The following is a 144179-nucleotide window of genomic DNA, read 5'->3' as shown; positions in this document are numbered from 1 at the left end:
GACAGTTAGGTACAGTTTCTCATCTGGGAGTCTTTGCATTGAATAAAGCCCTCAAAAATCTTGGGCTTTTTTTCCACCGTCCCATAACAAATATGAACAATATTCAGAATATAATTCATTATTCACCAGCTACTTTTGTTAAGTTATTGTTGTACCTCCACTAAATAAGCTGTTAATGTACCCAAGCACTCTGGAGGCTAAGTCATGACTGTTCAAAACAGATAATTCTGCAACTTCAAATTCTTGGACATTGCAAGACCCATATTCATTTCTTTCTGATTCAAGCCTGATACACACACAAAAGAATCACTAGTGCTGGCTTTGAACCTGCCCAAAAATATACTTTGAAAGTTGTGGTGTAAGGGAAAATAGATCACACTTATGTTTTAAAAACAATTAACACAAGCAGAATGCAGATTTCTAATGTATTTGACTTACGGACAAGGTAATATCTTGGCACAAACTAGAAGGCTGAGACTTAGGGACCTAGTTTAATGCAACATATGTAGACAAGCAGTAATTATTCAGTATTATTATGACTTTGTATGTAAGATGAGTATCAACCTAGTACTGAAAAAACTTGCTACATTGCAATAAATCATTGAGATCCCTGCATTTGCTTTGCTAATACTATATAAAGGCCGTTTTTCCAGCTATTAAGACAGGAAATAACAGATTTCTCATGTATTCTTCAAGAAAGGGGAATGAAACCTCATTTTAATAATGGACTTAACAGAACAATAACAGACAACAATTAGGCTACCAAGGTCCTGAAAGTGGCAACTGCCTACTGTGCTAACTGATATAGTATTGTTTCCTTGGAAACTAAAAGTCAGGCAATACATCTCTCTTGCTCCTGGCTTTCTAACTAGTCAGGAAGTTCCCTAGGACAGGGGCCATCCTTTCAGTGTGAGTATATACAGCAGTTTGGGCACAGATCTACAAATGTAATAGCAAACATAAATAACAGCAGTGCTGCTGCCAATCAGGTGCATAGTGCATTTTTTCTCTTTAGCAAAGGCAGAAAATATTTAGTTCTATAGACATTCTTAGGTCATATGAGGCTATCTAATCTTTTCTTTTTATAATCTCCTCTACAGGATCACCTACTCAGTACTCCTAGGTTTCTAAGTGTGGATTATTCTAAAATTCCAGTCCAAACAGATAAGGATCACGTCAGGGCAGATTGTGCTTACCACTGATCCAGAATCATGCTGCGATTTTTTCTTCCTTTTAAATAGGACTACCTGGAATCTCCATAATATAATCTGAATATCAGGTGCTGAACTCACCTTGATGCTTGGAAGAGAACTCGCTTCTGGTGGTAAGTGAGCAGTCGCCTATTACAGAGGTTCAAAAGGGGAAATCTGAAGATGTAATGCTGTACTTGAAATGTGAGTGACAAAACGTCTAAAATACTCATTTACTTGTCTGTCCCTGTTGCTGATTAGTGACATGGCTTTGTTTAGCACTGAGTCTTAAGACAAGTACCAGATTTCAATGGATACCCACTCAGGTGCTCTGCATTTAGAGAGGTAAGATAATCTTTTTGTAAATAATGATGCTTTCAAGATGAAAATCAACTCTCACATAGGTTGTGTTGTGTGGGAGCAGTCAAGGTTATACAAAACCTCAAATTTCTATTGATCACCACCAAATAATATTTATTAGATAACTTTGTGCCCTAAGCTGAAAACGGCAGTGGCAATACTTTTTGTGTGCGCCTTGCAGTGTGAGGAGAATATCTGTAATTAAGAAGAGCTTAACAAGCATTTGTGAACTACTTAGTCTGACCACTCTTACAAAAGTAGATGTATTGGCTTGATTTGTTCCTGTTTATTTATTTAGTGACTCATTGCCCAATTTTAAAGGTTATGGAGTACCTTTCCCTCCCTTTAACTTGTACAGAGTTTGAGAAATTGCACACGTTGTTTACACAAAGCAGCAGCAAAAGGTGGTAAATAAAAAAACCTGTCTGTCTTCGCTTCTTCGCATGGTTGTGGGAGATGATTGAATTCATGGACAATGGCTCAGTTCCCTTCTGTCCTGAAACCAGCGGAAGTTTCAGCACTAGCTGGTAGTTGCTCCCAGCTGGGATCCCAGGTCATTCTTAATGCAGAGCATTGCTTCACTGTATGGAAGGTTTGGTAGGTGTTTGCTATGAAGATTCCTGGCACTGACACACCTTAGCACATCTATTTTTAGATAAACACCATTAAAAGCTTATAAAGGGGCAAAAGGAGCATGTTCCTTACAAGGAGTGAGGCAAGGTGTATTTGTGACATTTAACTACGGCATGTCCAGAAAGCAATTCCCTAGTCCTTATCTGTCCTTGTTAAAAATATATAAGGAAATCTGGCTCCTCATTTCAGATGCTCTGAGTCTCACCTAAGCCTGTTATAGACCATATGTTCATATGCTGTGTGACGTAGGACACCCACCAGCAGTTTGATCCCGTCATGGAACTGGAGGTACCCTTGAAAAACATTGAGTCTATGGGCAAGGCAACTTAGCCTAGGAGAGGGGAAAAAAACATCTGTCATTTCATCGTGCTTCGCCTCATACCTTTTCTGAAAGAGATAGTCAGTTCCTTAGCTCCTTGCTGCTATGTCCAACAACTGTGTGTGCTAAAGCATGATATCTGTGAATACCGGCCAGTCTCAATTTCTAAAGAGAAATGAGTCATTTGGGAGAAAGTACAGTGCTTGTGGAGGTACAACAGATGGAGGCTAAGAAGCAAAGAAGAGAAAGATCAGATCTGTGGAGGTACTTCAATGATAAATATCTTCATAAATCTCACCCTACATTACTTTCCCAAGGTAATACAGGAAGTTTATAGCAGAGGAAAAACTGAATTTTGATTTACCAAGTCCTGAATTATCACCCAGCCACTGAATTTTAATGATTTTTAATGATCCTTAGACAGACTAGATTCAAACTACTGACCCAAAAGTGAAAATTTCTTCATCCCATTACCATAGGGTTATGTCATTACTGGTCTTCTGAGCTATCCAGTATCTACAAAACTATTTAGGAAAAGCAAATTATCTGTGGATACTGCTGTACAATAAAAGCCTTTTCATCTGCACCTACAAAATTGCATAGTAAAATCAATGTACTGTAACCCAGTAGGGAGGAGTTTCTCTCGACAAATATATTTCCTGTTGCAGATGATACACGTAAACTTTCGCGTCAGAATGTTTCTTGCTCTGTTGCTGCAACATTTATCTATGGAAATGAGAGAATCTGTAAACACATTCTGGTTTTGGAGAGTCCAAATAAAGGCAGAAGCTTCCCTGAAACTGAAAAAAAAAATAAGTTAAAAGGAAGAGCAGAATATGAAAGAATAAACAAAACCCAAGAAAGTTCTTATTTGAGCATTTGCAGTTCAAAGTAAATTACCCTGGCTTATTCATAGCACAGCCAGATTGTCATATTATAAAACACCTGACTGTAATCAAAGGCCACCAGGATTAGCAGTTGTTTGTAATAATTTTATTTTACACTATAATAGTTATGACAATTCTAGGATGTTTTTTATTCCAAGCATAAAATGAGATCTTATTACATTCTGCTACATACTGCAAACACAGAAGAAGAACACATTATGAATCTTGAAAAGTACTAATAAAAATGTCCTTTATATTACACAGTCTGGTAAAAAAAAAAAAAAAAGAGTCAAATCGTGTATAATTAACGTGTACAAAACCTTTGTTAAAATTTATTGTAGTTTGGCCTGAATAACGATTCATAGAATCACAGAATCACAGAATACCAGGTTGGAAGGGATCTGGTCCAACCTTTCTTGGCAAAAGCAGGGTCTAGACAAGATGTCCCAGCACCCTGTCCAGCTGAATCTTAAAAGAGTCCAATGTTGGGGAATCCACCACTTCCCTGGGAAGATCATTCCAATGGCTGATTGTTCTCATTGTGAAAAATTTTCCTCTTGCATCCAACCAGAATCTCCCCAGGAGTAACTTGTACCCATTACCTTCTGTATTTTCCATGTGACTCCTTGTAAAAAGGGAGTCTCCGTCTTCCTAGCTACCCTTCAAATACTGGAACGTGGTGATAAGGTTTCCCATAAACCTTCTTTTCTCAAAACTGAACAAACCCAGTTCTCTCAGCCTTTCCTCATCCAGCATGCTTTCCAGTCCTTTGATCATCTTTGTGGCCCTTCTCTGGACCCTCTCCAGCCTGTCCACATCTTTTTTGTAGGGCACCTGAACTGAACACAGTATTCCAGGTGTGGCCTGACAAGCACTGAGTAGAGTGGGATAATGATTTCTTTATCTCTGCTGGTGATGTCCTTGTTGATGTAACCCAGCATCCTGTTGCCTTTTTTTGCCACAGCAGCACACTGTTCACTCATATTGAGCTTGTTGCCCACCAGGACCCCCAGGTCCCTTTCCACAGAGCTGCTGCCCAGCCGGGTAGATCCCAGCCTGTGCTGCACACCTGGATTATGTTTTCTCAGGTACAAGACATTACGTTTGTCTTTGTTGAACTTCAAAAGGTTCTTGTTAGCCCACTCTTCCAGCCTATCTAGGTCTTCCTGCAGGGTGGCTCTCCCTTCCGAGGTGTCCACTTCCCCACTAAGTTTGGTATCATTGGCAAACTTCATCACGGTACACTTGATCCCATCATCCAGATCACTTATGAAGATATTAATAGTTGATAAGAAGCTCAACATGAGCCGGCAATGTGCGCTTGCAGCCCAGAAAGCCAACCGTATCCTGGGCTGCATCAAAAGAAGCGTGGCCAGCAGGTCAAGGGAGGTGATTCTGCCCCTCTGCTCCACTCTCGTGAGACACCACCTGCAGTACTGTGTTCAGCTCTGGGGCTCCCAACATAAGAAGGACATGGAGCTGTTGGAGTGAGTCCAGAGGAGGGCCACAAAAATGATCAGAGTGGTGGAGCACTTCTCCTGTGAAGACAGTCTGAGAGAGTTGGGCCTCTTCAGCCTGGAGAAGAGAAGGCTCCAGGGAGACCTTCTAGCAGCCTTCCAGTACCTGAACGGGGCCCACAGAAAAGTGGGAGAGGGGCTTTTTACAAGGGCAAGTAGTGATAGGATGAGGGGGAACGGTTTTAAACTGAAAGAGGGTGGATTTAGATTAGATATTAGGACGAAATTCTTTCCTGTGAGGGTGGTGAGACACCAGAACAGGTTACCCAGAGAAGTTGTGGATGCCCCCTCCCTGGCAGTGTTTAAGGCCAGGCTGGATGGGGCTTTGAGCAATGTGGTCTAGTGGAAAGGTGTCCCTGCCCATGGCAGGGGGATTGGAACTAGATGATCTTTAAGGTCTCTTCCAACCCAAACCATTCTATGATTAAACAGCATTGGGCCCAATATCAATCCCTGGGACACCCCACTTGTGACATGTTGCCAGTCTGAGAAGGAGCTATTTACCACTCCCTTTGGGCACAGCCTGTCAGCCAGTTCCCCACCCACACTGCATAGACTACTTGTCTGGACTGTAATGCATCAGTTTCTCCAGGAGGAGGCTGTGAGAAACAGTATCGAAAGCCTTGGAGAAATCCAGTTAGACAATGTCCACCATTCATCCTACATCAACCAAGCAAGACTGAAGGAGCAAGAGTCACAGTTTGGACATTTCAAGCAGCTGGCAAGATCTGTGGTTACAGAAAATATTCACCTTTCATCTAGAGGAGACTAAGAGGTAGTTTATTCTGATGTGATGACCAAATATCTGCTTAATGCCTTATGTGCATCTTTTCTGTCAACAGCTAAACTGAGAAAATCAGACTTGGAATTTTCAAGCACCTTCATGAGTGCTTACTTGTTACTACATTTTTAGGAAACATTTAATCTCTCCCTGGGTTCAAATTACAGCTTCAAACAGTTCAAGGAACTGTTCAAGAAAGCTCATAAGCAGTCATAACCAATGACCTTGGAAAAATGGCAGAAAGCAGATATTTTGCACCATCCTTGCACAGATTCAGGCACAAACACCTCTGTGTCTGTCTTGGAGATCCATACCTTCAGTGAGGTTCTGGAATAAGCAATTTGTGTTCTTAATAGCTCAACTTACAAGACTCAGTACAAATCACATAAATAATGGTGCCAGCTTATACTGGACTCATTTGCTCAGAGTGATTACTGAGCAGCATGTGCTAGCAGGCATAAGGCAAATTTAAAAGAGTAGAACCAAAAAAGCTAAAAGTCCTCCAGTGATGAAATTCCTGGGGAATTAAGAGGACAAAATGGATAAGATAAGCAGGACTTTCAAGTCAATGAACAAGCACCATTTGGGCAAACTGGAAAGTAACACAATGCAAGAGAACTGAAGTGTCTGAAGCTCTTGATGCTCTTGCTAGTTGTGAGTTAATTTGGGTGGAAGACACTGCCTCTGAAACTTTTGTAATGCAGAAGAGGGTGGAGTACTGCATTCCACCTAAGAACACAGCAAGCACAGGGATGTATTTGAAGACAGCGCACACAACATGGTGGCAAGTAATCTACAGCAGAAAAGCCAGTCTCACTGTGCAGTGGAGCTGAATGTATGAGAGTAGGCTGCACTTAAATTGTGCTTTGCAACAAAAAACACTCAGACATACAGGCTGCAGGAAGGTACAGAATAGCAGCTAACGAAAAGACCCAAAATTGCAAAGTAAAGAGAGACTGCTGGTCCAGAAAGAAACTTACAAGTAAGTTTAACTAAGCAGAGCCTAAGTGTATTGTGAATCAGAGTCACAGACCTGTGTACTTTTGTAGAAGAGCAGAATAATAAAATCTGGATGAAGTAATTTCTTGTCAGTAGTGTAAACATTGTAAACACAGAAAAAGTGTGCTGTGCCTCGTGTTACCCTCATGTTTAACACACTTAGCCATCACAGTCATTTGTGGATGAAAAAAGCTGCAAAATCTTCATGAATTTTTTCTTGCAGGAACACGTTCATATATAATTTCTCACCCTAAAGAATATACAATGTTTATGGAAAATAGGAAAAAAGTGCAGTGCATTTGTGGATTATGTTTTGATGTCCATAAATACCTTTTTTTTTCTCCTTCCAGCATTCTTTAGTTCAACTTCTTTAACTTTATAGGGTTATGGAGATACAAAAAAGACTGACTATGTTGCAGGAAAATATAGAGAATGGGTGCATTACCAAAATTAATTCCAACAGCACATAAGTAGTACTTTTACAATTTTTCTGTTGCTGTTGTAGTTAAAGTAGTGTGATGGCAAACACAGTTTTCATTTAGCAGGCACAATCCATAAAAGGACACATTAATTGGTCTAAAGGTTGCAATAGTGGACCAAAACTGTAAGGAATATAGCCCATCTGATGGATGAAAGTTTTGACCGTACCACAGGTCATCTGGGAGGGAGAACTGGTTAGACAACAAGGCACTTTTTCCACTAAAACAAATAGTTGTGTTTAGCTACCAACAGCTAAAATTACAATATGCAGCAAATATATTGTAGTTCACTGTGTCACTAACATTTTTCAGTGTTCAGATAAGGGATAAAGGTTAAAATTCTTATATTTTGAGTTGCAGTTTTGTTGCCAAATGTAAAATATTTAACCATTAAGGCAGTCATTATTCACCTGCTGTTCTGGTCTGATTAATTCTTATAATATTAAACAGCAATTCATTTTATCCCTCCACACCACAAGTCCAGCTGAAGGAGATAAGTGGCTGATAAAAGATCTCTGAGAACAGTTATAAATTATTCATTTTAAAAGGATAATAAAGCAGCTATGCAGAGCTGAGTAAATCCTCCAGCTATTGCACATAACTTACTTAGAAACCTTCAGCAAATTACAGTCAATAATCTTCACTGTCAACCTGCTGTTCCCCAAACTTTTGCATGGAAACTTACCTCTGAAATGCAAATGTTTAATTAGCTTTTAATGATGAGGTTTATTTTTACTGAAGCTGGTCATCTGTCTCAATTATTTTCTCTATTTCTTATAGTTAACATGTAATTGTCATTTCAGAAGCCTTCTTTCTCCTTCCTTCTGTTTGTATTTCCCTCTTTGAAAAAGAGAACTTCAGTAAAAATTGTCAGACACATCACCTGAACAGGGACCCACTGCAGGGACCCACCCTCGGTCATTTCCTCTTGCAACAGCTATTCCAAGTTGGAGGGCTTAAGTATGAGGGAGGAAGCTGGTACAAAGCTGGGTCTGTGGGGCATTGTTTAAATATAAGCATGAGAGAAAAGCAATGTATCTTGCTTTATTTTGATGTAAATAACTGATGGCAGGGAATGGGAACCATTGGCATAGTATGAATTTAGACATTTTATGCTCTTAGATCTGAACTGTGATGCACATGCTGTCCTGGGAAAAAAAAAATAAACAACTTTTTGATAACTTTGAACAGCAATGGTCTCTGCATTTGGTTCTTATGCTGTACTGAAAATATCATTAAAATTTAATAATAATACTACAGATGGTTTTTCATACTACGCATATTTGCCAGCCTAAGAACTGTGATACCTGTGAAAAGTTCACAAAAAATTATTAAATTATTTGTTTCCTTTCCTCTAGGCCAGCAACTAACTGAAATATTTTGAAGCAATATAATTTCTTCCTCCCATTAAATTTGGTCTAAATAGTAAAAATATGGCAGCATTGCTTACTGAATTGTTCTCTAACATACACTAGTTCATCATCAAGCAGATAGACTGTCATGGCCTATGTCTGAGTAATCATACTTATGAAATTTAGTTTTTAATGATTCAAACATTCTAAACCTAGAGTCTCAGATCAGAGAGCTACAAAGTTTTCTCTAATCTCTACATCACTTTCTTGTAACATGACTGAGTGAATTTGTTTTTAACCCACAGGTAACAGTAGCCTGGGCAGGCTAATAGGAGAGCTCTCGACCATGAGGACCACTCAGACGCTCCTGGGGCCAGCAAGCTCAGCAGGTAATTTGGAGGGCTGTGATTCATTTGAAAGCCTCTGGTTCTTTTGGACATGTACAGTCCTTTTCACCTGTTGCTGCCAACTAGAAGGACCTTGCAGTCTTTATGACACAGAAAGCCTCCTTGTCAATTGCTGAGTTACTGTGGCACCCAGGACGGACAGGTAGACTCTAGGAATAGAGTATTGTTAGAGGGGAAACATGGGAGGTGAGCAAGCTACATCACACCAAGGCTCTTGGCCCTACTGTACTTGTCCTATATCCTTTCTGTGTACTGTATGAACCCTCCTTCTGAAATAAAAAGTTCTCATTATGAAACTTATGTGGGTGAGCATATAGGCATTAGCTGGCAAACCAAATGACAAAGGGTTGCAAGGTTATGCCAGCTAAATTGAGTTGTTTAGTTTATGAATTCTAAAATACCAGATTTTCTTGCAACCCTAACAAAGCAATGCCAAAAGAATTAGATACCCCTTTTCACAACACTTCTGAATTATTTCAATATACAGCCAGTAAGAGTCTGTGGTCGCAGGAGCCAACTCACTCATGATGGCAGAGAGTTTGAAGAAAGCAAATGGAAGACCAAGCACTTGACTCTTTATAATTAAGTGGTCTCATTCTTTAAGACGACGTTATTACAGTGTCACACTCAATGCGAGATTTGGCTTAGTCCCTCAGTACACAGTTAACATTTGCTGAAAATATGAGAAAATTCTGTAATGGAGCAATTATCTGACACAGTTTAGCGGATTCTATGTCTATTTTGTGCATTAGGATGAAAGAATTACTGTGACATTTGTCATAAATGAGCACCAAATAGAAGATCACGTCCCTTTCACATCAAGCTTGGTTAAGAGAGAACCAAAATTTAGCTACCAGTAAATATATGTGACAATAGTCCGTTGCCATGGGGATGGGTTGTATAGAAAAGAAATTGCTTGTAAAAATGAGTTGGTGGCCAGTGTCTTTAGAAAGATGTCCTGTATTTGGCATTTGCTGTCAATCTCACCGGACAAGCTGACAATGCTTGTGTCCTTAATAGTAGCAGTATGCTTGTGCTGGTCAGGTGGGCTTTATTATGCTTGATTTCAAGAAGTCAGAAGCCTAACATCTGTTAAAGTCAGCAAAGTCTAACAGGCAAATCCCAAGCAGGGGCTGAGGAGGGTGTTACGACCTGGTCGCAGATAGTTCATAAATCCCTTGGAGTAAATTAAGGTGAAACGACACCAAAGAACTGGTATGAAATTAAGAACAATTTATTAATACAGGGAAAGTGGCATGTCTGTAAGTGTCTTGGGTTTCTAAAGACGCTGCCAAAAGAGAGAGGAAGAAAAGGGAAAAGAGAAAGAGTACAGAGATTATGAGAGAGAGAGAAAGAGATATCACCACCCTGGGATCCAGCAATGTAAGTTGTCTGTAGAGTTGGTAAATTCCTTGCAGAGTTGCTCCTCTGGTAAATCGCTTGCAGGATCCGTCCTCAGGTGGCGGGTGGGAGCACAGCAACATCCAAAGTGAGAAGGTCTAAATACTTTAGGTTATTTGCATGCAAGATAGGAGAGGGTGGTGACACACCTCTTGTCTCCCCCGCTCCGCTTGCTTCTTGTGCTAATTGGGACGTCTGCGCTTTGTAGTCTTAGATTGTTCTCGAAATGAGTCGGTGGTCCCCTAAGGGCTGTCTGGTGGTCGTGATCCCCGCTAGTTGTGGTGTCCGCTGTATGACCCCACTTCTGCACAAGCGTGGTTGATGCCTTGCAAAGTTCTTGCACAGGTAGGCTGGTCCCAAGGAAAAGATACCATCCGGCCCTGTATCTCTTCCTCCAGCCAGAGTTGTAAATCACAACAATTAAGGCACAGCAGGGGTATTGTTCTGTTCCCAAGGCCCTTATCTCTTGCCAGACTTGCAGGCCTCTGTAGTACACATACCCTCCTCCAGCCAGAGTTGTCAAACAAGTTGTTTAAGGCATACAAACTCTGTTTGTCACAGAGGGGATAGTCTCCATCCTGCCCCTCTTGGTGGCAGCACACAGACCACATCATCCCCAGGAGTGTCTTGCTTGAGACTTACACAAGAAGAATTGAAAGATAAACTTCCAGATTTGTTGTTCTTAAAGAAAACAAGTTAAAACACCACCTTGCTGATGATCATTTCTGGAGTCCTATACGTTATTGACTGGCTAGCACTCCAACGCTATGGCCAATTAATTATCAGCCTTGAGGATTATGCACTCAGAGGAATTTTCAATGGATAATCTTTTTTGCAAAGAATGAATATGTGATGAAGCTGGACTTGCTGCTTTAAACAGTGATTGTTGAAGTGGAAAATTTAAAGTTCAGTATAACTGTGAGGAAACTGACTTAAAATATCTTTTTGAAAATAAGTTCTGTAATTTCTGGATTTCCAAACTGGTGACACTTTTAAGGGGAATTACTGTCAGAGGGTTGTTTCCCACCTCCAACCCTTCCATCTTTCTCAAACTGAGCACTCCAGAAACAAAGATAGGGAGTAAACTCAATCCAATCATCATAGTGAAGGAAATTGGGCTTTTAAACACTGATCTTACAAAAGGATGTCTGAGAAGACATTCATTGTCCTTGTGTTCTGTATAGTCTTGTGTGGATTGCAGGATACAATTTTGCTCCTTGCCCTTTCCATCACTTCTCTTTTAATGCATCAATCATAATAAACACGGAGAACATTTTATGAGGGTTCCTGATATATAACATTTAATATCCCACAAACATGTTATAACAAAGCAGTTTATGGAGCAATGCATTATTGTCACGGTTTAAAGCTGGGCCGGCTATTAAACCTGTGGCAGGTACTCTCTGTTGTCCCCCCCCTCCCTCCAGAGGGAAAGGGAAAGGGAAAAGGGAGAGAGACTTCCGGGTTGGAAAGTTAAAACAGTTTTAATAAACTATAATAATGAAAAAGAGTATAATAATAATAATAGAAATAATCAAATATATACAAACATATATACAAAACCAAGATTGAGCTCCCCTGAAGTCAGCCACGTCACCACCGGCACTGCAGGGCAGGCTCCGGGAAGGCCCAGGCTGGGCCTAGCGACGGTCGAGAGCTGGATTCAGGGATGCACGGATCGGGATCGGGGGCAGCAGGAAAACAGACGGAGTCCTCCTTGGACACCGGCCATAGCAGAAAGAGCACGAGACCCTCGTGATCCCCCCGCTTTATACCAAGAATGACGTGTATGGGATGGAATACCTCGTTGGTCAATTTTGGGTCACCTGTCCTGTCCGCTCCCCCCTGCAGCTGCGACGCCCCTTTGGCTCTTCACTCGTAAGCAGTGAGGAATTCAGCAGTGACCTTGGTTTCTCTAAGAACAAGTACAGCAAGAGCCTTTCTGCACAACATCCCTACTGGTGCCTCAGTGATAACTACAAACTTTGAGCGTTATCAGTCCTGGAAGCAGACACTCTCTGCAAAACATGCAGTTAGTTTCAGAAAGTGCAGTTACTTAGAGGAGACTTAGCTGAAAGTAAAAGTCACTGAAAAGAAAATTGGCCTGGTTTAGGCCAAACCAGGACAATTATGTTCTTGAAGTGCACTGACTTGCCAGTATACATGCCAGCCCTATTGCAAAAAGAGCAAGGCTATCATGAATTCTTGTACTACTGGCATTTAAACTGCAATGATTTACTGAGTGAAGGTGAATTAGTCAGGGCACTGAGCCCACTCTCCTTTCCTTTGTTGAGTTGTCTCATGAGGCCTTTCAAATCCTTTACATGAACATATCAATAAGAAAGAAGCAAGGAGATTAAATCTGTCTTTACGCTTCTTCCTCTCAGGTATTGTTGTTTCCAGAGAAGACGAGAATAAAAGTCCCATACAGTAGATATCTTGCAAAGGGACAGTAAGATAAAGGAATTCAAATGTCACAAGAGGAAAATACCCATTCATTTTCTTTAACTGCTAAATATCCCCAGATGCTATTGATTAATTGGGTAACAACAATCCTCAGTGCCACGCAGAAATGTATTCTTCATAAGTTTCACAGTGAAGCAAAACAATGTAGAACCGAGATTAAAATTTTACCAATGCAAATGATGAATCAGACAAAGTATGACCGTTTACGGAATATTACATCTCAATTTCTGCCATGATGTATGGTGATGTGAAGAATTCAACTTTGGTTGTTATTTTGGAGCTAATCTTTATCTTTGTATACATGCACAGACATAAAAGAAAATAAGGTTCTTAACAATCTGCCAGAGATAAGGAAGATTAAGGGACACTAATGATATGAGTTTTGCACTACTGAACAGGCATTCAAAATAGCTCTACCCACCTTCCTCCATTTCCTGCAAATACTCTCCACCAGACTAATACTCCTTCCCTAAAATTAGCAGCAGAGGAAAACTTGTGTGATGTCAGCTGCATGTAGAGAGACGTAAAAGAGAGGAAGAGTATAGCTGGATAGGAGTCATGTAAAGAATTACAGAGAAGCAGGCAAGATATCCTAGATTAGAGCTGAGGTCTCAGTGATTAGACTTGAGTTCGTAAGCTCCCTTTATAGACCTAATATTAAAATTATTAGCTAAACTCACTGAAGTTCAACAGTGAGAGGCTAAGCAAATAGTAGAGGAAAATTAACTTTGCTTTGATGTTTAAACATGAACCTAACAACACAGCTGCAACTAGATCCCTGAGTTGTAAGGAACAAATTCCAATACCAGATGGAAAGAAGCTTCAGTGACCCAGGGGAGTTTGTATGTTCCCTCTTTATGGCCATATTTTGTGACCTGTGCCTGTCTCTTCATGACTGGCCAACACGGTGAAGATGTGGAATGGAGATACGCTGAATTTGCCCTTTTATGATAATGACTTCTGCTGATAAGCACCCTGCTTCTCTTCTCTGTTTATGTCCAAAGGCAATGAACAGGTTCAAAGCCTTACATTATTGAACTTTAATTAGGAGACTAGTTTGCATACATTTTAAATGTTAATCACTGTTCAGTGAGCTGGTGAACTTTGATGGGTCACAACCTGCTCATCAGTGGAATAGTTCGTAGCTCTCACTGCCTGTTGGCATTGATGTCAGAAGCCAAACAGAGTAGGACATGTTTGGACAGCATAGCATCCTCTTCAGAAATGAAGGTTCAATACAGAGGTGAAGGTATTAAGCAAAGAATTTGAGCTGATTCAAAAATTACTTATTTCTGAACTGTGCCTTGGTGTCTACGTTTCTTCAGGCACTATCTACTGGCTATAATTTCAGATACTAAATTTAAAAAGCTAAGTTGCAGCAGATAAACTGCACAGAAATTATATTTATCACACTATGCTTACAACAAGTAGCAATGTGCTAAACAGATATTGCAACTCAAATTACGGAGTAAAAACTGAAGAAAATCAGTATCAGAATAATAACAATTCTTTTGAAGCTTCAGTTGTTCTCACTTCTTTTTATATTATATTTCAAAGACCATGTTTCTACATTTCGATAAAGCCAGGCTGATGAGGAAGGAGAAACGCTTGAAAAGTGCAGTTACACAAGGTGCTTGAAGATAGAAATCATTTCCTTAAAGTGTTTAATCACTCTTTCCAAAATCACTTCCTCTGGTGACCTAATCACATCAATCATAGTAGAAGGTTAAACACAAAGTTCAATTGCACCAAATTATGTGTGATAGTTTCTCTGAAATGGATTACTTTCCATTAAAGAGTGAACTATTTCCATCAAGTAACCATATTCCTTGCATGGCCTCTGGACTGATAGCTGATACTCTGGCACACACTTGTATGGATGGACTTTTTGCCTCCTTAAGACTCTGCTACATGGGAAAATAACAACCAGCCATATGGCCACTTTGTTCTAGGAAGTAATCACTTAACTACTGCCTTACTCCATGCAATGAAAATGTTGCGTGCGACTTATGATTTCTGCAGAAATTCTTTGAAACTCTGCTTGTTTTACAGCAGGGGCAACAAAAGCATAGTAGTACAATGGGAGAGCATGGAGATGGGAGATGTCCTGCTCCTAGATCTGTTCACTGAACTATCTTCTTCCTCCCATCCCCTGATAGAGATGTTTCTATTGCAGCCTTCTTACTTTCAGGTATTTATTTTGGGTGACATCAATGTGTTTGCTGGGTTAAAGTTTGGAGAGCTAAGGTCACCACGCTTCCAAGGAACCAGTGAAAGACAGCCACCACTTTGTGCTGGCTGTAGAGGATACTAAACAAGTATCAGTCCAACTGCCCTCTCTGAAAGCCAAAAAATTGCCCTGACTTGGGAGTAATCAAAGAAGAGAAAGATGCCATTCGTTTAAAAGTTGATAATGCAGTAAGAAGTGAGGGGAAAGAATAAGCCAGAGCTGGCAAAAGTGTTACACTGCCCCTACATTTATCAGTAGCAACAATACAAGCCTGAAGAAGCTCTCATTGCATACTTCTCAGAAGATACTGGCTACTAGCCAAAGGTTTTGGCAGCTGCAGAGTAGATGGCAGGCACACAAAAGGTGGCAGAAATCATGTGATGTTATGGCAGAAATGTATCAGCTAGATGGATCTTCCATAAGACCATCCCCAAGAATGACCTAACAATCTTAATATTCAAAATATAATCTTTAGATTTAAGGATCAGCATTCAGTCCAGGAAAACTGGACAGGGTTCATACCTCTGATAAATGCTCTAATTTCAGGTTCTCATCTCATGAGGTAAACAGCATTTTATCAGTTCAGATAATGGTGTACACTTTAAAAAAGATATCCTTTAAATGTATGCCTTAGGGAAGTCCATGTACCTTAATGTATACTTTAAACAAACAAGGCCAGTTTAATACATTAGTGGGGCATATGAAGTAATATTTTTTATAACAAACTTCCATAAATTTCCACATCATAAATTTCTACGTAAAAAGATCCTAGGCCAATCTTTCTGACAAATCAGTACCAGATAGCTGCAATATATAGGAAAAAAAAAAGACTCACACAATCACATGTTTTTTCAGGCCCAATTGCAGCTGAAATTTTTGCCATCTAAATAACACAGAGGGAATCCAGTAGATGTGAAAATCAAGCCAACACACTAGCAGGGAACCAGTTCTCTGCTGATAGTCTGCTAATTACAAAGTAGTTTCAGTAGAACACTGCAATTCTTAACAGTTAATTAGGACTTTATAATGTAGCTTTGATAGCACTACTTGAACTTAATTATGGAAGACGTAACAGGTCTGTCCCCACAGTAAACAGAGTAAGTACATCATTACAGAGAAAATCTTATTAAGAAATAAAATTAATTTAATTTAATTGTTAATGCAGGTAGTAAAATTAATACCAAAGTTAACAAAGGTCGTATTAAATTAATAGTATTTTTAAAAAGGCATCACATCTAGTAAGATATTTGAACTGTCCACAGCTGGAAATATGTTAGTCTTAGAAAAAAACCTGAGCAGAACAAATGAGGATTGTGTACCACCCATCAGAATTTCAGGTTTTGTCTGAATTTGTACATCTGTGTGGATACGGGTAGGCAGAGGCACAGTAGGGCCTATCAACATCCTGAGCCAGTGCTGAAGCCTCTTGAACTTGCATGAGCAAGGTGGTCACAAAATGCGCAACTCTTCCATCTCTGCAACTCTGACCATGGTCTTGCTGATTCCTCAAGGGAAACTGAATCCAGCTACGGGGGTTGTGTTGAATTGTTCAAGATGACCAAGACTACACATTTCCTGGAAGCACTTTGTGGGGACATAGTTATTTGGACCAGGTTTTCCTCAGAGGGGAAAAAATCTGGCAGTATGAAAGATGGAGGGAAGGAGGGGGAAGGGGGAAGGGAAAGGGGAGGGAGAAGGGGAAGGAGAAGGGAAGGGGAATGGGGAGAGGGAGGGGGAGGGGAAGGGAAGGAAAAAAGTCTCAGCCCCAAAGTAGGCAGCAGAAATTTGAACCAGGTCTCCAAGGCAGTGCCTTAGCCTTGAACTGGCAGGTTTGAGGGCTGAAACACAGACATTTTGGTAAAATTCCATATATTTGAAAGATTTTTAAAGTCTTAGGTTTTGACTAGTACAGGGGAAAAAAAAGGATAAAAATGTCTGGAATATTGTCAATGAACTCTGAGCATTTTTTAAAGTCAACTCTCTCTCATTCTGTTGTCAGAGCTAATGGATTTACCAGTCCTTTTACGCTAGTAAAAGTCAGGATTTAATTCACCTTTAATGCACACCAACCATGCCAAAGAAATGCCAACATAAGCATGCCTCTGGGTAATATGGCAAATATGTACTTCCATTCTCTGTTCAACGTCTTCCAGCGTAACTACAACAAGCAGAGTTAATGAATTACAACTCTCATTTTTCTTTGATACAGATCTCCTCTTTGAGCTCTTTCTGCTTCATTCTTGGCATTTTCAATGTCATTCTTATATAGTGTTTATTAAATATATGCACATCTTTTAAAAGGTAGAGCAGTCAACATCCACTGAAAGCAGTTCTGCTGTTGGGCCTGCCTGGGGAGATACCTTTGCACATACTGTTGGTTGCCTATAGACAGACCCACCTTCTAACATACACTTTAATACCTTCAGTGACCCATGTCATTTTCCAAGAGGGTTTCCAATTATAGCAAGCACTTTTGGCATAACTTCTGTATGGGCCCCTTTTGGCTCTAGAGGTGTTACTTAAGTGTCGAGACATGTACTTGAGTATAAGAAAGCATGTTGGAACTGGCAGTAGCATCACTACAAAGGTTATTTCTGGAGATGAGTTTCCTGCAGCATTATACAAACTGTATACATAAACCATGTTTCCTTGGTGGTTATGCTTTATGGCATGAACTTGACCTACTTGAAAGGGGGCAACATGCCATTCAAACAGATGCCTGCAAGTGTGGCGAGCCAAGAGATCATGAGCAACTAGATGCATTACAAGAAGTCCAAAGTAAAATTTGCATCCATTAATATCTCAGCAGCTGAACATCCTGATCTTTATGGTCCCTAATTAAAGGATAGCCTCCCCACAAATATTTAAGCTGTGATGCATAGCCTTAAAAAACAAAGAACCTTTTCCATGCTTATTTGAGGAAAAATTTATCCAACTTCAGTCAGGAAGAACAAGTTGAATGCAGGCTCTTATTCCAACATTTCTATACATACTAATCAAATCAAACCATTGTACCTTCTCTTCAGTTTAGCTGAGCAAGCTCCAGAACACCTAACTGGGGTTTTGGCTCAGTACATGGAGAAAAAGTGGGCAAGATTTGTTTAGAGAGAACTCTTGGCTGATTGTTGGCATTAAAATTGAGCATAGTGTCAACATTAATTAAGATATGACACAGAACATTTCCAGTCCTCCTACCCAAGAGTCTCGGACCCAAACTAGCCAGCTGCAAGCCTCTGTGACAGAGTAAGTACACCACGGCCAGAGGCGCTGAATCCTGGCCCTACTAAAACAATACAACACTGTGATCATTTCAGTGAGTACTGAATTTCTCAGCTGAGTTCAGGTATTTTAAGATTATGTTTGAATCTGGAATTTCCCATGTTCACAGCCACTCAGGTGCAGCTGAGCAGAGTAGAGATCACTTTTCAGAGAGAGACCTTTTCCTCCCTGGTTGATGAGACAGGTTTTCTCAGTGGCAGTATGACAGTGAAGAGCCTTGGTCAGAAGGTCACTCTGATCAGGTTGACAACTGGTACTGTAAAACAAGTAATAATACAGAAAGTTGTAAATATTGCATTTGATCCAACTATAGCTGCCTTCGCATAAGGGTTACAACCCTGTTTTTGCCCTCCATTTCAAGCAGAAAAATTGAAAATATCAGTGCATAATGAGCAGCCAGGTTTCCCCACTGACTGATGTATTTGCACAGCCTTTGCAGAAAAACCTGCACTCACACTTTTTCTTGCAGATAAATATGCACTCATTATGCACCAGTATTGTTAGGCCCTGAAAACGCTGTGTTTAAGGTAATGCAGAAAACCCTGCCAAGAACACCACGTCAGGCTAATGAAGTGACATGGCTTTCAGACTGGTGTTTGTTCCTATTAGTTGGCTTTGAATGTAATCACAGAAAGAGAAAGAGAGACTGCAACTTCCAGGGAGAGGGATTGCCAGCAGCTCACAGCAAGTATGACTAATAGGCACACCTTCATTTTTGAAACAGACCTTAAACAAGCCAACGGGGCAGGCACCGGCCTTCCACACTGTGTATGCTCCTGTGATTACCAGTGAGAACCTCTTCATTGCATTCAGAGCCTCCCTTCACAACTAAAAGCTTTTGAGCTTCCAGAACATTAAAGGAGATAACCTGAAAATCTGGCTAAACATCCTCTCTTCTGAACAGCCTAAGGTTCCTCTACCCCTAATTCAAAGTGAAACAAGCAGATAGTGACAAGCACAATAGGTACTCTGCACACTTCTCTTAAGGCAATTATAACATCAAGAAGGGACAATACAAATGAATGAATATCACAAAAGAGGATTCAGAAAGAGAGTAATGGTAGGTAGTTAGCTACCTACACTCTGTGCTATATTATGCTGCCCGGACTTTTTTTCATGCTTTCAGTGTAGTTTTTCTGCAGGTGTGGCTCAGGCAGTAGCTTAAAGATAAGGGAAGTTAAAATTTCTGGCCCTGATGTTGGAACCCTTTTCATTGCAACTCCCTCTACTCCATTTACATGTGAGTACAGTTACAAATTTCTCTGAATATTTGAGTACTTCTTCATGGCCTCACAAGATCCGTAGGAAGGGCTCAAGGATTCAAAAATTTACATGGATTCATGGTTAAGAGATAAACATGTACACTCACATATCCCAGTCATGCAAGAGGAGAATGTGATTCCTCCACCTGTGCAGCTCTATTCCTATATCATCGGGTCCTTCATTCTAATCTTCCAGTGAAAATACAACTTTCAGCCATACCAGTGGTATCATATCCATGTGGAGCAGTAGAGCTGGCTCTAAATGGGTCGTGTTCCCTTCAAAAAGAAAGGAACGAAAGGTTTGTCCTTTGCTCACCTCTATGTCAAGTCCTTGTTTATCAGTTTTGCCTGAAGGAGTAATTCTCCAGACCCACCAATCTCAACAGCATTGGCAGCAGGACATAATTTTTGACTGTTGGTTCATTGCTATGTTGCCACTTTGGGGTGGGGCAAGGACCCTACCAGGCTTCTGTATGTCAGGCAGAGTGCCCAGAAATGACCAATGCACACGTAAGAGCTCTTCTGCACATGTGATATTCTGCTCTAGCTTACTGCTGCTCTCTGTGTATTATGATGTACCCACAAAATGTCCAGGGTGTTCTGGGTTCTTCAGACCAAACCGAACTCTTAAAGGGATTCACACATGTGCACCGATACTAGTCTATCAGTCACAGAATCACAGAACAACAGAAAGGTTAGGGTTGGAAGGGGCTTCTGGAGATCATCTAGTCCAACCCCCTGCCAAAGCAGGTTCCCCTAAAGCACATTGCACAGGGTCACATCCAGGCAAGTTTTGAATATCTGTCACCCTCAAAGTAAAGAAGTTTTTCCTCATATTCAGATGGAACTTCCCGTGTTTCAGTTTGTGCCCATTGCCCCTTGTCCTGTCACTGGGTACCACAGAGAAGAGTCTGGCCCAATTCTCTTGTATTTGTAAGCATTGATAAGATCCCACCTCAGTCTTCTCTTCTCCAGGCTAAACAGACCCAGCTGCCTCAGCCTTTCCTCATAAGAGAGATGATTCAGTCCTCTGATCATCTTTGTAGCCCTCATACAAGTGCACATTCAGTAGGACCAGTGATGGGAATATATGGAGCCTACTGCTTTCAAATCAGGTAGCTGGGACTGGTCTTTACACTTTGTGTACAAAACTGTGATGCTCTAAAAATCTAAAACCACAAAAGCTACAGAAGTGGTATGCAAAATCTGGCAGAACAGGAAAAAGGAGTTCTTGGGAGAACTGTTTGTGGGAGTAACTTCTTGAGGAAGCATGTATAACACTTCCAAGTTCTGCCAACCCTAGTTTTACAATCCAGTGAGCATTTTCCTGCTACATCTTTTCTGCTGCTGTCTCATCTTATGCTTGGCTTGCAAACCCTTCACCACAGAATTTTTTAGTTTTGTTCCAAGTCTTCACAACACCTAACACAATGAGCACAGATGTTTGCTAAGCTGGCAAGACACTATTTGTTGTAAGACTAAGTGACAATTTGTTGTTAGGTCTAATACACACTGAGCCTCAAAACAAAGTGCATCCTTGTGTGTTACTCCAGTTCTCCGCTGATTTATAGCAGCATAAAGCTAGAGTCAGCTTGAAAACACTGGACCTGATTGTATCACCTCAGGAAATGAGATTTAAGACAATGCTTCGTACCTCTCCCAGTGCTGTCTGGCTTGGCGGTTCAGTGTGTTGTGGAAGATTTTTATTCCCATATCTCTGTTGTCGTTACATCTGAAACATTGTTTTCCTCTGTTATATGTGTCTGTTAGCTCTACCTCTCATGCTACAATGCAGCTGAGAGGATATTAACTACAATGCAGGGGAGCGGGAAAAAATCTGTGCATCTTTTAAATCACCACAGTAGGTCTTAATTAGGTCACTATTACATTGAGCAAATACTCGTCTTTAACTCTGATTGAGTGTAATGGAGGTAAGGCCACTTAGCACTAATTTGAAGTACTCTATAGATGGAAAGACTGGACCCTACAGGCTTCATCCTACTGCAGGAGTCAAGGAGAGTTTATGTCATTAAATACAGTTGGAGCTGGACCAAACTTCAAACAACCCCTCCGAGGACATCTAGAACTGGAAATCGCTTCTTTCACATCTCCACCTCAGACCATAACCAACTTCAAAAGAACAAGTTTGCAATCTAGTGAAAAGAACCCTACATAAGTGATTTTAAATCAAAGGATGGTAACAACTGAAATGTATGGGGATAAAGTGGGTCAAAACATAGCCCAGATAACACAAGCTTGTTTCCACACTATCCAGAGGATTTCAACAAAATGTTTGCCTTTTGGAGATACACAATTGCTAATATTTGAGTGGGTGTTACAATAACTATGAACATCATTTTTTAAATCATTATGGGCTGGTTCAGAAATTAATACTTTCTACTGAGTTGAGGGTAATAATTTTGTCACAAAAGAGGTGTGTGGTTTTCTTATTCCAAAATGCTACATTCTATTACATCTTAAAAAGAAAAAAAAGTAAGAGATTACTCTATAGGTACACCCTAGTCCCCAAAGAAGAATGTCATGCCAACTTATTCTTCCTGGTATTATTAGGTTAAGAGACAGCTTTCAGGTGCATGTCATCCACATATAATGATCACATTAAGGCAGCACTTATTAATTAAAGATGAGGTCTGGTTTTATTCATTTCTGGTGTTAGTTGAATAACTCATGGCATTTCTTTAATAAGAAAAAGGATTTTCTTGTCTCTTCTAGTAAAAGAAGAAAAAATGCACATACCATATTCATGTATAAGCATAAATCAGAATAGCTCCACTGGTATCCAATAGAGATAACTATTTCTAACTAAGAACAATATGCACCAAAACATAGAATTGCCTTGTATGATCACAGAGTTTCTACTTGCTGCAATGAAAAACTCAAGTAGTATTTTTTCTGTGTAAAAGATAACTAATTTTCAACTTATGACGTTGGAAAAGACTTCTCTTAGACCATTTTTTTTTAAAGGCGGGGACTAACTTGCAGATTTGCACAAGAATTGGACTTTCAATTCTACAAGAGATAGGGTTGTTAAATTTGGCCTCTAGTTTCCTTCAATAAATATTAGTAACTTAAACATGTTTTCAGACTCATTTTGAACTATGTCAGCACACATTTTGTCCCACAGAGACCCTGACTTAAAAATCTCTATTGGTTCTATACATAAATAATAGTCATAGACAAATTGAAAGCCAATTTCATGTTTAGTTAGTTTCTCAGAAGGAAAGAAGTGCATTTGGTAGAGTTAGCAGGTCAGATTCCACTCTTCTTGATGTCAGTTCAGACTACTACAATGAAAGCAATGGCATTTTTAAAATTTATAGCAGCATCCACGGAATGAATGTGTGGCTCAGAGTTTTACTGCTACTCTTTAAGCAAGACTAAGTACAAATATAAAACCAGACCAAAAATCTCATTGCCTGTATCTTCTAACCCAATTAAACAAGCGATGTGTCTTAATAGAGGAAAGCCCACCTCCACAATACAAATTCTGCACCCTGAATCCTAGAGAAGTTTTGTAATTTTGGTTTGATCTCTGTGGCTTCTTATCTGTCATTTTAAACACACACTTTGCGTAACAGTCTCATTTTTTTATGGACAATGTGTTCATTACTAAATCTGCTCACCACTTACATACTTTATTTTACAACAGCACATCGTTCCCTAGCTGCCTCCTGCAGCAATGTTCAGCTTAAGTATAAACAGATATAATTGATATTGCAATGAGATGCATAAATTAAATGGAGCATTACCTTTTGCTGGCTTTGGTAAAATATGTTTCAGAACCAAATGGAAGGGACTTTTCTTACTGCCTTCCCAGTCTTGCAATGGGATTACCCTGGTGTAGGTTTTTATTTTCTAATACTTCATTTATTGTCACTGACACATCAACAGTTGAAAAAAAACCCCTTCAAACATTTGCAGACCGCCTCAAAAAATCCAATAGCAGGGACCATTAACATAATCCCAGTATTTCACATACCAATATCATCTATGTTAAGTGCATTATTTTATATATATGCATATAGGTAGGAAGGCAGGTAGATAAGTAGGTATATAGATAGATTGATAGATAGCTAAATAAATAGATATATATTCATTCAGCATTTCTCTTTTGCAACAAATCAGCCGGGAATTGTCTGTATTTAACAGTTTAATGCATCTTGTAGTTACTCATGTAAAGAAATTAATGTAAATGAAAATAAATTGCATATTATACCCAGTAGAAAAAGCACCTCAGATTATATATCTCATCTAATTCACTACTCCAAGCAATGTGCAACATTCGTGTTCAAATCTGACAGACACTTTGGTGAGGGGATATGGGCTTTTCACTTTGGTCCCTCACAACTAATGTCCTCCAATTATTTTTTGCGTAGAACATCACTACCTTAGAGGGTTTCAGAAGAAAGTGTTTTAAGAAACTGCATACTACTTTGCAATATTCAAGATACCGTTTTCTATTAGCTGTCAGTCAGGCCCATCACATCTTTCCTTTCTCTGCTGTTTTAGTTTGTTGAAAGGCTGCCGCTACGGAGGGGGAGGGTAACCATGGTTGTTCACTAGATGAGAAAATGAAGTTTTCTAACCTTGAAATTGGGATGCAACCGATATGGACCTGACTTTTACGTTCTCTCTTTTTTTTAAACCAGTGTTGCTCTCCCGTCTAAAAGGACAAGTTCAATTTCCCTTCAATTCAGCCCTGCTAGCATGGCCCTGAGCAGAATTAATAAAACCACCTATAATTTATTAAAGTCTTTCACAGTTCTCCACTCAACCAGCTCACATGGCATGTACTTTTAAAAAATGATTCTGTCACCTGGAATGAGAGGATACAAATAATGACAAAACAGGATCAGAGTGACTGTGTTTAATGACTAAATGCCCAAGAAGCTTTATGGCAGGCATCACAAATACCCTCGTGTTTCACCACAGCTGAAATAAAGAACTGACTCACATGCGACTGCTGATCCTCACCTTAATTAGTAACATCTTTAAATCAGAAAAGCATCATGAAACAAAGGGTCTGCACCTTGCTGAATTACAGGGCATAGCTCTTGAGAGAAATCCACGAGTCACTACAAACCCAAATCTCTTACAGGGGTCAGAAAAGGAAAAGCATAAAGGATGTCATGTTACCACCTAAGGTTGTATTACAAGTGTATTACAGAGATTATTCTTGGGTCACACCTTCTTTTGTGGCACTTTGGACCAACAATGATCTTCTCCTTGGAAGTCACTTGTCAATATGAGGAGTAGGAATGTGACCTCCAGCTTATTCGGCTCCTACACTGCGAATTAAAAAAAAGAAAAAAAGGTCAGGATGGAGTGAATGAAAAGTTAAGATAAATACGTAGTAAAACACCATGACATACGATATTCATCCAGAGTTGGGTGCTTTTCCCATGCAGTAGCATTAAAGGCATGAAAGAAAGCACTGAAAGAAGGGAGAAGGCTTTTGGAGAAACAAGCAGAATTGCCTTGTGTTCCAGCTAATTCACAATGATGGTAAGGTTAATTTATTGCTTGTTCAGTGGCTGTATTTCACATTCTGCATAATGGACCTGGCTACCTTTGTGCTGCATGCCGTAAAAGCCAAAAACAAAAGGAAGATCTTGCTGCAGAGAAAAAGGTGTTACATTGGTTGTTTGAAGAGGGGAAATAACCCTGTGGATGAAGCATGGGGGGTGTGTTGTGCCTGCCAGAAGCGTCTTCTGACAGATTCCGGAGTAAGAAGATAAAACCCAAAATCAAATTTTCAAATACACATTCTGTCTAGCTGACCTGATTTTAAGTTCAGTAATATAGAAAATTTGAATAAATTATATCAAAGTATAAGAAAATTATAGAGGTGCTCACTGCAACAAAAATGTGTTGAAAACAGACCTCAGGGTTGAATTGGCTTGAACTGGCTTTCAAAAGAATGAAACATGCCCACCAGTCCTACAACAAAAAACAGAACATAAGGAGTAAATAGTGAAATTTTAAGTTTTTTTCTTAAATAACTGAATGAAATGATAGCTACAGCAGCATGGGGAATAAGCAGGAGGAGTTAGAAATCCGTGTTCGGTCGGGGGGCTATGATCTAGTGGCAATTACAGAGACTTGGTGGGACGCCTCGCATGACTGGAATGTGGTCATGGATGGCTATGTCCTGTTCAGGAAAGACAGGCCGCTAAGGAGAGGTGGTGGAGTTGCTCTTTATGTGAGTGAGCAGCTAGAATGTATTGAGTTCTGTCCAGAGGCGGATCGGGAGCGAGTTGAGAGTTTGTGGGTGCGAATTAAGGGGCAGGCTGGCAGGGGTGATACTGTTGTGGGTGTCTATTACAGGCCACTGGATCAGGATGAGGACGGTGATGAGGCCTTCTACAGGCAGCTGAGAGCAGTCTCGCAATTACAGGGCCTGGTTGTTGTGGGGGATTTCAACTACCCTGATATTTGCTGGGAGGCCTACTCAGCCAGCCATCCCCAGTCCAGGAGGTTCCTCCAGTGCGTTGATGATAACTTTCTGATGCAAATGGTGGATGAGCCAACTAGGAGAGGAGCACTGCTGGATCTTATCCTCACTAACAAGGAGGGTCTGGTTGAAGAGGTGAAGGTTGAGGGCAGCCTTGGTTGTAGTGACCATGAGATGGTAGAGTTCAGGATCTCATGTGGCAGGAACAGAATAGCTAGCAGAATTACAACCCTGGACTTCAGGAGGGCCAACTTTGGCCTTTTCAAGCAATTGCTAGGGGAAATCCCATGGGACAGGGTACTAGAAGGTAAGGGGGCCCAAGATGGTTGGTTAGCATTCAAGGACTGCTTCTTCCGAGCTCAAGATCAGAGCATCCCAACAGGTAGGAAGTCAAGGAAGGGTAGCAGGAGACCTGCATGGTTAAACAGGGAACTGCTGGGCAAACTCAAGTGGAAGAAGAGGGTGTACAGATCGTGGAAGGAGGGGCTGGCCACTTGGGAGGAATATAAGTCTGTTGTCAGAGGATGTAGGGAGGCAACTAGGAAAGCTAAGGCCTCCTTGGAATTAAACCTTGCAAGAGAGGTCAAGGACAACAGAAAGGGCTTCTTCAAATACATTGCAGGTAAAGCCAACACTAGAGGCAATGTAGGCCCACTGATGAATGAGGTGGGGGTCCTGGAGACAGAGGATAAAAAGAAGGCGGAGTTACTGAATGCCTTCTTTGCCTCTGTCTATACTGTTGGAGGCTGTCCTGAGGAGCCCCGGACCCCTGAGGCCCCAGAAGAAGTCAGGATAGAGGAGGAATCTGTCTTGGTTGATGAGGGCTGGGTCAGGGACCAATTAAGCAACCTGGACGTCCATAAATCCATGGGCCCTGATGGGATGCACCCGCGGGTGCTGAGGGAGCTGGCGGAAGTCATTGCTAGGCCACTCTCCATCATCTTTGCTAAGTCGTGGGCAACGGGAGAGGTGCCTGAGGACTGGAGGAAAGCGAATGTCACTCCAGTCTTCAAAAAGGGCAAGAAGGAGGACCCGGGTAACTATAGACCGGTCAGCCTCACCTCCATCCCCGGAAAGGTGATGGAGCAACTTGTTCTTGGTGCTGTCTCTAGGCACATCAAGGACAGGGGGATCATTAGGGGCAGTCAGCATGGCTTCACCAACGGGAAGTCTTGCTCAACCAACTTGATAGCCTTTTATGAGGATGTTACCCGGTGGATAGATGATGGTAAAGCTGTGGATGTGGTCTATCTCGATTTCAGTAAAGCGTTTGACACGGTCTCCCACAGCATCCTCGCAGCTAAACTGAGGAAGTGTGGTCTGGATGATCGGGTAGTGAGGTGGATTGTGAACTGGCTGAAGGAAAGAAGCCAGAGAGTAGTGGTCAATGGGACAGAGTCCAGTTGGAGGTCTGTGTCTAGCGGAGTCCCTCAAGGATCGGTTCTGGGACCAGTTCTATTCAATATATTCATTAATGACTTGGATGAGGGATTAGAGTGCGCTGTCAGCAAGTTCGCTGATGACGCAAAACTGGGAGGAGTGGCTGATGTGCCGGAAGGCTGCGCAGCCATTCAGAGAGACCTGGACAGGCTGGAGAGTTGGGCGGGGAGAAATTTAATGAAATATAACAAGGGCAAGTGTAGAGTCCTGCATCTGGGCAAGAACAACCCCATGTACCAGTACAAGTTGGGGGCAGACCTGTTGGAGAGCAGCGTAGGGGAAAGGGACCTGGGGGTCCTAGTGGACAACAGGATGACCATGAGCCAGCAGTGTGCCCTTGTGGCCAAGAAGGCCAATGGCATCCTGGGGTGTATTAGAAGGGGTGTGGTCAGCAGGTCGAGAGGGGTTCTCCTCCCCCTCTACTCTGCGCTGGTGAGGCCGCATCTGGAGTATTGTGTCCAGTTCTGGGCCCCTCAGTTCAAGAAGGACAGGGAACTGCTAGAGAGAGTCCAGCGCAGAGCCACGAAGATGATTAAGGGAGTGGAACATCTCCCTTATGAGGAGAGGCTGAGGGAGCTGGGTCTCTTTAGCTTAGAGAAGAGGAGACTGAGGGGGGACCTCATTAACGTTTATAAATATGTAAAGGGCAAGTGTCATGAGGATGGAGCCAGGCTCTTCTCAGTGACATCCCTTGACAGGACAAGGGGCAATGGGTGCAAGCTGGAACACAGGAGGTTCCACTTAAATTTGAGGAAAAACTTCTTTACGGTGAGGGTGACTGAACACTGGAACAGGCTGCCCAGAGAGGTTGTGGAGTCTCCTTCTCTGGAGACATTCAAAACCCGCCTGGACGCGTTCCTGTGTGATATGGTCTAGGCAATCCTGCTCCGGCAGGGGGATTGGATTAGATGATCTTTCGAGGTCCCTTCCAATCCCTAACATTCTGTGATTCTGTGATTCTGTGATCATGTCATTCATGTTTGCTTACACTACTCAGAGTGAAAGGTAAAATCAGCTTTAACTTCCGACGCTCCCTGAAATCTCCAGTTAAAATAAATACAAGCTTCTTGTATCTAGTTAAAAATAGATGCTGTTTTGAACCTGTTCATTAAAGCTATTTATTTGCATATGTGCTTGATCTCTACTTATTGTGGAAATTTCAGGAATAAACATATATATCCCTTTTTAGAACTTTTTTTTTCTGTTAGGAAATTACCCTCAGTTCCAAAAGAAATTTTACTAATAGGATTTTTGGAGTTTTTTATACTATTGGGATTTCGGGAGTTTTGCTGCATGTGATTTCTTTTAATTAAAACAATCACCAAGATTCAATCATGCACTTCTTTTTATAGGCAAGAGATGGATGACACTGTGAAGAATCAGAGAATCACAGAATTCCTGAGGTTAGAGACACCTCTGGAGATCATCTAGTCCAACTCTTCCAGCTCAGAGCAGCGTCAGCTAGAGGAAGTCATCCAGGACTGTGTGTAGTCAGGTTTTGAATATCTCCAGGGACAGAGGTTCCACCACCTGTCTGGGAAACCTGCTCCAGACTTTGACCACCCTCATAGCAAAAAGTTTTTTCTTGCATTTAAATAGACTTTCTTGTATTTCAGTCTCTTCCCATTGCCTCTTGTCCTGTTATTGGGCATCACTGCGAAAAGCCTGGCTCCATACTCTTTGGTCTTCCATCAGGTGTTTATACAATGGATAAGATCCCTCTGAGCCTTTGCTTCTGAACAGTCCCAGCTCTCTCAGTCTCTCCTCATTTTGGAGATGCTTCTGTCCCTCCACCATCTTTGTGGCCCTCCTCTGGAGTCACTCCAGTATGCTTGGTCTCTCTCGCACTGAGGAGCCCAGAACTGAGCCAAGCACTCCAGAGCAGAGGGGAAGGGTCGTCTTTCTTGACCTGCTGGCATCAATCCTCCCAATGCAGCCCTGGATGTTGTTGGCTATCTATCTCTTTTGTCACAAGGGCATATTGCTGGCTCATGGTTAACTTGATGTTCATCATGACCCCACCAGCACCCAGGAATGTGGTGTTCTTAATTTTATTCCTCTACTCACCTTTGTTAAAAACATTTTCTCCCCTCCTCATTTTACTTTAAAAAAATATACTGAGAGAAAAAAAGTTAGGTGTTCTAAAAGGAAGAATTTTTATTGAATAAACAGGTTTTTTACAAATGTAGGCTGATGCAATTAGCCACTTCACTGTCTCCACGGACAAGACTTTAGAATTCATTTTTTTCACCTGTTACTGCAGGTCTCCAAGGTTAACCAAAATACCTTCACCTGTCTAAACATTCTTGCTAAGTGTGGAGAGGAACAGCTTGGAGAAGGCAGATACACACAGGCAATGTGAAAGCCAAAATAAATATGTTCATAATTTCTAAAAAGTATGTGAAATTTTTTTCCCATAAGCACATACTTTCCTACTGTGATATCACAACACACATCTTGAAGTAGGGGTACAAAAATACTCAGGAACTTCTAAGCTTTGAACATCTCCTGAAGTTCAATTCACAACAGAAAATTAAAGAAACTTAGGTTTATAGTCCTGCAACATGGGGTTTGGATTTGGCTCAGCATTCTTTTTTAGAGAAAAACTAGGGAATTATTTTGGAATTTGATTCCGATGTCCCTAGGGTTTGGAAGAGAACAGAACGTTGAGATATAGGGCTTTGTCTTTGACCTATGTCTTCTCTCTTTCTGCACCTTGCTCCATGCTACATCATCCCCAAGGGGGTTTGCAGGTTTATAAACCCAAGTACTAATTTATATCATTCTTTGCTGCATTCTCAGCTGTACCTATCAGCCTATTAAGAAATTAATAGGGTCTCAGTATCTGTCATTGCTAATTTTAAACAGGAACAAGGACATGCCAAGCCATAATATTGATGCATTTGAAAATATGTTAATTTCTTTCTCATTATTCAGCCTACTTAGCTGCTTTCCAATACTACTTTCCTAAATACAAGTCATGAGAGATATTTTAACATTTTAAAAACTATATCTGAGTTCCTTTAAATGTCAGAGTTTTCCTACGAATTGAAAAATAGGTTTCATGAGGATTTCTGTACAGAAATCACCAGTCAGAGACAGAAGTTAGTGTACATTTGGTACACACTATGGACTGCTTTTCAACTTCAATTACTAATGAAAATTAGCTATCTGAACTCAGCAGAAGTGCTAAATAGCTTTCAGAACCAGCAGTTCTCAACCTGGGTTCGGAACAGCTGCAAACAGTTCAGTCACACTTCTCTTGCAAAATATCTGTGGTAGTTGTAAAACGGGAAGTGAGCAAGGGAGTATATTTTTCTCCCCAGCAAGTCTGAGCGACTCCTACTAATGGTAATATAGGCATGCCTGTGCAATAATGACTCTATATTTCCCTCAGACTGCAAATTGGGAGTCTTACAGCATATCAGTGTGTATAAGGAAGCATAATGAATATTAACTGTGATTTAATGCATCGTTTTGCAGTTTCTTTATGGAAACCTGGAGTACTGGAGGGTCCTACACCATTTTAGCTTTTGAGAGGACACTGAGTAAGGAGTTTTTGGATATGTATGGAGTAATAGGTCTTTTGACATTTGGATGTCAAGTTCCCCATTCTGATATTTCATTCGTGGGCTGCAATGTCTTTTGGACTGCCTGAGAACTTATTTACACACATTTTTTAAAAAAAAAAGTTCCCTTTCAAGTGATGAAGACAGATGGCAGCCTTTGAAGTAATAAATCACGAAATGTCTCCCTGATAGTGAATAAGAGCAAGAGTGGGGGCAAAGGGGTGGGTGAGGGTGGGGGTGTATGTGCACATGCGTGTGCAAAAGCTGATAATTTTCACCACTTGTATTCTGTTTAAAATGAATGACAATCATCCTGTGGGCTATAACTCCTTTGTCTCTACCCCTCACCAAGTTTCTGTCCCTCACCCTTCTCTGACACTGGAGGCAATGATTTATCCAAGAAGTACAGACAAATCTCACGTCTTAGCACACCAAACCACACACATTTTGCACATATTCATGTGCATAATACTCCAGATCACAAGCCACAGACAAGAAGAAGAAAAAAAACATCATCCAAGGAAGAGATGGAAGAGGAGGATATGGGTTCAGAATTTCAAGAGGGGGGGATTTTGCTCCTGCAAGTTGTTCTCAAAGGAAATCAGTATCCGTAACCTAGAAATTCTCTGTGACTTAAGCATTTAGGCTCGAATTTTCAAACCTTTGGGTGATCTGGCACTCAAATCTTACTAAGTTGAGTTTAAGATATTCAATATGTTCTCAACAACTCTCCGTGCTCTGAGAGACAAGGAATGCTCTGCATGTCTGTAAAAATAAGCCTAGAGTTCAACATTATCTTTAGCAGAAAAAGGGGGCAGAAAATCCACATGTATAAATACTACTGTCCATGTAGAGGTATGCATCTTCACAACGTTATACAGTACCACTCTGAAGGAAGCAGAAATTCCTAAAAAGCAGGAGGAAAAAGAGGGAATCGGCCATTTTACCTGTGGTCTCAGACTAGCAGCAATCCCAGCAGGTTGAGACAGTTCAATCTGAGGCCATGACAGGTAGAGCTTTACAGCTGCTGGATAGCAGTGCATGCAGGGGCACTCCCAAGCCCAACCAGACAGTGCTAGTGACTTATATCTGAAAAGCTGTAGCATCTTTCTGTCGATTACTAGTTGTTATGCCTTAACTTGGGAAAGAAAATCATAGAATCATAGAATCACAGAATGGTTTGGGTTGGAAGGGACCTTAAAGATCATCTAGTTCCAATCCCCCTGAGATGGGCAGGGACACCTTTCCACAAGACTAGGTTGCTCAAAGCTTCATCCAACCTGGGTTTAAACACTGCCAGAAAGGGGGCAGCCACAGCTTCCCTGGGCAACCTGTTCCAGTGTCTCACCACCCTCACAGGAAAGAATTTCGTTCTAACATCCAATCTAAATCTACTCTCACTTTAAACCTATTCCCCCTCATCCTATCTCTACATGCCCTTGTAAAAAGTCCTTCTGCAGCTTTCCTGTAGGCCCCCTTCAGGTACCAGAAGGCTGCTATAAGGTATCTCCAGATCCTTCTCTTCTCCAGGCTGAACAACCTCAACTCTCTCAGCCTGTCTTCATAGGAGAGGTGCTCCAGCCCTCTGATCATCTTTGTGGCCCTCCTCTGGACTCACTCCAACAGCTCCATGTCCTTCTTATGTTGGGGGCCCCAGAGCTGGACGCAGTACTGTAGGTGGGGTCTCACAAGAGCGGAGTAAAGTGGCAGAATCACCTCCCTCGACCTGCTGGCCACGCTTCTTTTGATGCAGCCCAGGATATGGTTGGCCTTCTGGGCTGCAAGCGCACATTGCCGGCTCATGTTGAGCTTCTCGTCAACCACCACCCCCAAGTCCTTCTCTTCAGCGCTGCTCTCAGTCCATTCTCCATGTGTAACACATTCTCAACATGTTAGAGCTTCTTATAAAGGTGATCTGAAATTGAGTTTAAATTGCTTGTTGGCTCCTGCTGAGAAGGATTGAACCATTCATCCTCCACTTGAAATTCAAATGGGATTTCTGCCTGACTGTGGAGTGACAGCGAGTATCCAACACTGGATGAAGGATAAGGCTTGTATCAGATGCTGCAAGAAGGTCTCTCATGTCCCATGCCTTTGAAAAGCCTATGTCCAGGTTCCTGCCCCATTGGGGGACTTTTCTCCAGGAGTGGTCCTGCTGGACCGCTGAATTAACCCTAATTCAAGACCTAAAGCTAGCCCAGAGCTGTGTGTAAAACTAAACACTTCATTTTCTCAGCCTATAAAGGAGACACAAAAGAGAAACTCATGAAAGGGGAGAAATTCACCCATGTATGCCTTAGAAATAATGTTGCTGGAGTTTGACGGTGTTTGACTCCCTTTCCATCCTTTAGACAAAAAAAAAAAAAAAAAGAGTGAAAATCAGAAGTTCCCATGTTACAGATCAAAATGTTTCTCCCCTCATACCCCCAATGCGGACACGAAATAACTATAGAGACAAGGTCCCTGGGATACTCATTGGACCACCTTTCTAAAGCCACATTACACTGACAGGCACACATTTTGCATAAAGTCTTGCCTCCAGTGAAAAAGTGAAAGATTTGTCTCTTATTTCACTGCAGCCAGGGCTTCACACTCTTAATTTTGGTAGCCCCTGGCAAGCGTATTTAGGCTGCTGATTGGTATGTGTTTTAGTCAGTTTTTAAGGGGTAATAACATATACTTGTGCCAAAGAACAAGCTGTGGCCAGTAGCAGCAGTAACTTTATATTGGATTCCCCCCAAACTGATTCAGCTGCAGCCCAGGCCAGCTGTAATGCAATCAACAGCACTGACCTGTGAAAGACAGAGTCATTATAACAGAACACTGCAAACCAAAGGAGCCTAACAACGATCTGAGGACAATGAAACAGGAATCAGAAGCATTAAGGGATGGAAGACAAAAGAAAACACAGATCATATCTCATGTCTGTGCCACACATCTTATTAATACGAAGAAAGACCTCATGACAAATCATCCCTCATTTATTTTCCTTGTACACAATGGATGCCTAATATATTTGGTCCTTGTACACAATGGATGCCTAATATATTTTCTCCTGCAGTAATGAAGCAGTACAAGAATATACACTCATAATAGTGAATATAATGGTAGGAACACTTTGAGCTCCTTCTCCAAATTGAAGAAAACTGTGTTATTCGAAAAAGAAGAGAAAAAAAATCTATATTTGTGTTTCACAAAGTTTAAACTTATGACAGGAAGCAACACTTAAATGTTTTTTCCCTGCTCTGCTCCTGATTCACCATGACATGCCTTCCATATATTTTTTACCCATAGATGAAGTGAGTTTGCATAGGACACATCAAGCTTTGTGAGTAACGGTTTCTTGAACTGTCTGGATCATGTGTTTAATTCTGTTATTCCTTCCTCTCTATCTGGTACTATATGTGTACAGCAGCAGCTGAGGGAGAGGGCAGAGTCTGATCCCCACTCACCATCTGCTCACTCTCCAGGAGGCAGCAGAGAACAAAATGCAGCCTCTTGAAGAGGTGAGGGAACCATGGGGCAAGGGGACCTTGAGGAAGAGCTACATTGGGTCTAAGCTGTACGTGCCATTCTAAAATCTGCTTTTTCCACCCTTAACACGTAGAAAGCAAGAGAAGAAACAAAGTAAGGAAAGTATCATTTTCTACTTCCAGAGTCTAAGCTGTATGTGCTATCCTAAAATCTGCTTTTTCCACCCTTAACACGTAGAAAGCAAGAGAAGAAACAAAGTGAGGAAAGCATCATTTTCTACTTCCAGAGTCTAAGCTGTATGTGCTATCCTAAAATCTGCTTTTTGCACTCATAACACCTGGAAAGCAGGAGAGGAAACAAAGGCAGGAAAGCGTCATTTTCTAGTTCCACAGTTACTGGTGAGGATCATGTGTTCTTGCTTCACAAAAATGAATAAAATGATGCCCAGAGAGTTCCTCGTGAAAAGAAGGCTCAGTGTAATGCTAACACTTATTACTATTTATTGAGGACTGCTGAGTTAAAATGAGCACTTAACCTGTGCTGACATTAAAAATGCCTTGTCTTTAGTAGGATAATAACTTCTGTACATCCCTCTCCAAGGTGTACACCCCTCTTTGGACATGACTTCTTTCAGGGCTGGTGCAACTTACTATTAACCATGTACGTGGGGCCCAATGGCACCACTTAGCTTTCAGATTTTACATTTCTAAATCATGTTGATATCCTCTGACCATAGAATCTCTCTCATAGTTACATGCAATATATCTGAGATTTTGTTTAATCTCAGGTATGATCAAATGGGAAAAAAACATGGCTGTAGGATGTTCCCTTTCTTCCTCAGATACTCTATTGTTTTATGGTTTTAGCTATAGTAAAAAGTTTTCTGCAGTAAGCACAGAGTCCTGTGATGGGAAAGAAAAAAAAAAAAGACTTGCATAACATTTAGTTCATGTGTAAGCATGTAGCTCCCAATATACTCTGGAGACGCAGTGTTTCAATTTGCAGCACGCAAAGTCCAGTCACAAGCTCAGTCATCAGGAGCAAATGAACTCATACCCAAGACATGACGTAAGGGATATGCTATCTGGGGGTAGCATAGCCCGGGACTCCAAGGCAGAAAGAAAGAATTAGAGCAGCTCCTCATCACCAATGCTTGCATTAAACCAAGCTATACAAGAGAGAGCTTGCAGCTGTATTTTACTGCACATAATCAGCAGTCCTGACAGGACTAGAAGTGTTTGTCCAAATGAGAGGAGAATATACCATAAAAAGGCCAGGGAGAAGGCAAGGGAGAGGGGAGGAGAGAGGAACATGCTCCTAACACCATTTTTGGGTGCTGCTCCAGCACCTGCATTAACAACTAAGACTTGCTATTGGCATAGAAATAACTAGAGGATGGGTGATGTCCCACCTCCATAGAGCACCAGCTGTACCGTGACGTTGCTTGCTTCGTATTGTTTGTGCTACAGTAACTGTGGGATGCCCCAAAGGGGACCAGGGTCCTGCTGAGTGCAGTTGGATGCATGAATAAAGTCTTCCACAGGCCACTCATCCAGGGGCTGCCAGAATCAAAAACCTTTCCAGTTTCCACTAATTCTCCAGCGTCCAGGACAGATCCCAAAGCCCTGGCAGCAGCTGCAGAGACAGAGGACACAGGCTGATGTGCAACTGCGTGCACACTGCATAAGGGCTGCTTGGCTCAGTTCACTCCGGCCGTTGAGGGGAGCTGGGCTCCTTCCTCCGCTATGTAATTTCTTGTTGCTTTCTCGCTCTGGGAGAAAAAGGTAAAAAGCTAGTGTTTTTCCACTTAAAGAGACACAGCACAGGAAGAGTTAAAATAAGAAAGCCTGAATGTTTAATCTGCCAGAAACATACGAGAAGAGCAATCAAATCTGGGATAAGTAGCTCCGAATGAGGTATGCCTGATTGCTTTAGGCCATGCTGTTTGTCAGTCTTCTAAAATTCAAGTCATTACCAGATGCTGATCTGCTATAATATTGTGATATTTTATCTGATTACACTTATCTGATTGTGCCATATCTGCTATTTGCCTTCCCATTTTTCCATGTATATTAAATGCAGGTGGTTTTATTATTCAGAGAGCTAGAAAGTGTTGACTGCTCTGAATATAAATGGGGATATTATATCATTACCTTGCTCTGAAAGCAGAGTCATTCAGTGTGTAAATCATATGCAAGGTACCTAGTGGAGACACAATAAACCATAATGTCTTGAGAGAGAAAGCAATGAGGAAGGGATAAGGAGATAAAAATTTAAGGCATTGTTAAAGAAAGATAATCTTCATAATCCTATTTGGTTCTTTCAAACCACCGTTTGTTGATAATATAACCTTTATATTCAAAACTTTTTTTAAGTTCATTAAGTATCTCTTGGTGAAGTTATTGCCACATGGAACATTATCGATAATGGAACTGAATTAAAAAAACAAGATCACCAACCAACCAAGCATTTTAGCTGCTTTCAAAAGGATGCAGAAGGGACTCACACATTTCTGCAAAAGCTCTGTGGACCCTTTCTCTCCTCACCACACAGCTTACTGTGCGTGGAGGTGTTCAGGATTCCCTGAAGAAATGTGCAGGAATCACTTACAGCATATCTGAACAGTAGATCAGAGTAGCAGGGCAAAGGGACTTAATCTGAGATCAATATGCAGATATAATAAAGTTAATCTGGGAACTCCCTTTTGCTTGCAAGCAAAATTCCTTTATGATTTCACTGTGATAAATTGAGACCGTGATAAATCCCACTGTGAGGATGCTTGGAAATGTTACTAGATCACAGAAAGGCTGGGACTGGAGGCACGTCTGGAGACCACCTAGCCCAACTCCCTTGCTGAGCTAGAGCAGGTTGCTCAGAAGAGCGTGCGGCTGGGTTTTGGATATCTTCAGGGATGGAGACTGCACAGTCTCTCTGTGAAACCTGTTCCTGTGCTCAAAAATCCACACAGTAAAAAAGTGTTTGCTTATGTTTAAGTGGACTTTCCTGTCTTTCAGTTGTGCTCACTGCCTCTGGTCCTGCTACTGGGCACCTCTAAGGAGGGTCTGGCTCCATCTTCTTTACTTCCCCCATGAGGTATTTATACACATCGATAAGGCCACACCTGAGCCTTCTCTTCTGCAGGCTGAACAGTGTCTCTCAACCTGCCCTCATAGGAGAGATGCTCCAGTCCTCTCATCATCTTTGTGGCTCTGCTCTGGACTCGCTCCAGTATGTCCCTTCCTCTCTTTCACTGGAGACCCTGGGACTGGGCGCAGCACTCCAGATGTGGTCATCTCTAGATGTTATTCCTTTTGTTTGGCTGTTTTAGTGTTAACTCTTGTGACCCTGCTCAAACTCCAACAGCCCTGACTTGACAGGTGCAGCTAAATGCTCAACAAACAAGTAAAAGCATAAAATAGCTAATTTACCCATCTCTGCCCCCATCAGTTCTGCTTGCAACAGCAGAAGGACAGCAGGGATGTCAACTTCCCCAAACAAGATACACCACAAAGCAACCCTGCCGCACCTCCATTCACAGGTGTGATTTCACAAAGCATGACTAGGAGTCCAGAGGGAGATGGTGTTGGTCAAGTGGACAATAACTCCAAGTAAAGCGAGATAACCTTATGTAGACACTGGTAGTAGGTGGAGGGGAGCAGGGTGTGCAGAAGGCAACAGGGGGAAAGCTCTATAATTAAGACACAGCAGGCACCTTTTCTGAAAAAGAAGAATGCGAAAAGATGAGAAGAGAAGAAGAAAAAAAAGAAAAAGGAAAGGAAAGGAAAGGAAAGGAAAGGAAAGGAAAGGAAAGGAAAGGAAAGGAAAGGAAAGGAAAGGAAAGGAAAAAAGAAAGGAAAGAAAAGAAAAGGAAAAGAAAGAAAAGGAAAAGAAAGAAAAGGAAGAAAAGGAAGAAAAGGAAGAAAAGGAAAGAAAAGGAAAGAAAAGGAAAGAAAAGGAAAGAAAAGGAAAGAAAAGAAAAGAAAAGAAAAGAAAAGAAAAGAAAAGAAAAGAAAAGAAAAGAAAAGAAAAGAAAAGAAAAGAAAAGAAAAGAAAAGAAAAGAAAAGAAAAGAAAAGAAAAGAAAAGAAAAGAAAAGAAAAGAAAAGAAGGGGCAGTCAACGTAAGAGCCATAGATGAACTGCTCAGAGACACAGAAGTTCAAGAAGAAACACAAGCAAACAAAAAAAAAATTAACATGGGAGAAAGAAAGAGTCACAATTATTGGAGGCTAGTTTAAGCTTGCAGGGGAAAGCACAAGGGCAACAAAACAAAAGCAAGGATTAGAGTAAGATGATAGAATTAAGAGTAAAGGTGGCTTGAAATCTGAACTGAGGAAAGGGTACATTGTTGTCCTGTGACCACAGCATACAGTGTCAAGCTCTCAAGTGTGTCTTTCGTACAAGTGCACAGGCAATCCAACTAATCTGGAGGTAAAAGCAGCAGAAATGCTCTCCTCTGTAAAATGCATCTTCAGCAAGCAGAAACAAAGAAAACTGTGAGAAGGAAAAAAGGATAGACATAGCCCTCAAAGTGGTGGTAAGAGCCAGATGGACAAACCACTGCCTTAAATGCCTCTCTCCTGAATCTTCACTGATTTTATCTGCCCAGCAGATTTTCAGCACAGGGTAACAGCCTAACGACATTGAGAAACAAGTCTGGGCACTAAGGGAATTAACTGCCAGGCTTGCTGGAACAGGTGTGATTTTATCACAAATATCACAAAATAAAGCCTCTGCTCCTGGAGCCGTGTGACACAGGGAAATCTTTGTTTTGTGTTCATGTTTCAAAAGTAAGCTTTTTGTCTTCCCATCTGTGGAGAAAAGATTGAAGTCACCAGGCCAAGGTTAAAAGAACAGAAAGCAAATAGAAAGAACTTCATGTTTAAGATTAAGAAGCATATTTTAAAACATTTTAAAGAATGTCACTTTCAAGATTTTGGAAATCTTGATTCATCATGCTTGAGCTCAGTTTCTCTCTTTTTTCAAATCTGGACGGAAAAGCTAACAAGTGCCATACTGCTTTTCCAGGATAAAAAGCTGTTTTGCCAATCACTATCTCATACGTATAAATCTGACCAATGGAAAGAAACTGAGAAAAAAAATTACGCAAAAAGTTCCAAAATTTCAAGAACAGATGGTTAAAAAGCAAGGTCTCCGTTCAGAGTATAGAGGCTTCTGTGTGCAAAACACTTGTTGCTAGCGCTGAACTAGATTTCTATAACTTTTTATTTCATTGTATTAGCACTTCTTCAGAGAAGGGACGCTGTTTTGCTCTGCTTTCAGAAAGCAGCTGGTTGCACTGGCACAGACGTTCATATCCATGTCTCCTTGGTTCTAGAATCAGACAAAGGATTTAAAGATCAAATGCAATCAAACTGAACTGTTTTTTTCCTGTTATTCAACTTGTAAGATTAGGGGATAAAGGGAACGTGGGACTAGGTGAACTGTGTTTGGATGCTGGTACAGCTTTCAGCATTTTTATGAAAACTTACCTCAAAAATCACTCAAATTAGTTTGGATAATAATTATATATAAATTACGTTTGCAAAAGCTGCAAATTCTACTAAAAGTAGAGGAGCTGCAAACACCAGTTAAAGCAGAATAAAGTCAAGTCTCTTCAAAAGACTAGAAAGACGGATTGATAAAAATAACAGAATGAAGCCATTTTCCCAAGAGACCCATTTACTACAAAGCTTCTTATATGCCATATTTCTGCAGGACAGTGCACCCAGGGTCACAGGCTTTCCTGGGCTGCAAATGTGCCACAACAAAGACCTTGGAAGGCACCTCAGTTAATCTAGTCATGGGTGGACTGGTATCAGACTTATTGGTGGGAAGAAGACATCTGACTTCTGTGGGTTTTGGATCCCACTCTCAACAGTTATTTCTCTTGGTGTATAAGGAGAAAGGAAGCTGGATATTTCTCAGATCACTCTGATGGCCACAGAACAGTTTATTGAATCTTATTCGTGTTAATATGTAATTAATTGCTTTCCCCTAGAACCAATATGTTTCTTAAGCATGGGCATGAATAAATGCCACATGATCACACAGTCCAGCCAGAAGTCACTGAAGAAGGAAAATAAAGGAAAAGTAAAATAAAGGAAAATTAAAATAAAGCAAAAGTCAAAAAATCGCCTTTGCCAGGCTGCCATGGTGGCTGGGGGCTACTGGAGACAGGAGCATCAGGGACTTCCCTGGGGCTGGCAGGGCAGGACCTAGCAGCCAGGACCCACAGGGAGCCGGGCAGCTGGGGGGCATCAGGGCAGCCCCAGCCCTGGGCATTGGGCAGCCCCAGCCCTGGGCATTGGGCATCTCCTTTGGGACACAGATAGAAAAGTCTGGGCCGGGACATCAGCCTGTGGGTAGGAGTCAGGATCAGGCCCAATGAGGGGACCCAGGGTCACACACAGCCCCAGGACTGGAGTTTGAAGTCAATTCATTGGGAAAAATTATATCAGAAGCATAACAGCTTGCACAGTTTTTGTCTTTCTCCTGCGTTTGTTTATATGCTAATTCCTGTAATACTTCTGCTAAAAATACAACTTTGTTTTGATTGTTACTGCTTAAGGAGCATCACTACAAATAGAGCCTGCAGTCGTTCAGTGTATCCTGCAACGGCACAACAAAGCCCCTCAGGCACAGCGTTGCAAGGTCTGGGCAGCTCCCAGTCGAGGTACGCACATGTTTTCCAGCTGCACATTGTGCGTTGCCTAAATCCTATGTTCCGCTGCCCTCGCTGGGAGTGACCCAGAGCTGCCTAACGTGCACCGGTCACCCACCGCTGCTGGGGATGAAAGCTCCCCGTCCCTGCAGCGGGGCTGGCCAGTGTGGCCACACCTCTGTGTGCAGCTCAACATCTGTGGGTCCCAGCCACCTGCCTGCTCTTCTCCCCATTTTTCTCTTCCCATTGTTACTTTCATTTCCACTTCTGCCATTTTTTGGTTAATGAGAAAGCTCAGTCATGTCGTTCAAGAGACACCTTCAGACTGCTACACAAATTTTACCAAGGCTTGACCTGGTTAATGCATGGCCAGGAGTATCATTTCCCAAAGACCTCAATGACCTCAGAGTTTTCACAAAAGCAACTTTGTGGCTTTTATCACTCAGGTCACCCTAGCAAGGAATTAGTTCAGGAAATTTACCCATAATTTAGCAACTTGGTATGTTACAGAAACAATACATGCAAGAAATGAACTGACAATTCCTCCGTTAAAAGCTGTCATCAGGTAAGATAGATGCACGTACATGTTCCACAAAGCACACGTACTAATAGACCTTTGCAGATGTTAGGACAAAGTGTCATGGGCTTTTGTCCCAGAGAAAATGTCAGTTTAAGGAGTTTCTGCCCCAGATGTTGGGTCTTATTCTTCCCTTTGTGCTGCCCCTTGGTTACACTGACACAACTGTTCGGTAAGGCTGTACAGTGAGCAGTGCCTGGGTTAAAAGCAACCCTGTCAAAAGGGAAAATCTTGTGTACCTCAAAACGCCCTCAGCTTGCTGACCAGTTTAACACACCTGCTGCAATGCGCTGAGCGTGGCTTTTCAGTGGGGGGATGCTTCAGAGCAACAGAAGGGCCTCAGCCACCGCTGCGCCCAGGGGGAGGCCACCTCGAGCTCTGCTGCAGGATTATGCTAACATAGGTCTCTGCTCCAGGGGAGAAATTCATCTTCTCAGAAAGGCTTCAGCACTGTTTTAATCTTTCATTAGCTCTTAAAAAGTCAGGCATGAATTTGTGTGGCATAAAATTACTTTATTACTGAAGAAATACATCCTGCTTTGCCCATGTCGTCCCATCAAAAATACATAAGCAAACTTCATTCCCGCCCTTAGAATTTTCCCACCTACGAATGCAGAAATTAAAATGTCCACCAAGTCCCTTGTAATGCCTTATCTATTCTTCCCTCTCACCCCACTACTACAGCTATAGAGAGACTCATGTTAAGCACCTAGGAAAAAACAGAATTTTTTCTGTTTGGATCTACATTGTAGCATGGAATCTACAATGCTCGCCGACTCCGTGACCGAAATGCAGAGATTCAGAAAAGAACCCTATTTACTAAAAAGCCTTTAGTTCAGGCAGACTCGCTGAATGAGTCCATTCAGCTTTCACGTACACTGGCAGTGGTTTTTCATGGAATGAAAACATTTAGTTGAGAAAAATGTTGACAGCCACTGATTTCATCAACACTTGCCATGATTTATCTTTGATTTTTCTTCCAAGAGTTTTTGTGCAGAGACCTCATCCATCCAGTGTCCCATATTGTCTTCCGGTTATTCCTTTCCCAAGGATGGTCTCTGTTACCTCCATCTGCTGCTTAAAAAAGAAAGAGAGGCTTCTTACTTATGTGCGTGCATACATACATATGTGCTGTGCATATATGCACATAAAGGAAATAGTAGCAGGGTGCTTTTACTTCTCTTTATTCACATGGAAACAGCCTATTATACACAGTAAAACCTCCACAAGCCAAGAGTTTTGCTGTATTTCTGAGTCAGAAAAACTTGCAGCCCTGCAATAACAGCAAGCCTAAAACTTGAAAAAAGAAATCACCCCTCAATTAAATTTTGCAGTATGATGAGCATACAAATTTAGGCAGTCTAATAAACTATTTAGAGAGCTGTTCCTCATTCTTTGCAGATGGCCCCTGGAAATCATATCCAGATACGACAGCAGTGCATTCATTAGTAGTGTTAGCAAAATAAATAGTTTCAATAACAGAAAGATATCAAATGAAAATGAAATATTGAGTCATAGCATCAAACGGTATAAATGGGCACAATACTGTTCAGGCAATTCTTTTATTTTTATTTAAGAATCTACAAATGCATGTTATACATACAGGATGGACAACGATAGGCTAGTCATTTGGAAATATTTCATCTCACGTGGAATAAGAGGACATGCTACAGTGAGGTGACATTATACAAAGACTATAATTTGGAGCATGCAGTTCTTCAAAAAGAAGGGTGCCAAGCTGCTGCAAACATTCTCTCTCACTTTTCCATTCTTTACTAGTAGTAGTGTGGACCCTTCAATAATGAAGAGATTTTTGATGTTATTTATTACCTATGCACTTCATGATCAGCTTTTCTCTTAGCATGGAACTTTGCACCATCTGTCGATGGTCAGGTATCTACTGCAGAAAAACTTCCTATACTCGATTTTGAGGAAAGCTCTATTGCCCTAAGAACTTATGAAAGTGTATTTTTCCAAAGGTAAATGTAATGCATTGTGTCAGTTTTGTTTTAAGGACAACGTTATACCGAAAACACCAAGAAATCAGATTACCAACTTCATTGGATTTAATAACCTAGGTCACGAAAACAACCAATTCTCTGTATAAAATAATATATCCTCACTCTTCCTTTTTGTAATATATATGAAGCACCTGTTCAATACTTTTTTCCCCACAGACCAAAAAGTATGTTAACAACCTCTAGCTGCTGCCAATAAAAAACTTGTTGGCTGTGAACAACACAAATTCTTTCTGTTCTCATTAACTGAGGGAAAGATTGGGTTCATTAAAACCAGGCTGTGCTTCACAAGCAAAGAAGGACGAGAGAAAGGATACAAAAGGGACAGGGTCAGGAGAAGTGTTCGGCAGGTAAGGATGCTATTTGTAGTTGTTTTCCTCCATATAAGCCTCAGGATTACCCCAAGAACTGGCTGTACTTTTAAAGACAAAAGAGAAATTTCTAGTTATCTGGGAAGGCATATATGGTTGTCCAAGAGAGCAAAACACTGCTAGCAGAAACCTTCACAGGGAGACTGAGCCACAACCTAAAACCATAGAGAGAGGAGCAAGGAGGCATGACAAACAAATGCAGGAAAAGTAAAAAAAAGAAAAACTAATTTGAACATGAGTGCAAAGACAACCGCCCTGTGAAGGTGCACAAGTTCTGTCTTTATGAAAACCTCATTAGTATTTACTGTAACTGCAGAACAGCTCTAGCCTTGGAGGTAAGTCTGCAGGACCAAATTCAATGTGCTGAATCAAGAAGTTTTACAGATTATCAGAGTTTGCACATAAGAGAGTGACAGTTTTCTTCCATAGATATGAAAGAGGGACCTCTACCACTACCAAACACTAGACTGAGAGCAGAGCAAGAGATCATGCAACAGTGAAGAGGATGCCTGGTGCCCATTTTGTTGGGAAAAAGATGGGAACCTTAAGCTTAACTCAGAGCAGCAGCTAAAAAAGGTAGTAACTCTAATAGTCAGCATGACAATGCCCAGGTAGCTCTGTGGACTGAACTTCAAATCTCTATGACTCAGTTGCCCACCTCAGTAAAGATCATCATAAGATTGCCCTGCTCCACAGAGCAGTTCAGTAAGATGCTCATTCACTCTAAATGAAGAGGCTGAAATTAGGTAGAGCGAGTTTTTTCACCATGGGCACCCAAAAGTAAGATCAAAGAGCTGATAAAAAATGCTGGGGATCTCACATCCAAGACAGCTGTAATTCAGAATGTGAGACATTGCTGCAGGAGGAGGTGCCTGAGTTGTAAAAAAAAGAAATTATCAAGGAGTGGAGAAAGGAGATGTACTCTCTAGTTTGCATGAATGCTAATGATAATAAAATAATCTTTGTAGTCCTGATGTCCCTCCCAGAGGGACTGGGACTGGCAGAAGGAAGGGGCTGAAAGGACCCCCATGCACTTGGGGCAGAAGCACTGTGCAGCTATGTCCCAGGCAGGCAGAGCCCCAGCAGCAATGCCAGCGGGGCGAGGGGCAGCTCTAGGGAGAAGGGCCTGCGTCCTGGTGGGCAGCAAGCTGAGCAGGGCCAGAGAGCCTGGAGATAAGGAAAAGCTTTTCACCCACAAGGACAGCTGGCCAGTGTGGCTTGGCTCTCCATCCTTGGAGGGTTTCCAGCCCATGGGATAACGCTCTGAGCCCTGGTCTGAGCCTGCTCTAGGCAGGGGGTTGGAGTGGAGACCTGCTAGCCTGAACTATGTTATGAAGATCCAATGTCTTCAATTCAAGGAGGACATTGGAATGCTGGAGAGGATTCCTGGAAGACCTAATTAAGGATGAATTAAGTAACTGGAAAAGGTGTAGTGCAGAGGAAGATTTTAAGGATCTCGATCTTTTTACCTCATTAGAAGCAAGTTAGTGGATACATTGATCACTGTCCTTAAGTACCACTTAGGAAGCACAAACCTGACAACAGAGGGCTCTTCACTCTGGCAGGAGAAGGTATAACAGGATCCAATGACTGAGACAAAGAAAGTCTCAGAAAGAAAAAACTTGGGACATTTTTTTAAATGAACATAATTAAGTATTTAATTTGTAGAAACCCTCTAGTCTCAACAGAATGTAAGTATGCTCAATTACAGTTGGCATTTGGGCCTTTTATTCTGGGAACCTTGAGCATTGAATAACATTTCTTTTTCAAAAAAGGATTGACACATGACAGAGCTTTTTCTGACCAAAAAAATGAAAGATGCATATCAGCTGTTGACTGAGAAGGTACAAAAACAAAGTTGAGGAAGAGAGCCTACGGAGGGGAAGAAACCTAAGTCCAAAGGAAACAAAAGTATGGAGTTGCACAGGTGACAACTATAAGCTAACATTATACGGAAGACTGAAAAAAGAGAGACTTGCACTAATTCAATTCATTCTGGATTTCTTGTGATAGCTCTGCCAGGTTAATAAAAACACAGATCATCAGCAAATCAGGCCTTAGATCTATAACTTCACAGCGCATAATGAGAAGGAAATTTACGTGGGGCAGGAACCATCCTTCTGTGTTGAGAAGGTGTTATGCCAGTTGTATTGCCACTGGCCAGTACCATTAGAGGAGTACAATTTACGGTTCTTGTCAAGGCATAATAGCAGCATATCCGAGATTGGACGCACAGCAGAGCAGTCCTTCATTATGTCCTGGACTTAAAGCAATCCTGTGCAGGGCAGAACCGCGCTTTACAGTTCCATGACAACTGGATGGAAAGGTGAATCAGAAGGTTAGATAAATGACAGAGACAGCAAACAGCCTGTACATGGTTAATATTTATTTCTAAGTACTACAAACACAACAGGAGAGAGCAATAATTAGCTGAAAATGCACTAACAATACTTGTAGGCATAAAGCATAGGCGTTTGGGAAAAATGGCATAATTATTGAGGAATTTCAATACTGCATGCAAGTCTGGTGCTGAGCTACAAGCAGAAGCTACAGTCAGCACCTGTCCTAACAGTGTAGTGGCATTAAGAATACAGAATCATAGAATCATTTTGGTTGGAAAAGACCTTTAAGATCAAGTCCAACCGTTAACCTGACACTGCCAAGTCCACCACGAAACCATGACTGTAAGCACCACATCTATATGTATTCTAAATACCTCCAGGGATGGTGACTCCACCACTTCCCTGGGTAGCCTGTTCCACTGCTTGACAAGCTTTTCAGTGAAGAAATTTTTCCTAATATCCAATCTAAACCTCCCCTGGCACAACTTGAGGCCGTTTCCTCTCATCTTGTCACTTGTTACCTGGGAAAACAGACCAACACCCACCTCACTACAACCTACTTTCAGGTAGTTGTAGAGAGCAGTAAGGTCTCCCCTCAGCCTCCTTTTCTCCTGACTAAACACCCCCAGTTCCCTCAGCCGTTCCTCATAAGACTTCTTCTACAGACCCTTCACCAGCTTCGTTGCCCTTCTCTGGACTCGCTCCAGCACCTCAATGTCTTTGTTGTAGTGAGGGGCCCAAAACCGAACACAGGATTTGAGGTGTGGCCTCACCAGTGCCAAGTACAGGGGGATGATCCCTGCCCTAGTCCTGCTGGCCACACTATTTCTGATACAAGCCAGGATGCTGTTGGCCTTCTTGGCCACCTGGGCACACAGCTGGCTCATATTCAGCCAGATGTTGACCAACACCCCCAGGTCCTTTTCCATTGGGCAGCTCTTCAGCCACTGTTCCCCAAGCCTGTAGCATTGAATACATTACAAACAGTGAGTTTTCAGTGTCATCAGGAGTGTAATTCCTGATCAAATCAGATTCACTCTTTTAAAAGACATAGAAAATAACTACCAAACGTTTTTCTTTGTATTATAGCCTATGTTGGACTTGGCTTTAGTTACATTAGGGGGTGTTAGTATGATAAAGTGAGTGGACAAAAGAGCTCTAACAAGGGAAACTGTAAAGCTGATCCAAAAAATTTAATCCCTAGTAGGCGTGGTTTCTGGGGTGAAAAAGTTAGAGGATGCTTTCTGGGCATTGAAAATGCCTTTCATAACACTCAAGCAGTCAAGTGGCAAGAATCCATTGTATCTAAAAAGCCTAGTACATTTTAATTCCCTCCTTTTCATTAATGTTTCCTAAGTGCTGCATGGATACCTAGTGGGCCAGAGGCTGAGCTGTTGCAGGCACCACGCAGTACCACGTCAGTCACGTACCATGCCATGCAGATGGTCAGGGTAAGGTTCCTAACAAACAGCCACGCAACAAGGAGCCTGCTGTATGAGCAACTCTTGAACGACCACCCTCTCCTCTATAAGCATGTTCTCCCACCTGTCCCAATTGTCTTCGATGGAAAATGGTCTTTTGACTAGCTAGGCTCTTCAGACCCAAAATCCTGAAAGGAATCCAGTTAAAGAAATGAGTATCAGTACGATGAGTGCAGTGTCTTCTTCAGTCTGAATTATGTGTGCAATTTACAGTAGTCCCATAATTTTCACTGTGGCAGTAGCCCTCCCAGGCTACTCTATCATCCTGCTGTTGGATTATGTGATGGGAAGGTCAGAAAAGCTGATTTTTAGTTTCTCTATTTAGTTTCTTGTTTTCCAGTCTCCACAGCAATGACCCCATGTAAGGTTAGTAAAACCACACAATACATAAAGTACTAGAAAATATTCCAAATGGTGCACACTTAAAGAACTGACCAATCTGTTTCAGAAGCAGGTATAGATCTGACAGCAAAGAATTTTTGCAAGAACAGGGTCTGTATTTATCCTGTTCTTGAATGATGAGTGCTTAGCAGAAGCCTACTCAGATCAGGGACTTTATCCATGATTCAGTACCAACAATACTTTTTCTGTGAAAGCACAAGAACCTTGCCTATCAGAAGTGTTTCCTTCCTGCAAAGTGCACTGAATCACTGAAAGATGCGTTCTTGGTAACTGATTCTCCAGGGATTTTTTTTTGTAAGTCAATGAGCAGCCCAAGTTTTGTTTAATTGCTGTATTTTTATTTATATTAATTCAATGCATTTAGAAGGCTGCTGTGGCTGGAATGGAAAGGAGGTTGTTACACTACCTGACAAAAAGAAGCTGTCTCTTAAAGTGATGGCAATGAAAGACAGCGAATGAAGCATTGCTTGAGGAAACCAATTTATTTAGTCACTCTGTGTCGCTGTTATTTATTACTTGTCAGCACATGCTGTTAGTTCAATTAAATATAAAAACCTGAAGTTCTCTTCCAGCCCTCCCCCCACCCCAGTTTTTAAAAACACACAACAAACAAGAAAAATTACATGAATCTGCAGTGCTGTGCTTCTCTTGTTTTAATTAAGCTTTATTAAAATTCTGCAGCTAAGGTATGGGGATTATTAATCTTCTTCAGCAGCTAAAGATAAAAGTTAGCAGAGAGAGAGGACATTATAAAAGTACAGCTTAGAGTACCACACTGACATACATATACAAAAAAATTAAATGAAGTAGTGAGACAAAGTGTTGATTACAACATTTTATCAATAAAAATAAAGGCAGTTGCAAACAGCAAACATTTTCTGCCTTTTGCATACAAAGGAATAAGGAATGAAAACTGCTGATTTTTATATATGGGCACAAGTGTCATTTATAACATTAGTAGTAAATGAACATGCCATCTCACAATATAATCACAGATGTACAAAAAAACTCACATACATTTCAGTACTGCCCTTCCTCCTGCATCCACATCCTTTGTTTAAGACATGATAAGGGTAGATAACAGAATTTTTGTTCCTCATGAGAGGATTCACTGTTCTTTTCTTAACTATATGATTAAAATGGAAAGCCTTCCTTATAAATATAAATAATATATAAAATAAATAATATAAATAATATAAATAAATAATATAAATATAAAAACTACTGGTCCATAGAAACTTTGGCATTTGGAGATTTCCTTAATACATATCATTGCTAACAATAAATTAAAGTTACTCTACCCAAGGCCCTTTTCCAATTTTGAAGGGATAGCCTGAACTGTAATTCTAATCAGGTTTACATGTCGAATGTGTCAAACACTGCCTGCTGATTCCTGATTTCAGTTTTCCAGTTTTCAATGATAAGAATGTATTGGGAGCTGCCATTCTTCACTGACAACAGCTCTCACCTCAGTTAAGTTCATTGCCTTTGCCCTGTTGGTATCCAGTGAACAATACTGGCGACATTACCTTTTTCTGCAGCAAGTGGAGGTATAACTAGGGGGCCAGTGGCTCCCTGTTCTCCCCTGCTATTGTTTATGCCTTGACTTCCCGATGCAAATTTCAGTGTTAATTTAGGGCTGTGGCAGTGAAGTAACGTGTTTTCAAAAACTGGTTCACTAAAAAGCATTTCAGTTGTTCCCATCTTTGACAAGTTGTACTTTTCATGAGACAAAAATCTTAGTAAACTTCATTCCTCAGTTCTCAGACAGCCAAACTTTTTATTAAATCATCGCAACGTAGCAAAAGTGCAAGGAACAGGATTCACCACACTGGAACGACGCTAGCCTGCAAACAGACGTAGGTGCCTGCAGAGCCTTATTATTCCTGCTACAGGACCAAGATTTACCAACTGGAGATTTAGTAAAACCATGATCTACCAATTCCTGTATCAGTTTATTTCACCAAATTAGTAATTTTACGGATGATAAACATCATCATGCCCAGACATATATAGAGGCATACTCTTAAAGCAATGAAAGCACAGAAATTGTCTCAATGGGCTCTCCTGCAATATAAAAATACTGTATTTTTGAAACAAATATGCAGATCACTCAGTGAAACAACTGATGAAGCTCTAGTATTACGTGACCTGACACCAATATTTGGCAAGAAGAGACATATTTGACTGGCCTAAATTCTACCTAAATCCTGATATCTAATTCTTTCTATTAGTGGGTTCTAGCTCTTCAGAGGTACCCACACAAGATGAAAGAATATAGATTGTCTAAATAGGGCCCTACTATGGTAGCTGCTACCTATTTTAACTTCCTGGGAACAGTATTAATAGCTTTATGGCATTTTAGTACAAAGATAAATTCCATAAGAAACCTTTTTCTTTAAAATACCCTTTTTTACACAAACAAGAAGGCAATCCATTAACAGAGTTGCTTAGACGCACGGAGTAGTTAAAAGGGTTAGCAGAAATTGAAGATAGAAAAGACCTTACCTGCCTTTACAATGGGAGGAGGTCCCTTCAGTTAATTTTCCAATACTGCATCCACTCAAGTTCCAGTATACCTCTACATCAATGTCCTGATGAGGCCTGGAAAGCAAGTTGGAGAAGATATCAAACAATTAATCTTAATTTTGCTTGGGATATACAGCAGAGAACTTCTTAAAAAGACAGTTTAAGGAGTGCCTGTGTTTGTAACAAAGCGATCCTACAGCCTGTAGTGATACAGGAACTAGCGTGGCCAAACAAACAGAACGCTAAACCAGAAGCAGCGGGATATGCAGGGTATAGAAATTCCCCTTTTTGGAGGAGAAAATGCTACAGTTGCTAAATCTTGAAGAAGAGCAACCTACCTGTCCCCAATTCCAGAAAACTGGGTTATGCATCCTAGGTCTGAAGCACCAGTTTAGGAATTAAGTAACCAGGGTGCCAGTCTCGGCCTTTGCACTCAAGACAATGAGAGCATTGCTTCATACTTCAACATTTCATCTAAATATACATATAACAAAATTTCCTTGCTCCTACCTTATATTTGTCTAAATTGCAAGTCATTCCCCTTTACTGTTCTGCTACTGTCCTCTTTTTCATGTAGGGAAAAGTAGTGCTTAGAACTTGTTTATACAGTTTGGGTTCTGCTCTTAGTATATAGCTCTTCGAAAAGGACATTGTTAAAGCAACACAGCCCCCTAGTGTGGATGCAATACAAAAGTTAAATTTCCATACAATTATGAGACACTACCTTTAACCAGATTATACATGGTAATAATTACAGTGATTCTGCTTAAAGAAACATACCAATAATCACAACTATGTAGATTAGCAAATTTAATAGCTAAAATAGTTAAAATTTGCAGCAGCTCGGTTATCATTTTTGAGTGAAGATCTGCATCACTTCAACAAGAATTAAATAATGAATCTTAATTCTGGTGCCTCACATCTCAAGGACTGGAAGAACCTGGGGTATCACTTGTGTAAAATAACCCAGCGCCAGATTTTCACTGCTGATTCTGTTGTGCCATCACAGCAAATTCAGTCACGATGCTGATCCAGGTTGGGAGGAGCAAATGGACAAGATTCCCTGCTTGAATGGGCTTCCTGATGTGGTTCTCTACATACCCGTGTAAATACTAGCTGCACAACAGTGGTACAGGAGAGAGGAGACAAGGAGGCAGCCTGGGAACAAGTAACCTAACGAAAATGTATTCATAGTTCTTCATCAGTATTCATATTCAGCTTAAATGTCTTTCCCAGCACTCTTATTTTTGCCTGACTTTACAGTCAAGCTTCAACATGTTTAGACTAAACAAGCTCTCCTAGTCATGTCTTGTGTCCTCTGTTCCTCCGGTGACCTTAGAAGTCTTTGTCAGCATTTGTTCCACTCCCAATAGATACAGATGTCTTTGATATGGACATGCAGAACTGCACACAGAACTACACAGGGAAGTAAAGCTGAGGTTTTGTAAGCAAAGTAAGATTGACTGGAGTCACAAAGTGGAAGATGGGATGCAAGATCATAGATTACACGATTCATGGTGTAAGATACTCACCCAGAACAACTTTGCAGAACCATTAGATACAAAAGACAAACATTCAGTTTTGAGTGTGAGTAATCAAGACAGCTTCCATGAAAAAAGATAAAGCATTCCCACGTGCCTAAGAAAGCAATGACGCACTGAATGAATGTGCATTTTTTTTTAAACAAGAGATTATTACTTGTGCTCTACAATTTAATAACCATGCAATATTTACATTTATGCTTTTGGGGTCTTTCCCTGTCTGAATACAGAGTCAGTTTGATTAACTGGTCCTTTTTACAAGTTTCAGATTTTCTTCACCTTTTATGTATTCTGTTCACATATTTTAATATTAATGCCAAGGAAGGCCCATGAAACATGAGACCTGACAAAAAAAAAATTCAGTCTTTTCACATTTAAATTTGGCCATAAATAAGGTGAACAAACATTTTTTCTCTCCGTATATTGCAGATTGACTAAGCAATAAACATGAAGGTTTATATTACTGGGACTAAATTGCAGGACTTCATAATCAGCTTTTAATTTGGTGTCCATGCTCCTAAAGTTATGCTGCTGTTCTTTATGTTTCTGCATCAGTTAACCACCTCATCTCCCTTCCTGACTAAAGGACCTATTTCACAATTAATCTTCAATTATTTTCTGTGTAAAGGGCACATTTACCAGCGCCAGTGACCTCATAAAGCTAAATCAGTGCTTGTAATATTAAGACGGGCGTGTAAAATGCCATGTAACAACCTACCACGCATTCACATGCACAAAACCCTTTTTCAGTTGCCGTTTTTGGGAAAACCCTTGACATGCTTTATCCACAGAGAAAAAACAAGTGACTTTAGTTACGATAAGCACCTTTGTAGACTAATATTTAAAAAACAGTAATAACCAAGCAACCGTTTACGATCTTTAAAGCTCTGACCGTGTAAGGAATCAGCTGGTGAGGAGACGTTTGTCCCATTACAGGGTTGCCCCACGTGGATGCTGTTTGTGAAACTGTGCTCCCTCAAACACAGACAACGCTGCAGCAGAGTGCCATCCAGCCACCTCGCTCCGTGAGGTTCACAATGCAGTGCCGTACTGCTCGTGTTTAATGTGGCATTTCAACAGTACCCGGTTAGAACAGCAGCATCTTAAATCACCTACGCTGATTATTTGGTTCCCTACGTGCTACCTTTGTATCTACTTAGAAGCAACCCGAAGTCAGCGATCAAAGCTTCCATTCACTGCGATTAATAATTACAATAACTTTAAACAGCATAGAACATATTTTATAAAATAGCTTAAAAAAAAGTTACACAAGGCACTAAGTCTCTCAGGCAAAATATTTTTCTGAGAGCAAATAGTGTAATGAAAAGAGTGTTACAAACACAATTAACTCTTTTCTGAGAAAATGCCTGTGATTTGTCTCTCAAAAGTGGCATCTTGAAGTTTAATTATTATTCTCTATGAAATCACCATGAAAATAACATCAAAGCCTCTAGACAGAAATAATAGATACTTCTGGCTCTCTGGGGAGTCACGCCTTCTTACTTACCTTATACAAACACAATCAACCCTCCTCCTCAAAAAAGCACTCTGCTTCATCTATAAAGACAGCCAAAATTCATTAGAAAATATTTCTGTTGCAGTCCAGATATAATCGGGATCTTTTTCCTCATGCTGACCAACACTCAGTGTATAATATTTTTTCCAAAAAAAGTGGTTGATCAAAAACCTGCAAAATTATTTTAAGGTTTTATAAATAATTCATGACCGCATTTTACATACAAATTGCCTCTTCCTCCAAGTGAAATATTAAATATATTTTTCAAGGAAAAAAATCAAAGAGATATTTAAAACTGAAGAACAAAACAGTTGTATATTAAATATTTGTGTAATCAATCACACGAAACCTCATAATATATGTGTATTTTATTTTATTTTTGTAAACAGCTTAAATTAATTTTCTTGGAATCCTTCTCCTTTTAATTTAAAATTTAATTGGGCTGTAATTACAGATCTTCTCTGTCATATGCATAGTAAACCTGTTTCATCTTTGTTACACTACATATTAAAGTTAGCATATGCAACTTCTTTATACAGACCTTGAAATAACAGCCTTTGATAGTTCAACACACTACAAAATGAAATTCTAAAGGTGACCTGGAAAACCAACAGGAAAATGAAGCACAGTTCAGAAACAAATGCTAACTACCTCCAGCAAGTAGGCAGTAGAAGAGAACTATGCTCTAGTTTACCGTTACTTCTAGCAGTGTTTCCTTGCTGCCAAACAACTGCAAATGTATCGTTCTGTAACACCACTGAACCGACTTCATACATTTGACTGTATCAGTGCTTCTGGTGGCATAGGAAACATATTTCTAATTAAACCTGATTTACATGCAGCTTTCCTACGACACCCTAAGTTATGCTTACCAATGCATGGCTTCTGCATGAAGTAACTTTTTGCCGTTCAGTGGTTGGCAGAAATACACGGGAGCCACACAGGAGTATGCAGTCAGCAAGGAATCACCCCTGCGGGTGTGATAAAACCACAGGTGTTGGGAGTACCAGTAAAAAAGGAAAGATACAGGACTACAAACATTTGTCCTGTCAATCAACTATTACTGTACTGTACATTTTTCTTCAATATTAAGGACTGATTCTTGTTTACTCATACGGCTTGGGATTTGCAAGCCTCACGAATGCTATGGCAGATGGTAGAACTGGCAAATGAACCTTGACATGAAAGAAGAGAGGAAAACAACAGCGAAGAAGTTTTCCTGTTGGTGGAGATACACAGGGTTGCATAGTAGGACTAGGAAGCAAATGTCCTTGCAAGTGAGCTTTTTTGTTTCCACAGCAGGCAAAGTGAGGTATTCAGTGCCTCAACGATCTAAGTATAGCAGCAGTAAAACTTATTTTTACAGTCTAACATCGTTCCACTAGCCTATGACTTTACAAAGAACAAGACAGCACATCTAGGTTTTTGCCAGCTGTCTCTCTCTCATTACCTGCCTGTGTTTCTCTGTACTCAAATAAATCACAAGTTCACCAAACAGCCAAATTAAATTAACTGAAGATGACAACACATATATTCTGAGACAGTTAAGTTGAATTGTATATCTCTATTCTAACTTACATCCTCCATTTGTAAAAAAAAAATTGTTGTTGCTGCGGATAACTGATTACAGTCAGGTAAAATTTACTCAGGTCACTGCCATCATTTAGTGAACGCACACTGTAATTTTCTCAGCTGAATTTAATGAAGGTTTTAGTTTATAATCAAATTTACACTGCACTATTTTGCTACCGTTTTACTCACAATATTGTTGTTTCTAGAGGAAATCAATCATACTTTAAGAAATATATAAGAATATATATTGCTACTAAAGACAATGCACTTGACTACCAATAAAGAAAGGGAAAAGAGTAGAAAAGGGGTTAAAAGGAAAGAGGGGAAAAAAGGAAGTGGAAAAAAGGAAGGAGAAAAAGAAAATTATAAACCTTGCAAGAGAATTCAAGACATAATACTTGAATAGAACAAGGTCTGCACTAGTATTACAAAATAGCATGTGGCAATTATCTATGCTCCTGCTGCAAAGTATCTAATCTGCTTTCTAAGTAACAACCAAGGGAAAATCAGCAGTAACAACATATAATACATCATTTTACTTAACAAGGACCACATTCATAAATTTGATATCTTAAAAAAAAATTGATTTGTGTGTACATAAACAAATACACACACAAATATTTCAATATGCATTTGATTAGCAGCCATGTATAAAACCAGCACTAATTCTAAACAAAATCAGAATTATTTTAATTGTTGTAAGAAATCATAGTAGGAAAATTAATCCTATAGTGCTACGTACTTACAAAGAAATACCCTTGAAATGGATAAAAGCAGAATTATTATTTTAAAACCTCATATAATAAATAAATTAAACGCCCTTTCTAAAAAACACTTATACTGAAATTAGGTTTATTTTCCTATTTACAGGGAACATGAAATGACTACATCAGTTAAATGTTAAAAACTCAAGGTCTTCTAAATAGTTTGATTTTCTGCATCGCCCGAAATATTATGTGAGATATTCAACAAAACAGCTTCACAGTCAAGAAAAATCTGTTTCTTTTATTTCAGTTATGACACAGAAGATAAACAGGGGAGAAGAGTGACAAAGTTACATGACCAACAGTATAAAAACTCTGGTATTTGTCACTTTCAGGCACTTTCATAACTCTGAAAATAACATTGTTCAACTGTTTATTTGAAAGGAAAAAATCCCTCCTTTTAGGAATTCAGCTTTCTAAAAATTAAGTACATGTTTAAGCGAATCGTATTTCATTTTAACTAGAATAGCTACATTATGATGAGCTGGGCCTCAAGGAGAAATAAGCAATCTCAAATGCCATCAAGACTGCTGAAGGCAGTCACACAACAAAAGACCAATGGCCGCAAGTTACGCCAGGGGAGGTTCAGGCTGGATCTTAGGAAGAATTTCTTCACTGAAGGAGTCATTAGGCATTGGAACGGGCTGCCCAGGGAGGTGGTGGAGTCACCATCCCTGGAGGTGTTCAAAAAATGTCTAGATGTGGCGCTTCAGGACATGGTTTAGTAGGCATGGTGGCATTGGGTCGATGGTTGGACTTGATCTTTTAGGTCTTTTCCAACCTTAACAATTCTATGATTCTATGATTCAAAATGGTATTTTTAATGAAGCACATATAAATCAAGTTTCTCAAGTAGTTTTAACAAGTTTCTGACAAATAAAATAGCTGATAATTTCTAACCATGGGGTTATAAAGAACTTGACTCTCCTAACCCTTCTAAAAGGCACCAGGTTCCTAGCATAGCTCTATACATTGTGTGACTCCTTGAGGACATAACCCAGCACAGAGACCTGATCTCAGTGAAGCATCAAACCACTCTGTGCATGTCATGGCAGCAGAACACTAAAGGCAATGAAACCAGCTAGCAATGGCTTAAGTCACAGGTCAGGACACACAAGGGGTTTGAATGAGGAATGTCATACCCAGCCCAAGTATACTTTAGCACTGAAGAGAACAGACATCACATCCTTCAAAACAAATACTGAAAATTACATCTAAAAAAATATCAGGGGTGTTTTTTTACATCACCAGCTTTCATCAGAGCCTTAATAGCCCTGGCCCTCATCTCCAGCTCCAGAAGCTCCAGCTGCTGTGCTGACGGCTGAACATCCTCTGACGGAGGAACAGCTAAGGTTGCTGCTTTGGGCTCCTTTGGGCTGGACTCTGCCAACCCCAGTATCTCATTCACGCTTTTCTCAATGTCCTTCTGAAGGTCATCTATCTGACTGGCTCCACTTCTGACAGTGTTTTCTTGCACATCTGGGCCATCTTCTTCATTGCATGGACCTTCTATGTCACTATCATATGCATCTGCATTTATGCTGAGGACATCACTATCTTCTCCCTTGCCTGTAACACAAATGTAACAATCGTATCGTTGACTAACAGAACCATTCTTCTTCCACCTTACAAAATCAATTCTGTTTAAAGTGTTTCTCTGCAGATTAAGAGAATGGGAAAAAGATCTATGTATTTAAGACAACTAACTCCTTTTTCTCCTCCAATTTTTAAGGCTGATCTGATTTAGACAAGTATTAATGCATTTTTATGCCAATTTAGAAGAACATGCAATATAGCAAAGCAGCAGTACCAGGAAAATGTATTACGTCCTATGGAGTTACATGACCTATTTTCCTAATTAAAATGTCATAAGGTTTTATATCACAAGAAAGCCTCTGTAGTGCAAAACTGATTATTGTTTATTATCTATAAAGTAAACTTAGTTCTCAAACTGCAATTTTAAAAATGACACTTTAAAACTATTTTATGTATTTTAAAAGGAGTGGGACACTATAGTCAGGCACAGTACTAAAAATTAATAGAAACTCCACTTATAGTGCAACTATCTAGAATCTATCACAAGTATTTCAGACGTATTTAACTCAGTAAAAACATGGAAAGTTGTAGCACTGGCTTTTAATGCAAGCTAAAAGTTGGGAATTTATTTTTAAAAGAATAATTAGAAGAGGCAGTGCAATAAAATAAAATCAAAACTCTTAACAGAACCTGAGTAACTGTTCTCACAGTTTGGCTACAGAGAGACTATTGCTTTTGACAGACTGGCCTCAGAAATTAGTAGTCCTTCACCAACCCTCATATCTGTGCAAACTTACAGTAGGACTGGTTCTTGCTTAAAATGAAGAATTTATAGTCAGATGATGGTAAAGTTCCTGATTCTAAAAGCTTTATAATTATTTTTGGTAGTATCACTGTCCAAAGGTATGGCTGTGTTCCCTGTTAATTAATGATGAGGATTTAGAGATAAAGATCTGTAGTTTTGAAATACATGTAATTTCTTACCATGAAGATTCAAAGAAAGTTTACATTCCTATGTAAGCTACTTTAGTCTATAATGACCCTCTATATATCAAAAATATTCTTTATTTAATATATATTCAGACAATATTGCAATCCTGTTTTTTTAATTCTCCTTTAAAAATATGGGAGAGCATGAAGACAAGGGAGCCAAACTCTTCTCAGTATTGCACACTGACAGGACTAGTGGCAATGGGCAAAAAATAAAACACATGAAATTCCATCTGAACACATGTAAAAACTTTTTTACTGTGAGGGTAGTCAGACACTGAAGCAGGTTCCCCAGACAGGCTGTGGAGTCTCCATCCTTGCACATACTCAAAACTCAACAGCATGCGGTTCTGAGCAACCTGCTCTACCTCACCTGCTTGAGCAGGGGCATTGAGTTCAATGACCTCAAAACAGTCCTTCTAACCTGAACAATTCTGTGACTCTGATTCTTAAAGTTAGTATGTTGATATCTGGCTTTAAAAGGTTTCCTTTCACAGAATTGTTAATTTTTTTTTTTTGAATTGCTAGTTTCATCCACCCACACCTTTGGCTCCTGAACCTCAGATCTTCAGGGCTAGAAGTACTGATTTGCAAGGATTGTTCATCAACAACAGAACAACCAATATACTGGAAATGCAAGCAAGCATTTCCGCTGTGAATTGCTCTTTTGTAATATCAGGCAATCAGAATCTTATTGACATTCAAACTATTAAAAAAACCCATTGATAATGCAGTCGAACACAGCATGGACCTATGATTTTAATACCTTTAACTAATTATCTTCCTATCATTGGCTTTTTTTCTCCAGATGTTCACATTTAATGTCTTACTGTTGGAAACTTCTGGAAATATTTTTTTAATAATTCTTCTCAATAAGATTGTTTCTTTGACGTGAGTTTCAGATCCAATACAAACAATTCTCTCCTCTTTCAAAAAAGAGCAACGCATCTTTAAAATGCCATTTTTAGAAGTCTCTGTTTTATGCTATTAATGTTTCAGTGTCTTTTTATTATGAGGGAAATATTTTAAAATGCAACAAAAAGAATGTGAGACTTTTCCTGAAAACACAAGGGTGAAGTGTAAAAAACTTCCCATCCACACAGTGATTTGTATTTCCTTCTTGAATTTTTGTGCAAACCCCTAACACTAGGTGGAAATTCTGCAAAAAGATTAGCAATAGAGTATGGATTAGAAAAATTGACTTGTTCCTTGTTCAAAACCAGTTTAATCAACCAACCTTAAAAGAGACCACTTTTAAAGGAAAAACAAATAAGGCTTTAGATAAATACTACTCTTTTTTTAAACGTTTTAAAAAAGCCTTTTGGTACGTGCATGCATTTGGTTTTAATTCACAAGCAGAGCAGAAAAACCTCAGGATTGATCTATTTTTCTTGGTGTTTATGACTTTCCTGCTATCCTGAGGGGGTGTGTGGGGGGGGGAAATCAATACTGACTACTGAGAAAGCTACAAATGCACTTTTTCTGCTTAAAAAACAAAAATCAAAGAAGAAAAGGAAAGAGAGACAGAGCGAGACAGAAAATTTTTTTTTTTTGCTCAAAAAAAATCTCAAATTGGTTTTATAAACAATAATAACATTTTAAAACATAACTCCAAGGGTTTTATTGATTCAGGATTAAAGACTTTTTTTACTATATACACTTAAAAAAAAAAAAGATATTCAGATATTCACTCTTGATCACAGGCTATGATTTGTCACAACATTTAAGTCCCAACTTAGGAATAACTGCATGTTACCCTGAGAATGCTCTCCTGATTTAGGATCTTACATATTTATCAATCCAGTACTTCATAACACTGGTTTACTGGATTGCAAAAACTGGCCATCATACTGGTAAATACAGCATATACAGGAACATGTACAGCTAACGTATGTGACACCGCCAACGTTCTAATCAAAGCTGACAAGAAACCAAATTCAACTCTGGAAAATGTACGATAAGCCATATAGATGAAGTTTTTACAGAGAACTTTTGGTCTTTGATTTTTGTAAGATAGATCACAATTTTCAAGCAATAAAAACTGAAAGCCTAGAACATAAATTATTCTGAAGCTATAAAAAATCCTCCTCACAGCAGCATGTACAAAAAGTACTCATAAGAGATGAACACACCAGGGCCTTCTTCAATCCTAAGTAGTTCTGCCCTGTTCCTACTGTGACAGTAACTTCAAGATTAGTATTTCAGTTTCAGATGCAGTTTTACCTATTTCCCACACTATCAAATGAAATTTGAACACTATCTTTTCAACTTTACCTTGCAAGACACGGAATATATGAAAGACCAAAAGAAATGGGAATTAACAGGATTAAGAAATGGAAATTCTTCTGTCTTGCTTCATGGCATCAGTCAGTATCTACCTAACATGCTGCTCAACCAAGCAGCATTTCTATGGATCAAAAAAATAGGTGCATCAATGGATTGTAGTTCAAAGCCTGAAAGTTAACTTCTGAGCGTACTCATCCTAATTCACTGCCAAAGAGAAACTGACTTTGTACTGGGTCTGGCTGGGATGGAGTTCATTTTCTTCACAACAGCCTGCATGGTGCTGTGTTTTAGATTTGTTTCTGAAATAGCGTTGATAACACTCCAGTGTTTCCGCTAGTGCTGAACACTGCTTGCACAGCCTTAAGACCTTCTCTGTTTCTCACTCTGACCCCATAGCAAGTAGGCTGGGGGTGGGCAAGAGGTTGTGAGGGATACACAGCCAGGACAGCTGAGCGCAACTGACCAAAGAGATATTCTCTACCATGTGACATTGTGCTCAGCAATAAAAGCTCGAGGAAAGAGGGGTGTTCACGGTTACAGCATTTGTCTTGCCAAGTAACTGTTATGCATGCTGAGGCTCTGCTTTCCAGTAAGCGGCTAAAAATCTGGCTGCCAATGGGAAATAGTGAATAAATGCCTTATTTTACTTTGTTTCAGTGCACAGCTTTTGCTTCACTTATAAAACTGTCTTTATCTTGACTCATAAGTTTTTCTCACTTTTGCTCTTCTGATCGTTTCCCCCACCCCACTGGGGGAGGAGTAACTGAGCGGATGGTGGGTGCCTACTGCTGGCTGGGGTCAACCCACTACAGGATTCCTTTTGGTATTGGTCACGCATTAAGCAGAAACAAAATATTAACAGCCATTCATGTCTGTTCCAGAATTAGTATGGACCAGGAAGCTGGGCAAAGCTGCCTCGGGTTCCATTCACAATCTGGAGCCTCCAAAACTGTCTAATACAGTGTTCATAGAAGCTTATTGGCCTACAGATATTTAATTAGCTGATGGACTTTATTTCCCTCTTTTGCAGTTGTAATTTTACCCAGTAATAAAGAACATGGTTGGCATTTCTCATTATCTTTTTCGTTCCTTCAGCTACAGTTGCAAAATTCATTTTAGGGCACTTACTCCCATTTTTTAATTTTATTTTATCCACTTTGCTCATCCTCTCATTCTCTCTTTTATTTTACCACAGCATAACATGCTGCAGCTCAGCAGAATGATTAGAGTTATATTTTTAAATTTATATTGATATTCTCAAAAGCTCTTTAAAGTTAACATCTTGAGTGGAGCCACTGTTATAGCCCAAAGCCATCATGATACCCTGGTTGATTAAGTCATAAAAAACAACAATGAAGCAATCACCCGCAACAGTTATCAATTCCCTTTGATAATACAAAAGTGGAAGAGATCAGCAGGAAATCTGTCAGTTCTAAGGTCACTCCATATAGTACAACATGCAACATTTAAAGCAATCCTCACAAAGCCATAGCAACCTGCTCCTAAAAGTTTTGATGCTTTTATTATGACTCTTTCCTTCTCGGTTTAATTCCCCTCACTAATTACTTCAGAAAAACATGTTTCACAAAGTTACTCCAAGAGACATCTTTTAGACAACGTTCTGAATTGTGAAATAGGAGTTGCAGGAAGCAAATAATGTTAGATCTTTGCAGAAGAGAAATATAGGATATAAGAATTTGCAACATTCTTTGATTGGAAAAGCTATTTCTGATGTTACTGCATACAGCTAGTCCAAATGAAAATAAACAGACTGAGAGAAAAACACCTACAATTCCAGTGCTTCATGCACAAAATAATTCTGGCAGTTGTTATATGGTGCTGATTTAATGATTGGAATAAAACAAATACTGCTGCAGGTTAAGAAAACTGTTTCCTTACACAGCAGGTACTCAAATGTGTACCACTAACTTACCTGCTTTTGCATTTTCTATTCTGCCAATCACTGTGGCACCTGAATGTCTCTCTCACTATATTTTTGCATTTAAAAAGAGAAAATATACAAGACAAAATGTTCATCCCCAGAGATTCAGAGATTTGAGTGTGTACTTCCACTGGCACCGACTTCAAGTAAAATATGCCAGTTATCAGGACTGGTGGGTGTTAAGCACCATTCCATCGGACCTCAGCTCTGCACAATCAGACAAAGCAAGGTATCATAGATCAAGACTGAACAAAATTATTAAATTACAAGCAGCCCTTTGGCAAACAATTATTATAATGGATTTCTATGAATGTCAAAAAAGAGTGCTGTAGACTCGTATGAGCACCTCAACAGAAAGTAAAACTGACTCCCAAAGAATTCAGCAAATGGCAATAGCAGTATTAGCAATCACCTATATACGAAGAAATTGAAATGACTGAAGTTCCTCTTCAGCTGAAAAACTAGATATGAAAAGCCAAATGAGCCTTGCAAGAGCTTCAGTCATATTCCAGAAGCTAAACTAGCAAACTTTGAAGAGCTGCAATTTGCTTCTAGCCACAAAAAACTCTCCAATCTCACAGAATTAAGAAGCCAAAGTCCCTACAATGTCTTCTTCAATGCTCCCTTCTCCTTTTCGGGAATTAGGCCCAAAGGGGAGGTTGTAACCCTACACCAGCTGATTTCTAAGAGGATGCTTCTCTGTGATTGCAGCTATTGTTCAAAAGAGAGCTATCAGTTATCTGGAATTAGTCACTGCTCAACATTAAGAAAACAAAATTTCAGCTTTCTCTACTGCATACCTTGTTTTGATTCCTGACCTTCCAGCTTGTTGTCCTCTCTGAGAGAAGAAGTAGAGTCTATACTGTTGTCCTGTCTGGAAACAAATAAGACAACATTTTAATCTACGTGCTTTCACAACTGAAGAGAAAGTATTTCTAAGAAATGTTTAACTAAACAAATTATGTGGTAGGCCAATAGGCCAGCTACAGTACAAATAAAGGCAAAAGGAATGTACAGAGTGCTAATCTAAGCACTTGAGAACGAGCTTTTTTTTTTGCTTTGTCTAGCGATACACAAGGATAAAGTATATTATTTCCTCTACACCCTAGCCCTTCAGAATAACAATCCCCACTAACAGCTATTTCCTAATATTAGTTTTCCTCTAAAACTCAGAACAGACTGTCACACAGTCATATGATTCAAAAAAAAAATAGTTTCAGTTGCATTCAAATACTATTTACTGTTTTCTTTTGAAGCTAAGAAGCTATTTTCATGAAGTTACCATCACCCCACCAGCATCCACCTCTCCTACATCACGATCTCATAGTTTCACAAAGGGACACTTTTTAAAACAAAATGCAACTCAACTGTTAAATTGTATTCAGTATCTGCATTTCTCTCTATTTCTTCTATTTAAAGATTTCTACCTTTGACCTGTAAGATTTCAACTGCTTTATACAAGGGATAAGGAAGAGATAGTTTTGTGAAATGTTCATGTCCTTCACATATTTCACACTTACTAGTCTCTCAAACTGTGAAAATACTGTGTAATGTACACGAAGAAGGAAGGCAGAAGGACGCAGAATCAAAGGAAAGAGTTCAATTGTCATGTTTAGTGAGCACTTCGACAGCAGAATTGCCAATTTCTTACCCTGAATGTTGGTGTGGCATTGGCTTCATACATATTAATATGGAATTAATGCAACTATCCTGTCTGTGGGAGCTAAACAGCACTATGAAAAGGATAGCAGTATTCTGGTATCACGGATGTAGATATAATGACTTTAACAATGTTTTTCATTAATGGTCTGAAGGCTTTTCCTACAGTTGAATACATATCTATTTTCCCCATGCTTTCAAAGATATATTTTTTTTCAGGTGTCCAATGGCTATGTCAGGAGGGAGAACACCACAATACTTCTAGACATCTTGGTCTGAGAGACAAGAGTTATTCTGATTGCTGTAGCCTTTTCTGTTGTACCAAAGGTTACAAATCAATACTCTTCTGTTTCTCCCACTTTGTGTACCCATTGTAACATAAATGTGTATGGTAGCGTGCAACCATTCATTAAGAATATGTAGTTGTTTTCATATGCACACAGCATCTGAAAAAAAGATTTTTAAATGTTCTGCACCTTAAGTAAGGAAAGAGAAATGTACTGTCCAATGCCATTATAATAACCTAGGAAAAGACTCATTTACTGTGATGCATTTTTCTCAGAACTCAGTGGTATCTAACCTTTCAGTTTTCTTTCCTACTTGGTCAACTCAAGAAGTCTTCTCCCAACCTTTTAATTTCTGTTGGACTTCCTATTCCCAGGCAGGGCTGAAAGAGAAGGAATGTATACAAACTAGATGTTCAAATAGCTATGCTGAGTGGGAAGTTCTGTACATATGGCTAACCCCTTCAGAAAATTATTTAAACTTTGCCTCTTCACAAACAAAGAGAGTTCGCTCATTTATTTTCTATTCCAGCCATCAGTCTTGCACTACAAAGGCCAGAGGTGTTGCAAGATGGATTATAGCCCTCACCTGTTAGATGTAAAATAAGCCCAGGAATTCAACAAATAAAATTAGGTCTGCTGTATGTGATGGTTCAGACATGTTAACTAGAGTCTCAATCTTCCTGCTACCATGGGGGAAAACAAACACCGGACAATATGACATTACATGTTCAATTTGTTAAGCGAATCGAGCAGAGGATAGGCTGTGAGGAAAAGTCTTGCACTCATACACACCCATACAGTCACAGAGTTAACTGAGACCCAGCCCAATTACCACTCCAGTAAGCCTGCACAGCCTAGCCCAGGGGAAACACCCTCTCAGTGCCAGGCTCCAGGAGACAGTTTAGGACCAAAGCCTAACTGGTCCTCTGCTTTGAGACAGTGCCAGACTCCTGGCTAACAACATTTCCCCACCCACCAGAATTACTGGGTGGGGTTAGGTCAGATACCAGCACAGACCACCAGCTGTATCTGTCCATGATGCTGTTACAGCACACCTCCCCAGAAATTTCAGGTTTTGCTCTCCTGTCACTTGCCAAGGCTTATCACACTCAATTCTCCGTTGTATTGTCCTGTCCATGAGGTAATGCATTTAATGGTGAGTCACCATAAGCACAAAGGCCCAGCAAGGAGCAGAGGAAAACGGCAAGCAAAGGAAGCCCGGTAACTCCATCAGTGCAGAGGGATCACCCTGCCTGAGTTGCTCCTAGGGTTGTGAAAGGAGAGCAACCAGCCCATGTTTTGGGAATAAAACCTAGCAAGAGCAGTCAGCTAGAGAAATCTGCTTCTAGGCTGAAGAGTGTTACTACAGGACCAAGGGGCTCTGCACTGGAGGCTAAATTCCTGAAAGAGACCAGGGTCTGCAAGTAGGCAAACTGAGGGACCATAGCTTTGCTAGATACTCAAGAGATCAACAGTCTGAGTGTCAGCTACTGGTGACAATCATAGGTCTGCATCAGCTATCAGAGAGGCCTGTGCGCACAAAGGAGGTCTGAGCGGCAACTGGAGCAGGGATGCAAACCTTGTGGTCTCATATGTTCAAGTGCCAGCAAATGGGGAGAGCAGTGGATCTGAGACCTGCTACTGGTCAACAGATCTCAAAGGACCCACCTTTTTTCTTTTTTTTTTTTTTTTTAAGCAACTCTGAATGATTTGTTATACTTAGTCACTCAACTCTTGACCAAAATAAGGTTGTGATATATTCTGCTCATCACTAAGAGCAAAAGCTGCTTAGGATGCCCCTACCCCATCCTCCCTCACAAATATGCTTCATCATTTTGAACTAAGTAGTAATCTCTGTACTGGACAGCAATGTGTCACTTGGGAAAGTCTGATCTTGCACAAATAGTATCCAGGCAGGAAACTTCACACCTCTGGTATCACCCTGAGCTCTGACGCCAAATTTCCCTGAGGAATTATAATCACCCCTTTGACACAAAACTCAGAGTGACCTCTATGGTTCAAACACTGGCTGTGAAATTACCTACACCCATTTTAACAAAGACATAAAAAGAAATTATCAACTGAAAAAAAGTCACACATCAAAACTTGTAACGTTGCCTTTACGCTATTACTGATCACAGCAAAACCACATTCCTTTAAAGACTACCTACTGTCAGCAAAAGATTGTTTAGAACCCAAAAGTATTTTTACAGCACGTTTTACTCTTTCAGAATTGATTGGATTGGGCTGTATTGCTAGTGAACCATCACTACTGCATTTAATAGGAGGGCATTTTGCACCATCTTGTGGCCAAGCAGAAGCATTTCAGTTCACAGTACAGTTTTGCGACTTGTTAACCTTATTGTTTAATTTGTTTGTTAGTAGGAAATATTTTTTCCTAATTATCTATACCGCAGTATAGATTTAAGAAAGGGTAGCACATCATGTCTCCAAACAATGGGAGCAGAAGGTATGCTGATCTAAAATTAAGGCACAGTGTACAAATTTAATTTAACACTCTTCCATGTCATGCTAGGAAGCGACCATAGTAATTTGGCGCTTTTCCAAGAGATAAACTCAGCATTATTTTTTTTTAATAGAACATTTGCACAGTACGTTTTCTTCCGCAGAAAGCGGCTAACTATTACTGTTTGTTGGTCACAAATGCTGTAAATTTAAATTCACCCTATGCTAGCTTTTCATGTTGGCATGTTCCATGCTAGTGCAATGCGTACCTGGGCTCACACATGTGGATTCTGTACAGAACCTACTAGTTTCAGAAATCTGCACAACTGTCAGAGAAATCTGGGTTTTAGGGTGATTTGGTACCACAACTCCAGCAGACTATGCAGAGTGAGGTAAAACAGCAGCCCAAGTTAGGAAAAGGTGTACTGGTCAGAGAAGTGGATGGCTAAGGATTAAGACAACAGCACTGCAATACTGGTGGCTGGGATTCCAAGCTTCAGTAGTAACTGGGGTTGGAGACCATCAGGAAAAGTTTTGTGACGGAAAAAAAGATATCTTAACGTACTGGACTAGAACAGTCTGACAACAAGATACAGTCATTCTCATACTTTCTTTACAGCCTTTTAACTGCCATTAAGAAACATTCACCTAAATCTCTGGAGTGAGGCTTGAGATCAGTATCTCTACTACTCTTGACATAAAGATGACGTACCTTCCTAAATTAAAGTTTGCCTTTGCAGTTCCAAGTCTAAAAAAGTATTTCTAGAATTCCCAAGTCCTCATAAGCTTCCTGCAAATTTTTGTTCCAAGGGTAGTTTACCATGACAAATGAGAATTAAAATAATTAACAGCAAGCAATTAGGAAAAAAAAAAAAAAAGGAAAAATGTCCTTATGAAGTAGTGCTCCTCAGGAAAGGTATCCCAAATGACAGATGCTAATCAAATAGTTTAATGAGCTATGAAAGTCCATCAGTCCAATTGCAGGTGAAGTTTGAGGACACCACAAGAACAGAAGACAGTAAACAGATGCCAGATGCTAATGTATGTGTTCAGTAACTCATGTACCCCATTCTTTCAGCAATTCCAAATGGTGAAGATAACCAAATTGTTCTAGAGGGGTAAATATCAGACGGCAATTGCATGCTTGCGAAAAGCCCAGTACTCAGGAGCAAAGCACGTTAAAACAAGGCAAGCCTTTAAACTGCTAACCTTCCTAAAACAAAACAAGCAAAACTGCACTCATGACTGCAAAGCAGTAAAAAGCCTATAAATCCTTGAAAGAGTGAATATTAAACTGCAAATTTTCACACAGAGAAAAAAATAAGCACATTAGATTTTTGAAGCAAAAGATCATTTACTCACATTATACACGTGAACATATGATCACTATAATGATCTTAGCATGCTTTTTCTTTTAGTACATGTTTTATTACTACAACAAATAATTCACTTTCAGTCCTTCTGTTGGAGGGTATTTAAAGAGCCAGTTCAGGGAACAGGAAAGAAATAGCTCAAGAACATGCTACTACCTTTTGAATGAGATGGGAAGAATGCCTACTTGGTCTTGCAGAACACTATTTGGCTAAATCCTTTAATTTAAGTATCTGTCATTTAGTTGGAACCTTGGTATACAGCAATTCTCTTGGTTTAACAATATTCCATTGCAGACAGTAACACAAACAATAACAAAAATCTGAGAACTGCATAGTCAAAAATCTACACAGAGTTCACAAGGAAAGAAGCGTATTCTATTTTAACAGCAATTTCCAGTTACTGGCAAACATAGGACCTGCTTACTCAGTTCTTCTGTATGCTTATTGAAGGATTTCTAGTGTTTAACTCAGAAGAAGCTGGTGACAAAATAACAGAGCAAGTGTTTCACATTCTAATGGAAGCATGTGAAGTTATTACAGAGATAAAATTTAGGAAAAGCCTCAGGACTTCCAGCTCTGGTGGCAGAATAAGATATGTACGTCAGAAGAAGGAAGGTTCAGTTTACAGTTACAGACACAATACCATACAAAAGCTTCAGATAAAGATCTGGATTTTGCAATCTTCCCTGTACCTGGAAAAGCTGCTCTAAATCCCTGCTACTTTTAGATGGTACAGACAGAAAGCAGGTCTTTAGATACGGAGAAGTATTTGCCTATTTTCGGAAAAAAAAAAGACACAGTACAAACTCTGCCCTTCTAATAAAGCCTGTATGCTTTGATACACTTGTGATTTCTTCAGATGTATTGATTTAAGCTTTCTGGATTTCTATTGATATATGGATATTACTGAAGGTATACAGTTGTTGAATTTTTTTTTAAAGAACAAGGATGAGAGAAAAACTCATGTTTCCAGTCAGTTAACAAATTTTTGACTAGAGTAAGACTTGCTATTCACATTTTCCCTTCCCACGTCTACATGTCCATGAAAACAACTAAGACAAGTCAGATTTAAAACAAGAAAACTTTAATATTGCATCATTCATAGAACGTAGAAAAAAGCAGTCATTTACAAGAAAACCACAAGTAATGAAGACAAACTAGGAAGAACCAACAGTGAGAATATAAACAAAGAAACGGCCTTTTTCATTCTGAAGTCTTTTCCCAGTGCAAATAAATGTAGACATTTAAACTCAAATAATAATTAAAAAAAAATTAATGATTACAAACCACCGAAGTTTAGCTTGGCACTGCAGTTTTCACTATTTCTTCACTGTTGCATCTTTAGCCTCCCTGTCTACTGACTGACTTGTTGCTGTTCTGGCTAAAACACAGTTTCCTGAAGTTCCGCAAACTTGGATTTACATTTATTCACACACAGGTTGAAAAAAGCTAACCTAAATGCCCAGAGGTTAGACCTATTTAGTAAAAAAGGCTTGTGACATTTTACAGTTGTAAATGCGTAATACTGCTCTACTTACTGAGCACTGGGCTTAATGATTAATAGAAAACCTTAATTTTCCTCCTTTCACCTATGTCTTCCTATCCCTTTATTTCTCTATCATCCAAACAGCTTTCCCTTTTTGTTTGTTGTTAACGCTAGCACTAAGCTGAACCTATGAGCCAAGGTTCTGAGATAGCACCCATGCATGTAGCATACTATTTTCTAACCCACTGCATTAAAAGGAGAAAAAAAGCCACAATTCCTACACCAACATATCTTGCCTTACCAGTTCAGAGGGGTCTGAAATACGAAACTATCAGGATGGAGACAGACACACAAGAACCAGGGGTACCTCAACCATTCTGTTTGTCAAAGGAAGGAATCTGCTCTATAACTTTGATCTACATCTCTCAGTTTCTTTTACCTTTTTTAAATACAATTTCTTCTTGATTTTGCTGTCAGTTACTGCTCACATCTTTCTCATCAGCGACATACGGTGACCTAGCTTTGTCAGTTTTTGGCAACTGCAGTAATGGTTAAAGAACTTGGTCAGTTTTAATTCTGCTGTACTTCAACACAGCTATGAGAAAAGGTAGACAACATCAATTCACTTTGGTTTACTCACGGCTTATGCCTGGAATATTACCTGTACAGTGTAAAAAGCAGCTTCCAAACTGCAATTTAGATCCTATAGATGTTGTTTTTCTGAAACTTTTTTACTTGCCATGGGCAAATGAGTTGTTAAGTGTCTTCAGATACCCACTAGTTAAAAAATAGTAAATCCTGCTTGCTTTCCTTATTGTTTTATTCATTAATTGACAATAACAATTTCCCCTTCTCAGATTTTTACCAGCTCAAACCATTACTTTATTTGCATATAAGCAAGACTTTACTCAATCTACTGTAGCTGAGGGTCATAAATACATGTCTCAACAGTACCTTTGAAACACCTTGCCGTCACGAACTACCTTCCTGAAATCTAGCAGCACTAATCCTGCCATACCTCTTTAAGATGAAGAACATTTCATGTATTTTGCAATAGTAAAGAGCTTGCAAATTAGGCCTTAAAAACATCATATAATTTCTTCAGAAATCAAAATCCTAGGGCATTTTTCATGGTTTCCTTAGCCAACAAGTTCGTCTTCTCATTCTATTTAGCAGTTCACTGGCAAAACATTGATCACTTAACAGAGACTCCGTTACATAAAGAGACCTGATATTTAGTGTATTTTGTAGTTTTTGAATTTTTTATTTTGCTTTTTTAAATAGCCAGCAGAGGGCAACATCTAAAATAAGAAAATTAGTCCACATAAACCATTCACAGATCTTGTAGGCAACAAATAGCAAAGGGGGGTATACAGTCAAAAATCAGTTCCAAGTGGAACCTTAGAAGAAACATTGTGAGAGGGTATTAAAACTGTATCACATGAGAAAAACTGAAACATCATTTAACTTAGTACCACCCCATTTTCTAGTATATTTGTATGATGTATGATGAGATGTGATCAAATAAAACTACTTCATTCAATAACTTCGTAACTTGTTCTGAATCAAAGACAGGATCAGAAATCAAGTCTCTCTTAAATCAAAAATACTGACCAGAATGTGAAATTTGGATTACTATCACTACGTTTCCCATCCATTTGTTCCTATTTAGTAGGTCAAGATGAACTAACCAAACCAGCAACTAAGAGGTACTTCAATCTGCCCAACACTGGTCTATTGTCTTGTCTTGTCTCAGAGGTTTATTAAGTTTGTGCATTGAATCTGTGGACCAGTTGTAATAAGTTCAGCAATGAAAACAAAAGCTTTTGATTTTGCCTTCTACAAGCAAGTTAGACTCATAAAATTTGATACATTGCGGGTTATAACTAGTTGAGTTTCTTTTCCCCTTCACTACTTCCATAGAAACCATCAGACAAGGTTAAAAAGTGTTGGCCTTTACAAAACTGACAGATGCCAACCTAAGAAACCAAAAGCCTCTGTTCTTGAAACTCTAGATGTTCTACAGCATCCCTAACAGAGAACATGGGAACAGGTGAGTGTCCTTGCTGCTTCAACTGCGGCAGGAATGAAGGGACACATCTCAGCTGAATCGAAAATACACAATTCACTGACCAAGTGGGAAGGGGTTACTCAACCTGCTTTAGCTCACTGAGAGAAGGTTAACCTAAACCATATTACTTCACTTCTGCTGCAAGCTAGGAGTGTGCCCATGTTCAATTACCACAACTCAACTGATGGGCAGTAACACCACCATGAAACCCAGTTATGTGCTCGAGACACATTTAATGTTATGAAGTGACAAAGACATGTTTATAAGTTTAGTGCTTGCTAGCAGTCACAGCTCACCGTCATTCAACTAAAGTAATCACACAATTAAGGATATAGTGACTGGGTCTTTTGATGTTACATTTGATTATTTCTCATGAAAAATCCCTGTATTTTTCAATATTCTTAAATTAAGTTTTTAAGTGATTTGTCTTTTACTCACTGACTGACTGATTCACCTCCAGTCTTGTCTCCTCCATCTGCCTCCTCGTCAGTATCAGAATCAGCTCCAATCTTGCCTAGATATACACAGTTTCAAACATGAAAATTTAGGCAGGTAATATAATTAATGCTACATAATTAGGCTTACTCTTAATGATTAACTCTCTTGCAATCAGCAGAAGAGTTTTTTTCCCCAGTTAAAGCAGATGTTCTAAAATTAGACTTAGTCAAAACCAAAATCCTTATTTGTGAGTTTTCTGCTAGCCACATGGTTGGCATTTTTCAATTACACTGCATTACAAAAAAAACCCCAGATTGCTAGTACAATACTATAGGCACTACAAATAAAGCACAGGAGACAGAATTAACAGAAGGTACTCCGCAGCATTCAAGAGATGAAGAGTTCAACTTAATTGAGAGGACAGCTATATGTTTACAAATAAATTCTACACCCCTTAAATATCAAGTGGAAGTTCAATAAGACACTGAAAAGCTGGAATGTCATATCCTTAATCAAAGTACATGAACTGTGGGTCTCAGCATACCAGAGAGATCCACCAAGAATCCTTTAACTACTACAAATACCCCAGTGCAATTGCTAATATAACTGAACTGGTATTGCAGCATGTCAGATTTCCTCTGCAGAGAAACAGGAGGCAACTTAATGTCAGTTTACCCAAAATAACTGATTTCAAACAATACTTCTACACTCAGCTTTGTTTTTTCCACCAAGTCAAAAGCTTTGTTCTTAGTTTGGGTACTAAGGAAAAGAAGCTTATACTACTGTTCTCTGAATCTGTCCCTAATAGCTTCTAAATCAATGGATGATTTCATCCAGTCTTAAAAGATCAAAACCAGCACATATATATATACACACATACACACTATATATATATATACTATTAGCATGTGTATATATGTAATACTAATATATATACACACTAATATATACTTATTAGCGTGTGTATGTGTATATATATATAAGTGGCTACAAACTGAGTGAAAATCCAGTTTAGAGGCAGACTATTCTCAGGTGTACAGTGGTGCTTATAAGTTTCATTCATACCTTCAAGTATCTTCAACAGTTTTTTTTCAGACAACAGCTCCAACTGCTCCAAGCAAAGCCTTTTGATTTCATCCATGGAACAGTTCTAAGAAGACAGACAAGACAGACCACGAGCTACTAAAAATTTCTGGGGACAGAGTAATTATGAACGGTAAGTAGTACTCCAGCTGTACTGAATGAAGATTTAACTCAGATTGCAAGTCCCTTCCCTATTCCAACCTGCATTGATACAAATGCAGAAAAAGACCAGGTAGGTGCTTCACTTTTGACAACTACCAGAAAAAGCATGTGTGTTTTTTTCTGAAAAATTAAGCAATACACACTATCAGTCACTTGACCTATGGCTTGGAGTTTTCACTGCAGCTGCAACACTGAGCAGTAGAAATACTGGGCCACATGTGTGAAGCATGGAAGTGCAAATAACTGTAGCCCCAGTTACCTCTAATTCTCCGTTACTCAGGAGCCAGCGCATTACATAATTAAGCCTGCAAAGACCAGAGGCAACTGTTGAATCCAGATTCACGAACTGAAGCAAACACTGCTATTGACAACACACCAATAGTTCTATATCATAATAAAGAAAACATAAGAAATAAGTAAATTGTAATCCGTTTCTCATGCTTGATACATACCACATGCTGCCACAGATTTTATGGGATATGTCAGTTACCTTCCCATCTTCCATACTACTTGGTGTAATAAAGTGATAATTTTACACTTTCAAATGAACCAAAATTAGGATGTGCTAAGCATCTTATAACATTCACAACCCTACTGTAGGTTTGGTTCTACACCACCAGGCAACTTCCTTTCAAACTCAGTAATGCCTCCGCCTGCAGCTGCTCCAGACCTCTTTTCTTCTCCCAGAGATAAGAAATGGATGAGACTGTATGCAATTCACTATGTGTTTAAAATTAAGAAGTCCCACCTCACGTCAACAATAGAACTCATAAAGATAAAAATTAAAGACAAAAACTTTAAAACTATTAACAACCATCACACAAATGGCATTTCACCTGCAGCCTCTTCTGTACAGGCTGCTAGCCTAATTTATTTTTACCAAGTCCTGCAGTTCACAAGACTCAAAAAGCGTATATTCTAAGCCAGTACAACCCTAGAAATACTACCAATAGAGTCCACAGAAGTTACAGTTTCAGAAGCTGTTTATCAAGAAGACGTTTTATTGCCTTATCTCAGACACTAATTTAATACCATACAAAGGAATTCAGCCGACACAAACAAAAATCAAACTTGCATTAACAAATTAGCACATTTATTAGTGAACAACACTACTGAATTTACTCCATGCAATTATCCAACTCCTTTTGCATTTAACTAACCAGTACAGACAGCCAGCATAAAAATAAGCAGCCTGCAGTTCAGCAATGGCTGAGCAGTAGAAAAAGGAGTAAGTTGGAATAATGACATAAATCTTTAAAAAGTCTCACTTTCAGAGACTTGATATAACCTTTACTTAAGAAGCATACAGGCAGTTTTTAAGCTGAAAGTCCACTAGACTTGAGAGACAAATGTGCTTTGTTACACAAGCATTCAAGCTTGTAAAAAGTATATAAACAGTAAGTGTATTTCAGTACCTTTAGAATATCAGGCAGCATCTTCTGTAGTTTTTTCTCCCCTATGACACAAAAACACTGTTGAAGCATTTCTTTTTTGTCCGCGATGTAGAAACTGACAGGTTTGAGTGACACACTGAGATCTAATCCTCCTTCTTCTATATCACTGGGTTGTTCAGCTTCTTCCGCTTTTTCTCCAGATGGTACATCGCACTTTGCTTCCTAGAATCAAGAAGGGCAAGTACAACTTTCACATTTTCTAGTGAATTAGAAAAGATGTAAACTTACAGCTTCATTTGTGCTTACAACAGTTTGACCTTCATAATTACAAGGTACTTCTTAAGGTAGACTTCTGAGCTTCCAAACGGTGTTTTGGTTTGCAAAGTAACTGCACTACAGAAGCTACATTTTTGGTTACTGAAACCATTCTTACACTAGGGAAAATTTTAAAAGCTTCAAGAGGCAAAACATACTTTTAAGTATTAACTGGAAAATACTATCTGCAAATACCTAGCTGCTGCTTATACATGAAAGCATGCTTTAAGGCAGAAGAAATCAATCTCTCTAACGCGCTCTGCAATTAAATCACGCAGCCCCACAATCCACTCAGGAGTGCATGCCACGCGAGTTTCTGTAGCCGTGCACCAACAGCTCTGGAACAAGCTCAAAGTCCCGAAGCACGAGCACCACGGCTGGGGTCCCCTCCGAGCTTGTGCCCCACATCTCCTACACCTGGGAAAACACAGACCGGCCTGCCCTGGGCGTGCGTGGACGGCACCACGGCACTGCCGGTCCCCGCCGTGGGTGCAGCTGCTGCACGACTCTCCGCGCTGTCCGTCCGAGTTCTCTCCACAGGCCCGGGCAGGAGCCAGCCGAAACCCTCCGGCCGAGAAGAGGGCACAGCCGCCCGCCCCCCGCCCCTTCCAACTCACGGCACCGACAGCGGCCAGGCCTCGCCCGCCGCGGCGCCACGGAAGGCGGGGCGGCGGTGGCGGAGGGCCGGGCCGCGCCTCGGGAGGCACGGGCGGACCCGAGGCCCGCCACGCCCGGGCGGAGGGGGGAAAACAGCGGCCAGCGCCCGCCCCTCCTTCCCGCGCTACCTCCAGGGCACCGTGGCTGGACTCGGTGCTCCGCCGCTTCCTCTCGCCATCACCCGGCCCCGAGGCTCCCTCCGGACAGCAGGAACGCGAACGGCGCCGCTTCTTCTCCTTGGCGGACCTCCTGCCCGGCATCGCCCCGCCGGGGCCCCCAGCTCCCCGCCCTCACCTCCGCGGCGGGCGGGCCCACACCCAGGGCGAGGCGCGCTTCCGGCAGCGCCCCGATAGGCCGCCTGGCGACGCGGCAGCGCCGCTTCCGGCAGGGCGGGAAGGGCGGGCGGGGCTCGGGGCGGTGGCTGCTGGTAACGCCGGTTCTCAGTCATTGCTGCTGAACCTCACCGCTCCTCCCTGCATTTCAGCCTGTTCCAGCAGCGTGGGGACCTTCACGCTCTGCCCCTGGCAGCTCTGTGAACCGAAGCCCCTGTGCGAAGCCTTCTGGAAGCCCCAGTAGATGATACGCACCCCAGGCAAACTGCATTAGCCGGTGTATCGACGGTAACGTCGTCTTTGTGCTGCGAAACACCTCGATAGATCTGTACGATGTTCTGTCTGGGGGAGGGGGGGGAATCTTTAATGCTGATTTGTCTGGTTCTGGTCTTCGGTGTGCTCCATGTAGCCTGCCCAGCAGAGAGACATCCGACTTAATGCCCTGTTGTTCCAGAACTCGTTACTTGACGTTAGTAAATTGTTAGAGCTGCTGTTCTGAGCCCCTGGTACGAAGCTTTAAGCAACAGGTTGCACATCACAATAAGGACCTTAACTTGGTTCTCGTGTAACCTTCTGTCCCCAGAAACTTGTTCTTACTGATTTGGTTGATGTATTGCTAATTTCTGCTGAGATATGCTACATTAAAAATGGTTCAAGCATGGAAATGTCCATAATAAACAAAATCAAATACCCATATCCCAGTGAATGATTATGTCAACAATAAATCTTTTTCTGTGGTATTTCATGAGTATTGCAGAAGTGTGACACAAACTGTTTTTCATGGGGTGCAAACAAGTAGGAATCACAGCAGAAAAGCCTGTTAAAGGCAGATGACCGCTCTGTGCAGTTCAGTGAAGACACCAGTCAGCTGTCAGCCACCAACACCAAGATTAGCTATAGAGGGAAATGCCAATTGAAGAGGATAATTAGCCAAAAATAAAAACTAGGGTAGACAATTTGTATTAAGAACCTTCTTTTCTGTGCAGAGACATGCAACAATTTTCTTCTTTATTTAATGCACCAGAGAGTTCATTCGTCTTTCGAGTCTGTTTTTTTTTTTACTAGATTCAAACACATTGCCTTCCAGTTTGCTATGCTCCACATTATGCAGGATCTTCAAACAACGGTGGTGGTACTGCCCCATTTAGATAGAGGTCCACTGAGTGCAAGTTGTACAACGCTTGTGGTGATCAAAAGCGCTGTGGCCAGATGATAAAAAGTAATAAACCAATACAGGTAACACAGTGTTGACACTGTGTTTTCAAAAGGGTTAGAAGAATTTATGAAGTATCATCTGTTCTTCTTTCAATAAGCATGAGTCCCTGCAGAGTCAGACCCATGTGCAGTGACAGGCTCAGAGTTCATCCTGATTAGTCTGTGCTGTTAGATTACCTCGATGGGTGGGAATAGATCTTCATATTTATCGTCACAAAATGACAGCCTTAGTGTACTCTGAAGATGGCAGAGGCAATGTAATTAGAAGTGTTGACAATGGGTGTACGACTTTGAGATGAAAATGGGATCCCTCGAGCAACTATATGGGAAATAAAACGTTAAGCAGTATATGCTCAGGCATGAAAACAGGACAGGTGTTAAAGATGAATCAGGAATAATCAAATACCTAATAACTGCCTGAGCTGCTATTTTTATACAAAACCAGCACCTTTATTTATATGGACTATGTTTTCAATGAATGCAGCATCTATTCACACAGTACAGAAGCTAACTGGGTGTGTTGATACAATGATTTCTAACAACATTGGCATTTCTGTGGTCACAGGCTTCAAAATTTACTGTCAAAAAGGGGTAGTTCATACTTAACACTTCCTTTTTCTGTGTGATACAAATCAACAGTGACTTGGTCCACATTTGCAAATTCATCTTTGCAATTGGAAAGCCTAGAAAAAAATTTCCCACCAAAATGGAAAGCTCAATCTCTACGGTGAATAAACATCAAAAATCCATTGGAAGAATTTGAAATCTGAAAATGCCTGGGTATTACTTTAGGCTTTCAACAGTTGCATACGGCATCTTGTTGCTGAACATTTAATTTCACAGCCTGTTCAGTACACATTTTGAGAAGGTGGGAAATGCCTACTGTTCCTAGACTTTGGATTTGTTGATAGTTTAAAGAGAGGGCAAAAAAAAAGTAAAGTCATCACAGTATACAGTGGACATTGAAAACAAGTATGTGCCAAGCACAGAACTCAGATGGCTTCTTATCTACAGCAATAAACCTCAAAGAAGTTGATCTGTGTGCTACGTGCTCCTGATTTGATTCATCAGGGGAATACTAAAAGTATTAGAGATTTCAAGAGCCCTTTGAAGAGGAATTGTGTCATCTGCTAAGAACGGAAAGCTTCTCAGTAGGTGATACAATTCTGCTGGCATTTTTTCTAAGCTAGAATGGAAGCTCTTAGAACAGCAAACAGCACGTAGTAGCACTTTGCATTAAACCTTTGTTTGTTAGGCCTGCTTTGGGTTTTATGACATGGAAGTACTTTGGATCTGCTTAGACCAGAATACAATATAAAACACCTTACTAAGGCACTGAATGAGGAGTCAAAACTGACATAGGTCAGCACCAACTGCTGTACTTGCCAAGACAAAAGGAGACTATAGTCACATAACCAAGGATACATGAGTCACAAGATTTCTGTATGATTACTATTATTTCAAAGTAATACTGACAAAAAGGGGATATTTAGTTGTTGTATGTCAGAAGAGAGGAAAAAATGTGCACTGCTTTGTAAAAGATGTATAGTTTCTCCCCTTTTTGCACTCAACCTGTGTTAGCACATACCCAGTTTTGCTAACTTGTGGAAATCCTCACTAAAGCTACTGCACAAATGCGTGAAGGCATAAGAACACCAGCGTGCTTCTGTATCAATGAAAAAAACAACCCTTTGTTGTAAGATTTTACAACATACTGCGAGCTCTTGCTGTGTGTTGTAACTTTTTTTTTCCTTCATTACCTCCTTTACACATTAGGTCCATTGCCTGTGCTGCCACTGCCTGTGTCTGGGGAGACAAACCTTCCAAGGACAATTCCTGTGGGGATGGAATCCCGTGTCTCCCACTCCCTCTGTTCCCTCAGACAATGCTAAATCATGGAATGGTAAGGTATCACAGTACCCTGTAGCAGCAGTTGTCCTATCCAAATACTCCTGGCCTGCTTTGTGGATCTTGCCTAACATGTAGTGCTGCAGTCCTCAGATGAAGGATTTTTTGCTGCGCCCCATCATTTCCTTGCAAATTTAAGTGAATTTTGTAATATCTCTTAATATACCATTTCTTGGAGTTGCCAGAGTGTGTTTATTAATATAAACATGAATTTTTGGTCTGGGAAATTCATGACAATTTTCACTTAAAGAGGTAATCTGTAACAGAGCAATCCCACAATAAGAAAACCAGAGTGTAAGATGAATATAGATTTCTTAAAATAGCACAGGTACAAACACAGTTAAAAAGCACAGCATTAAAAAGCTAAAGTTTCAAGAACAACTGTATAGCAGGCAACCAAAATTCAACAGACAGGCACATTGTTTCACAGATGTGCTTCCTAAAGGTAGCTTCTTAGATGTTTTCCCAAGAAGGGGTTGATCTGTTGTTAAAATAATCTCTTGGACTGCCTTATACATGAATCTGCAATGGATCAAATGAGAAAACCTGTGACTAAGGCCGTGATCAAGACTGTGAGGATACGTATTGGGAAATTCATCAGATGTGTAACAGTACAAGTGTGCAACTAAGGATGTGAGAAACAAGGTTTGCTGGAAGTTACGTAGTAATTCAGTTCCACAGCGTAAAAACAGCTGTTGGTCACACAATCCTTCACATCCAGCACAGATGAGGCAGACAGGTATCATGTGATGAAGAGCCCATGTGCCAGAAAAGCTTCCCCCTTTTTTTCTTGTTTTCCATTCTCTAATGAAAAATGTAACTTCGACATTGACCATCTTGATGTCATCTTAATTCTAAACCAAAGCATTACATTTGCAGGAGTAGTAGGAAATAACATTCCCGTTTTGAGCTGAACATCTTGGATCTGCTGGAATAGCTGTAAAATACTATTTTCCCTTTTCAGTAACCAGTTATTATGTTAAAGCTACTTTGTAAGACTTGACTTTACATTTGTACAATTCAGAATAGAGTATTTTATTAGGGAGGGACATACAATGATCATCCAGTCCAACTGCCTGACCACTCTAGAGCTGACCAAAAGTTAAAGCATGTTATTTAAGGCATTGTCCAAATGCCTCTTAAACACAGACAGGCTTGGGGCATCGACAGGCTCTCTAGAAAGCCACTTTCTGCTGCTCAGTCTGTTCTCTGCATCTAAATTTCTCTCCTACTCTTCAAGACAACTATGTTTTTTAAATCATCTAATATTTTAAAACATACTTTAGAGTAAGACACTTGCTATGAACTGGTGGAGCATGCCTGTCATTAAAAGTCATGTAAAAGTTTTTGTAGAATTGCAAGCCATTGTACAAGCCACAAGATACTCTCCTATCAGTGAAGCATGACATCTATATGTCAGTTAAATATTCTACCCCTCAAAAAGTCACTTAGTTCTAGGTTAAAACCAGTAAGAGCCTTAAAACAGCTAGGTTTCAAAAAGTGGAAAAAAGCTGATGGAAAATTAGGGAAATGCTGTTTCCTTACTAGCATGTTTGACCAGGGTTAATATTAACTGATGCTAACCAACAAGCCTGTGAAAAGCATCACCACTTAACAGTTCTCGGGGCCCCTTCGCTGCTGACAAAAAGCAAGGTCAAGAAACAGATTCATTGTGCTGAAACGTAGAAATGGGGTTGGAGTGGGTGTCAGAGTTGGCAGTCACTGAATCACAGCCATTTCCTACATTTCCATCTAGATGACCTTTAAGTACTGAGATGGTTTGTCTTCTTTGTGATCTATTTTGATCTGAGCAGGAAGTCAGAAGGACTTCCTGCAAAGATCCTGTGCGCTATAGACTTCAGAAAAGCAGTCAAATAACAAACAGTGTAAAAAGTTTTATTTGCTCTGTATCTTGCAACAAATAAAGTTTCATTCATCCACAGTATTTTCTCAGTTATAGTCTGTCACAAAATATGAACAAAAGCATCTTTTTTTTTCTGCTACGCCATGTCTCCCAAGTGCTGTGAAACCCAAAACAATTACAGCAGATTAAGAACAAACCTACAGCATTCGCTTAGTTTAGCCGGTTCTGATACAGAGGCATACTTTTTAATCTGAGAGTCAACTCCAAGAGACTTAGCTAATTGCACAGCATTTGTATCATCACTGATTAGCGTCCCAAGAGCCACAAGCAGTCTAAAAATGGCTTCAGGATCTTGAACAACTTCCATAACTGTGCTGATTACTGATAAACATTGAGCTTTGCCCTCAATGTTGTTGACTTTGTGTAAACATACAGCATAGTTCAACGTCAGTGTGGCAAGCGCAATGTGGATGTTCTTATTATTGCCCGATTTCATTTCTATTGCTTGTGTCATTATTTCATCTCTCTGTTCCATCAGGAGCTTCTGGCCTGCCTCGCTGACAAAACAATTGCAAAGAGCTCTAAGTGCCAACAGCTGGTTTGCTTGCTTTCCTTTAGGGTTCAGAAATTTAAGGAGAAGGATGATAAATTGTACGTGATCCTTTTCACTGCAGAAGTTCTCGCTCACAGTGGGATGCCTGACAGACAATCTAAGAATGTCTAAGGCTGGAAAGACAATATCTAAGAAACAAAACAAAAAAATATTTTAGTGTTAATATTGCATTATGTGCAAGTGTCCTGGTGAGTTTCTTGCAGATACAGACTTTCTTAAACCCCTAGCTTTGGGAACAGATAGTAACAGTTTCATACAGGAAGAGATTCAGGTAAAGCACGAGTTGTTTGAAATTCATAAAGCCAAGTATTGACAAACTAATCACAAAAAACATTTAGGATAAACACAGTGCTTTGCAAAAAATCTTAAAACCTTTTCTAAAAGCTCTAGGCTGAAGGCAAGCAGAAAATACGATGACTAATCCAAAAAGGTCTCTGAAAGCTGCTCAGTGACTGAACACTCCTACACAGGCAGCATCTCCCTTTGTCCTCATTCCATATTACAGTTTAGTACAGCTATGAAACTGCTTACACGTCCTCAACTGATCAGCTGGAAATCATTGTAAAGAAACGCAACTTAAAGAGTTTGTTCAGTAGTTCTGCCCCACTTTCCCAAATTTCAAATATATCTGGCTCCTTGGGTTTACTATCAGTATCCCATGCCTATAACCAAATCAAAGCTGAACCTACTTAGCTACTTATTGATCAGTTTTTCCTGCAGATATGCAGAATCTTGAGAATTAACACTTTGTACAATACAAAGAGTCTGAAAGGAAGACATTAGCCATTGCCAGCTCCCAGCTGTGCAAAACGTAGTTTAAGTGATGTTATATAGTGAACATGAATTTTTAATATGAAAATATTGTTCCCATTAATAAATCTTTTAACTGCAATTTCAAGAAAGCAGTTCATTTTAACTGCATATTTAGATATTTGTACATGAAATGTATCAATTTTTTCCAGAATGTGCAGTAACAACCAAAATAGCCTTTCTAATCCATCAGTGATGGCAATGATACATTATCAAATGAAATTATATCACCTCCACTTGCATTTACTCAGAATGTCATTTCACTAATGCACTTCTGAGCACATAACCTGCCTTCAGTAACTTCTTTTCTACCATATTAAACAGGAGCTACTTTTGAGATTTTTTAAATATTTATCTCCATAATTTCATCTCTCATTTGATAACAACTTAGGACTCCAACCTCACACTTCCTTGCTGTGTTTCCAAACAAGCCTCACACCTCTTTCTTGAGGATGCTCCTGCTAATGAAATGCTTCTCCTTTATGTTTACTGTTGCGCCAACAACAAAACAGGACAAACAATTACCAATTTTGCAATTCATGCCACTGCGCCTTGTACTGATCAGTGCTATTAGCATCTCTTTATCATCATCTGGTTTCTACTTGGGTTATAAACTCTTTGGGACAGGCTCTGTTTAACAATCAGCATAACAAGACTTTTGGTTCATGGTGAAGTATTGATAAGATGATGGTATAAAAAATAATTGCAAGTGTCTACCTTCTGGCCAGTTAACTGCTCTCCATAAAGTCTGAAGTTGCTGTGCTGTAGGTTTTTCCGCAGAGGTTTTGCACGTTGCAGACAATAACTTTTCTAGGACTATCAAGTCATCTTCTGTAAGCTTATGTTCTTCAGTTGCACTGCCATTAAGTTCCTTTAATTTGCCTGTAAGACCAATAGAAGAGGCATGGCTTTCTGACATTAGAACTTCACAAATCCAGATCGTGAATGAAATACTACAAAAGCACTTTACAAACAAGTTAGAACTATTCTAATTGTTTTGGGGGGTTTTAGATTTTTAAACATTACTTTTCCCAGTTTCATCATCTTTCTAATTTTAACTTTTTAATCATAACAATGATTGCTACAGTTAAGCCCCTCTAAATCTGCAACACAAAGATTCAGAATTTACATCCTTTGCAGGCAAAAATGCAGAAAATAATCACAAGACCATTAGCTTTCATAACTGAAATACGATTCTTTTTTTTCTCTTTTCTATTATTAGATAGTAGAAACAATAAAGAAACTATATATTCTTGGTGTGATCACAGTTTTTGTATTTTTACTTATTTAAGTGCCATAAGCAAAATATGATTGCACCATGTCCCGTGTTCAAATTCCAATGTAATTTAAAAATCAAAGTATTGAAAAAATTGTTCTAATGTACAGCTTTTTGCTTAGAATGGATCTAACATGAAGCATCTGCCAATCATCATTCTTCCAGAACTGGTAAGGGCCACGTCAATAAACACACAAGCAGGCAGCATGACAGTAGTACACCCTTACGAGTTTTATAGTATGCACAAAAATCAACTGTAGGCCTCTCATGAAAAAACACATAGAGCTATTAAATCTATCCCAGTCCAGCCATAATGTTTACAAGTGTATTTAACCATGCACTGTTACAAAACTGCAGGAAACTCAATAAATCTAGTTTTCAGATGCTAGGCTTCAAAATCCAAACAACCCACTAAGCCTGTGGCTAATACTGTTATTCTTCAAGAATACTGGACAAAAGCAAACTGATGCAGTATGTTTTTAAGACTTAAGTAAAAGTTTCTGCTTTGCTATAACATAGCAGAATGAAAGTCGGCCAGTCTTGCTGTTCTCCCTCTTACTAAGTTCTGGGCAAAATTTTACTGCAATATTTGTGCAAAACTAAGAGGAGACTAAATCTATTTACTAGCGACAACCTCCAGAAAATAATTTTTTAGTTTGTGAATCTCTTATCTTCCCCCTGAACAAACAAATACCAGAGTGCAAAAAAATTCATGGAAACAGGACAAGGCTAACTGAAGATTGACGGATATTTTTAAACAGAAAATGAGACATGAACAATGCATGGAAGAGCAATATTGCAGACAGAAGGTCCCAGAGACACCTTAAGAGGCTTGAGAAGTGGACCCATGCAAACCTCATGAAGTTCAACAACACCAAGCGCAAGGTCCTGCACCTGGGTTGGGGCAATCCCCAATATCAGTACAGACTGGGTGATGAAGGGATTGAGAGCAGCCCTACAGAGAAGGACTTGGGGATTCTGGTGGATTAAAAATTGGATGTGAGTCGGCAATGTGCGCTCGCAGCCCAGAAAGCTGATTGTATCCTGGGCTGCATCAAAAGAAGTGGAGCCAGCAGGTTGACGGAGGGGATTCTCTACTCTGGTGAGACCCCACCTGGAGTACTGCGTCCAGTACTGGACGTCCACCTGGAGTACTGGGGTCCCTAGCACAAGACAGACATGGACCTGTTAGAGCAGGTCCAGAAGAGGTACAGGAAAATGATCAGAGGAGTGGAACACATGTCCTGTGAGGAAAGGCTGGGCAAGTTTGGGGTTATTCAGCCCATAGAAGAGAAGGCTCTGGGGAGACCTTATTGCAGCTTTTCAATATATAAAGGGGGCTTATAAGAAAGATGGGTACAGACTTTTTATGAGTGCCTGTAGTGACAGGACAAGGGGTAATGGTTTTAAACCGAAACAGACGCTGGAACAGGTTGCCCAGAGAAGTTGTGGCTGCCCCCTCCCTGGAAGTGTTTGAGGCCAGGCTGGTTGGGGCTTTCAGCAAGCTGACCTAGTGAAAGGTGTCCCTGCCCATTAAAGTGATAAATGTAATTTTAAAAGGTCAAAACCAAGAAACAGTAGGAAAGCTATGGGGAATCACTTAGCTTTTTGAAAAAATCAGAAGTGAAGTTACTGCAAACAGACAAAAAAAACACACATCCTTGAAATTAAAACACTGACCCAGTATCTGTGCAGGATTGGCCTGGCCAAAGGTGACAGCATCCTTCTTTGGAAAATAAATATTTTCAACTTTAGCCTCAGCTGACTGGTAGGCGCCCTTTCCTACATAAAGAAAATACAGAAAGTTCAACAGTGTATCAAAGTGTCTGACATAGAACAATATCCTACCAGTAAGTCTCTCCTGCTGGACATTACTTAGAAAAATATCTTTCAAAATTTGAATGCTTATGCAAATAGCTGTCATTCCTTATGTTATTTTTACATCAAGGGTTAAAGCTTAAAGCAATACCTTCATAAACTGTTCTCCTCCCATGTAAAAATTTACAAGTGTAAATTATTAACAGTGATTTCTGAATTACATACACAGTCATTCATAGGAATGGGTATTGCAGTTAAGACATGAAAATGGCAAGGGTAATTTTAGAACAAAGATCCCTCCTGCCTCTGAAATCTTACCTTTTGATTATTTTCATAATGAACAGGCAAAGTTTTTATATATTGGAAGATTTGCAGATATGACCAAGTTATGTCACATGCAATAGTAGCCTGAAATCTCTTTGGGAAACAGTAATAAAAAGCTTTAATCATGACCTATAATGATTTCTTAGAATCACAGGTGAATTAGTGGCTGATATTTTGTAATTTCTGTTAACTACATGTATCAGTTTCTTTGATCAGCAACATCACTAGTTGGAAACCAAAAATCCTCTCAAAAGCAGGTTACTCTCATATATTTTAAAGCTTCTGTGCATGATTACTGCGTGTAAAGGAAGGCTCTGTTATCCCTATTTTCTGAATAATTTCCCGAGTATAAGCAGCTTCAATCTGCTCATTATTTTTAATTAAGTACAAATTTACATCAATAGGGAAACCATGTCAAAGGAAAAACCAAAGCAAAAGATCAGGGATACTTTTCATTGATAGGCATCATCTCTCACCTGTATATGGATCAGCCCCACCAGCTGGAGCTACTGTATTTGATGCTGAACCAGGAACATAGCGACCAGCACCTGAACGGAGACATCAGGCTTTTTAAACACCACCACTGGTGAAGAGGTAATGTATACCTGTATTTAGTTACTAGTTTTCAAGCATCACTATTAAAGGTGTTATTTTGCCCTAAAGGAATTAAAAAGAAGTCTTCAACACTTCCTGAAATTTAAGGATTAAATCTATGCATATGTGTGTGTGGGGCTGGTGGTGACAATAGCATTCGCAAGCTAAGTGACCCACAGCTGGGAGACATTCTGGTATGGTCTCTGGCACCCACGGGTGCAAAGGCCCTCAGCACAGCAGGTACCTTATCCATGACAAGCGGCACTGCTGCCCAGGCCTGGCCTGTCTCTGTGCCTGGGGCCAGCAGTGGCCTCTCCTGTGAGAGGCGGACTCCGTTTGTGGCACTGAGGCCTCAGGTGATGCAGCTGCAGCGTCTCTGGATCTGCAGAGACCATAGCCTGAGCCACACAAAGCAAGGGAGGAGAGACAGCTGGAGACCACAGTAGAATAGGAATGGAGAAAAGTCAAGATGGGGAAGGCTGTGGCTTTTGGCAACAGCACAAAGGCTTCTGCTCCACCTGTAGGTCTGCAACTGCAGAACAGGCACAGTGCTCTGGCACTGCTGAGGACAAACACTCAACAGCAGATGCATCAGAGCCAGCTGAGACTATACCTCATGTCTGCAAAAAATTGGGAAAGGCAAGCAGCAGTGATGGGACGCTTATTCCTGCAGGGTATGGAGGTACCCATCTACTGACATGACCTGGTATCTTGGGAGGTTTGTGTCTCCTGGGCAGCAGGATGCTGCAGACAGACTGCTAAGGCTTGCCTAGCCTTCAGACTGTTACCCAGCTACTCTTCCACATGGGCATCAATGATATCACCGAGGAAGTCCTGGAGAGTATCAAGAGTGATTGGAGAGCTGTAGGGGCAAGGGTGAAGGGCCCAGGTGGTGTTCCTTTGATGCTGCCAGCAAAGCAAAAGCACTTGAGTAGAAACAGACACATCAAGTGGGTCAGCAACTCACTGCGTGGCTGTTTTGCAGGCAGGACTTTGCCATCAATGACTACAGGACCCTCTTTGAGGAGCAAGAGCTACTGATCAGTGATAGGATAAGTCTGACAAAGCAGGATTAGAATGTCTTTGCAAACAGGCTTGCTAAACTAGTAAGAAGGACTTTAAACTAGCTATGCCAGGGAGGGTTAGAATCTAAAATACAGGGTGGAAGGTACCAACAAAGGTCATGTAATAAGAAAAAAGGAATAAAAAGGAAAAAAAGAAAACTAATTCCAGGAATATAGACATTCATATGCCTGGCCAAAACAGGAAAATTTGACAAAACATAAAGTTAAAGACCTTAGACATAACGTTTAAGACCTTAGTCCTCTGCTGTCGGGGACAGCGTGACATGAGGCAGACCGACAGCAGAGGGCTCTCCTCTAGTACACAGATCTGGACATGCTTTGGCAGCAGTGGAGTCCACCTTAGCAGCCTGTCCCACACCGATGCCCCAAATGGAAAACTGCAAGAAACAGTGGTCTGAAGCCAAACCCTGAACGCCACTGAACACGATAAAACATGCATCTTAAATGCTAGCAAGACAGATCATGAATTTTACATTACCTGTAAATGGATCTGCTGCAGGTGTTGTACTTGATCCAGATGAAGAGCCTGGAACGTAACGTCCAGCACCTAGTGAAACAGTAAGAAAAGCAATGACTACTATACACAGCTTGATGTTATTAAAATGTCAATACTTTTCAGACAGAAGCAGCTCAAAAATAATGCCAAACATCAAATACATCTTATTGTTTATTGTGGCGTTATAGGAAATCTGATCCTATCCACACAGAAGTCCCCTGACGCTCAACAAATTATTCTTAATTATCTGAGTGTCAGAAATTTGTCTTCTGGAGCATACACATTATGCATTTGGACACAGCAAAATCAAAACAATGTGCTTAAGTTCCGATGATGGCAACTCCATGAGAGTTACCTGATTTAACAGCCTATATCCTGATTTCTAGTTCATTGCAAGAAAAAGATTTAGCTCAATTATTTTAATGACATTTTATTCCTAACTTCATCTTTGTGAAACTAGTTGAAATAAGAGTAGTTTATTTTATAAATGTGATAAGCAGGATGTAATTGATTAACATGGTTCAGCTTATGAGTAATTAAGTTGTTCTAGTTCCATTTCCTGCCTGGAAAAGGGTAATTTATGTTTTAGTTCATTCTCCAGCTAAACTTTTGTATTTTATTAATTGCCTCAACAGCACCTGGCCACCTCTTGGACTCATATGAAAAGCAGAGTTTTCTTCCACTGGGAAAAAAAAAAACAAACTAAAGAATACAACTGGCTTGATTAAAATTTTGTTGAAGATTTGTTCTGACAAATACTTCACAAGTTTGTCAAGTTCTCATATTTTTCTTGTCAGATCTGTCTGTGCCTTGCCCTCAATCATTTGATCATCCTGTACAAGAAACGCAGGAGCTACGACACTGAAGTCTGCCGGAGCCAATAGTGAGGTGGATTGAAAATTGGCTGAACAGCCGGGCCCCAGAAGGTGGTGATCAGTGGCACAACATCTAGTTGGAGGCCAGTCACTGGTTGAGTACCCCAGGGGTCACTACTGCGTTCAGTCCTGTTCAACATTTTCATTAATGATCTGGAAGATGGGTCAGAATGCACCCTCAGCAAATTTGCTAAGGACACAAAACTGGGAGGAGTGACTGATGTCATCATTTAAGTTTAAAATTTTTACCTGTAAATGGATCTGAAAATTGAGCACTTGTACTCAGTGTTTGCCCCTTAGTGTTGTCCATAATAAACTTGGCCACCTGATCCAGAAACATAGGATTTAGATCATTCTTTTGCAGGAAGTTGTATGCAGTCAGCCAAGGATCATCAGTGATGTTATATGGCAGCTTGTAGGAAAGGCCACTTTCATTTACATCAATAGTGAAAACATAGTCATACTCCTTTAAGCAGAATAAAAATAAAAACAAATGAGAAGTTTGTCAGCACTTTTTATACACACATGTATCAAATGCAGACAAATAATGGCCCAGGGCTAAGCCTAAAAACTTTAATACTGCTACTTGCAGATTGTATCAATAATACTCTTCTACATAGGCTGCAAGTAAAAAAAAACACTTATACCATAACCTGGGTTTTCCAGAATTCTCTGTCTCAAGAAGAGCAGGCTAGAACAACATATCATGATAATGTGTGTGCAGATACATTATAAAATAACAGATGCACCAGGTAATTCTCACAGACAGCTCTGGCTGCCTGCAAAGCTACAGGGCAGGCAGATGCCTCAAAAAACTTCAATCTTAAAAGCACACTTCTAATACTAGAAAACAACAAATTCCTAAGGTTTCTTTAAACCACATAAGAGATAAAATTACTGTCTCAAAGGCATTCCTTCTGTGGTGGCACTAGACACTTTTCTGTGTATATTTCAGTAAAGGAAACATTTTTCAGATTATTTGTCTTTAGGTTCAAAAGTTACTATAGAAAAGGGCTACAGAAAGCTAGGTACTTGTATTTTAGGTAAGCTTCCCATTATAAATAGTTCACTTTCTTTGGAAAGGAAGTTAAAACTAACTTTTCAAGGTAGTAGCAACAAATATTAGAGAACTTGATCAGTTCTCTACTAATAGTTTACCCTTCTCCAAAATAATTTGTCTCCATTGGCTTGCTCATTTTACAAAATGTGCTTCAGAAGTAATAAAGCAAGTAGTACTTATTTTTACTTCTACCTCTGAGTTTTAGTAGATAAAAGATGACAAAGAATTACCAACAAATACCAATTTTCTAAATTATATTTTATCTAAGCAAAGACTGGAATAAATTTTTAATGAGAAATTAAGCATTTTACTTAGGAAGGAATAAAACCAACTAAAAGTTTGCATATACCTTTCCTTCAAATAAAACCTTTCCAGATGTTTGTTGTGTGGCTCCAGAAGAACCAACAACATCACCAATCTTTATCCATCTTCCTTCACTAACACTCCACTGATATGCTTCTACTTTCCCATTATCGTTAATAAGCCGTGTCTGTCCATCTCTTGTTCCTGTAGACATGAGTGTTTAAGAGTTTGAACAAATTCAAGAATATGATTTACTTCAGGAGAGAAAAAAGTCTTCAAATAGCACTCAAATTTAAAGATGAAAACATAGTTCACCAACATTTAAAGTCACAGCACAGGAAGCAACTAGATACTACGTAACACAACAAGAATAGCAGAAATCTTGACAACAGCATTTTACAATTACGATAATAGTGTCTGCCACCAGACTAAGCTGCAAAAGCAATCCTTTAGTCAAGTATTTCAAAATTTTACCATTTTCCCAGGGAGATAACAATTAAGAAAGATGATGTTCTCCCACCGTCTAGCAAGACGGGAAGAAGCTTCATACAATTTTAAGATTTATGCCACTTGCTGATCAGAGCCAAGGGCTGAGGTCACTGGTTACTTCGCCTTGGGAAAAAGTATTTGTCTATTTAAGAGTAATCTTTGCCACTGCTTCTGCTGTATTCTCAGTAATCTCCCAAGTACCTGGAGAGTGTAATCTGAGTCAATCAAGACAAACTACTTTTCAAGCCAAAAGCTAAAGCAGAAAATTTGCTCTACCTTTCTTTTAGAAAAAAAATCCCACATTCAGTAGTCCTTTTGCAAATTACATAACTGTCTCATATACTATTTGCACAGATGGCATAACAGATCCAAAACATCTTGAACATGCTGCAGCATCCTGAATTCCACCTTTTTCTAAATTACCTCATAAGGGAAATATTTTTTTACCATTTCAGTCAATGAAAGGACAGCAAAGTAAAATCAAGCTGTTTTCTTTAGCAACTCTATTGAAATTGATCAAAGCCTTAATTTTGGAAACTATGCAAAGTTTCAATACCTCAGAACCAAGTTTTGGAGGCATATCTAACATGACAAAAGTACAATAACTTACCAGGATCCTTAAGATGTTCTCTTCCAGGAAGGTCATGAGCATTGATATCTCCTAAATCACCAGTTTTAGGGTCAATGGATGCTTGAGAAAGCTCATTTTCAAAAGCTTGAATCTCCTCAGCACTTGCTGTACGTTCCAAAGACTCTGTAAACACTCTTATAATTCCATCACTGAATAGAGAGAAAACATTCAAACAGAAATACTTTTTTAAATGTCAAAATGATTACACATATTCTAATGGTGACTTCTATGTCATGAGAAACTATCATTATTTTTAACAACCCCTCCCCATTACTTTTATGAAAGGAATTTGCTCTCATGCTAAAAACACCTAGAAAAGGACTTAAGCAGGTAACCCTATCTGTAGCATAATTTTAAAATCAAGGTAAGACATGCCTGTCAAAAGGGTTCTTTATACAGTACTTGTAAGTCCATTCTCAGTCTGTTCATGGTTTACCACATTCCCAAAGAACTCACTCTACCTCTGCAATGCCCATAACAAAAGAATTACTTTTTGGATGAAGTATAGCACACGTTTAAATTTAAGCCCCACACACATTTTGATGGCTGTATTTTTAAATATAGATTAAACTGATACCCAAAGTGATGCTCGCAATTTCATGAAGGGTTTGCGGATTTAGATCTAAAAATACACTGAGAGTAAAACTTGGATACCTCGTGCCAACTACGATGTCACCATTGTCTAACACACAGCAGCACCATACAGATTGAGCTGGGAGTCTGATTGTTTGAGCACATTCCCCTTTTTTCCAGATTCTAAGAGATCTATCCTCTCCAGTAGTTACAAAATCTGAAAAAAAAAAAAAAATATAAAAACTTTTCAAGTATATCTTTAGGGTACTGTGATACTAGATGCCATTCTGCAACTGGTATCTAAAAATCAGAAGATTAGAGAACCTTTCTACAATTTAATACTTCTCTCAATCGCAAGAAGAGAGCTCAAAGAAAGCCATCACATAGTTGTCTTCTCAAAAAAAATAAAGTGCATAAATTGCAGACTAAGCAGCCAGACAGGGAATGAAATTATGCTCAAGACAAACAAAAGATTCCCTCCTCCTTTCAAGAGTTTAAAGAAAGAACTTCGAATAATTTTGTAACCATCACTTTTATCTTACACTATACCTGTATAGTTTCACATTTGTTTTAAATTCAGATGTTTGCAAGGTAGGCCTTCTTTTTCACGAAACGTGCATAAAGCACTCTCAAAAGTCTATAAACTCCTCAATGAAAAATTTTAAGGCATAAGAGATTTATGACATACACGTCCACTAATATACATAAACTTTACCTGTTGAACAAACGTGCAAGTGTCCCATACACCACACAAAGGTCACTGACTTAGAATTTCTTCTGCAACAGTTCTAAACCTCTAACTCTGAAAACAAATGCAATTAAGCCCCACACATAAAATTCTTCCTAAACTAATATTTATAACGTACTTTCAAAACTTTCTGTGGAAGTATCTAAATTTACATTATCTCAAACTGGTAAGCCATTCATTACCATTTTAGTACTCTGCAACAGTGCTGAAATACAGGTAGCAACCTAGGTGATAGTTTTGCCTATTGCTCTGCCGAAGTTTCACTGGAGCCTTACAATTAGGCCTAACCCAGGACCTTATCACTCTCTACAACTACCTGAAAGGAGGCTGTAGCAGGGTGGGGGTTGGCCTCTTCTCACAGGCAACTAGAGACAGGACTAGAGGACATAGCCTCAAGCTGCGCCAGGGGAGGTTCAGGTTAGACATTAGGAAAAATTTCTTCTCAGAAAGGGTCATTAGACATTGGAATGGCCTACCCAGGGAGGTGGTTGAGTCACCATCCCTGGAGATGTTTAAGAAAAGACTGGATGCGGCACTTAGTGCCATGGTCTAGTTGACACAGTGGAGTTGGGTCAAAGGTTGGACTCGATGATCCCAGAGGTCTCTTCCAACCTAGTCGATTCTGTGATTCTATGCATCTCAACTACTGCCAGAGCAATTCTGCCAGAAGTGTGATTTGGAGTCAATCACAGTATTTTTTTAATTCTTTATACTAAAGGAAAGAAGGAAATTAAATGTTACCTGAGTTCTTGAGTTGTGGCAGCTCCACAGAACTACAGAATGCCTACCTTGTCATTTCATTTTGGAAGAATCTTTGGTAATAGTCACAAAAGTAATCTTACCTTTACACTGAGGGAAGACAGAGATGCTGTATATATAATTTGTATGTCCATAATACACCTGCAGGCACTCGCCAGAGATATGCCATCTTCGAACACTAGCGTCATTAGCACAGGAAAGGAATTCCATTTCACTGAGAATAGCTAAACCTCTCACACAATCTTCATGTCCTTTATAAAAGAAAGGAAAATTTTCAATGCAGCTTTTCTTTCTATTAGCATCACTATACCATTTCTATTTAGCTCACATCTGAACCCTGGCAACCAGTCTTCATTATGGGGCAGTTTAAAAAAAAGGCAATTAATTGCTTATTGTTCTCTGAAAAAAAAATCTAATTCTTTTAAAAGTTATGTGATTTCTGGGCATACAACTTGGGAGACTTTAAAAATTCTGCCTAAAAATTGTTCAGTTTATCTATGGTTTTGTGGGGGTTTTAGTTTTTTTCTATTTTCAAAAGAGACCCTGATGAAATTACCAACTGCAGCAACATTTACCAGTGAATGTTCTTTCACATCTGCCTGCCTTCCACAGTTTAATAGTTTTGTCAGCTGAACCAGTCAACATTAATCCCTGTTCAGGCAGTATTTTCACTGCCCATATTGCAGCTGTGTGACCCTGCAAAAAAAAGAACATTGTTAGACTTGTCAGAATCAAATTCAGAGTACTTATTTTGTATTCACGTAGAGGAACTTCATACCTGTAATGTCATCATACATCTGTCATTCAGCCAGACCTTGGCTGTTGCATCCCATGATCCACTTAACAATGTGCCGAATTTCCCAGATGAAAGGCTGCAAACTGGAATGAATATTGAAATCAGCACTGACAAGTTTCCTGCATTGCCACCAATCTTATGCCAGCCATTTAAAGAGATTTGTTTAAGGAGATTTACTTGGTATTAGTAGCATATTTAGTGTTGAGGAGTTTGGAGAAGAATTAGGTGGAACTGTGACTCCACAGTGAGAACTGTACAGTATTCTATCCCTGTCACTTGTCATGTTCTACTTCTTCCCCACTTAAAAAAATGTAAAATTACATTAATTGTAAAATCTATTTTAATATTTTACATTACTGTAAAAACTACTACAAATAACTTTTTTATAGGGGTATCTATAACTTGCCTAGAACGCCTCATTCCTTTTTACACCTTTGGAAGGAGCATGTCACATGTTATTTTAACTACTCGTCCATCCCATGTTTCTGATAAAGTACATAAGCTAGTCCATGCCTCCTTACACAGTGACATTATTTTCTTTCTTTCTCAAAGGAAGCCAAGAGGTCTATAACACAAAAACAAATTCTAGGCACTTCTTAGCAGGCCAGGGTATTTTCAAACTGGTCTCCATAATCATTCTTTAACACAGTTAAAAAAAGCCCCAAAATCTCCAAGACTTGAAATGTTTATTTTTCAAACCCTATAATTACATGATTAGACTGTTCACTGGTCTCCTAAATACTAGATCAGCTCACAAAAAGAAAAATGTAGTATGCTAATATGAAAACTGCTGAATCTTTTATTATATAGCTCAAGAAAAGGTACACAAAGTTGGTTTAATATGTCACATGTTGCACTGACCTGACTAAAAAAAGATGAAATTTCTGCAGTAAGCTTTTAGTCTTCACTATGTATTTAAAGCACCAATTAATGTTAGATCCCTGTCTAGGTAACAAAAAAGGCAGTGAAAGTTTGTTTATTTATGAAGCTCACTTTTTCTACTTCTATCAACTTTGACATAAAAATTAAGCTTAATACGTGGAGAACTAAATTAAATGCTTTTTAAAAATGCAACTCTTAGCAAAAGGGTAATCATTCTGTAAATTGCCATGTGTTCACATATACAGCAAAAGCTCAAGCATTCATCAGTATAAACTTGGAAGTCCTTGCAATGAACTGTCACTGCATGAACTGAGATTATAAAACCCTATTTGCAGAGGCTGTAATTAAGTAGTTTGCTATATTAAATACCAAAGAAATCAAAACTGAGTTTTATAACTTCAACTTAATTTTCTTTCTAACAAATCACATTAACTTCTATGCAACAAACTCCAAAATAAAATGACTACATACCTGTGTTCTTATGACCCTTAAGGACATAAAGAGGAGCTGAGCTGTCAACTGTGAAAATGCAAATATTATGATCATTGCCACCAGTTGCAATCAGCCCACGAGGATAGAGGTCACTTGGAGGTATGATGCACACACAAGATACAAAATTTGAGTGGCCACTCATACAGTGCATTTCAGTAAAACCCCTGTTAGGACTAAACATATGCGATAATCAGTTCAGAGTCATGACAGAAACAGTACTTATTTGAGGCAGTGAATTATAACAGGTGTTTTATACTCCAGCTCTTGAATTAATAACTATGCTTGCATTGTGCTGAATAAATACTACGGATGACCTAGAAAGAATTAAAAACTTAAGAAGAAAAATTGTATCCCAGCATTCCAACCCAGTAAGCAATATTTAAAGCTTTCCACTTCATTTTTCAGTAATGGTAGGCCTGGAAAGACTTAAGTTTTGATTTTCCTTGCTCATTGGCAAACACTGTGCCCAATTTGATCAGAAGTAGTTACAGTTTGCTTTTATGAATCTTTTGCTGTCTCAAGACTCAAATATGTACCCCAGTACACCCTAAAATAACAGGGCACCTAAATGAAGAAAGTTTACTGCCTGCCAAACTTATTCACTGGCTCTTAACTAGGAGCACTGTAGAGGTTTAAGAGTTAAATAGATTATAACTGATTCAAGCAGCACCCTTATTTCTTCATCATGATCCAGCCTCAATAGTTATAGCACTAACTGGAAAAAGCTACTTATCCCCACACAATAAATGTGTGGGTTGTGGTGGTGTTTGTTTGGTTTAGGGCTTTTTTCCTTTCTGTGTTTGTTTTTTTTTTTTTCCCTCCCCAAAAAACATATTTTATCACACTGTCATCCTTCTACTCTAATGCTTGGAAAGCTTGGAATATCTAGGGAAATCATGATACTCTTCTGAATTCTAAAACGTCTTCTCTGATGAAGGTACAAAGAACAAATGTGATTCTGTGAAATCAAGGTAATGTATCCTCTGTAGAATTTAAATAACAAAAATAACATACAGTAGTTTGCTTACCCACTGAACCCTACCTACTGTAATCCCAGAGTCTTCAAAGCAGAAAGAAAGAATTATTATCAGTGCTATTACTCTGCTTAAGTTACTCATGTCTTCCTCACACAGCCCTCAAAAACTGTGGCTAGAATTAGACTTCCTTTCCTGCAATAAATTTCTATGCAATTTAATAAGTTCTTCCCTTTGTGATGAGAGATTTAACAAGACACACTTAATGAGATTAGTCTTCCTCCCCCTCATTGCAGAGCTACAGAGATCAACTTAAACACACGTATGAGCATTCAGGCAAATTTCCCAATTATCTCTGTTTCACTGGAAGGCAGTGGAAAGAATATCCATGCCTAGCAACTTCAGAATGCCGTCCACAATTTGGAACTACAGACAGGTGCAGAGATACATCCTGTGGCTTCCTGCAATACCCTACATCTCCACCATCTCCTGTTCACATTGCTTAGCAGTACCTCTTCTGGTCATAGCGATATGCTGAAAAATTCACCGAGTGAATTCAACAAGACAAATCCAGTAGAGGAGACAACCCTGTACAACATGAATATCAGAGAAAATAATGTTGTTTTCTTTTTCCATTTCCTTGTATTTAAATTTTCTGTGTAGTTTTTGGTTCATATTCCATTTTATGTTCAAAGAAGTCTGCTAAGCAAGGGTGAGAACATTTTTTAAAAAATATTCAAAGCATACTGTCAAAAACTGTGATGGATGCACTCGACCCCAGCTTAACCAAACCAGCATCACTTTGGTACAGGCTCCAAAGGAGGAAAAGGCCTGAGCCACAGCCGGGCCAAGAACCCCTCTAGGAAACCCACAAAGAAGCAGAGTGACACAGTGAACACCGATAAGTTGTGGGTACAAGGAGTCCCCTACATACCTCTCCCATTGTATGCAATTTGAGTATAAGCTAACCACTTCATCCCATAAATATGACAGCTTAAGCGAGCCGCCTTTGAGCTCGCCCTGCTAGGCAGTGTGGCTGCATGGCGATGATCTCCCCCCGAGCTGGGACGCCTCTCAAGGCTCCTCCTCGAAGCAACGAGATCTTTCACCAATGACAGATCGCTGGATGAGCCCAGTTTGAATTCTCCCTGGACGGCAACTGGACTGAACAGCAGGCAACTCTCCCCTTTAGCAGGGACGCCTCTCCATGTTAAGAGGTATTAATTGTTTAGCTTAAACAAGTACATTTATAATAGAATGAATCACTTACTTAAGAGTTACAGTGTTGTGTGATTTAGTGTGCTGTTTGCTTAGCTTTACTTGCTTAGCACGAGTAGCTGGGTTTCACTGAAGCCTTAGGCTGCAAGCTGTAAATTTCCACTTAGGTTTACTGAACGTGTACCTACTTAGTCAAAACAGGGCCTCCAGAGCCAGCGTAAATCAGAAGATACAGAGACTTCAAGGCTACAAACCATCAACAGCAGCTGCAACTAGACAAGATAACGGCCTGTCTGAAAACAGTGAAGGAATCCAATGAGGAACAAGAAGACCGAGGTTTGAACCCTAGGTTTCCCGAAGCAGGCTCTCAGGCATCGGATTTTATAAAATAAATGATGTAATAGAGTGTTACAGCAGCATTTTCATCTTATGTCTCCAGAGAAGGGCCAAAGGGGAACAAAGAAATCCCTGGGCAACTATACCCTTACAGACTCTTCACCCGCCTCTCACGCGATGGTTTGGTCCAGTAGTAATATTTGCATCTGCTGTCTTGTTCCTCCTTGGATTCCTTCACTGTTTTCAGACAGGCCGTTATCTTGTCTAGTTGCAGCTGCTGTTGATGGTTTGTAGCCTTGAAGTCTCTGTATCTTCTGATTTACGCTGGCTCTGGAGGCCCTGTTTTGACTAAGTAGGTACACGTTCAGTAAACCTAAGTGGAAATTTACAGCTTGCAGCCTAAGGCTTCAGCAAACCCAGCTACTCGTGCTAAGCAAGTAAAGCTAAGCAAACAGCACACTAAATCACACAACACTGTAACTCTAAGTAAGTGATTCATTCTATTATAAATGTACTTGTTTAAGCTAAACAATTAATACCTCTTAACATGGAGAGGCGTCCCTGCTAAAGGGGAGAGTTGCCTGCTGTTCAGTCCAGTTGCCGTCCAGGGAGAACTCAAACTGGGCTCATCCAGCGATCTGTCATTGGTAAAAGATCTCGTTGCTTCGAGAAGCAGCCTTGAGAGGCGTCCCAGCTCGGGGGGAGATCATCGCCATGCAGCCACACTGCCTAGCAGGGCGAGCTCAAAGGCAGCTCACTTAAGCTGTCATATTTGGGCATAAAGTGGTTGGCTTGTAGACAAATTGCATACAATGGGAGAGGTATGTAGGGGACTCCTGGTACCCACAACTTATCGGTGTTCACTGTGTCACTCTGCTTCTTTGTGGGTTTCCTAGAGCTATGGCTCAGGTGTTTACCTCCTTTGGAGCCTGTACCAAACTGCTGCTGGTTTGGCTAAGCTGGGGTCGAGTACATCCATCACACTCAGCAGGATCTTAGGGTGCTGGTTCTGTGACAAAAATGCAGCATTGTTACTTAGCAGGATTACTTTGGTATTGAGCACCAAGAGGTGGAAACAACATTAATACCACCTGGAAAAAAAAGACGCCCAGATTTATAGACAGCATTAGCGCCTGCAAAGCACGCTATCGCCCTACGGTTAACTCTTTGAGCAAATACAACCTTCGCCAAAAGCAGGCATGCAAGCGGTAATGCCTTAGCCATTCGCAAACTCATCAACACTCCTCCAGCGAACAGACTCCCACGGCCGCGCACCAGCCCGCCACCTCCCCGGGCCCTCGCCCATTCAGCCGGGAGTCCCAAGCGAGGACACGGCCGGGGGCACCAACGCGGCGGAGGCCCAGCGGCTGCACCTCCGCGCCCTTCCCCCCGCAGAATGCAACCCGAGGCGGCCGCCAGGCCCCCCGGCGCTGGCGGCTCTGCCGACGAGGGCCGCGGCCCGGCACTCACCCGTCAGGCGCCCAGAGCCGCGCCGTTCGGTCCCGGGAGACGGACACGAAACCGCCCTGGGGGAAGAGGCCGCGGGTGAGGCCCCGCACGTCCTGCCCGTGCCCCACCAGGGAGCAGCGAAGCCGGTACGCGCCGCCCTCGCCCGCCATGGCGAGAGGCCACCGAGGCGTCCTGACACAGCAACAATCCCCGTCGCCGCGGCCGCCGCCGCTACCGGAAACCGCCGAGCGCCGCCCCGGAAGAGGTGTCAGTGCGCACGCCGGTGGGGAGCGGGGCGGCGGAACTCCATGTCCCGGCAGGCATCGCGCCCCGAAGCGTGGACAGAGCCGCAGCGCTTCCGTCGCAAGGAACTCTGGGAGTTGTAGTCTGCGCGGGCTGCAGCGGCCCGGCGGCCGGAGCTGGGCGTCTGAATCTCGCGATAGGCGCGCGCTGTGCCGGCTGGATGCGGCGTTGCCGCGATACCGGCTCCGTTGTGTGCGGAGGCTGAGTGGCGGCTCGGGAGTCCGGTGAGGGGAAGGGGCTGCTGCCCCCGGGGAGCGGGGTCCGCGCCTGCCCGCGGCTCCGCGGGGCGTCCCGTCCCGCGTCGGTAGCAGGGGCCGTTGGCGCTGCCGGCTCCGCGCCTCCGCGGGGACAGGCGCCCTGGGCCGCGCTGGGGGCGGGTTTGTATCGCCCCCGGGGAACAGCGGTGCTCCCTGCCTGTTTGGGCCATGGCCAACGGTACCACCGTCTCACAGGCCCCTCCGAGCGCCTGCCTGGCAGCTTCAGCGTGGAAAAGCTGTCTGTGTGCTGTGGGTGGGGAGGAGCTCCCGGGGGGCCTGGTGGAAGCTGCCGGGATTTGTCCGGGGCAGCGGGATCTGGTTTTGCGTCGGTGGCTGGTGGTGTCTGAAGGACTGTCTCCACATAACCCAGATGGGCATTTACAACAGCTGTTCGCTTCCAGTTTGTTTCATGAGAGACTTGAATTATGTGGGCAGATGCTGAAACAATAAATGCCACAAGAATTAGCAGGAGTTGTCTGTTTAACAATATAACCTGAGGACTGACTAAGCACTGAAGAGGGGCTGCCGTCTCACCTTACTGATGGACCTTCTGTGGTCCTTCCTGAGCACTGTTGCTGTCTCATACCACGCTTCTCCAGTAAGCAAGTGCTTTGCAGACTTCTAAAGAAAGCTAAACTTTTAATAGGAGGAAGAATTAAGCTTTAAAGAGTTGATCTCTGGTAGTTTTAAATAACTTGTGCAAGTTAAACGACTATTTCTGTCCTTCTTTCCAGGGAGAACTTCAAAAGGGAACCAATATGGCCAGCAGTCACAGACCTCCAATAGCTCGTCCTTCTTCAAGAGCAGGAATAGGGCTGACTGCAAGGCCTACCTCTTCATCAAGGACTCCGTCAGCACCCAGAATAGGAACAGGGGTATGTTAAAAAATTTGAACATTACCTTCAATATATTTACATTTTTATCCACTTTTTTTGTAATTTTTATAGTACCATGACAGGAGTGATAGTTTCTCAGGAAGAATTTTAAGATTTTAATTTTGTAGAGAGTTTTATTTTCTAATTTTACTGAAAGGGGTCAAGGAGGTCTTGCATCAAGAGTTCATCTGGGAGACTTTAGTAGCATTAATGTTGCAGAGAGAGGGAACGATGAAAGGTAATCTCTTACCCTTCTGCAGTGGACATTCTACTGAAGCTTTGTTTACCTGAAGAGACGTAAATGCTAGAAGATTCTTACAGGAACAGTATAGAGAATAACTTAAGTTTTTAGTTGCTTTGGCAATTGCATAAGGATAATAACTTCATCATTCAGAGCTGAGAGGTTTGTGTTTTGTTTTTTTAATAGATACCTCCTAGTACATCAAGACCCAGTTCTCGTGCTGGTTCTTCGACTGCTGGAGGAGTCTTATCATCTCAGATTAGAGTTGCAGACCGTCCAGTGACTCAACAGGGATTAAGTGGAATGAAAACTGCAATGAAAGGTATTTTTTACTGAAAATAGCTATCAAGGTGTCTGCAAACTTTTTAAAGTTGCTGTATAAATTACAGAGTGAATAGCTATTACTAATAGGAGTAAGAGAAAGGAAAGGAAGATTAAAGCGTCCCTCTTATTTTCTTTGCTCTTGGCAGTCAGAGAAGACAAAGGCTTTTCTGTGCCTGAGCTGTATTTAAAAATCATTCAGAAGAATCAAGCAGGATAAACAGTGTCTTCTTCTACCACTGGAGAATAATTCAAATACTTTGTTATATAGTAACTATTCATATAGCTGAAAAAGTAATGTTTATCTTCACAACAGTCTAAAATGAATTTCAGCCTTCATTTGTTTTAATGAGGTAAAATCTATTTAAGAACACTGAGAAGATGGCAGTTCTCTGCCTGCAAATTCTGCAGATTGATTTCATAATTTACAGTTCATCAAAAATTGTTGTTTTCTAACAAAATGTCATCTTACTCTCCTTTGTCAGGTCCTCAGAGACAAATAATGGATAAAACCTATTACCTTGGATTGCTGAGGTGTGTCTTAACAACACATTCAAACTGCAGAAGGTTTAATGCTCTGTTCCCTTTCTGGCATGAATTTTGTTGTGCTTAACAATAGCATGGGATAAGTGGTGTTCCCTTACAAGGAAATCTGTCCTGTTACAAGAGTTAAGGTCATTTTGCACATAGTTTGTTGGAGGAAAAGAGTTTTATGCTTACGTCCGAGTACAAGGGGGCCTACAGGAAAGTGGGAGAGGGGCTTTTTACAAGGCCAAGTAGTGATAGGACAAGGGGGAATGGTTTTAAACTGAAAGAGGGTAGATTTAGGTTAGATATTAGGAAGAAATTTTTTCCAGTGAGGGTGGTGAGACACTGGAACAGGTTGCCCAGAGACGTAGTGGCTGCCCCCTCCCTGGCAGTGTTTGAGGCCAGGTTGGATGGGACTTTGAGCAACCTGGTCTAGTGGAAGGTGTCCCTGCCTGTGGCAGGGGGATTGGAACTAGATGATCTTTAAGGTCCCTTCTAACCCAAACCATTCTATGATTCTACAAGTAGATTCCTTTGACACTTTGTTATTAGACTTGCCAAGTTAAACGCACTCCCGCAGCATTAGTAAAAGCAGGTTCAGTGATTTTGATCTTCCACCTGTAATGCTTGATAGGTCTGATAGCTCCATTTGTAAGAAGTAGCATCACAAACTAAGCACTTTTTAGTGTACAGTTGAGGTGGTTTACTTGGAATATGCATTGAGTTAACACTGACAAAGGCAAGGCCTTGTGGAAACTGTATTGCATACGCTACTTTGTCAGTTAATCATATTGCAGTATTGAATCATCAGCCCTAAAAGATGTCATTTTAAATATGGATGATATCCACATTCTGTGAAATGATACCATGATTTTTTTTCCTGTCCATTTAAGAATAATTCACAACTGTTTTCACCAGCAGGGACAAAAACCTAATTAAAACATTTTATTTCATATCCAGGTTTTCTAACAACTAGTTATGATTTTGTCTGATTGAACCACTCTGCTTTTTTCCTCACTTATCCATCTCTTCTTTGAAATACTGATTTGAAACATGGTGCAGTGTGAGAAGGAGACTTGTAGTCAAATATAATTTTTGTTCTGTCTGTGTTTTAGTTGTACATTCAGATGTTAATGATTCTTTTTTGTTTATTTTTTTCAGAAGCAAAACAAATGAACTCACAACAGAAATTAACAAGCTGCAGGAAGAAGTAGAAATGTACAAGCAAGAGAAATCTGTCTATTTGTCATATGAGAAAAGGTGAGATGTATTGCAGCTAATGCAGTGCTAACTTTCTCAGTCCCAAGTCTATTCTCGGGTATTGTGCAGGCTTCAAGGAACCATTAAATAATACTTTTTTTCATTATTTTATTTTTATGTATATGAATCTTCCCATACTAAGTTTGGCTTTTTGTTTTGTATTTAGGGCAGAGGCTTTAGCTGGTGAAATCAAAGAATTTCAAGGTCAGCTAGCAGACTACAACATGGTATGCTGCTGTCAGCTTTTGATACTTAACGCTCTCCCTTTGTATTTCCTTTGTAGTGATTTTGCTTTACTTCAGCATCTTTTTTATTGACATTTCTCTGTAAAAATGTACTGGTTAATACTGCCTTTTATTCAGTTATTGGAAAGGAAAAAGATGGAAACTAAGGAAAACAGAAGAAAAATAAAGCGTACTATACATTAGGAGAAGCGGTTGCCTATGGACTTAAGAAATTACTTCTGCGTAATATTTGTGGGTTTTGTACAGCTAAACGTATCGATGATTATTCTGAAAACTGCATGTAATCTATTAAGATTCGCCAAAAATGTTTTTTCCATTTGCAATAGCAGAAATTCGCTGTGTTTTTATGAGCACTTTGTGAGTTGCTACCTATTTGTGTGATTTTTTTGTGTGTAATTAAAAAAAAGGGGAGCAATAACAGGTTGGAATTCTGTCTCATTTCAGGTTGTGGATATACTTAACACCAATATGGATATGTCAGAAGTGATTAGAGATTACAATATGGTAAGAATTAGGACATTTGCTATATTTGAACAGTGAAATGGCGTGTGTTACGTTCTTGGTGCTTCGAACGTATGACATATATAAAAAAGCATAGCACTAATTTAAAACTTACTAATTTTTTCCAGTTAAATTAACCATAATATTGGGAACGTGTTTGTAGTGAGACAATTGTCTGAAGTGCTGCATTAGCAGCCCTGTGATATTTTTCTGTGGTTTAGATTTGAGAAGGCTGTCATTCCAACCCAAATTATGACTGTTAAAATATATTCTTTATTTGACTTGGAAGCGTAGAACACTAGTCTTACAAAAGGCAAATTCACTAGACTGCACTGCCTTGTAAAGCTGCCTAGTCTTCTGGAAATTTAGTTCTCTTTTGTCTTCTGCCTTTTAAATGACTCCAGTGTAATAAATATTAAATAGGTCTCTGACTTGGCCAACCACAAAATTAATGAGCTTTGTTCTTCCTGTACTTACTTTCTTTATTTTCTAAGACAGAGTGTTCCTCAAGGTATTGAGGGTGAGTGGCATTAAGCATGTTCCATTTCTTATGATCACTTTGTCTGTAAGCAAAAGAAACTAGTTTTAGGAAAGGTTATTTTGGTAGCTTGAAAAAACACCTGTGTATTTTTTTGGGAAAACAATTCTTTTTTCCCCTGCATTTGTTTGAAAAATAAAGTCATAATGTCTGTGTCACAAAGAGAAGAATGCTTTGCAAGTGTTACATTTTCATTTTGTTTGTAGGCTTAAACAGTACTTTACTAAGTGTTCCAGGAATAGATCCCACTGTAATAGTAAGGGAATTGATTTATTACAAACCTGATTGTACTTCTTTTTCAAACACAGAGATGCCTTCTTAGTTCCTTTTGTTTCCAGTGAAAGACTGCAATTTCAGAAGGTCTTTCTTTGGTATCAACTGTGAAAAACCTCTGGAGCAGGCAGCCTCTGCTTCTCCTTCCTCTGCTGCATTCTGAGCAGCTTGTTGCTCATTTAAAGGAAACTTTGAATTTGTGTGTAAAATCTGCATCTTTATTATTGTATATTATATCAAAATATCTTTTTTTTTTTTTAAGTTAAAGGTTCAGAATGACCGAGACGCCCAGAGTGTGGATAAAATTTTCACAGAAAGACAAGCGTAAGTACATGAAGTTGTATGCTTCTCCAAAGCTGTTAAGATCATGACTGAACTTGACAAAATTGAGGTGTTATCTAATTGACAAGTTCCTTAACAGTGCGGTGCATGCCACAGGTGATACCTGAGCAACTTCAAGATGATACATCAGTGCTAGGCTGCAGCTAGAGTTCCCAGCTTTAAACTCCTGTGAGTAACTGCTGTGGAGATATTTACCATGTCATCCAGGAGGAGTTAGGTGGCAGTGGAGAGTCCTGTCTTTTCGCAACCTGCTGTCAAGTTTCTGAGTTTTGGAGGTTGTGTTGTGGAGCAGCAAAGTGGAGAAAACAAGCAGAAGTGGGAACTAGAACTGAGATTCCTGTCTGGTAAGGCAGGGGTGTGTGGAGGGGAAGATGAGGACAGTGAGATGCTTGCAGTAAGAATTTGTAAGCCATGAGAATGGTTCTAGTTATGATAGGCTGAGAGGGTGAGTTTCTGAGATGTTTAATTTAGGGACAGGAGATGTGCAGGAGAAAGAGAGATGATTCTGCTTGTTGCTGGTAAGAGCAATCTCAACGATAAGCTTTTATGTGTAAATAAGCACTTCTAAAAAACAAACTTACCATTTAATAGTAAGCCACTTTTCAATAATACTGCGATTTTCAACAGCTCGCAAATGTGTCTATTCTACCCCTGAATGCATTTTTAAGTGTTAAGAAAACATGAAGAGAAAAAACTTGGTTCGGTAGCAAACTAAGGCAAAAAGGCATTAGATACGCAGTAGTGATAATTTATCATTGTACTGTATGTAGACACATTTAAGGGAATGGAGCAGTTGGTCTTTCTTGCTCTACTAATTCAGGTGAAAAAAAACCCCAAACCCAAAGCTCTGTTCTCTCATTGTGTTAGTTTCGCCTAATAGACTACTGAGCTGTGACACCATTGATTTGGATTCAGTCCCCAGTCTGGCTGTGGTCTGCTTCAGCATTGTAGAGAAATTATTTTTCCTTTCTGGACTTCTTCACATATAAAGCATTAGTGATTATGCCAGCTTCACAAGCTACTTTGTAAAGACTTGTTCATGTTAAGCAGTATACAGTAAGCTCTCCCCCTGTGCCATAAATAACCAAATAGTTTTTTATAAAAGGTGGATTATGAGTATTTTTTGCATGTTTTGAAATATTTGTTGTGACACTAATGCGTGCACATCACCACATTTTTTAGCTTCGTGATTCATGTAGCAATACCTTGTTATGGACTTGACGAGATGAAAGGAGATGGACCGCTTAGCTTCATTTTGTATTGTACATAAGTAGCGTAATATGGAAGTACAAGTGTACTACAGTTTTGAAAAGTCAGTTCATCATCCATTGTTTAAGATATTAATGCTCCTCAGTCACATAAGAATCTATGTATTTATCCTCAATAAATCCATCTTCCTCAGGCACAAATGCATGAATTTTCTCAAATATTACTATGGAATCTTCATTGTTTGTACCCGATACTGTAGGAGAACAGCTCATGTCAGCTGAGAACTCCTGTTCAAACATCTCTGAATCATTTTCTTCAAGACGGCGGTGACTGTAGCTGATCAAATAGCGATACCATGTCGGGCATTTTATAGCAGTAAAAATCAGGAGTGTAGTGCTTAGGACAAACCCTAGGACACCCGCTAGGAAGGTCCAACTTTTGCCAAGAAGTGGTAACTCTTTACAACAGACAGGAAAAAAAGAAGAGTTATCTTCATGAGGAATACTGGCAAGAACTCTAGTATGAATTTTTTCATAGTTAGATTGAGAACACACAAAATAAACAATGACAGGGGAATTACTGAGTGTCTCTAAAGCTTTAGTAGAATGTTATTGCTGTTATTAGGGAGTCAGTAACGTCACTTAGACCGAAAATGCGTGTACATCTCATGTTTCCTAGCAATATAAATCCATCATGCGTATTTATCAAAATTAAATAATATTTTCAAAGTCAGATAAAGTTCTAGGGACATATAAAAGAGAAAATAATCATTTTTTCAAAATTTAAATTCTAAGATTGGGCTTTGGGAAAAAAAAAATCAATAATTGACTTCAAATTATCTGTTTATCTGTTTTGAACACTTATTCAGTAACGCTTAACATTCACGTTAATGTGTGTACAGTCTACCAAAACCTGGAGATATGCTTGTTCTGCTTTTATGAAAGAATTAGCATGTACTAGGAATACAAAACGGTGTGAAATCATGGAACTGCAAATCAAACAGCTTGTAAGCGGTAAAGTGAAACATCAGTATATTACCTGCATTTGTTCCGTTGTTTCCAGTGGTGGTGTTTGGAGTCAAAGCTGTTAGTAAGACACTACTTTTAAGCTTAACGGCAGAAGTGGACGTTACAGTGTTTTCTAAAGAAGCTTTTTCAATTTTGCAGTCAGCTGGTTGGATAACTGCCATCTTAATGGAGAATTTTTCCTTGGTGTTTGGGAATGTACATGTAGTGTTGTTTTCCTTTTCTGTGAATGTGAGCAGTGGAAAGGCTATGAGATATTGTTAATTAATTGGCACTCTAATCTGAAAAAAATTCATAGGTAACTAATATATGACTGCAAAATTCAGATAAGGTGATGGTGGATATTATCCAGATCAGGAAAAAACAAGATAAGGCAGTTTGGTGTAAACAAGTATGAAATACTACTCTTACCAAAACTTACCCATTGTCACATTGGAGGCAATTAGCCATATCTGTAAATCAAGGAGGTCACAGGAGCAGGTCCATGGGTTTCCAGCTAAAGTAATTTTAGTCAATTTAAAAGATGATTTTATATGAAAATATTTCAGAAAGTTATACTGTATATTTAAAACTGTCAGAGTTTTTAGAGAAGTAAATACATCTGAATCTAATTGAGTAATCATGTTATAGGATAGATTCAACACTGACAGTTGATTTAATCCTGCAAATGCTGCTTTATGCACTGTGGTAATATCATTGCTGCTGATATCCAGAATTATGAGTTTTGTGAGATTGCAGAAGCTGTTATTATACAGTACAGTAATCATGTTTTCATTCAGATAAAGTTCGGTGAGATTAATAAAACGTTGAAGAATCTCTTTGTCATTATCTTTTAAAGTGATTTTATTGTTTTTGAGGCTTAATTTAGTAACATTTTGGAAAAGGTTATTGGGGATATTAGAGAGGTTCTTTCCAGACTCCTCACAAGTGACCTGTTGATAAAAAGCAAGTAACAACAATTAAATATTGTAGGGAAGTCCGGTGATGAAGGTGCACTGATGACTATTAAAGGCATGGACAATCTTTCTTGTATTTTTTAATGCCAGCACTTTGCACGAAAAGTTCTACTGCTCTTCATGCAATGTTGTTTGTGTTTTTCTTAATATACTCATCGTCTGGTGATGCTGGGGAGTGAATCCTCCTAGTGTATAGAGACTTGAAGTTCCGTTTCACTTAGTGCTTAAACTCTATTTGAGATGCAGGGCTCTTTGTGTGATGATCATCCAAAATATAACCAGTATGGCATGCTGTTTTGGAATTAGTAGGGCTGTCTGTTTTAGAATTCTATGTGAAGGTTGGCTGGCTAGAAAAAGGATTCCTTTCCCAAATAATCTGGAAAGAGGGTGACATAGAGGAAGTGGATTCAAGACTGAAAATTAATTATTTTAATTAATGCTTTTTCAAATGTATTTTTTTGTTTTAAAAACAGCTGTGTTTACTCTTTAAAACATCTTTGGAGCAGACCTTCAACAAAACATTAAGTATATATTTTTTTTATTATAAATATAGCACTTAAATTCATTTCGGTTTTCTGGCTTGAAGTTTAGCATAGCTGCAGGCTTTTCAGGTTTGAGAGCGTTTACTCTCAATACCTTGAAACATTTTTGTTTTCTGAAAAGAGTAGATTTCTTTACATGCGTACATATGCATCACTGCAGACTACCGTTTAGTGTCAGGATACTTGAGCTGGCTTTAAAGGAGATTCCAAGTACTGGAAACAGATTGGTTGTGTTATTTCTCTTCCTAAATAAGTAGCCTATGTTCAGCTTGTTGCTGCTGTGACCAGATTGAGTCTAGACAGCTTATTTAAAAACACATGTCAGTGGAGTGCCTTTTCTACACTGTATATACCCATTGTGTGGTTTGGTTTTTTGTTCTTTATGTTTGTCCCAAAGATGAACAAGCAGTAGATACAGTACTGGACCTGAGAGAGTGAGTCAGAGCAAATGGTGCAATAGCAGTTTTGTCACTTGTCTATTAATCAAGACTTCTTCCTTCCCCTCCATTCCCCAATGAATGCAAAATCCATTAAATTAATCTCTGAAAAAAACCTTTACAATTTCTTACATGCATTTGGAGCTGACTTGGGCAAGTGCTAACTCAATAAATCTGCCTAGCTTCAGCAGTAGGTAGCCCTGTCCAAATAACTGTTGCTTTTTAGGTCTATTCCAAAATGATGTAAAGATAAAGGAGGCACTCCTGTTGTCTGCAGAGGGATTTGACTGAGATATAAAACCATCTCAAATATGTTTCAGTGTTATTGACCCACTTACAATGACTGCCAGCAGCTAATTGCCCATTTCACAGAAAACCATGTCTTCTTATTTGTCTCTATGTGCTTTTTTCTTCAGGAATTTTATGTTTGCAAGGTAGTTTTTAAAATGCCTTTAGCTTCTAGTGTATCTTTCAAAAATAAAGATAATTTACATACATATAAAACTTACAGTTTGAGAAGTAATGTTGCAGCCAGCAGTCACTGGATTCAAAAAGAGGGTTCCAGCCCAGATCACAAGCCAAGAGAGTTTCATGTTTAGAACCTAGCAAAAAACAACACTTTCGTATACCAAGATCAGAACACCAGTGTCTTCTGTAGTGGTTCTTTAACAAATGAATAGATATAGTTATTTCAATGATAATTTAATAAATCTTGTTCTACATAAATACTATGAAATGTAAAATTAAGAGGAAAAGCATAGGTTATCAGAATTAATGCATTTAGCTTTCACTTAGTTGAGCCAAACTTAAAATCCAGTGAGCAGACTGTATCAGCAAATAGAAAAGGGATTGATAAGACAAGTTAATAGCCAACAGTTTCATAAAAGGATAAAAGAGGCATGTACCCATTAATATCCCTGTTGAAGCAATTATGGGTACTGAAAGACTATGATAGGAGTAAACGGCAGAAACTATGCCGGCTTGCATGCTCTCCCTAATTTCTCTTGTGGCTACTGTCAGCAGCAGAATACTGTACTAGGTGGATTATTGGTTTATCCAGTCATATTTCTCTTATGTTCTTAGGAAACTTGTTAAGCTTCTTTGTGAATTTTTAATTAGTAGATTGATCTTCTAATCTCTTTATTTTCCATAATATAACATATATCATATGACATAAACCTGGACCCTCTGTATTATGAAGGTGTAGTTGTTGCTCTGATCTCTGAAGCTAAGTAAACATGGTTCAATCTCTTGTCCTGGAGTTTTTGTACAGATTTAAACCTTATGATTTAAGAGTCAGGACTTTGTCAGATCTTTTCTGACAAATGGTATTTGCTGTGACATTAACGTCTCTCAGAGGATATGTCGCTCATCCATCCCCTTTGAATCAGGTATTATTTGCAAGATCTGCTCACTTCGAACAGGAATGTTAAACTGTCTCTGTCAGGTGTTAAATCAGTCCCTGGGCTGATTTATGCTGGACTTGAATTAAAATGTTATGTAAAAGGTAGATTATCCCTTCATTTTCACCCTTTTTCTTAAGCATCTGAATAGAAAAGATAGCGGGCTAAATGAATCTCAGTATCTCCTTCCCAGATTTCTATCATCCAGCTTAAAAAAGACCCAAAAGATAAAGTGTAAGATATTTGTTTAAAGTGCCCGTTATATCTTTAGCTGTAGAGAGTATTCACTGAATTCAACAGAGAAGAGTGGGGGAAATTACATAAGGAAGCTCAATTGCATGAACAATGCTAAATACAGGCAGCCAGTCAGATTTAAAAAAACTCTATCAATCCTTAAAAAGAGTGCCAGGAGGCCTTTGCTGATCAGTATGGAATAGATGAGGTCACAAGTATTGGTCAAGTCCAATTGGTTGCTTCTATACATTTGTATGTCTGAGGACTGACCTCATTCACGTCACTGAATCAGCCTGGAAACTTACTAGCTTCTTGGAAAGAAGGAGGAGATAAATACCACTTATATTGCTCTGACCCATTGTGTATTCCTACTGCTGTTGGAAATTTACATTAAATACAAAAAGAGTTCATAAACCTTTTTGTTAGACATTACCAGTGGCAAGGACAAGGTGTACTAGCAGCCGCTGTGGTATTATATTGTGTATTAAGTATTGTTCTTGTCAGTGATGGTACTAGTGGCCTGCATACTTTTTGGAGCCAGTTTGTATATTGCTAGTGAAAAACATGATGCAGTTTGAGAACTCTCATTATAGACTATGTTAACAGCTGGATCTTGTGGCATGCTTGGACCTTAAAGATACATCTTCCAGGATATTCAGAAGCAGAGTAGGCCTTAACCAGGCAATCTAGAAATACAGATTAATAGTATTATTGTAGTTTGCAAATTTCAAGAAAAAAGCTGTCTTTAATAGAGTGGGAAAACTATATTAAAATATTATTTTAAAAGTTAGTCTTTAAGTTAATAACAATCAAGCTGAAAATGAAAGTTAATTTAAAAGTTTTTCAAAACTTCAAGCAAAAAGTTAAAATGTCTGAATGAAGGCAATGCCATTAACTTGAAAAAGCCTTTTCCTGTCTAAAAATTCACGGTACATACGTCTAAGTCAAAAACATAGTTCCTATTTTTTACTTTAGTTTCTATGAAAAGTTAGGGGTTTTCTTACAAATGTGTTTTCCTGCATTGTGTGTGTGGAAACCCATATAATCAGTAGAAGAACAGGAAAGCATCTGTAATTTTAATGGCAGTTTAGCTTTTTACTAGAACCAGACTTTAAAAGAACTGCTGTTTAAATTAATTGCTTTGGAAAGAAACTGAGCCTGGCAATACCTTGACATTTCCTTGTAATTAGAAGTGTTTTCTTAAAAAGTTTTCCTCTGAGAACTTTTCAAGGTTTTGTCATTTAATAGTAATGTAATTCCTATTGTTTTTCTTACATTTGTAAAGAAAAAGGCAGATTTGAAGAGGTAATGGAGTTTATATAATCAGGTAGTCTGGTTTTCAGAGAAGAAACCAACTGTTCCCTGGCCTTCTACTGAAGTACAATTTACTTAACAACTTGGCATGTCCAAGGTTCATAGTTATTCCTGAACTTTTAATGTATCTCAAGATGTATTTGTTTCCAGTCTAGCCACAAATTTATACTAATAAATCTTTGCCTACATTTTGTAAAACATGTGCCAAGTGTCTTACCTTTCTGTTGCTTCTTAGAGGCAGCATATGTACACATGTAGATTTTTCAATGCACTGACAAGAAATAATATGGTGCAACAGCACTTTGTTTTTGTTCAACCTTTGTACTTGATGAATAAGCAGTGTAAAAAAATAATAAACCTAGAAAATCCTTAGCAAAAGATTGACTAGGTTGAGCAACTTCTTATAATCATCTTGGACTTAATTGGATCTGGAGCCAATAGGAAAGTGTAATGGTAGTATGCTCAAGTGTCAAGTTCCAGATCGTATAGGAAGCACTGAGTTAAAATGCCACAGCTAATTTACAAGCAAGTTGGGTTATAATCAATTAAAGTAATACTGGAGACAGAAAAAGACTTGCATTTTTTATGTGATTAGTCATCAAATTAAGAAAGTTTCAAGATATTTGCATAGTGAATTAAAGATCTCTAATAGTTAGTTAAATTTCTGTTAAATTCTTGTGTTTTGGAAACATCATCAGAGGAGCTGCGGGATGTGATACATAAAGCTCATTATTTACAAAGAATTACAAGCACTTAGGGACATCTGTTATATGGGCTATATTTCAGGAAGAAATTGTAAAACCAAATGATACTTCCTGTGATTTGAGAGCGTGTCTATATGCAGGTTGAAAAAGGGATTATATTGATACACAAACTACATCCAATAGATTTTTTCTTGCATTGGTGCTCATTCTGTCCAATGCACAGCATCGAACTACAAAATGGTACAGCTTTTTCTCATTCTCCATTCCTCTCAGATATGTGGCTGTAGAAACTGTTTTACTTCACTATCTGTCCTTGATGTTATTGGCATTTCGATTTTTTACTTACTATCTCAGAACATTCTGCAACTTTTCCAAGCCTCATCCCTGATTCAGGTTCACCAGTAGTCTTCAAATTACTAGTGGTAATAAATTGTCTTCCTGTGACAGCCATTGCTGATATTTTTATTGCCTCTTAGAAAATCACAGAGTTTTAACCTTTTGTCAAAAGGTTTCTACCAGAGAAGATGCATCACAGCTAAGTCAGACATTTCTAATCTCAAGGACATACTGGATCATCTTGACGTATTTAGCCAGGAGTCCGTATCACGTAAGAGACTTGCCTCAGGTAAAGAGGCAACTGTGTAATGTGTCCACACACACTTTACATCGGTGGGGCTGGAAAAGTAGGTTTTGTTTCCTGACTCTGCCATGCATAGTTGCAGTCTCAGGCATAGATGAGAAGAATGCAGTAGAGCTTGGAGACACCACTGCCCTCAACAGTGGCAGCTGCTTCCACATAGTGTTTTGGAACACAGGAGAAATGTAGCAAGTGGCATTCTTCTCTCCCTCCCTAAATGCCCCAGTGATCTCCAGGAAAAGGCACCCTGTTTGTACTTAAAGACAAGCTCCCTATGATCAGTACTGACAGTCTCTCCAGGTGGGTTACATCTAGTGTGGAGACTTATTCTGGAAATCAGCAACCTTAACATTTTCTTGAATTCTTCATTGCAATTTCTGTTTTCATTCTGTCATGTCTTCAGTTGGGCTTGATTTGAGAGAAACTGTCACTGCTGAGACCTTACAACAGCTTTCATAGGCCCAGATTGAGGGATGAGGAGCCTCCAATAAAGAAGTAATGTAAAAGCTCATTGCCAGCTCCCAGTTCTGTGCCTTCCAGAGGGTCTTGAATCAAACTACTCTCATAGCTTAAGAACATACTTCGCTTAAAAAATTACTCCTTTCCACTACTAAGCGTAACATAATTATCCATTCATAAACTGGTGTACTTTCAGTGAGGGCCTTACTCTTTGGACTGGATGTGAACAAACCATTTTTACTCTCAAGAGGGTGTTCCATTTAATGTCATGTTACAACCATCCAGCATTTCTTGGGCAGTCCTAGTGCACTCCAAATTTGCCACAGAAAGTGGTAGATCATCACTTCAGTTTGTTTCTTCATCATCAGGCTCAAATGCATCTTTGCAGCATGGGTTGCTAACCTGACAGAATCTCTACTTAACATCCTCAGATTCCTGGAGATTATAGATCTTTATTGAAGCCAGTTGGAAGACTCATTACACTTTTGAATCTCTTTTGAGAATTCCTCAGAAATGGTGATAACTATGAGGAAAGGCTGAGGGAGCTGGAATTGTTTAATCTCTAGAAGAGAAGGCTTAGTGGGTATCTTATCAAAGTAAATACTTGATGGGCAGGAGTAAAGAAAATGGAGCTGGTCTCTTCTCAGTGATGCCGAAGGGCAGGACAAGAGACAATGCCCACAAATTGGAGAAGAGGAAATTCCATTTAAATGTAAGAAGAAACTCTTTTTACTCTAAGAGTGGCCAAACATCAAAACATTGCCCAGACAGGTGGTGGGATCTCCATCCTTCAAGATACTCAAAACGTGCCTAAACAAGACACTGACAACCTGCTCTAGGTGGCCATGCTTTGAGTAGAGGGGCTGGACTAGATGACCTTCAGAAGTCCATTCCAACATGAGCTCTACTCTGCTTCTATGAGATTTTCATTATTCCGTTACCCTGAGATTATCCTTGTGCAGTTCCATTATTCTGCATCATCTTTTAAGCCTGAGGGCATCTTGGCTTCAGTCATTGATCTGATATTGTCAGTTACGCAATTTAAAATTTTTGGCATTGTCTCAGTTTAGCCCGCATCTGGGGCTAAACAATAACCAGCCATTCTATCACCCAATGCCTCTCCCCAGCCAAGAAAGGGAATTGGGAAAAGGAAAGGAGACCCGTGGGTTGAAATGGAAACAGATTTAATAAAATAAGAAACCCAGTATCAATACTAATGCTAATATAGAATACACAGAGTTATACTCAGCCCATGCAGTGGTCACAAGCTGTGTCCTCCCAGCAGTGAGTGCCAGATGTCGAACAGTGAGCACCACAGCTCCAGTGACAGCACGATGGTCGCAACGAAGAGGAGGGCAGGCCTTGGGAGCAGAACGATGGGCGAGACCCTGCAGGGATGGCGACCATTGAGAAGAAGAGCTGTCCCCAGCAAAGTTCCCAGTTTATAGTGAGCGTGATGTGTGTGGTATGGAACATTGCCATTGGCCAGCCTGGGTCCGCTGCCCTGGCTTTCTCTCCTCCAAGCTTAAGCACCTGGCTAACTTGAAACTGCCAATGGCCTTGATCACCATGGGAACCCACATACCATGGCTGGCCACGAATGAAAACAAAGTGTCTTATCAACTTTGTTCCCACCATATCGGGTGCTGCAGTCTTCTCAAAAGTGCAGCTTTTCTGAACAGAAAATTGATTCTATGATTCTGTCCCAGTGAAACCAGGACAGGCATCTTGCAACGCAGGAAGAGTTAATGAAAAATGGAAGAAACATAAATCCTGAAGGAAGGTATCCAGCTGATTTTGTCATTCTTAATAGCAGAAATCACTTCGGAGCAAACAGTTTAAACAATCTTTCATGAACTGTGAGAGGAAGGAAGGTATACTCTTCAGGGCCTCAGGAGTTTTTGTTTATTTCCTTTATCTTTAGCTATGTTCTCAGACTGACTCCCTAACTTTCAGGAATTTCATCGAGACTACTAGACATTACATGAAACAGTGAGAACAACTCTTTATGCCTTCCTTGAATCTGCTAATACATTTGCTTGTAGCTCACTATAGCTGCAGTGGTAGAGAAGTTTTTATGGTTTCAGCCCATTGATCCCCTAACGAGATTAAAGCAACGAATCAAGAATGTCAGGAATGCATAATTTCTTCGTTCTTGCATGGTTGAGAAGCTCCACACTGCCTAAGACTCTGAAGCCACTCTCCATTCTTGAAGAATCCAACAATTCATTACTAAAAGAAAATGGTCTTACCATCATTATCCAGTACCATCAAGTCCTGGTATCTATATATATGTTTTCTTTATGTGCATTCACAAATCACATACCATCTTCTTTGTTTCAAACTGCCTGTTATTCCAGGAATTCACTGACTAAGAGCAACTGAGAGGGAGTAGTATACTTCTGCCAGTGCTGGGGACTATGCAGCTAGACAGGGGGGGAGTGTTGGAAAGTACTATGTGAGTACTATAAGGGCAAAGAATTCTTCATCTTCTGCATTCCGTTGTGTGAATGTTTATATAGCTAATCAAACTCCAAAAAGATTAGATACAAGTAGGTAACTCCCTTTTTTTCAGAGTCTGTGAAGTTTTTGTGTTAAAGGATCATTCAGTGAGGCTGAAGGAATACCAGAGTTTGAAATGGGTGCTTAAAATAAACATCAACTAGTAAAAGTTACAAAAATGTTCTATTTTTACAGGACAGAAAAGTTAATTCAAGGTGTAGAAGAAGATATTGAACATGAAAAGGTTGTAGCAGATGACATAATAAAAGACATGTCACAGGAAAATCAAGCTAAATATATGGAGATGAAGGCTGCAAATGAAAAACTCTCCCAGGTTGGTTTGTTTCATTGTACTTACCTAAAGTGTTTCTCAATCTGTCTTCATTGGTTCCAGACACAATGTAAATACTAAAGAGCTTGAGAACGGAGTAATACAATAAAAAAGCTTGCTGGTACCTAGATGAATTGTAGAAGTGCCTGAAAAGTAGATAGAGCAATTGACTAAAACCAAATACTTTGTCTTTTTTTATTTTTTATTTTAAGAACAAATGATGTTAATAATTTTCCTTTTAAATTTGGGGACTGACATGCAGAGTTTAAAAGCCACTGTAGTGCTTAGATGTTTCATCATGTGTAAAAAGGCAGCAAAAGTGATAAACAACCTCAGCAGTTTTTTTAGTTCACTTGAGTAGAAAGTTTTCTTCCTGTGTACAAAACTGAATCTGACTGGGGTTTTTTGTTGTTCTAGTTGTTGGTCTGAATGTATCAGAAAAATGAACTGGGCTTTGTAAAATCTTTGTGACTTCACTAATCCTAATGTTAACAAAAACAAGATTTCTAGGTTCTCTGGGATCATCTAGCTTCAGTCATGAAGTCTTAGAAAGTTTCTCTATATAGTGTGTACAGAGAGGTGGGCATCTTTTGAGGCCAGTGCTTCCCAGCTCTCTTAGGATGAGCTGAATCTCTAGTCAGGGCCTACCTATCTCTTTTTGGACTCTGGACTATGAAAAAACTGTGGTGGCTAGTTCAGATTTTAAAATCTGACTTTAAACTTCTAAAGTAGAAATTATAAATTCCACACTCAGTAATGATTTTAAAAAAAATAATGGGAAAAGGGCAAACAATTTTTTGGTTATAGCCCAACTGCAAATAACAGTGATAAAGGTTTATTGGAAAAGTTGGATGCTGAAAGTAAGTGGATATTGTATCTGAGTTACTTGGAGAAGCTGGACGCAGTCTTGTGTTTTGAATTTTTAAGAGCAGCAATGAGGTGTTTTACAGCATTTTATAATACTAAGTTGCAGAACAAAAAAGTAATCTCATCAAGTCTTAATTTTTGTCTGAATTTTGCATTTTTTTCCTCTTCAGGAATTGGTTGTTCAACAGCAGGAATTGGATGCACTAAATGTGAAGGAGGAGGCTCTAAGAGCTGTATGTATGATAACAAGTGATCTCTGTACCATTCTTCGCTGAACTCTAATACAATAGAAAAATGCCTATAATCCTGCTCCTTAAATTTTCAGATACTGTAGGATCATGCCTTAGAATGGGAAGGAGGCAAAGCTGCCTGTTTTCCACCAATAATTTCTAATCAGTTGGGGTAAAAATCATTTTTGCTAGAAGCCAAGTACAAAATTTTGATAGCAATAGTGAGGTTTCCTAGCTTTAGTTACTCATGCGGTTTCAGATGTTTTCTGTGACATTTGATTGATTTGGAATTACTCTCTTGAAGATAAACATGAAATTGTCATTCACATCCTTCTTAAGGATTTGTGAGACTTAATTTTTCAATATGTTTTCAACTTCCAGGATGTGCGAGAATGATTTTCTTGTTCCACATTCCATTTCAAAAGCAACTGGCATTAGAAGCACAAAGCGGTACCTGCTAAGATATTTTTTATGCCACGTACATACATAAACACACACTTCTAATACACTGTCATATTGCTAGATTGACAAGAATTTTCTCATATTGGGTCTTTCATGGATAAAAGGATCTATGAGCTGAAACATACAGTCATGTATATATTCAGAAAGCATAATTTTCAAATACTACTAGACATTTTTCCAGCCCTTTTGAATACTGTATATGGTTTGTGATCCCCTAGAAATGATGAAGCAGTGAATCTACTCAATTAGCCTGAGGATGAACTCATAAAGCAAGAAATAGCTGACTGGGATATTCCACTCCAGAAAATGAAATATTGAGGATATGTGTTATAAAGTTTATTGTTTATACTGTCTCTGTACTGTTTGTAACAAATAAGCTTCACTTCCCACGTATACATGAATGTTGCTTAAATAAAGTGTGATTTCTGCAATGCTCTCTTGCCATCGGAAAATAGCTAGTAGGTGTTTGCTTTTCCCAACAGGAAATAGCACACTCCCACGTGAAACAGGAGGCTGTGCAGCTGTATGAAAAGCTCCATGAGCTCGAGGAACGTCGAGATCAAATGATTGCTGAGGATAAGAACATGGAATCTCCACAGGAGGAAAGAGAAAGATTACTAAAGCAGGCAAGAACATAAAATGTTATCACGTAAAATATTCTTCAAGTCAGTATTTTAAGGGATGGTAATACTTGAAAATACTTGGGTTTGAATCTTGCCTTTATTTGTTCTTTAAGCAGCACAAATCATCTGAAATTAAGAACAGTTAATGAATTGGCTGGATGGGATGTTTCAGGTTCAGCCAAAGCAAAACTGTCACAGTCAACTTTTTAGCTGGTTGACTTGTTCCAGTTCATCAGTCATGTTGGTATGGGAAAGCTGATCCTGTTGAACAGTTCTAGAACATAACTCTAGACAGTATCCTTGGGGGATGCTGAGCAGACATACTAATCCAGAAATAATTTAGTTTACAGTATTTATGCTGTGTTATGTAACTATCCATGTGTAATGTATAAATTATTGGACTGGATGACACCGATAAGTGTGTCTGGTTTTTAAGTGTGTATTGAGAAAAGAGGTGAACGTTTGGAAGACATAATATTTAAATCGTATCACTTTCTTCAATGAAGAGCCGTTGTTGGACAATGTGACAGCAAGTTTGTCATTTCATATGCTGAATTTCTATTCCCTGTATAGTGAATTAAGAAATCTTTTTTGATTTTCCTTTTGTCATTTGTAGATTTTATTTCATATGTTAAAGTTGTTACACTTTTTTGTAGGTTAAGGACGATAGTCAAGAAATAGCAAGCATGGAAAGACAGTGAGTATTCCCATTATACTGTTGCTACAAATTACGTTTAGACCCTAAAGACAGATAGTTCAATTCCGTCATATATTTCTATGGACTTTTAGAACATCACCACATTTTTGAGCCTCTGCTAGTGTTAACCTTCCACAGAGAACAGAATACATCCTCTCTTTCACCTGAACAACTTTTATAGTGCTAGGACTTTAGATCTGCATAATAAGATACTTCCTATCCTTATCAACATGCCTTGTGACTACAAATTGGTAATAGCACTGACATAAACTCCTTTAAGGCTGAAGAAGATATTGATCCCTAAGAGCTACTCACCTGGGACATCTGTGCAGTTGGGCCTGCATTACGCTGCAGTCACATTTTGGAGAGTTTGTTATGTGTTCTTAACACCTAAGAGTTACAGAGCTGCTTACAGAAAGTTCAGTTCTAAAGAGTAACAGGGCATTGCTTCTTGATTCTTGGGTTTTGAACCTTTCTGAAGATTTGCCAGAAACTCTGGTAAATGTAATAAGTAATAATAAGTAATAATGTATTGGGGGGGAGATAAAACAGTACAATATTTTTGTGATTTTGAGCCTTTTGATGTCTATTTATAGAAGAATTGAGATAATTCCTGAAATCTCCTAGAAACAATTTTAAATTCTTTTAAGCAGTATTGCCAACTGTAATCATTGGTTAATGTTTAATGCATTGGCATCTTTGATTAGATAAGGAGTTGATTAACATAATTTTTTGGAAGAAGCAATAACAGAATTATATTTCAGAATTTACATAGGAATGTTTTTAAGGAGATTTCCTTTCTCACTTCCATTGATTATGTAATATTGTGTTTACTTGGCAATTTCTTAATGGATTTTAGTGAACACGTAGGTAATTTTTAAGGAATACAGTTCCTTGTTGCAGTTAACAAATAATGTTGTACCTCTGCAAAGCTGTATAGCAACCAGCAGAGGGACCAGTTGAGTAAGTTGAGAACTACTGATGATTCAACAAAAAAATATTATTACTAAAAAAGAGCAGCAGTACTTATATTTAATGATGTAGGGACTAAAGTGACAGGTGCTTTACATATACCTTTTATAATAACAGCAATCCTCATGATACTTTTTTGGTTTTGATAAACTTAGGTTTGCTATTTTTATTCTTGATTTTTCTCTCCATTTTTGTCTAAAAAAATAGGTATTTTACAACACATTTTTAACCTTGGATTTCATTATTTGTCAGGCTGACAGAAGTAAAAGAAAAAACAAACCATTTTAAAAAGGTCATTCAGCGACTCGATATGGATCTGGAGAATCATCAAGGTAATATGAATAGAGTTGTAGCAGACTATGCAGAGCTGCATCTGTTTGTATTAATATATGTATTGTTATGGACATTATGGACATTAGTTGCTTGAAACTTTTAGGCTTATGCAAATGTCCATTATTAAACATCAGAAAGTTTTGTGTCTAAGGGTGCAGGCTTCTCTTTTCACATGTCAGAAGTGGGGAGTACCTACCCTCAGTGGTGTGTTCATCAAGTTCATATTGAGCAGTAAAACTACCATATAAAATACTAGTACAGCTGTCTGGTTTTCTGTCCCAATTTTATTTTTAGGACTGCTTGAGGAATAGAAGTTTCTCTTGCTGGTAGCATTGCAGAACCAGCTCAGCTTTAGAAAAGCTTTTATTTATTTTACCTTTTATGTGATCTGATACACTGTCAGTGTGTGCGGAATTGAGAATGTTTAGTAATGATGTGTAAAGCTGACAGAATTCAGTAGTATTTTTATCTGTCTTTGAAACTTCTTGAATTGATCTTTGCAAGAAGAGTTTGGGAGCTGCCTAGAAATGGCATTAGCTTAGAAACTTACCTCCAGCAAACACCTGCTGTAGTACATTAGGCTGGGTTAGGTTGGGGTTTGTCTTAGCACTGGAAGTTATGGTTCTGGAGGAGGTAACCTAGTTTGGGTGTAGGCACTCAACAGCTGTGGAAGATTCTCCTTAAAATGGAAATTTATCCCATGGAAAACCTTCTTCTAATTATAAGGAATCTTGTTTCGATAGGAGTTAAATGAATGTGCGCTGGAAAACTTTGTAACAAGTTATTTGAATTCTATAGGACTGATGAATTAATGTGTTTGTGTACTTTTTACTTTATACCTTTTCTCAGGCAATCAGTGTAAAATTTAGCTGTAAATTTCTTCAAGGTGAACAAATATTTCTAAAATCTACCCTAAATAAATATTTGATACATCTGGTTTTGAACTTCTGCATTAGAAAACTATTTCATATTTCTCCAGGTATTTCATTATTTTTGTGCAAATAATTTGAGACTGTTTTCTTAGCTTTCTTGTTTCGAGATAATGTCGTTGCCAACTTCACTATTCTGCTTTAATTTTTTCTTTTTGTTTGGCTTGCAACTCTTTTTTTCTGTCTTTGGAGAAATGCAGAAGGTAAGAAGTGAGTTGCTTTTCACACTTTATAGTTAGGTTTACACACACAGTCATTCATTGCTGGACTGTATGTCTTTCACTGTTTTAGAAAAAGACCTCTGTTGAAGAAGAGGGTCTAAAGCATATGTAGGAGAAGGCACATGCTTTCTACCAGGAACAGTCAGGATATTCAGAATAAAGTTACCTTGTGGCATAATATAGAGGGAATTATACCTCTTGGTATAACATAGAGGGAATAAAAAAAGATATTCATAAGCAGTAGCTTTAAGACACAGCAATCTAAATTCCCAACACCCTCTTCTCTAGTGAATGGAGAGAGAATCCCAGACGGCCATTCATACTTCTGCTCTAAGTCAGCATCCTGGTGTGCTTTTGAGATTCCTGTCCTTCCTCCCTCCCTCCCCAGTCAGCTTACTTCTAACTCGGTATTTAGACTGTTTATTACAAAGCATTCCAAAAAATTCAGGTTCTAAAGGTTTTTAGTTAAATCTAAGGTAAAAGAGACAGTAAAAAAAAATACAACTAAGAATTTTTTGAATGTTTCAGGATAAATATTTCAGTACTAGGAATGTTTTTGAGCAGGAAAAATAAACAGACCATAAATAGAAATAACTTATTTATTTCAGTTTTCACTTAAGAAAATCTAAGTAAGTAAAAAATTCACCCATTTATTATATGTTCCATATATTAGCAGTTACCTTTAAGTGATTAGTCAAAATCAACATTAAATAATAAGAGAATAGACTTAACACTTCCTAAATTGCGTGAGAGGCTAAGATATTGGTGTAATAATGCCATATTTTAAAGAAAACTCCTCTATAAAAACATTTTAAAGGTTGTGGTCTTTATTTAAAATATTTTCTTTTCTTTAAACACTTGGCAAATCACATAGCTCTCTGTTTCATGGCTCACTGTAACTAGACTCTTTAAGAATAGAACAGACTGAGTTATTAAATATTGGAGACTTGCCTTGCAAAATGAAAGAGAGAGTCCAGCAAGGAACAAAGCCACAGCTGCAAGGAAGCTGAAGCAGAATCACAGTCCCTTAGGGCCCCATGGGTGTTCTTATTGTTTGTATATACTAGATAAAAAGGAAAGCATGGGGGTGTATAAGTAAAAAGACCTGGAGAAATTTGCTTGCTCAGTTATATCTGTATCTACTTCATTCTTTTTCTTTGTATTCTTTAAAGTTACAAGATTATGCTGAAAATTAATCAGTGACCAAGACTCAAACAATTAAAAATTTAGATGTTTGAAACTTAAAATTATTCTTGGGAGCTGCATTGTATCATCTTCTTGAAACTTGTGACAAATATATCAGGTCTTCCACTTCACTAGCACATTTTAATTAAGAGCTATTTATAGTCAGTAGCTGAATTTAAAGATGGAGTGAATTATGCATTGTATGTTACTCATTACTCCTAATACCACTGTAAAGAATGTGTGTGGAAATATTCTTTTAAATGTAATTGTAGAAAGCTTTCTGTGCGTTTTATTTTCCTATACCATTGCCTGTACAGTTTTCCTGTTTATTTCCCTGAGATTGTCACACTGTTGCTTACGAGTTGCATATGCTTATGAAAGTCCATTCTAATACATGAAAGTGCCATTGAAGTGGCCCATATGTTAAACAGAGCTGCATAAAATTTTAACTAACCACAGTGCCCAAATACACGAAAGCATTTTTTCTCTATTACTGAAATTCACCTGACTTCAGAAAAATCCTATGAACTTCCTTTGTTCAAACCAAGTATTTATCCCACTCTTATTTATCAGAAATTCTAACCTCTAAAAGGTTCTAAAAGTTGCATTGAGGCTGATTTATTAAGCTAATTATCTTTTTCTTAAAATATAAAAATGTGTATGAAACAGTCAGTTGAAGTGACTACATTAAATGACATAGGATGAGTCCTATAGTTTCTAGGCATGTAGGATTTTTATTTTTAAAACTGACATTTAGCCTACCTAAAGGAGGCCAGGACTGAGGCAATATAAGGTTTAATCAATGTTACATCTCTTGCAGGAGAGGAAAATTGGAAATACAAGGAGCTGAAGAAGAGGGAAGAAAGCATGGACAGTAAGTTGTCTAATATATATTAATTAAGCCTAATTCCACTAAAATACGGGGTTTCAGTTAATTTAGAGCTGAAAACAACGGATGTCCTGATCTTTGCATAGTGTTTCTGTGATCTACCTCAGGACAAGATAACTGGTATCTTAGGACTTATAGGACCTTCACAAATATTTGGAGCATCTTTCAAGGCTTTTCATCAAACATTAAAGATCTTAGGAACATAGCTTTATTTTATGGAAGCATGGCTGAAATTAATTTAAAAATTAATTTAAATAGAAGTTGTATAAAACCAGCTGGTCAGGCCTGATTAAAAGCAGAACTTCAAAATGGCCAAGTGTAGACATCACGTAATTCTTCAAAATTAAGGTTTCTCATATCTATTTATTCAAGATGAATGCTACTAAAGCTTTCTTCCATATTAAAAGGTTCTAATGTTGTAGAGACCTCAGCAGCAGCTAACCGAGGATGAAAACAGAACTGTTTTTAAAATATACCATATTGCTAGTATACTGTAGTAGGCAGTTTACAGAAAAAGTTGGTCTGTTACTCAACAAAAAGGGAAAATTATCAATAAATATGCCACGAAGACCAAAGTATATAATACCTTTTTGTAACAGTGATCTCTAAAAATGTTCAGTATAACTTATGGCTAGCATGATACTGAAAGAAAGGTCTCAGCTGACAATAACGGAAGATGGATAAGAGTGTACTTAGAGAGTTTCTGCATTTTCAAATTACCTGATTTCCTGAGAAGCAGAAGGGCAAAAGCTCGCTTGATCTTGATTTTCAGTATGAATACAGACCATGAAAGCAGGGCCTCGTGATCCTTCTGACTTTCTCGTTTTTTTTCTGCTTCTGCCCTTCATCAGAGGATACTGGTGCAGTTCCAGAGCTGTTTGAGATTAACTGAGAGATTTGGGGGAACATGCAGGAACCTTAAAGATGGGAAAAGAGCAAATATGGTACCTGTCTTGAAGAAGAGGAGCCAATGAAGTATAGGCCAGTCAGCTTAGTATCAATTTCCAGAAGACTGTGGAAAAAATAAGCAAGCAAACCATTTGTAAACGTTACAGAAACGGGAACATGAATAACACTAGATTTGTCAAGAACAAACAACTAATATCCTTCTTTGACAGAAAAATATTGCAGAATAAGAGAGGAGCAGCAGATGATGTGTACTTTGACTTCAGTACATCTACTGCTGTCTCATGGTGTTCTTAGAGGAAAGCTAGGGAAATATTCTCCATTATTAACCTAGACCCTGCATTTGATTAAAAAATTGTTCATTATGAAGGATCCACTGCCAGGATGGAAAGATGTATTAAGTAGAGTTTTGCAGTGTGTTGGATGTTCAGGTTAGTCAATATTTTTATCAGTTGGATGACAAGAGAGAGAGTAAATACATAGTTTCACAGAAAATGCTACCTCAGAAAAGCTGAAATCATGTTGGATGACAGGGTTGGAGTTTAAAATACTTAAGGCAGACTAGAAATGAAGTACAAAAAGTTCAAAAAGGATTAAGTGTAAGTTTGAACACTTGGGCAGAGTAATCAAAAGCAAAAATACAGAATAGGGAGCAGTTCATTGGGCCAGCTCTGTAGTATGGCTCCAAGTTATAGCAAAAGACAAAGTGATCATGGCTCAGCAGTATCACACTAACGTGGAGGAGAAAATACCACAGCAGTAGGTATACGTAGGAGTGTAATTTGTCAGACACATGAAGTAATCTTGTTCTCTGTGCATTGAGGAAGGTTTCAGCTGGAGTATTGTCTCTAGTTCTGCACATAAAGAAAGAGGTTGGCAGTCCTGAAGAGAGACTAAGAGACGCGAAAGCATGACCTGCAAGGAAATATTAAAGAACGATTCTTTTATTTTAGAGAATTTGTGACAGTTTCAAATGTGTAAAAAAGCGGTTTTAAATAGTAAGTGAATAATCTTATCTCTGCATATACATGGAGTATAGAAAAGGAGTAATACACAAATAATTGCAGAAAGATTTCTGGTTGGATATTAGAAAAAACTTTCTAACAATAAAACTCACCAAGCATTGGAATAGATTGTTCAGGAGGATTGTAGAGTATCTGTCATGAGCTGTCTGTAAGAAGAGTATAGACAAACATCTGAATTACTGACATACAGATGGTTTTGTCCTGGAGCAAGTGAATTAATTAGATGACCTCTTGCAGTCTCTTCCATTCAATTTTTTATGAATCTGTGAAACACATAGTGCTCAAATGAAACAAAGTCAGTCAGACAGATGTGATGAAAGGGAACGTTGCTTGCAGAAAGACAATGAGATGAGATGTAAATATGGACCTTATTTAATGTTTCTAAATAAATTCAAAGAAGGTTTGAAAAAAAACACCTGAAAAGGTCCAGAATGCCAAAGGAGAAGAACACTAGTCAAATCATATAGGTATAATTCTTGAGTCCTAATTCCACTGTTTTGGGCTCAGTTTTATAAAATCATATATTTGTGGATGTAAAGTGCTTTAGTTTTGTTCTCATTTCATATATTTGAATGTGTAAGTGCTTTTCTTTCATGAAGGTGCTTTTATTTCACTCCTCTGCCAAAACATATATGCTTTGGAAGATCAATATCCTCATTGCCTACAGCTTCCTTGGAAGCAAATAAATAGATTTATCAAGATACTGCAATCAACTTATTTAAGACTTCTTGCTAAGATGCTTCAAAGGCCCTGTCATCATCTATTATGCTGAAAAGAAGTGGCTCAGACCCCCACAAGAGACAGATGTTAATGAAGCCTTTGCTCAGTACTAGAGCACTAAACAGTTAAATGTGATTGAAAGTTTTGTGTTAGGTTATCTGAATGATTCTCTTTGTAAAAATTGCCCACCTTTTAAACAAAATTACCCATTTTTTAAACAAAAAAGGAAAGAACAATTCAAATGTTTTAAACAGAAAACATTAAGCTCACTTAATGCTCACTTACTTTCCTTACTGTCTTTCCCTTGTTTCTGTTGTGCTCAGATATTTTCTTAGCATAGAAGATTCCTGTCTGTATTCCATGGCAACAGATGGTATGAAATATCCAGTAAGTGCTCTTTGAGGAAGGAGCTCTTTTTGGAGCTGTTGTTGTTGCTTCTCTTCTTAAAGTATAATTGTGCGATCTTTAAGACAAAAAATAAGGCAAGTTCATTCTGAAGGAAAAGAACATTGCAGATAGAAAATAAAACTTCCCTTTCTAAGGATAGCTTCATTTGCAGCCTGGGTGCTGGAGAAAAACAGAGCTGGCAATGGTCTTATTCAGCACTTGGGACTTGACTAGCTTTTTTTCAGTTGCAGGCTGTTTAAGCTTTGGTTTTAACTATGTTTCTGGTTACTAATCCACAGCAGTGTTGGCAAGAGGTAAACCTTCTTACATTCTTGCCAAGTACTGTTCTCTACAGTTACTAGTTGTTGTCAGGTGGACTGAAAATTTATTTCAACTTTTCAAGCCAACCGAATCTGCATCATAACTAGTAAAATTAAAATTTTTAATAAATTTTTAGCGATCAGTTGTGCATGTTACAAAAGTGTTATCTAATGCCGTTCATTGACCTCTAAGAATTCAAAATGTCTTTCATCCTGAAATCTCTGCCTTAGAGAAAGTCTTTGTAGTATCCTAGTATTGTCCCCTGGCTCCTATAATGCACATTTTCCCCTCTAAAAGTTTTAGAAGCTGTACTCTATGAAGCGTCTCTCTTAACTCTTTCATGGACAGAATTGCAGTTAATGTCAGATATTACAATAGTTTTCATATCCATAAATGTTTTTTTAGTAAAGAATTTAAAAACTAGGTATTTTTTTAAAATCCTGCATGCTTTGGGATCCACAATTCTCTAGTCAGTCCTCATCCCTTCGGGATTTGTCAGTATTTCCATTAAGTAACTCCTCCTGTCTTCTTTCTCTCTTCCCAAATAATCCATCTTGAATTTACTATTATCTAATCCTTCTTGCTCAAACAAGCACTTCTCCCTTTTTTCATCCAGCTAGAAAGTTTGCAAACATGTTTCGTGAGTGCCCCTGTGTATATAAGCATGTTTCAGGACGAGACCCAGCAGGAGAGGGATGACCATAACTTATAGCTCTGGGTGGCATCTTGATGGACCTCTGACTTTCATGTGATGTGTCCAGCACATTTTTTTCAATATATCTGTCACCAGGAATACAATTTCATATGCCCAGGGCACAAACACGGAGTGTGTACCACCAAGCACAAGAAGAAGGGCTTCTTCAAGTACATCAGCACCAAAAGGAAGACTAAGAAAAATGTGGGCCCGCTGATGAATGAGGAGGGTGCCCTGGTGATGGAGGATACAGAGAAGGCAGAGTTATTGAGTGCCTTCTTTGCCTCAGTCGTTACTGCTAAGGCTGGCCCTCAGGAATCCCAGACTCTGGAGGTATGAGAGAAAGTCTGGAGAAAGGAAGACTTTCCGTTGGTTGAGGAGGATCAAGTTAAGGGATCATTTATACAAACTGGACACCCACAGATCTATGGGCCCCAATGGGATGCATCCACGAGTGCCAAGGGAGCTGGCAGATGTTAGTGCCAAGCCACTCTGCATCATCTTTGGAAGGTCATGGAGAGCAGGAGAGGTGCCTGAGGACCAGAGGAAAGCCAGTGTCACTCTAGTCTTCAAAAAAAGGCAAGAAGGAGGACCCAGGAAACTACATGCTGGTCAGCCTCACCTTCATCCCTGGAAAGGTGATGGAACAGCTCATTCTGGATGCCGTCTCTAATCATGTGGAGGAAAAGAACATTATCAGGAGTAGTCAACATGGATTCACCAAGGGGAAATCATGCTTGACTAATCTGATGGCCTTCTATGAGGACATGACCAGCTGGGTAGATGAAGGGAGAGCAGTGGATGTTGTCTACCTGGACTTCAGCAAGGCTCTTGACACTGTCTCCCACAACATCCTCATAGGAAAGCTCAGGAAGTGTGGGCTAGATGAGTGGACAGTGAGGTGGATTGAGAACTGGCTGAATGGCAGAGCTCAGAGGGTTGTGATCAGCAGTGCTGAGTTTAGTTGGAGGCCTGTAGCTAGTGGTGTTCCCCAGGGGTCAGTACTGGATCCAGTCCTGTTTAACTTACTCATCAATGATCTGGACAAAGGGACAGAGTGTACCCTCAGCAAGTTTGCTGATGACACTAAACTGGGAGGAGTGGCTGATACACCAGGAGGCTGTGCTGGCATTCAGCAAGACCTGGACAAGCTAGAGAGCTGGGCAAAGAGGAACCTAATGAAGTTCAACAAAGGCAATTGTATTGTCCTGCACCTAACAAGGAATAACCCCATGCACCAGTACAGGCTGGGGATTGACCTGCTGGAAAGCAGCTCTGCAGAGAGGGACCTGAGAGTTCTGGTGGACAACAAGTTCACCATGAGCCAGCAATGCGCCCTTGTGGCCAAGAATAACTGTGTGCAGCTTTGGGCCCCCCAGTTGAAGAAAGATAAGGAACTGCTGGAGAGAGTCCAGCGGAGGGCTACAAAGATGATCAGAGGACTGGAGCATCTCTCTTACGAGGAGAGGGTGACAGAGCACTGGAACAGGCTGCCCAAGGAGGTTGTGGAGTCTCCTTCTCTGGAGATATTCAAAACCCACCTGGACACGACCTTGTGCAACATGCTGTAGGTGAACCTGCTTTGGGAGGGGGTTGGACTAGATGATCTCCAGAGGTCCTTTCCAACCCTAACCATTCTGTGATTCTGTGATTAGAACTGTCATGTCAGATTCAGTTGGTCACTTACTAGAATGAACATAAATTAGAGATGTAGCAAAGGGACCTTATACAGAAGGAATGAGATGATACCAGGTGAATATTGGTCTCAGGTTGTTAGCAGCCTCTGGCATTTAGACCATGGCCAATAGAGACAGTGAAGTCGCCTGTTTCCTTTATTTAGTAGCCCACTTTGATAGCTTTCAGAAAAATGAAGACCAACAGCTGCTGGGACAAGCATTCAGAAAGGTGTCGGAATTTATGGTGATAAAACTCCTTTCCCATTGGGTGGTAGCCCTCACCTAAACAGTATCCAAGAAAGTGGTGACCTCATGTCATTAATCAGTTAAATATGTGTCTCTGGAAAAATTGCCCTCTTTTTCATTCCAACCCATAACTTTTCAAGTTTCAAGGACTCCACCACCTCTCTTAAACTATTAATCTTAAAGTAAACTGTCTGAATTTGTACAGCTTATCAATTTAATATAAAGTTTTGACTTGTAACAACAAGGGTTTGTGCTGTACCCATGGAAATAGCAGCTGCCTTTATCATGTTTTTTGATTTCTAGATTTTCTTGAGACTTTTGAAGAGGTGAAGAATCAGGAATTGGAACGAAAAGCCCAAACAGAAGCCAACATTGTTGCGCTCCTGGAACACTCCAGCAGGGTAAGCATATTTCCCACCTGTGGCAAGCTCGGAATTTAGAAGCATAGAACAGGAGAATGAACGGATAAAGTGGAATGGGTTTTTTGATATATTATCCAGTCAGTATCTACATAATAATCTCTTAAGAGGATTAAACATTAAACCATGTGCAGCTGTAGTTTAAAAACAAAAAAAAACACAAAAAGAAAGATTTGTTTAATTTTTCTTTGTTTCTGGGGAAAGAGTTTTGAATATCAGGTAATACTTGTGACCAGAATAAGAAAGGTGTTTGCATAATTGCTGTAACTCATTGTCATTGCTATAATGAATATTATGCCATTCCTGATAAACATTTCAGAGTACTGCAAATAAAACCACTGTAATATTTTGTTTACCTGAAGTCTGCAAATCTCAGCTCATGGGTATTCTGTCACTACTGTTAAGTAACTGACAATATTCCAGTCGTCTCTCTGATCTACTAAAATTATGTCTGGAATACCCTGCTATGTAATATTTGATGTAAACACTTTAGAAATTGTTCCCATTTGCAGTCTGCCATTTTTTTGCACTTTCAAAACATTTTTTCTTTTAACATTTTTCATTCCCATTGAATTTTTTCTTATAGAAATCTTTCATCTGAGTAATACTTCGATTATATCATCATTTTAATTGTCTTCTAACTCTTTCAGTATGGTATACCATAAGGTATGTTTTAGGCGATGACAGTTACTTTAGAAGAGATAGATATGGCAACAGAGTTTATACTTGCTGCATTTTTGTTTCATTTTCACTGACCTGTCAGTACATCTTTTATCAAAAGTTGGCAGAATGGAAATCGTTCACATTTGAATCACTTCAGACTATTTCCACTATTTTCAGTCTTTGTAGTAGAAAAGCCAAATAATAGTCAATGTACTAGGCCAGGACAGTTTTTTTACTTGTCCAGTTACAATTTGTTGTTTCAAAGATACAGCATGTTCTCGTTATTGTTATTGGTAACACACAGAATGTGAATCGTATGAAACAAATTTCATCTGTTACTAATCAAGAGCTGAAGATTATGCAGGAAGACCTCACTTTCAAATCAAATGAAATGCAGAAATCACAGAGCACTGCTAAGAATCTGCTTACAGGTGAGATCAGCAACGAATTTTCAAATTCATTCCTTAAAAAATTTAAAATTACCTGTGTTGTTACATTAATAACAAGTACAAGATCAGTCATCTCCAAATATTAACATAAAAGTACAGTGGCAGGTTGACAAATTGAAACTCTTGTGGGTAACAAGTTATTTATATTCCTCAGGAGCATTTTACTTGCTGTTATCAGTTAATGATCAGCTTCCTTGCACAGATATACATCAAACAGCTCAAAGTTCTTTGAGCTAGAAGTTTGACTTTACTAATATTCACCTTGATATAAACGTTTTTCACAATCTTAAAATAGTGTTTAATAAATTGAAGTAGAAACTTCCACAGTTATCTAACCATGTATTATTTGTAAATGTAGTTCTTAGTATCACTTACTTATGGTTTGTGCTTTTCTAAAGGGGTATGTACCACGGGAGAATAACTGGCAATAACAGTGAATAGCTGCCAAATTCTCAGGCTTTCATTCTGCAAAGTGAATATTCATTTTGACTTAATTTTGGAAATACTCAAATACTTAAAATTAAGTGTAAGAATCTGCAGAATCTTGCCTGTAATTTCAAAAAGCAGACAGTATTTTTCTTTCATTTCCATAACAAGATCTATTCAGTTCTTTATTTGCACTGTTTATAGTGGAAATGTTCTCATAATTCTAAGCCTGTGCCAATATCATTATTGGTTCAGCAAAAGTTTCCTTGTTTGTTTGGCTGAAAGGAAGGGGCAGGAATTAAGAACCATAAATCATTTTGTTAGAAGGCTATTACGTGCTGTACTTGATAGTAATTTTCAAAATAGGAGCCTGTGTTGTAACTTCAAAGCAGTTATGTGCAAATAAGATGATGTTATGCACAGAACGTTGCAGAAATTCGTTGTTCTGTTGTGTGTTTGAACATTCAGTGTTCGTTTGTCTGCAAATAACTCATTTTGCAGTTCTAGTGTAGTTTAAAAAGCTGGGCCATACATTACAAGCTCCGAATTATTTTTTGTTCTTTCATGTAAGCATCAATTCTTATTACTTTACAATATAAGGATGTTCTGGAAGCACATAGCGCTATAGAGACATTATTGAAAGAGATATTTCTTTCTTCGCAAGGGTAGGGAAGGAAGTTACAGTACATAATTTTCAGCAGATCATTTAAATGATTCATAAGTAAACTTCTGAAAGCAAGGAGTCACAGATACTGTAATAAACAACTTAAGATTCTTTCAGAAATACAGTGAATGTTCAGTTTGCACAGTTGAAGTTCTTCCTAACCCTTGAATTATAGCACAGTCATCTCCAGGATGCTTTTGTTGTGATTAAAGTCTGGATTTCCATATTTTTTTGCCGTAACAAAGATATAAAAAGTCTACAAGCAGAACCCTTTAAAAAAAAAAAAAAAAGAGGAAAAAAAAAAAGGAAACCACGAAGAGTAAACAAAAGTGCTGATGGCATAGTTTCCCAAAAACATTTCCCTGGGTCACTGTAGTTTGGTCTGAGAGTTTGCTACTGTGTACACACTGCCTGCTAGACGCTGCAACTTCATGGCGTATCAGAAGGAACTGGGCTGCATCCTCTTCCTGTCTCTTCCCCTAGAGAAGTTTTGAGGGTTTTTTAGTTTTGATTTTTTTTCATTGAGGCTGTTGCTGGATAAGGATAAAATTCACCCCTCCAGTTTCTTCCCTTTTCTCCAGAAAGTGTGAATGGATAGGAATAGCCCATTGCTATCTCACCATAGTTTTTATCAGTATACAGATAGAATAGTCTAAAAATCCTTTCTGGCTTTTTGGCATTTATGTTGTTACTACTCTTTACATGTAAAATAAATCCCAATTAGTCAACTATGTGTTATTTTAAAATAACAGAATACAAATATTAGAACAACTGTATAAAAAGCAAAAATGCTGTGATTGGGCCTAAATAAATCCTTAAGAAAATCTTGTTTTCTGTTATTTCTCTCAAATTTGAATTTTTTTAATTTTATAACTATTTTTTACTGGTTTTAATGTTAAAGCCCTGATTTATTAAGGTCCTTAAACATTTGTCTGTAAGGTATCACCACTGCTTTGAGACTTGAAATTGACTCATGCTATAAACGACTTTAACAATAGAAATACCACACTGTGATATAGAAAATCACCACATTTTCACTACTTTTCACTTACAGAGTACAATACAGTAATTGTAATATAGGAGTCTGGCTTACGTGATGATTGTGAAGAACAAATTTTTTTCTTTCATTGACATTCTCGTGAATATCAAAATCAGATATGCAGGAGCTGTTTATATTGCTTAACTATAGCATAAACCTTTATATACTGGGCAATGTATTATGAAATAAAAACTGTTGTTAATTAGAGATTGTGTGTCTGGTGATCTAGAGAGTCAAAAACTGCAGATGGACCTACAGAAGATGGAACTCTTGGAGGGCAAGATGGTTGATGAACTGGCTTCTCTTAAAGACAAAATTGAACAGACAAAAACAGAGTTGGAGATCTATAATAATTTGCCAGCTCTGAAAGCATCAGGAGAAGAGAAGAAAAAGGTAATGAAAAGAATTATACAGAATTTTTGTGGTTTTGAGCACCTAGTGGAGGGGAATCCTGACTGATAGCTGAAAACTGGGCTTGCACACCAGTGCAGATTAATCCAAATGCTTCTCTGCTTATATATTTGAGCTATTAACTGAGTACACGTAGAAGGCTATCGGCTGGATACCTTTTGATAACTTCCTTCCACAAAATTTCCCATTTATTTTAGTGATTCATCTGAACTTTCTGCTGTAAGTTATGACTACCCCTAAGTTTGAATTTAGCAATCTAACCATAGAACCCAAACAAAAAAGAAAAATCTGTCCTGTGTGTATTTGCTCTAAGACAAACTCCATCTAGAGCACTTCCCATTTCACATGTGATATATTTCCTACAAATTCTTAACATCAGCGTTCCCACTTGTGCTGATACGGTATGGTCTAAGCCTACAACTTGGTCATAACTGTTGAATATTATCTCTAGGACAGAGCATACATTGCTAGAGAAAAGCCTTGTGAGTTGTTGAGTATATGATCTTGTTCTGAAAGGAAGAAAAAGTAGCATCTTGAAAGCTGGATTTAAATAATTTGTCTGTAGCTCACAGCAAATGAACTCATCCATTAATCAGTTTGTGTGTTTTTTTTCCAACTAGAGACTCCAGGATGACAAAGAAAAATTAACAAAACGTAGCCATGCTTTCAAGAAAATAATGGAACACTTGAATACAGAGTATGAGACACTAAAGAGAGAGCTGCAAGAGAATGAGACCCATTCTCAGGTATAGCTCAAGCTACATATTCTCTCTTCAGCTGTTTCTATCACAGCTTCAGTTTTCTCATACACATGAAGCATTGTATGGACGGAATCAGTTTATTTCTTCTCAGGGAGTTTTCAAAGTTATGTGTTGTAAATGCATAGACATTTTATCTATTTTCAAACAAAATTTAATAATGTGCCAATAAATTTCTCGTGAGCTTTGGATTCCAAAGCTACTAGGCGGAGGTCTTTCTGAGCTTAAAATTGTGCAAATCTTTAAGTGTTTGTACTAACCTTGGTCAGAACTCTCCCCCTTTTGCCCTTCCTTTGCTTGAGGAGTTTTGAGGACCAACTTAGAAATAAACTACAGGGGAAAAAAAGTCACTACTAATTAGATAAGATCCCTTTTGCTTTTGAAGTTATGGTGGTACGTTTTTTCTTGCAATCTGTACTATTAATTCCATTTCCCTTTTTCCAATCCTTGCAGACCACTGAAGTTTCAGGGTTTGTTCAGACTTCTTTAAGCCCAAGGAACTTTGGCATATGAGTATATTTACATTTACGTTTCAAAAGTGAATCAGGAAAGAAGATGTTTATAAACTCTTGAGGGGCTTTGATTCTTCCATTATAAACACCCATAAATTGCTGTCATTTTGGCAACAGAACTTTACTGGCATTTTGGTTTGAATGCAGAGAAGGAAAATGGATAACCTCAAAATAAGCTGAAAAATGGAAATTGATTATTTTCTCTGCATTTCACTGATTTTTATTGTTTCAGGTTGTTGAGGTCTTTTACTTTTTTCTAATTCAGTTAAAAGCTGGAGGTGATATTTGTACATGTTTAAGTTAACTTTCTTGTGGAGTGAACTTTATGGAGCAGATGAGAGGGCATAGCTCTCAATGAGAAGATACACGTATACACTCATAGCATATTGTCGTTGTGGGCTAACTCTAGGGTGATGATATAAATCCCAAAAGCTGCATGCCAAAGTCTGCAAGACTTCAGATATTGTATATTTTTAATGCCAAGATCAGATTCTTATTCCTAGCGATTGTGTAAATCAGAAATGGATACCCAGCCAGGGTTAAGATACTTGCATAATGATGCTAAAAAGTTTATATAAAGTAGTGGTTGTACGGCATTTCTTCAGTTCATTAAGCTGTGGCAGTTCTATTTCAATATGTGCAAAAAGGATTTATTTCTTTGCTTTTTATATCATGAGTGTAAAGGTCATGAGGGTGAATAAAAGTATATCTTAAAGTAGCTGATTAGTTGACATGCATCAGGCATTTTGAAGTACAAACAGCGTTTATATATCTTGAGGGTTAGGGCAATTTTGCAAGCAGTCGACTGTATGAGTTGTGGCATTCAAGGAGTTACTATAAAAATGCATTGAATATTTCCTTTGGTATATATCATACTGTATTTTAAACTTAGGCACCTTTACTGGCTGTGTTGTATGTAGCAACATCTACAAAAGGGGCAATAAAAATTATAATTGGTCAGAAATACCATATCTTGGAAATAAATGACTGCCATGTTTACTGTGAACCAGTACACTAGATAACTGAATCTTCACTGTAAGATTTATTTTGAGTAATATAGCAACTATTTTCATATCTTCTAGCTTAAGAATAAGCTTGTAAGTAAAATGTTGCAATATTTTCCTGATAGGAACCTTAGTTTCCACTGAAAGTTTAGTCTCAGAATGATTTTCACATTTTGCATTTAAAAATAACATCGGCATATCTTGAAATGCAGAACCTTGAACAGTAGCATCAGAAAAACAAATATTATAATATTGTATTGTAAGGAAGCAGCCATCGATATAATGTCCACATTAGTTTCCTGTTGATGCTGAAAGTATTGAAGAAGTGCCAGCACTTAACCCACACTGCTACAATCTTCTCGCTGCAGCTCTGTTCTTATCACAGCTTCTGGCATCAGACAGGAAATTGAACTATGGAAGTAAGGAAGTTTCTTCTGTATAGCTCAAAGTCCAAGACAGTGTCAGGAAATATTGTATCTTTGGTGATTTTAGATCTTACTGATTTTAAGAAGAGATCATTTAAATGATATGAAGTGTAATGAGAATTCGTGTCTGCCTGGAGTGTTCACCTTTTTACTTCTGACATGCTTACACATTTCCCTGCATGACAAGTCTTGAATTCTCATCTGATGTTTTCCATCTACCACTGCAGTTGCATGCAGTGCTTTTATATAAATAGATGTATGAAGTGCTAAATTTTATAGAGGTTAATCATTGGCAGCTTTAAAAATCATTTTGCCATTGTTTCTCATTTCTGTGGGTATTTTTGTGAAATAATTTTGATCTTATCAGGTGATACAGTACAAGGTATTGATACAACATTTTGGGGAGATTCTTTGTACAAAAGTATGTGTGTAATAATTATCATTTTCATTTTTGGCTCTTTTTGTGTTTTCAGCTTACTAATTTGGAGAGGAAGTGGCAGCACCATGAGCAAAATAACTTTATGATGAAAGAATGTATCCTTTTCTTTAAGAAATACAGTAAAATTCACACACTGTATTAATTGAGGAAGAAGTCTGTTTCCTCCAGCAGAGTAAGACAGAAAGGAATGGGGAGCAGGAGATGGGAGGAGGGGAAAGGCGATGCTTTGCAAATGTCTGGTTAGCTGATAGATATTATATATAGCAAAACTTGCGTGTGTTGTCCGCAACAATTTTACGGAGTCCTGAAGCATAAGATTGTCTCGCAGTCTGGAGTTTCTCCTGTTGGGTTCAGTTTTGTCATCAGGTTTCAAACAGAGATCATCTTCACATCTGAAATTATCCAGCAAGTGTAGCATTGTTTGAAAATCTGTATAGCATGGTGACTTTGCATGGTATTTTGCAGTTTTAAAACACCATAAATATTAATGATGAAAAAGTAAACAACAGATGTTATGCATTTAATGTATTTCTTATCAAATAAAAGAGGAATTGCATATTAGAGGGAAAAAAATCAGATAAATGTGGTAAGATATGACAAGGAGATGCTTTAGCTGCAAAATGGGCTGGGCTGGGGGAACTGCATTATAGCTCTCTCATTACGTGATGGTAATTAAAGAGTTACATTCCACTAATCATGTAAGACCTTCCAAAACATCAGCAAAATCTTATGTGCTGCCAGTGACTTTAATAAGGTATTTTTTGAAATTTGCAAAAGCACTGAAGTTTTTTTAATTAGAATTGATAGTTCTTCTTGTCTTGTACTATTCTCTATAGTTATTGTAGAGATCTGAGTAGGTCATAGTTGCACTTTTGTGTTCTAGGGACTTTGAATTCACTGCAATGAATTCACTTATTTAAAATGGCTTAGGAAACAAAAAATCTGAAATCTCAAAGATGCATAGAATTACTGTTGTATGATTATAGTACAAATGTAATTGGTAAAAGTAACAGCAAAGCTAGACCATATCATCCAGTGTTGTGTGTTGGACAATTGCTACATGTCTCAGAAAATGGCACAAGAGTATATTTCGGGCAATTCTGTAATAGCCTAGCCATCAGGGGAAAAAAATAATAATACAGGATCAGCATATAGCATATAGCGTCATCTTTTTCATATACTAAATACTCTATTTCTTGTATGTGGTAAGTGCCCTAATTCTTAGAAAAAATCTGAAAAAAGTCTTGGACAACGTCATGTAATTGGAGCCACCTCCTCTATGAAGAAGGCTCTACAGGAATATTTTATTAAGGCAAGAATCTTAGATCCTGTTTTTTTCTAGAAGAAAAAACTTTAAAATCGAGAGACAAAGTTGATCAGGATATTAAAAGCTCCTCCTGACTTGCTACAATGTATTACCTGTCCAAGTGCAGACCCTTAAACAGGGTTTTGTCTACTTGGGCTAGTGGAAAGAAAGGTCCTGCTTTCTTGGACTGGGACTTTTGTAACCAGAGTTCTAAAGTGCCAAACTGTATGGCTGTAAATAGCAGAGTGCTTTGAAATGGTTTTGCAAGGTAACAATGGGCAGAGCCTTCCATGAGGAACCTATTGCCTGTATATATGAAAACAAAACTGACTCAGGCGTGTAATCTCTTTTATTTACCATGCTTGGCACGAGATGGCAGTTAGTGAATTGGTGTAAATCTTTTAAACCCAATTTGAGTTTTTTCATTATTTGCAACCTTGACAGTTTTTACAGAAGGAAACTTGCTGTATTGTGGTTCCCTTATGATCTCTAATCGTGCTAATATTTATATTGGCAGTTTGTTTCCTTAATTCTTTTAATCAGTCATAGCAACAAAAAGTCGGGAGAGTGACTACCAGCCAATAATGAAGAACGTGAGAAAGCTGGTCACAGAATACAACAAAGCTCTCATAGAAGCTTTACAGAACACCAAGAACTGAACCCAGGCACTTCCTTCCTGCCCCAGTGGACCAACAATGAGAGATGTACACAGGCAGCATGGAAAGCTGGACTACTGAGCACATTTGCTCACCACTATGGCAACAGACATTCCTAAAAGTATTTTTCCAGGTTTTTAGAAGTCACAGGTTTTAATAGTATCCCTCCTTTTGCAACATCTAAAATTCTTAGAAATAAACTTCTGAATTTTAGAAACTTGTAGAAATAAAAAGAAAATACTGCACAATGGGTGTAAAATCATCAGAACATTTTCTGGGGCCTGTTGCTGGATTGCATCTCAAATTTGAAACTTCAGTCTGCTTTACGCAACAAATGTCTCATTGTCTTGTAGTCCTCTCCCTGTGAAACAGAATAGAAGTTTTCCCTGAATAAGGACTGCCTGACAGGCTCTCATATGCATTATCTTAAATGAAGTGTATAATAAGGTAAATGGTAATATCAGCATACCATCCCTATTTAAATAGCAATTTATAGCAAGTAAGGAAAACATCTAAGGGTGATAAGCATCCTTTTAAGTCAGAATTGCTTCATAGTATAAAGTCTTATAATAAAAGCAAATGTACTTTGGATCTGTCAGCAAATTTTTATTTCCCAATGGAGAACTGATTAACTTTCTTATTTTATATTTTTTAATGTAATTATAAGGAGAGAACTATGATAAAAAGTAGTGAAACATAGATAATACTGACCTTGCGCAGAGCATTTTACTTTTGTAGTATTCACCAATAAAGGAAATAACAAGGAAAATTATTTGTATTTTCTGCAATGTTTTTTTTTCCTCAGGTTTCAGGCTGCGGTGTCATATGCAACCTCTACTTTGACAAAAATACATAGAAAGAGACTCAACATAGAACAAAAACAGGACTGAAACAGAAATAACAATGTGCTTTATGATACAGAAATTTCAGAAAACGTTTACATAAAATTTCAGTGTATGGATTTCCCTCACATTCTACATGTAATGTAATTATAAACTATTGATAATTTGCCCCACCTGGTATGTTGTAAGCTAGTCCTGATCAAAGAGACAAAAGCACAGCTGACTGTAGATAGGAATCTTAGCCAGACAGTAATCTAGCATTTTACAAAAAATAAAAAACAGTGGGATCTGGATTTATAGTTCTGCTCCCTTAGAAAAGTTTTCTGAAAAAGAAGTAGACTATATACTTCACTTTATAGAACTGGAGTAAACAAAGAATGAGAAAATGCACTGAGTCTGTTAAAACAGAAGTTCTGCATTTTTGTCCCTGAATTTCTCCAAATCTGTGATTGTCATTTTGAGTATAAAGAGGTATGTAAAACGAAAATGCTGAAGGTTCTTGCAGAGAGTACTTGTGTTTCCAAATTCAGCACAGTAAATGCTGTTGCTCTGTATATTTATGTCTGTATAATATTTAGAGATAATGGAACAGGATTTCTATAAACCAAGGACTGTTATCTAGGGGAAATTCCCACTAATGTCTCTTCCTTCCTGTCAAAGTTTCAGCTATTCCAGAGAGAGACCATTATTTGCTGAGATAAAGTTGAAGTCTAATATTCTCACCAATCAAACCATCAGCCAGAGAGATCACCTCCTGAATTCCACTTGTGCTACAATAACATATTTTAATGAACAATGGAAAAAAGCTGAATAAACAGACTGCCTTAAATTTGTTTTCACTGAGGGCAAGGGATGGTTTTATTCCTTGGTAGTGGTTCTATAGGATAGCATGGTAAAGCTCACAGGTTTTTGTTATGTTCCCCGGGAGATGCCTGTCATAAAAGCCCTCTCTCTGGCATGCTGTTCTTTTCCTTGTTCTGTTGAAGGGTTTCCAGGTTACCTGTTTCTGTCTGGGAATCTCATATCGTTCCTTCTTTTAACAGTTCATCCTTATGGTCCTGGATCATGGTCATAGTCCCTGTGGCTGAAAAGAACTGTATGGGTTCTAAATGGTGAGCTACACAGCAGGTGTTTAATCTCACTCTAGGAGATCAATAGCACATTCCCAGTAGTGAGCTGAGTAAATTGTCAGAGGGCCAGAAGGAGGATCCCGGGAACTACAGGCCTGTCAGCCTGACCTCGGTGCCTGGCAAGGTCATGGAACAGATCATCTTGCGTGCCATTACACAGCACCTAGAGGACAAACAGGGGCTCACGCCTAGTCAGTACGTGCCTGACCAACCTGATCTCTTTTTATGACCAGGTGACCCACCTAGTGGATGAGGGGAAGGCTGTGGATGCAGTATACTTGGACTTCAGCAAAGCCTTTGATCCTGTCTCCCACGGCATTCTCCTGGATAAGCTGGTTGCCCACAGCTTGGACAGGTGCACTCTTCACTGGGTTAAGAACTGGCTGGATGGCCAGGCCCAGAGAGTGGTGGTGAACGGTACCGTATCCAGTTGGCGTCTGGTCACTAGTGGTGTTTCCCAGGGATCAGTTCTGGGGCCAGTGCTGTTCATTATCTTTATAGAAGATCTAGACTTAGGGATTGAGTGCACCCTCAGCAAACTCACGGACGACACTAAGTTGGGTGGGAGTGTTGATCTGCCTGAGGGTAGGAAGGCTCTGCAGAGGGATCTGGACATGTCAGATAGATGGGCCGAGACCAATGGTATGAAGTTCAACAAGGCCAAGTGCTGGGTCCTACGCTTTGGCCACAACAACCCCATTGTTGTGGGGGGGGGGAAGAGTGGTCGGAAAGTGGCCCAGTGGAAAAGGACCTGGGGGTGTTGGTGGACAGACGGCTGAATATGAGCCAGCAGTGTGCCCAGGTGGCCAAGAAAGCCAATAGCATCCTGGCTTGTATCAGGAATAGTGTGGCCAGCAGGACTAAGGAAGTGATTGTCCCCATGTACTCGGCACTGGTGAGGCCATACCTCGAGTACTGTGTCCAGTTCTGGGCCCCTCACTTCAAGAAAGACATTGAGGTGCTGGAGCGAGCCCAGAGGAGGGCAACAAAGCTGGTGAAGGGTCTAGAGGGTATGTCCTATGAGGAGCGGCTGGGCGAACTGTGGTTGTTTAGCCTGGAGAAAAGGAGGCTGAGAGGAGACCTTAATGCTCTCTACAACGACCTGAGAGGAGGTTGTAGCGGGGTGGGGGTTGGCTTCTTCTCCCAGGCAACTAGCAACAGCACTAGAGGACATAGCCTCAAGCTGCGCCAGGGGAGGTTCAGGTTAGATGTAAGGAAAAATTTCTTCTCAGAAAGGGTCATTAGACATTGGAATGGGCTGCCCAGGGGGGTGGTGGAGTCACCATCTCTGGAGGTGTTTAGGAAAAGACTGGATGTGGCACTTAGTGCCATGGTCTAGTTGACACAGTGGTGTTGGGTCAAAGGGTGGACTCGATGATCCCAGAGGTCTCTTCCAACCTAGTTGATTCTGTGATTCTGTATCCATATCTAGCTCCTGAAGTCTCAGTGAAAATAACCTTTTCCTTAACTTTTTACCTTTTTTTTTTTAATACAAGTTTAAGTACCAAACACATGGCATTTTTTCACCAAAGCTCCCCTGTATATATCAAGACACTAATTCAGTAACACAGGTCTCTCTACCCCGGCAATCTTTTATCCATTTTATACTATGACTTCAAACTGAGAGAACATTAATTAAGTGGCAGCATCTATGGGGTGGAGAAATTTAAAACTTTTTCTGCTCACCTGTCTCACCAGGGCTGGAGGTAAGGATCACCTCCCTCAGCCTGCTGGCAATCTCTTCTTAACACACCCCAGCATACTGTTGGCATTTTTTGTTGTGCATTGTTGGCTCTTCATCAGCTTGGTGTCCACTAGGACAAGCGAAGCTGCTTTCCAGCCATTCAGCCCCCCAG

At 39.4% G+C, this 144179-nt stretch overlaps 4 protein-coding genes across 5 annotated transcripts; 1 reads left to right on the top strand and 3 right to left on the bottom strand.

Annotated features, from left to right (window-relative positions):
* Positions 1-56312: 56312 nt before the first annotated feature.
* On the bottom strand, positions 56313-76770 carry CAAP1 (caspase activity and apoptosis inhibitor 1). The gene is made up of 6 exons (XM_068423181.1): positions 76569-76770; positions 75490-75690; positions 73895-73979; positions 72830-72905; positions 63850-63923; positions 56313-57864 (listed from the first exon to the last, which is right to left on the bottom strand). Exons 1-6 carry the CDS (start codon positions 76698-76700, stop codon positions 57521-57523), a joined length of 912 nt encoding a protein of 303 aa, XP_068279282.1. The 5' UTR covers positions 76701-76770; the 3' UTR covers positions 56313-57520.
* A 3420-nt stretch (positions 76771-80190) lies between these two features.
* On the bottom strand, positions 80191-100605 carry PLAA (phospholipase A2 activating protein). The gene is made up of 14 exons (XM_068422523.1): positions 100382-100605; positions 96363-96556; positions 94992-95092; positions 94789-94909; positions 94297-94464; positions 92788-92923; positions 92113-92282; positions 91060-91217; positions 89900-90116; positions 88758-88826; positions 87077-87148; positions 86139-86240; positions 83900-84064; positions 80191-82500 (listed from the first exon to the last, which is right to left on the bottom strand). The coding sequence occupies exons 1-14, from the start codon at positions 100528-100530 to the stop codon at positions 81935-81937; spliced, it is 2388 nt and encodes a 795-aa protein (XP_068278624.1). The 5' UTR covers positions 100531-100605; the 3' UTR covers positions 80191-81934.
* Positions 100606-100818: 213 nt separating this feature from the next.
* Positions 100819-141063, top strand: IFT74 (intraflagellar transport 74). Of its 2 annotated transcripts, XM_068422891.1 has the most exons (20): positions 100819-100887; positions 101655-101795; positions 102223-102358; positions 102843-102891; positions 104047-104145; positions 104312-104372; positions 104835-104894; positions 105965-106026; positions 117662-117800; positions 118835-118897; positions 119839-119982; positions 120636-120676; positions 121901-121980; positions 125137-125190; positions 131484-131581; positions 132567-132693; positions 135070-135233; positions 135872-135997; positions 138424-138484; positions 140239-141063. In XM_068422891.1, exons 2-20 carry the CDS (start codon positions 101679-101681, stop codon positions 140352-140354), a joined length of 1797 nt encoding a protein of 598 aa, XP_068278992.1. In that variant the 5' UTR covers positions 100819-100887; positions 101655-101678; the 3' UTR covers positions 140355-141063. The 2 variants fall into 2 exon arrangements, with proteins under 2 accessions (XP_068278992.1, XP_068278993.1); XM_068422892.1 differs by lacking the exons at positions 132567-132693; positions 138424-138484; positions 140239-141063 and having other exon boundaries at positions 135872-135954.
* Positions 107385-113408, bottom strand: LRRC19 (leucine rich repeat containing 19). Its single transcript, XM_068423849.1, has 5 exons — positions 113382-113408; positions 110723-110815; positions 108700-109210; positions 108292-108501; positions 107385-107710 (listed from the first exon to the last, which is right to left on the bottom strand). Exons 1-5 carry the CDS (start codon positions 113406-113408, stop codon positions 107385-107387), a joined length of 1167 nt encoding a protein of 388 aa, XP_068279950.1.
* Positions 141064-144179: the final 3116 nt, after the last annotated feature.

The sequence above is a fragment of the Nyctibius grandis genome, chromosome Z, assembly GCF_013368605.1.
Source record: "Nyctibius grandis isolate bNycGra1 chromosome Z, bNycGra1.pri, whole genome shotgun sequence".
In the NCBI taxonomy this organism is placed as follows: Eukaryota; Metazoa; Chordata; class Aves; order Nyctibiiformes; family Nyctibiidae; genus Nyctibius; species Nyctibius grandis.
This window is presented reverse-complemented; position numbering and strand designations above follow the sequence as displayed.

What these genes read in the sequence shown, in the direction of transcription:
- IFT74 (XM_068422891.1), top strand. Translation starts at nt 101,679, where the DNA reads ATGGCCAGCAGTCACAGACCTCCAATAGCTCGTCCTTCTTCAAGAGCA. An exon ending in CAAATGAAAAACTCTCCCAG is followed by an intron (nt 117,801 to 118,834) that starts GTTGGTTTGTTT and finishes TTTCCTCTTCAG; the next exon opens with GAATTGGTTGTTCAACAGCA. An exon ending in GGATCTGGAGAATCATCAAG is followed by an intron (nt 121,981 to 125,136) that starts GTAATATGAATA and finishes CATCTCTTGCAG; the next exon opens with GAGAGGAAAATTGGAAATAC.
- CAAP1 (XM_068423181.1), bottom strand. Translation starts at nt 76,700, where the DNA reads ATGCCGGGCAGGAGGTCCGCCAAGGAGAAGAAGCGGCGCCGTTCGCGT. An exon ending in TGCTGCCTGATATTCTAAAG is followed by an intron (nt 73,980 to 75,489) that starts GTACTGAAATAC and finishes CTGTCTTCTTAG; the next exon opens with AACTGTTCCATGGATGAAAT. An exon ending in GGAGGTGAATCAGTCAGTCA is followed by an intron (nt 63,924 to 72,829) that starts GTGAGTAAAAGA and finishes ATTTGTTTCCAG; the next exon opens with ACAGGACAACAGTATAGACT.
- PLAA (XM_068422523.1), bottom strand. Translation starts at nt 100,530, where the DNA reads ATGGCGGGCGAGGGCGGCGCGTACCGGCTTCGCTGCTCCCTGGTGGGG. An exon ending in TGTCTTCCCTCAGTGTAAAG is followed by an intron (nt 92,924 to 94,296) that starts GTAAGATTACTT and finishes TTTTTTTTTCAG; the next exon opens with ATTTTGTAACTACTGGAGAG. An exon ending in AGCAGTTAACTGGCCAGAAG is followed by an intron (nt 82,501 to 83,899) that starts GTAGACACTTGC and finishes TTTGTTTCTTAG; the next exon opens with ATATTGTCTTTCCAGCCTTA.
- LRRC19 (XM_068423849.1), bottom strand. Translation starts at nt 113,408, where the DNA reads ATGCTGCCTCTAAGAAGCAACAGAAAG. An exon ending in GCAACATTACTTCTCAAACT is followed by an intron (nt 109,211 to 110,722) that starts GTAAGTTTTATA and finishes TTTTATCAACAG; the next exon opens with GTCACTTGTGAGGAGTCTGG. An exon ending in AAACAACGGAACAAATGCAG is followed by an intron (nt 107,711 to 108,291) that starts GTAATATACTGA and finishes TCTGTTGTAAAG; the next exon opens with AGTTACCACTTCTTGGCAAA.